This window comes from Coturnix japonica, chromosome 8 (genome assembly GCF_001577835.2).
Source record: "Coturnix japonica isolate 7356 chromosome 8, Coturnix japonica 2.1, whole genome shotgun sequence".
Lineage (NCBI taxonomy): Eukaryota > Metazoa > Chordata > Aves > Galliformes > Phasianidae > Coturnix > Coturnix japonica.
In genome coordinates this window covers 22,935,570-23,070,080 of record NC_029523.1, presented here as the reverse complement: position 1 = coordinate 23,070,080, position 134,511 = coordinate 22,935,570, and the positions used below count along the sequence as shown (strand labels likewise).

At 45.2% G+C, this 134,511-nt stretch overlaps 3 protein-coding genes and 3 long non-coding RNA genes across 11 annotated transcripts in view; 3 read left to right on the top strand and 3 right to left on the bottom strand.

Annotated features, from left to right (window-relative positions):
• FYB2 (FYN binding protein 2) overlaps window positions 1–9,095 on the top strand; it is a 17,175-nt gene extending 8,080 nt beyond the window's left edge. The window contains exons 7-20 of one of the 4 annotated variants that reach the window (XM_032446417.1): window positions 19–50; window positions 447–522; window positions 868–1,000; window positions 2,058–2,175; window positions 2,276–2,319; window positions 2,606–2,669; window positions 4,099–4,182; window positions 4,569–4,597; window positions 5,292–5,349; window positions 5,881–5,973; window positions 7,541–7,622; window positions 8,185–8,341; window positions 8,502–8,535; window positions 8,978–9,095. In XM_032446417.1, coding sequence (XP_032302308.1) covers window positions 19–50; window positions 447–522; window positions 868–1,000; window positions 2,058–2,175; window positions 2,276–2,319; window positions 2,606–2,669; window positions 4,099–4,182; window positions 4,569–4,597; window positions 5,292–5,349; window positions 5,881–5,973; window positions 7,541–7,622; window positions 8,185–8,341; window positions 8,502–8,535; window positions 8,978–8,987 — 1,014 coding nt within the window. In that variant the 3' untranslated portion in view covers window positions 8,988–9,095. Of the gene's footprint in view, window positions 1–18; window positions 51–446; window positions 523–867; window positions 1,001–2,057; window positions 2,176–2,275; window positions 2,320–2,605; window positions 2,670–4,098; window positions 4,183–4,568; window positions 4,598–5,288; window positions 5,350–5,880; window positions 5,974–7,540; window positions 7,623–8,184; window positions 8,342–8,501; window positions 8,536–8,977 lie in introns of all 4 variants that reach the window. The other 3 variants (XM_015870657.2, XM_015870658.2, XR_004308264.1) reach the window with 3 other exon arrangements.
• A 4,085-nt stretch (window positions 9,096–13,180) lies between these two features.
• On the bottom strand, window positions 13,181–32,544 carry PRKAA2 (protein kinase AMP-activated catalytic subunit alpha 2). Of its 2 annotated transcripts, XM_015870677.2 has the most exons (9): window positions 32,413–32,544; window positions 26,950–27,091; window positions 24,827–24,920; window positions 23,246–23,390; window positions 22,382–22,469; window positions 20,013–20,237; window positions 18,190–18,691; window positions 16,444–16,570; window positions 13,181–16,168 (listed from the first exon to the last, which is right to left on the bottom strand). In XM_015870677.2, exons 1-9 carry the CDS (start codon window positions 32,507–32,509, stop codon window positions 15,930–15,932), a joined length of 1,659 nt encoding a protein of 552 aa, XP_015726163.1. In that variant the 5' UTR covers window positions 32,510–32,544; the 3' UTR covers window positions 13,181–15,929. The 2 variants fall into 2 exon arrangements, with proteins under 2 accessions (XP_015726163.1, XP_032302309.1); XM_032446418.1 differs by lacking the exons at window positions 13,181–16,168; window positions 16,444–16,570; window positions 18,190–18,691; window positions 20,013–20,237 and adding an exon at window positions 20,254–20,849 and having other exon boundaries at window positions 32,413–32,527.
• LOC107317706 lies at window positions 31,497–49,189 on the top strand. Of its 2 annotated transcripts, none has more exons than XR_001556994.2 (6): window positions 31,497–32,239; window positions 34,240–34,318; window positions 34,540–34,652; window positions 35,189–35,327; window positions 47,400–47,523; window positions 48,700–49,189. It is a non-coding gene; the product is annotated as an uncharacterized LOC107317706 (long non-coding RNA). The 2 variants fall into 2 exon arrangements; XR_001556995.2 differs by lacking the exon at window positions 31,497–32,239 and adding an exon at window positions 32,440–32,552.
• Window positions 48,824–52,243, bottom strand: LOC116653799. The gene is made up of 2 exons (XR_004308265.1): window positions 51,788–52,243; window positions 48,824–49,537 (listed from the first exon to the last, which is right to left on the bottom strand). It is a non-coding gene; the product is annotated as an uncharacterized LOC116653799 (long non-coding RNA).
• Window positions 50,484–92,411, top strand: PLPP3 (phospholipid phosphatase 3). Its single transcript, XM_015870679.2, has 6 exons — window positions 50,484–51,527; window positions 73,808–73,965; window positions 79,096–79,379; window positions 80,141–80,198; window positions 86,494–86,670; window positions 90,611–92,411. Exons 1-6 carry the CDS (start codon window positions 51,389–51,391, stop codon window positions 90,734–90,736), a joined length of 942 nt encoding a protein of 313 aa, XP_015726165.1. The 5' UTR covers window positions 50,484–51,388; the 3' UTR covers window positions 90,737–92,411.
• Window positions 92,412–124,293: 31,882 nt separating this feature from the next.
• Window positions 124,294–134,511, bottom strand: part of LOC107317707 — a 300,658-nt gene continuing 290,440 nt past the window's right edge. Inside the window, exon 7 of the long non-coding RNA XR_001556997.2 lies at window positions 124,294–125,405. This is a non-coding gene — a long non-coding RNA (uncharacterized LOC107317707). The remainder of the gene's footprint in view (window positions 125,406–134,511) is intronic.

Sequence of the window (134,511 nt, the reverse complement as noted above, 5' to 3'; positions counted from 1 at the left end):
TCCTCTTCTTTATTCTAGAAACAGAAAACTTTTCTCTTTGGCGAATCCAGGTAATTTCCTTTCTCCTAAACTGCTTTTAAACCCACTGGTTGAAGCCTGTATTGCTGGTGGGACTTGAAGCATGGGATAAAAGGGGGTTTTCCCATTTCAGTGGGAAACATTATGATGCTGGGGGGAGAAAGATATCACGTTCTGCTTCTGTTAATATATCTTCCTAATCACAACATAGCATGGCAGGAAGCAAGTCATGTGAGCAAGGTAGCACTGCTGGCACATGGATCTAGCTTGTCCATTGGCACTATCAGAAAACAGCCACCCCAACTTGTCTCCACTGCAAGAGTGATTGCTATTACCCTCAGTAACCAAACTGATGGGCACCTACATTATTCAAAGGGAGATTGAGCTGCCTGTTGTTCTGAGGTCTCTCCCATTTCTGAAATTTGCAGTCCTGGAAGATCTATAATAGAGGATGAAAAAGAAGGAAGAAAAAATCTTGAAAGAGAGAAACTGGAAGTAAAGAAGGTATTCATGATAATGTACCCTTTTAGAACATCCTTCATGTCTTTGCATCTTCTCCTTTTATTCTCTTTGGTTGATAAAGCAATTGAAATATTTGATCCTTTAATTACTTGGGTTTTTTTAATATCTTTTCCTTTGCTTGCCCATTACTTGACCAGCACTGCCTAAAAGGCATGTAGTGCTGCCAGGAAGCGCGTATGTCTATTGGAAATCCCTGATGAAAATGGGTGTGAAACCCTTCTAAGTCCACAGAAGGATAACTTATTTGTTTATGTACGTGTTGTATTAACATGTATCAGAAAACTGTATCTAAAGACTGGATCAACTGAATCAGATATCTGATCTCAGCCAGGTGGAAATGAATACATCATTCTCAGAGGCCAAGGCAAGGAAGATGACAGAGGTGGGATGAAGGTGTCACGTATGAGTCAGGATGTGACCAGTACCCCCCAAAGGCTGGCAAAAGACAGAGCAGAACCCTGTGAGTATCTGGTTTGGCTGTCAAGTGTTTCCTCAATGTTCAGTCCCATCTGTTGCCCAAATGTCTCTTCCATATGGGAAAAGATGTTAAAATTGAACGCAACTCTTGAACCAATTTAGTTAAACCAGGGCAAAAGGTTGCATGTGCATTTGTGTTCTGTTCTGAATCATTTATTTTGGTTTTGCAAATAGCTTCCTAAGTTGGTTAACCATCTGCACAACTCAAATCGAGGTGTTTGTTTTCCTAACAGATTGCCCTTATCCAAGGGAGCTGAAATCCACCTCTTCTGCTTCTCATAATTTATTGAGTCTCAGAAGAGTGCTTGGCTGGGGTTTGTGGTGGAAGCACATGTGAGCGAGCAGGAGGAGAGCCTGGCATCCCTCCCTGTAGTATGGAGTATGGTTCCAGTGAGCTTTCTTTTACATTTATGGCGTCTGACCTCAGTTCTCCCCTGTCAAGATGGTCTAAGGTTGACACACATTACTAGCTCTAGATGCTGAGCTGCACAGTCCAACCCAGGTGTGACTGTAAATGCTGTTCTGTAGCTTCAGGTATAAGCACATGGGCTGTATTCTGCTAAGACTTGACTCTGCCCCTGCAAGGTGTTAGTGTGAAGGAAAGAAAAGTAACTGCTGGGCAATGTGGGCAGAGCAGAGGTGTGGATTGGCCCATTATCTGTCTCAGCATTGCTACCAACCATGATAAGCTCTCCAACAATCATTTCTGCAAACATCCATTAATTTTCTCCTGTGATATTTTTAGCTGAGGAGGAATCTTCTCAAAGCTGCCATAACTGAGAATACCTATTGATATTTTGTATTTCTTTAATGTACTGCAAAACTTTTATCTTCAAGTTTTAATATGTTATATTTTTCTGAAGTATTTTAAAGTTCTTCTGTAAGTCAAGAGTAGTGACTTTTCTGGGCTTCTAGAATGGGAAGTAGACCTGAAAGCTCTCATCTACTGTGGCATCAGCTGCCAGTCTGAGCAATTGCCCTTAACCTGAGAGAAGCTGCACAGAAAAGCTTTTAAAGCAGAGGTCCTTTCTCGTTTGCAGCATATTATGGTGCTCCCAAACCAACTGAAGACAGACCAACCTCGAGCCCAAACCATCATTCACTCCTGCTGACCCCAGAGGATGTGTATGATGATGTTGAGGGACTTCAAGACAGACTGTGAGTATGGAAGGAGTTCTTCACTAAGGCTGAAATGAAAAGTCTTTTATAAAGTGTGCTGCCATAAATACCCATGTAATACTTCTTTCTTGCCTTCAAGCAGCCGTGCATCAGATGCCTCAAGTCCATCTGCTTCAGACAGCAGTAAGTGCAGCACATGGGGCTGCTTTTAATTTGGATGGTGCCTGGGAGATGACGTGAATACCTCTGTCTGACTTTCAACATCCATGATGTCTCCTCCTGGCCTGATAGCTCTGAATTCCCATTTAAACCAGTGGGGAGCGATGTTTGTATCTAGTATGGAATTCATGTGAGCATCTTTGAAGTATGGGTAATGTGTAAAGGCCTGGATGCATTTTACCCAGCAAAAGCACCTCATTGCTACTGAGTGTGGTTTGTGATAATGGTGTGCCTTGGTTTTAAATTTCAGGAAGCAACTATGAAGAAACATATGAAGATGTTGAGACTGGGAGTGATAATCCAGCAAAAGAGGAGTAAGTTGCAGTTTACTAGCCTGAATTTCAAACTTGATCTTGCATGCCAGGTACTGGCTGGAAGCCTTACTTTCCTAATGCAACTGCAAAGAGTTGCTGTATGGGTGGATTTATTTCTCTTTTCTCCCTCTTTTCCCTTTGGCTGACATTTAGGAAGCAAAATAACACTTACCAGTCCCTAAGCAGTGAGGCCTTCCTACTGGAGCCTGCAACACTCTCCATCCAATGGAACGATTCCTCTTGTAGAGCCCTGCTTGCATGAAATACATAGGGCAGTCTGACCCTCCTCTTGCACAAAAAGGTTGTTCAGCTGTAGATGAAAAATGGCACCTCCTCACATGCCAAAATGCTCAAGGGACAAACAGAGGCACTGTCCTTGTAAAAAGGACAACAAATATTTTGGATCACAGACAATTGGAAAGCTGAAAGGAGCCCAGGCTGTGAGCAATGCCTGTTGCTGACATGCTCTGTATTACTTGCAACCTGCTCCTTTTTACAGGGCTTTTCATGATACTTGCTTCCAGAAGGTGTGTTATAAAAGCAATGAGTTTAGCAGCCTCAGGTTTATATGTTGCCTGGGTTTCCTTGGTGGATTAAGAGGTGAAACTTGAAGTTGGTTGTGTTTTTGCTTATTAGCTCTGTGAGGTTCTCTGCCTTTGCTGATTTCCTGCATCCCTTTGTACGAAATAGAGACAGCCTCTGGGAATGGCACATGGGCTGCGGATGCTGCACACAGTTACTGTGAGTGCATCTGGTGGCTGTGTTCTAAGGAGCAGCGTGGGAGGAATAATAAGGTGTTTCTGTACATCTGCTTTTCCCCTATGAATGTGGGACTCATACTGGTGTGCATCTGGATTTGAGTCTACTGTGTGCCAGAGAGGGGGGGAAAAACTATAGGAAACTTGAAACCCTGGAGGTGATGGGGCAGTTATTAGAAGGTGACTGCACCACTTCCCCACAGATGCTAATTCTTGGGGAAATGGAAGAGCAGTGCATCTGGCTGAAGCTTACAAAGGAATTTTGCAAGAGAGCTGGATGTCCATCTTAAATGTGGTTGGTCAGGAAGCTTTTTGTCCTTTTCATTGTGATTTCTTTGTTAACTCCAAATATGTCTGGGTCAGAGAAGGATAGGAAGGGACTTCACCTCTTCTGTATTTCAGCTCCAGTTAACATAGAAAAATTCAAAGCTAAACAAAAGATTTCAACTTGGACATTATAATTGATCACCTTTTCCTCCATCTTTACCCTTTACATTGAAGCCATTGTTCATCCTCATGATGCTGTTAGTCTTAAGGTGTATTGCTGGAGGAGGTCTGAGTTTTGCTGGCTCTCTTATCTGCTTCAGGTTCTCGAGGGATATGAGTGTTGCAGCTCACGTACTTCAGTGCCCAGTGTCTCTCTAATTAAAAACCTTTTCTATTTTGGATAGAGCAGAAAAACAGAAGAGATTCAGAAAGCTGTTTAAGATAGAAAAATTGAAACTGAAAAATACCAGGTTCAAGGAGAACTTAAGGTAAGCAGACTTTGCTTGCCCAGCACTTTCCCCCTCTAAATCTGAGCCATTGTATCTGTAATAATTTGAGAGCAGAAGGTAAGGAGCACAGCTTTACCTGGGAAATGGCTATGGCAGATGTGGCCAATGGTCCAGCTATACGGCTTCTTTAATATCAGAAACCTGCAGAAGCTGGTCTGACAGCAGCATCCACTGGCATAACTTAAGATCCTTACCTCTCTCTTTTGGCAAATGCTGTTGGTATCCAGGACCTCATGTACCCACAACTGCTCTGCATTGCTTCAGCAGTACAAGCATGGTGTGCTGCCAGCCTGTTGATGCTCATGGTTTTATGAGCAATGTTGAAGGGAAAGCTGGTTCCTAACAGTCTGTTCTTCTATCTTCAGGTTGTTTTCCATGTCGGTGCCAAATTTAGGTAAGCATCATACATGTCTGGCACTTGTGTGTGTGGGGAAATGGTGAGCTGCGCGGTGGAGAAGACTTTGTGTTGTGCCTCTCTGAAAATAATGTGTCAGTATTCATCTGAAGGTTTAATATGGGATTGCACTGCAATTAAGGGTGGTTTTTTTATTGTTTTCTGGGGTTTTTTTGTTTGTTTGTTTTTTTAATTATTATTATTTTGGGGAAGATGCTTCAGAAAAGGATGAGATCCTTCAGATTTTAATATGTTCTGTGAGGCAACACAGGAAGCAGCCTCTGCTGAACAACAGCAACTGCAGTCCAGCAGCTTTCTGTAAAGCTTTAGTGCTTCCCAGGCAGTAACTGCCCATTGGAGGGACTAAGTTATGCCTTCTGTAAATGGGGTGGACATACCAACTGGCTCATGCACACACCTGGGGATGGTGATGGTGTGAATGTCCCACATCCCCAGGGTAGGAACTCTGTCTGGGAGAGTGCAGCTGGGGCTTGGAAAACCCACACACCTTGCCTTGTGCTGGAGTCGTGGCTGGTCTTTGGAGCTGTAGGATCTTCCTTTTGCATTGCCTTTAGCCCCTTGAGTTGAGTGACTTGCAGCACCCTCCGTTCTCTTCTGCAATAAATAGCTTTGAGTGCTGGGCCCAGAATGACCTTTTCCAATAACATTATCTGCTTCCTTTGGGTGCTAGCAGGTATCTTCCAGGAGGACGTGGTGTATGACGACGCTGAGACAGAGCAAAAAGACTCCAGGTGAGAAGGGGTTCTACCAGCACTGGCAAAGGAGATAAGTCTACTGGGGACCCTACAGTGCCATGAGGGTCAGGAGCAGGTCAGGACCCCCTCCTCTGGAGGCAGTGCAGATGCACTCTGCTTGTGTGTTTAATTTGGCAAGAAACATCCCCCCAAAATGCTTCTTTGACATTACACAGTGCCAGAGATGTGTAAAGGACTGAGCTGCACGCTGCCGCAATGCAAAGTTGGGATCGTTTTCCTAAGGAAGGAAAATCCCAACTCCCAGTGCTGATAAACAGCGCGGTCCTGGCAAGCTCCTTGTCAGAAAAATTGCTGTTAATGGAAACAGCATGTCTCGTGCCTGGCTGCCAGATGATGGCGGCGGCAGCGTGTGCCTCTACAAAGCGAGTGCATGTTTGCGTCTGGGTGGGAGATGGGGGGAGGCAGGGAAAAATCATGGCTTTGTACAGCCTGGGTTTGGGGAGGGGATGGGATGCATCATGCTGCAAAACCTGAGTTAGTGCAGTGCTTTTCCCTCCCTCCTCTCAGAGAGAAGGAAGACAAGTACAAAACGTGGATGCCAAAATTCCTGATGGCCAAAGAAGCGAAGGACCGACGGAGGAGCAATGACAATGTGGAAAGGTCTTTATTGGTGATATACCTTTCTCCCATGTTTAATGCTGTATGGGGTGAATTGTGCTGCATTCCTCTGAAGCCATTTTCAAGAGCAGGATGTCTTTTCTTAAGCAATCAGTTAGTATTTGGCTACTGCTCCAAGGCCCTATTGAGAAACTTGATAAAGTATCCAGAATGCAGAATAAACTCTTGGATCTGAGCTGTATGCAATTGGGGATGCCTTGTGGGTGTTATCCTGGAGCTGTACCTGTTCTTCTCACTTAGCTGAGACAACAAGGTGTAATTGCTCTGCATTGGTCTGATTTCTGGTGTGCTCAGTTTCATTCCCCTTCCAGTTTTCCCTTGATCAAATATTCAATCTTCAATTATGAATCAACTGTTTCCATTTTGGCAAGACCCTTGGTTTTAGAAGACCCCCATACAATCTGCATGTCCCTTTGTCCTTAATTTAAATTATTGAAATCATTTTAATCCTATTTTTTCCATCCAGAATTACCACATTGCCTCTTGTTGTGCCATTTGTGCTTGAAAGCAAGCATATTCAAGACTTTTTGTTAGTGGTGCTGCAAAGACTCCTGTAGGAAGCAGGCGATTTCATTTCCCTTTTAGATCAGATAAACATGCACTGCAATGAGCTTTTTTTTTGTGACCCGGTCCCTGGGACTTCAAACACATAGAAATCAGTGATATATTTTCCGGGTTCTTACCGCAGAGTTCCTGTGTGGGGCTGCTGAAACACTGCTTGTTGTGTAGCACGGGGCCATGTGTATGATTGTACAGAGCACCAGGAAGCTGATGTGATTTCATCAGCTCCTTAGAGAGCGCAGGTCCTCCAGCCTGAGGCTGCCGATGGCAAATCTCTTAACAGCTTAGAAATCCTTGATTTCAACTGTTGTTTCCTCTTTAAATTTAGAGCATGAAAGTTAGCCTGTGACTTACTCAGTGCAAGTTGCTTTTTTCCCCCTCCAGTCTTAGTTTTAAAATGATTGCCAGAGCTGTAATCCTGTGTATAGACCAGTAAGAGTGTCCTCTCCATGGCCTTTGCTTCCCTTGTCCAAGCTGTAAGAGCTTGTTTTCATTTTATACTGCTATATAAAATTCTGCTTTGGTGATATCCTGCTCTGTGAGTTTAAAAAAAAAACAGCAAAAATAGGCAGGACTTTTGAACCCCCATAAACAGCTCTTGATGGAAGGTTACCTGGGGACCCTTTGTGTCCAAGTATAAATAAAAACAGAACAAAATGAATTGTTGGGGGCAAACTCAATTGTCTATGAAAACTCGACTAGTTTGAAATCCTTGATAAAGTGTTTATTTATTCTCATGCCATTTACAGGGGAAACGCTTGTTCCAAAAGGAGATACCAAATGGCTCAAGTTATGCTCACCAACACATTTGAGTAACTTACTCATCCCTTTATGAAAAACAGTGATATGAGTAGTGTGCTTTGCTTTTGTAAGGTTTCATTGCAGCCAAGCCTGGAGCAAGGCTCTGGGTTGCATTTCCTACTGTTTCCCAGTGCCAGGGATTATTTAAACAATGCTCAGGAATGTGTGTTTCTCTCTCTTGATGCAGAAGTATCTTTAAAATCAAGAAGAGCAATGCAGAAAAAAATAAGATGGAAAAAGAAGAGAAGATATTTAGAGAAATGTTTCTGGTACGTGTCCCTTTTAGAGCACATGCTGTGCTAGAGGAGGAAGGATGATCTGTGTCATGTTTAAGAGAAGCATTGTGAAAATTTGTTTTTATCTACACTGGCAGAGATATCCAACTAGCCTGCTGCATCATCTTCTCACCTAGGATTTCCATCAGGGATGTTGTGAGGCTTTTCATAGAACCACGGAATAGTTTGAGATGGAAGGGACCCTTAGAGGCCACCTAGTCCAACTGCCCTGCAATGAACAGGGGCACCCTCAGCTCCATCAGGTGCTCAGAACCCATCCAGCCTGACCTTGAGTGTCCTCAGTGATGGGGCAGCCACCACCTCTGCAGTGTGTTTCAGTGCATTGCTAACCTTATTGTTAAAAAGCTCTTCCTTATATCCAGCCTAAATCTTCCCTCTTTTAGCTTGAAGCCACTTTCCTGTTGTTCTATTGCAACAGACCCCTCTTTTGTCCTAAGCAAAGCCTCACAACCTAGTCCCTCCAGCCTTCCTCATTGCCCTTAGAGACATTGCATGTCATTGTGGAGTAACATCTGTCCTTGTTCTCTATCTACAGTATGACAAGGAAATCAGAGTCATCAACACAGCAACTGCTGCATGCTCCGTCCCCAGCAAGAGGAGAGCCGACCTCCCGCTCACAGCTGGAGAACAGCTGGATGTGATCGATGTCACCGAGGGCAGCGCATTGATATGCCGCAATTCGGAGGGCAGATGTAAGTCTGTGGAAACTCTCTGGCACAGGTGGTCAGCATTCAATCCGGTTTTAAGGAGCAAATTGACTTGGCAAATAATATCATGTGCTTTGTGCTGAGCCATTGCTGCTATACTTGCTCAGGAATTTACTGATTTGCTTTTTTCTCCTCCTTTTCTCAGATGGGTATGTCCTAGTGGAGCACTTGAACTTCAGGTAAACTTGGATTTTATTTATTGCCATGCCTTTTTTTAAGGGTTCTTCCAACCTAAGCCATCCTATGATTCTGATATTTTCTTCTTCTTCTATGTACGGATATTTGAGATATAGAGGAATGTGCTTTAAACTTCTGAAGCCAGGGGAGTGCTGATGTAGACAGCCAGTATTAAATGTTAAATAAGTATTTCTTGGTTTAGTCTGTTATTACAGTTACAAGGATTTGCAGTCGTGACCTATATAATTTAGAGATCTTTTGCAGCCTTCAGATATGCCATATTAATTCATATCTGCTGCAAATGCAATCCACTCTGTGTGGATTTCCTTGCCAAAACACACCCCTAAGCTCCCTGCTTCAACAGCATTTCTTTGCATGCCCATGGGTGATTACTACAAACAAACCTCTTATTGCCTGTTGCTATGAAACTTCCTTTTCTGACAGGCAGTACTGACCGCCCTGGAGCATCCCCAAAGTGCTGTTCTGAGTCTGGGAGAGCCTGTGTTTGTCAACATGGGGAGCTAATGCCTATGTAAATAAAGCTTTATTTTTTACACTTTCTCTGGTAAGCATGCAAGAGATGCTTTCTCTTTTTTTGGCCTTTTTTGAACGTCTTCACTGATATTTCTCAACATTAGTTACTTCCAGGGTTACTCTCTTTCTACCTCCCTGTTCACCTATGGAATGGCTGTGAAATTTGTGTGAGGAGTCTTATGCTGTTTAGTTGCTCCATATCCATCTCTTACTGTCCATTTTAAGTGCTGGAATTACATGGTTTCTAATGAAATAACATTGAGTTTCCTTTAGTCTTGAAAGTATTGAGACAACAGGTATTTATTACATTCTTGCTGGATGAAGTATATAAAATAGTGGAAAAGTTGGCTAGTTCCTTTCGAAAATAAAGAATAAAGAAAGTAAATAAAGCCTTCAGTAGAAACGTACTTTATTTTTGCAAGCTAACATAGGCATCCAGGCCGTGTGAAGGCTGCCTTCTGGCTTCCCCACTGCACAGCAGCAGGTATGCACCCAACAGTTGTCCCTGTGTTCGGAATGCTGAGTGCTTATTTTAAGAAAAAAATGCTCCTAAAAGTAGGAGGAGAAATAGAAACTGCCCAGGGCTTCTCCTTGGTGTATCCAGTGAATACCTTTACAAAAGAAGAAAGAAAGGTGAACTCTGAGTTTGTTTTCCAGTAAGGTTTTTACGTGGCTTTGGCAGAAAGGAATATGAACGTAGCTGTGCTATGCAACCCTTCCCCAGCCCCCTATTGGTGTGCTCATAAATAACCCTATAAATGTAGGTGGCTTAATTAGAAATTATTAAATGTTCCAGGCTTAAGAAAACACGGCGAAATAAAAACGCTGTTTGCCACATGGCCATTTCAAAGCTGGCATCGAAGGCATCAGAAAAAACAGAGCAAATATTTAACATCTACTTTCAAGTCTATACAGGCATTCTTATTTATTTTACCATGTGGTTACTATTAAGTGTGTTGGCCTCCATCCATCCTTGAGAGAGGGGGGGGAAAAAAAAAAGAAAGAAATAAAACAACCCCCTTCAAACATGCACAGCTTTGCACACTTGCCAGCCTAAATATTTAGATTTCTCCAGGGGAGATGGAGAGCTGGGGGGCTGAGGTGTGTGCTTGGCCACGGAGCTGCTGGGGATGTGTGTCCTTCTCCCCCGACCTCCCAGGGCCCTGTCCTGATGGCAACTGAGAAGATATCAGCTCACTGGGAGGCTCTTCTCTATGGCCATGTTTAGGGCTGATCCCTTTGGGAAAACACCTGATTGCATTTTTGCCCTCCTCCCTGTCCAATGCTACCTCTGTTAATGATACAGTGCATGCTGCAAGTCTCTTCCATCATGGTGAAACACTAACATTTGCAATGCTGTTGGCTTGATGCAAGAAAGCCTTGCAGTGCATTCATGCTGCAGTTTTCTTGGGTGGATTCCAGCACACGTACGGAGGGAAAGCAGTTGATATGGGTTGGCTTAAGACAATACAGAACTTTTTGCATTCAGCAATTTGGATTAGATTTCCTTGATTAAACCACAGATTGGATATACTTAGGTCAAGATGCTATTTAGGAAATTGAAGTCTTCCTTTTTTTCCCCCTCTTTTTTTTAAATAGCCTTGCTACTCTATATTGAACAAATCAAAACTTAAAGTAATTCGCATGTGCATCGTAAACCCTGTTCCTCCACATCTCTTCTCAAAATGAAAATCACTCTGCATTTCCAATGTGCTCAGTCCAAGGGAGAACTGGAATTTCATCAAGCCGGTTGTATCACAAGAATTGTGATTAGAGGAGAGTGCAGATAGGGTTGATGCTGGAGCACTCACTGCAGCTTTGGTCTTTAATGGGATTTGTATCACAGGCATATATAAACTAGCCCTAAATTATCCTCCAAGTTCTTTTTTTCTGCAATGAAGGATTGTTTTTGCAAATCATCTTTAAAATATTCTCTCAGTGCTATGTCAATCAGGTCCCTCAGCTCCATTGGATGCTTGCTAAAACTGATGGCTCAGGATGTGTATTCTGGCTCAGGGAAGCTGCTTTTGTTACGCTTGTATGTATTGTAACCCTCTTTCCTGTCCTTTTGTCAAGCTCCATTAGTTGAAAGAATCGAATACTTTTGTCTGTTTTTATCTCTGAGTTTATTAAAGTGCAAATGTCAACCACAGAGACAGCTATCGCATGCAGTGTAGTACACTGAGAACCACTTTCCACACCATCAACAGAAGGTAAAAGGCTTCTTCGTGATTATCTAATGCACATTTACTTGTACAAAGGACAAAACTGAACCCAGGCTCTGTGCCCTTCCACCACGGCTATAGATGGACATTAATGTCAATTTCAGTTACTTGGTCAACAACACTTTCCCTATCAGCTTAGAAAGGTGGAGGAGTCATAGACCTCAGTATTGTTCTGAGCTTTGTATCAGTGGTACATCTGAAGAGATGTTGCTTCTCAGAGCTTTTACAGTTCAGTACCTTAACAGAAGAAAAATCATCAATACTCTTTGCAGTACAACCAACCAAAACCTTACAATGGGCCATTCTGGCTCCTGTCCTGTGGAAGTGAGGATTATCTGCCCCTGGCTGCTGGGACGTGGTACTACAGTCATCCTGGGATTCAGTTTTGCTTTGAGCTTGAATAAAACAAACCACAAATGCATTGAGGTACAAAATGCATGAATATAACATGATACAAAATACATGAACATGCTTCCAGCAACGAGAATATATATTACCACGTCTACAGTGCCTACTTCACAGCTTAGTGAGATGAGGATAAATATGTCAAATTTAAAAACAAAAGTGTAGAGATGGGTCTTACAAATTAAGTTTGATTTTGTCTTTAAATTAAGGCAGCTTCAGCAGGAATTCCAAGGCTTTTTGTTGGAAAGAGACTGCTTTTGTGGCTTTATTTGTTTATTTGTGGAGGCGTTTAGGAAAATTCTAGATGTTGTACTAAGGGACGTGGTTTAGTGGGAATATTGGTATGATCTTCTTGTCTTGGTTGTGGTTGGACTCAATGATCTTTAAGGTCTTTTCCAACCTCGGTTATTCTATGAACTGCTAAACCCATGTCTGAGAGACGGACTGAAAATTCAGAATTGGGGAGGTTGTTTCCATTTTGTAAATAAAAGATAAATTCGTGCAAGAAGGGCTCAGAAAGCCAAAGGAGTGGAGAGCCCATGCCAAAGTAGGACCCAAAGAGATGTGACCGTAACAGCTACACAAAAAATGGATCCTAAAACATTCCAGTGAAAACAATACAGAAGCTGGAGCAGGGATTTGTATGGCTCATTGGAAGTGGGTTGATGGGAGATTCTTTTTCTCCCCTTCCCCTGAACCAATAACAGGGTGAAGCTAAAAACTGCACAGCAAATGGTACTTCAAGTATTTAGGCACACGGCCTGCAGGTCTCACCAGTATAACTCTGCGTGAGCTGTGGGGTTCGTGCACCATGGGAACCTGCAGCTTCCAGGAGCCCTAACATGTGGGGAAGGCACGAGTTCATATCCTGCGCTGGAGACTCTTCCTTCTACACGGATGCACAAAAGATGACTGATGATAAGGAGCAGTAAAATGAAAGGGAGTAGACGGAACAGTTATTTTGTTGGAACTTCATCTATTCTGCTATGAATTGGCATTATAATCACACACAAAAATGTACATACCACAGTTACAAACCAGTTGCTTCATTTTTTTGTACAACCCTGCCTGCATCCCTTTGCTTGGATGCACGATGAGGACACACATGCTGACTGTGCATTTCAGACCTATGAAAGAAGAAAACTCCCCCCTCCTCTGCCTGCACAGCTCCTGGAAGCCAAACGGCCCCACATTTGTAGTGCATAAATATGTTTGCCAACAGTACAGTACAAGCTGTTTCTGAATCAACCCATCCAGAAGCTGGAGGTTAATGCTGAACTCTGTCCTTTGCATTTTGTCACTCTCCTAGTTGGGCTGAAGCAATGTTGGGGTGAATCTGTGGCTTGCAAAGCACAGCTGTCAGTGGTTTGTGAGGAATTGCACTTGGAAGAATTCAAGTTTGTTTAGTTCCAATATATATCATACACCCTGCTTTTCCTGGCGGTTGTGCATGTACCAGTAACTCAAAAAACAGACCACAGTGTAACAGTGTACAAATGAAACTTTTACTCCAAAAAGTATAATTGGAGGTTGATAGCTTCGTAGCAGCTGGGAACCAGAAAACAGCCTATTCCAAGGTTAAAAAGAAAAAGAGTGAAACTTCTCCAAATGTCTTAAAAGTTGGAGTGGACATGGATAGGGCTGTTTAATGGACAGCTTAATCTGAGCTATTCACCAGGGAGGTCCTGGGCAGGAGAACATAGAGACCACCTGGCATGGCTTGACCCCTTGCTGCAGTGCCTCTGGTGGCATTTGTCTGGAATACTGAGGCACTCTTGTTGCCTTGGCAGGATGGGTTTTGCAAATCCATATATTAGTCAGTGTTTGTATGGGTCTGAGATGACCCATTTCTGGTGTTCAAGAAACATACAGACGTTGCACAGTAGGACTTGGTTTAGTGAGGAAATATAGGTGGTAAATAGATCATCGGACTAGATGATCTTGCAGGTCTTTTTCAACCTTGGTGATTCTATGATTCTAAATCTCAAAGGTCTCATCCCCCACACAGAAATCCCACCTGCCTCCAGGAAGCAAATATTCCTTCCTGGGAGATGTGCTGCTGTTGAACACCACTAGTCCTGCTGGGGAGGACAAGGGTAATTTTAAGGCAAGACATCCTTACATGCCCCACAAGCACATTATCAGCCAGGCCACGCTTGTTTCCAAGACAAGCACCTTGGCAAGATGCTAAAGTATGAGTGATGACTGAACAGCCTTTTATATTCAAACATGTTTTACAGCAGGGGTACTCCTAAATTTCTGACTGTTCTCCTGGCCACTCAGCCACCCTCTCCTGCTCCTTTCCAAAGGATCCCATGCTGCTTGCCTAGCTGGGCTGGCATCTCAGCGCTGATCTGAAAGCTGTTAAGGAGCTGGACACTGCTCAGATTTGATTGTAAGTGATTCTTTTGTATGCAAGAGTCTGGATTCTCCATTCTTGCTCCTACTGGAGCACAGGAGATGCACATTGCATGACGCCCACCAGGTACACTACCAAAGCTGTCCTCCACCCAATGGTATTTATCTCATAACAATAATATAATAAAAACCCGTTACAAAACCTAGGATTAATACAAAGATTTCCAGTGTTTCCTTTAAAAACAAGATTGTTCTGCCGTTTGTAATCCAAACACCGCTGTGTTGGATTCCACATACAAGAACTCAACAGCAAAACTGATGCTTTTTTGGCAGGTTTCTACTTTGTGCGGCTTCTGATAAAACTGGAGCTGGAAATACACACTAGTGAGAATTGAAATGTCATCTGTAACAAAAGTAAGGCAAGTTTGTGTTCTTAAAAAAAGGGGACTTCACACTGAAAAATGTCCACTTATCTGCCAGTAGATGGCAAAAATACCCCGTATTTGTCTTCAGTACCTAAAACAATTAGTACAAAAGGTTTGATGTGTCATTCTCCTCCTTGCTGCTTATAGAAACTTTCAGAAAGTATAAATTAAAGTGCAACTGTACAAAAAAACCCCACAATTCTTAGACAAAAAAAAATTCCTAGGGACATAAGAACTATCAAAATGATGGGTTTGGAGTTGTTTTTAAAGTTGAATAACTGCATACCTGGGACCAGCTGCATTGCTAATGTTCTCCTATCTTTTGTTTCTTAAAGCAAAACCAGAAAAGGAAGAAAACAACCCTCCCAGAACTTTTTGGCAAAGTTTTCATAAAGCATTTGTTCTTTGATCAGACTATTAAGTTCCTTTGCAATCAAGTAAATGGAACTAAATATCTTAGCAAAGCCAAGCAGATGCCAATGCTGTCCATTAGATCGAGCCTATGCAATGAGAAGTAATAATTCTTTTAAACAAAGAAACTGCCCCACATGCACTAGAGCTTACCCTCAAATAGCAAGAATTTCAACCTGAAAAATCCTCATAGTTTGTCTTGAAATATAAAACCCTATTCTTTGGACAGCCAGTAGCAAAGAAACAGTGACATGTTTGTGATATCCCTGCCTTCTCCATATTGCAGAGAGGTCCCAACCGGTTCTGCGTCAGGACAACAGAGCTCTTCATTCTCAGATCCTTGGCAGGTGAAGGCAGGCAGCTTTGGCAGAGATTTTGGGGTGGATATGGGAAAATCTTTCCCATAGGAAGATGAGAGGTAAGCGCTCCAAAGCCATGACGCAGAGAGCCAGATCTGGGGGACTCAGCAGCATCCTGCCCCATGTCTGCAATGGGAGCTTTTCACATGCCACCCCTCACCTTCTTTAGTAAGGGAAAAAGAACAGAGGGTGGGATGTTACATGCAGCAGCTGCTTGATTTAGGGTGAAAGCATTGCCAGAGGTTCAGCCCTTTCCTCCCCCTGCTTCGGGCTGTATGGGAGGTACAACCTGAACCAATTTGTGTTGTGAAAAGAAATGCTTGCCCATGGCTCTGTAAATTCAGGATCAACCAGGAGGGAGTTCTCTACCAAAAGTCAATGATGTGTTTGCTACTTTACAGCCCTGCCCACGTATCCCATTGGGTTCAGGATAAAAAAGCTCACATATATTTCACTCTGGTCTAACGAGTGAAACGAAGTAATTCCTGATTTCCTCAATGCCTTGTTTGAGGGGCTGTATCCTTTGAGTGCACTTGGGATCTTTCAGCAGAGGAACTGGTTCTGCGCTGCAGGCTGTGGAGTGGTGAGGAGAAGGAAGGAAGCAGAAGAACAACAGAACAGCCATGTTGGAGCTGGTCCTCACAGTGCAATGCCATGTGCTGGGAGTTCGGTGCCTGGCTCAGCGAGCCAGAGCCATGATCAGGCTGGCACACATCTCGAAGAAGTCCATGGTGTGGCTGCCCAGGCGTGGGGGGACTGAGGAGATGCTGCCCACGAAGGAGCCACTCAGGGACCCCATCAGTGACTGGCACTCAGTGGCTGCTGCAGCATCAATGCTCAGTCTTGGCCGGTGCAAGCCAGCAGCTGAGCACGAGCGCTGTGGGGTGGATGAGCCAGACCTCTGCTCCATCACCTCATCTTCAAGGCAATAGAAAAAGCAAGAAATAATTATAACAGCATTAGTTTGGTATCCCTTTACTAAGGAACTGCTAACAGTAGTGGAGACAAATGGATCAGAAGGGATTTAGGAGTCGGACTCAATGATCCATGTGGGTTCCTTCCAACTTGGGATATTCTATGATTACGAATCTAAGTGACTTGAAACAGCATCACATGCTACAAAAGCATTCAGGAACTGAAGAAATATTATTTTTCCTCAAAACTTCCAAGCTTGCTGTTTCATTACTGCTTACCATCAATGCTTTTGAAGTCCAGGAGGTAGCTGCGGTTGTCCACCTGGTACAGCTGCAGACTCATTTTCACATAGTTGCCTGTCACTGGGTTCTTCCGACGCACTCTGAGGTGGTAGGAGTTCACCACCTGCAATGGGCAACCAGCTTTAGGGAATACCATTCAAGGCAAGAAGAACAACATTGCTTTCCTTTTATTTTAAAGACTAGCAAGACACCTTTTGACAGAGAAAGAAAAAACACAGTTTTTAAAAAGAACAATTCTTTAAAAATTAAGCAAATGGCTTCCTCTCCTATTTCCTCTTACAGTTGTGTTTGGAGAACAATTCTTGGGGCTCTGATTCACCAGCCCTGCTGGCAGATGAAGCTGTTGCAGCCTCTCCTTCAGGCACCAAACCAACACTGTTGTTCCCTCAATGGCAGTAATGGCCAAAAGAGCCAGAAACGACTCCCAGGCCCATATAACAGGACCGTGCTTGGGAAAGCCAGGCAGGATGGATGGTGGGGAATCATAGCCTCTCCCATCAGCACAACTAAACAAAGTGTTCGTCAATCAGTCTTGAGCTGTGCTACACTTTTTCTCTCACCACTTCCCACCCCACAATCTGCTGCATCTCATTCGCAATGAGATCTTTTCTCTGTGCTATATTTATGAAACGGTGGCACTGATGCCAAAGCTAAGAGTCACGCCTGAAGTTATTCTTAGGATGTGAAAGATTGCTGTGAAACCTCCTCGTATAAAATAAGCTCCTACATAAAGGCACTTGGTTGAATCAGTCTGTGAAGTCATACCAGAAATACGTTAGGTTTGTTAGCTCTCTGTAAAACCATTCAGCCAACAAATGTCTGGCTCTTGTAGGCACGTGTATCTGGAGACAGTCCATCTCTTCGATGGTGCCATGAAATCAGGTTCTGGGTGCTACTTATCTTTAAATACATAACAAGGAGGACATACGAGGTTTCAAAGATGCACAGGCACAAAGTTTGGGCATTAACCAAGGGCTGAAGACATCCACACAGCAAAAACACTCTGGACGTGGAGTAAGGAGGATATTGACTCCAGTGATGAATATCTGAGCAGAAATTCTCCTTTTCTTGATCCTGATGCTTGCACAAGGCTGCTGTGAAAGGCCAGGAGAGCTCATACCTATGACTGCACTTAGTTTTAGAGAAGAGCTGAGACAGCTTTACCTGTGACAGTAATTGGTGAGTGATCTCCCTGTCCTTATCTCGGTCCATGAGGTTTTCTCATCGAATTTTCTCCCTAGTTCTTTTGATGATGGAGACTGAGAGAGCAGCAAGGTAGAGCTTAGCTGCCCACCGGTGTGAAGCCACCACATAAGTAGAAACAAGGAGACATGTATCGTGCCATTTCAGGACATGCAACTACTATGACCCAAGCAGAAATAAAGGGAGATGCTTTTCTTGGGAGCACTCGAGTTGACCTCGCAGGGAATTAGCCACTAAAATTAGAAATGTGACCAGCTCCTCTTATCCCTGCAGCTAAACAAGACAGAATTATCTTTCCAGACAGAGGCTTAGGGCATTCAGGGGAAAAAAAAAAAACAACAAAAAAACCACTCTTATTCATGCCACAAATAAATGGCACAAATACGGAACATCTTGTGGGCATTTGTTTGGAAACAGCTGAGGCTGCGACCATATATAGATTGACCTCGCCAATCAACTCAAGTTACAATAATAATAATAAAAAAAACATTTTAAACCTCCCCAAAGCACATTTCCTACCTTCCACTCAAAATCCAACTGCTTCATAGCTCTGTACACCTCGGCCATAATGTCATAGGGTTTGCTCTGGCTGCGGATCCCCAGGTGCCACTTGGCCTTTTTGACAGTCAGAGGTTTGGGCTTAGTGGTGTTGAGTGCATCCAAAGGGCAGCGTGCCTTGGGGCTGTCTGCTATCAAGGGTGGCATCCGCTCGGGGTGAGGCTTCACACCAGGAGGGATGTGCATGGAGTCATCCATAAAGGAGCCAGTTGGGGGACTGGAGGCCAGGTAGAATTCACTGGCTTGGTTCATGATCCTCCGGTTGTCGATGACAAGGTGGTAGGCAACCGCTAGTTGGTCCTGGGGGTCGCCGCTGTACAGACTGTTCATCACTTCTGACTCAGTGCACTCAAACTTCTCGCAGACCTCCCGAACTGCGTCATCATCAATGACAGTGGCATCGTAGGAAGGGTCCTCTGGGAAGAGGTAGCTGGGCAGCTCCTCCTTAAACCACTCGTGTTCCCTTGGGAAAGGCAGAGAGGGGCCAACATCAGCCACACCACTTCATAGAGGAATCATGGAATATCCTTTGTGGAGCTGTAGCCACCACAAGGCCTTCCCTCAGCCTTCTCTGCTCTGAGCTGAACAAACTACAGGGCCTCAGACACTCTGCATACACCTTTCCCCCCAGACCCTTCACCATCTTTGCAGCCTTCCTTTGGATGCTTTCTAATATCCCTATGTCCTTCTTATATTTCAAAGCTAGCCAGGCCCACTACTCCCACCAGTTCACAATGAAGTCAATGGTAATTAAGCAGGTAAATGCCAGTGCAAGCCTCAGCTATAGGTGCCACCTATCAATGGTAATCTTGGCATGCATGCTGTTGCTCTAACATACAATTAAATCTCCTACTCTTCAGGACTCGTGAAGTTTAAAAGGCATTTATAGTTCAGATCCTATTTGAATGGTTAAATTCAGGCCATCAATTGCAAAAGTATTAACAATCCATTATGTCCTGTAAGTACTTGTGATGTTTATGCATATGCTTAGCACACCAGCTACATGTAATCACAGAACCATAGAAGTTGGAAGGGAGCTCTGGAGATGATCCAGCCCAACCCTCTGCTAAAGCATGTTATAGTAATGGCTACTATAAATTCCACAAAATACATATGGGACTCCACTTTCACAAGATAAATATTTAAAAAATTACTCAGTTTGTGAAACATTCAAAGCCCTGTTGCCAGTTACAAACATGTCACGATATCTGAAGGCACAAATGCCTACTTAAGTGCCCAATTGTTCCCTTTCATGGGTAGTACAGCCATTGACTACAGAAGAAATGCCTCATTTAAGGACATTTGCTGACATTTTAAACTGTGACTAACATTTTAGCTAGTAATTCTTGTGTTCCACTTCCTTTTTTATCGAATAGACAGCAAGTGCAATGACAACACTTTTATTCTAAACAGCTACCAAAGAGAGATGTGCTTGAAATAAAGTACTGAAAAATAGCTGGCCAATATAGAGTTCTTAGGAATACTGTGTGAGAGCTGGTTATGTTAAGCACTACTAAGAGATTTTTGAGGCTATTTTATAATGTATGAAGATAGAATTATCTGTATATAAGTTGCAGGAAGCTACCTATTGCCTATTTTCACTTGAATTAGTGAAGCCACTGAGAAATGAAGTCGCCAATCCCACATTCATCATCACCCACCACCAGCTGGCAGCACTTGCCTCACCATTGGCACAGAAGAGTTCAGGCGGGCTCCTTAAATCCCTTAGGACCAAACTCAGCTGGATTAACTGGCAACTCCTACAAACCACGCTGTGGGCTGACCTGATGTCCTTGATGGTTGCACGCTTGAGAGGGTCAACCTGCAGCATGTGCATGAGCAGAGTGGCAACGGAGCGATTGAGGTACTCGGGGATGTAAAACACACCTCCCCGGATCTTCTTGAAGAGGGTGGGCACGTGCTCATCATCAAAGGGCAAAGTGCCACAGAGGAGGGCATAGAGGATGACACCGCAGCTCCAGATGTCCACCTCTGGGCCAGCATACAGCCTGTGTGAAGCAGAGGAGGAGAAATGGGTCACAACCCTTCCTCTATTCCTCTCTGCATCCTTGGGCTGCCTAAGCCAAAAACCTACTCGAGGGTGATGGGGAATGACGCAGAGCTGCTTTTAGTTGATCACGCTCCTTCGTGATGCATGAAACAGGAATATGAGCAACTCCACCAGACCCAACAAAAAGCCCAAATCTACATTTCCAGGAGCTCTGCCAGGCTGCTTGCTTCCTTGCCCCCGAGGCTGGGGGACTCAGCCAGCAGTTTCTATTCACTCAGAAGCAGATTAAACAGCAGCAGATACTATATCTCTTGAGTGTTTATTTTCAGTTGAAGTTTGTGTGCTGGTATGCAAGAGCTCCAGCTTCCGACAAGCTGTTAATGTGCTTCCTGGCATCACCAAGTCAGGATACCCCAAATATATGGGTTTTGCTGCTGCTGCTTGCCTGCTTGATTTGTTTGTTCATTGGTTTTTGCTGAAACTGCTGATTTCTCAGAGATTCTGGGAGTCAGTGACTACTCTTGGACTGTAAAATCCAATACAGAGGTCTGTTCATGAAACCTAATCGTCCTGCACTTGCTCCTCTTGAAAAGTTCTGCTGTAGACACACCTGGTATAAAAAAAAGAACCAGCCATGCACACTGTCATTCTATGAATGCTACCCAGGTAACAAAATACCATTTCTGAGCTCATGCTTGAGACTTCTCCCATGGAGAACAGTGACAGCAGCAAAGTCAGGGCATTCCGCTAATGCAATCGGCTCCAAGTCCCCACAGTCTATGTCTGATTCCAACAGACAGGATGTCTATTTTTTGGCTGATAGCCACATTGTTTGAACCGTGCTTGGACTTTTAAACCCAAATGAGGTTCACTTTCATGATGCTGAAACACAAGGTCTCACATAGTGCACCGTCTCTGGGAGGAGCTCAGCTATATCCACCTCCAGCAGCACATTCACCCCTGGTGGAAATGGCAGGTTGTTCCTCTCTGTCTCCTATATGAACTGAAAAAAATATATATGTGGTTTTGGCCTTTATTACAAAAAAAAATATGGGAATAATATTTTTTTGAATCACTGTCGAGTTTCTGGCTTTGTGCCCCTCTTGAAAATGAGGATTTACTTGCTTTCATATGTAGAACCATAGTCACAACAGGCTTTTTGGATGCTGGTCTAGTTCCTAGGATACTCTGCCAACACACGCGCCTGTGTAAACAGGCATAAAACAGTCATCATCACAACATTAAACAAAAGGTTGGGTTTGAAAGCTATAGGCAGAGACATACCAGATTATGAAAAGTAGCTCTCATGCAAAGGATGGTTCAAAAGGATGGAGTGGATGCTAAGGTTATGGGCAGTCCAAAGGAACACGCAGAGGACTGTAAATTCAAAGATCTGTATTTGTAAACTGCATTATGCTTTTACAGAGGAGAATTAGGGAATTCAACGTAATTCAGGTTCTCAACAGTAAAACATGGGAAGTGGCATGACCGTATCAATGGGGCAAGACTGAATTCAGCCCTAGAGCCTGTGTTCAGAATGCCCTGTTCCAAACAGCTGCTGCAGCCAGTCAGGACACAGCTGAGAGATGCCACTGCTCTGCAGTTCTGTCAGTTCAATTCATCAGTTCAAGACAAAGCTACCACCACTGAACCCGCTGGCATGAACATAAGCCTGAGAGTTAAGGGACCCAAAGACAAGGATTTTCAATACAAGGGTCTAGCAGTGTAGGGAAGTGATTAAGCAGAATATTGATTGCTCGCTTAATGAGTGGTTTTCTCATTAACACTGTGTTTTACATAGGTGGGCAGGAGAGAAAGGGGTGGCCTGGAAAAGCCTATCTTTCTGAAACCTCAGTGACTGCATCCAAAGAGTAATTTTCATTCCCTTTAATTAGCAATGTACACAGTAAACATCTGCTGTTAATAATTCCTCCAAAGTAAACATCTTTAGCAAAACATGTTTTGCTAGTACAGACATTGAGAAATACAACGAGCAAGAAGACCTTCAGATATTTCCAGCAGACTCACCCAGGCACAAAACACCGGCTGGAACCACTCAGCTGCTTTATTACAAGCTGGTTCCAATCCCAAGAGCAAATTTAAAGACCACATACTCACATGATTGGAAGTGGCATGTCCTACCTTCCAGAGATGACTTCAGGGGCTGCATAATTTGGGGAACCGCAGCTGGTGCGTAGAAATTCACCATCAGACATCATGTTGGACAATCCTAAAAACAAGGTGTTGGCTACGTATTGACATCCAGACAGGGAGAAGAGATACAGCAAGCAGAGGGGGAAATCTGATGTAATCTAAGTAGACACCTTTGAACCACTTTGCAATTACAGCTCTCATTTTCTTTCCAAACTAGTATTACTGACTCCGAGCTAACTTTGCTTCTCTGAGTTGCAAACCTCAGAACCTTTCTTCTCTACCATAGAAGAAAAGAGAGAGTTCTCTTCAGAGAACATAATGGCTGTGAAATGTGTAAATCTTCAAAAGAATTTATCACTGCTAGAAAGGACTGAACAGAACAGGGCTGGAAACTCAGCTTTTACGTTGGGTTTCAATCTGTAATGCCACTTCCAGACTCTTGTTACTGTTCATTTCTAAAACGAAGTGAGGCCAAAGGCACACAGCCATACTAAGGAGAACACACATGAAAATAAACACACGCAGCCAACTCACTGTGAAATTAACTGCGCCGAGACTGTCTTAAACATAAATTAGCTAAAGCCTTGTATTGGGTGATTATACTGAAACATAGTGAAGATTTGCAAATGACCTTGCTTCTCCATTATTAATGCAAGCACAGAAGCAGCCTACAATAAGTAATCCCTGCTTTTGCTAAGAGGCCAGTGTTTATAACTGTGGGCTTTTCAGGTAGAGAAACTGAGAGTGGTTATGAAAACAGACTCTGGGTTTTGTAAGGCGTGCTACGCAGACACGCTCCAGCAAGCGGCTTGGAGCTGGCTGCATTTCTGGAATGCTGTTGGGGTCACATACCAAAATCGGCTATCTTCGCATTCATGTGTGCGTCCAGCAGCACGTTCTCTGGTTTCAGGTCCCTGTGGACAACCATGTGTCGGTGACAATAATCCACTGCAGAGAGAATCTGCTGGAAAAGGCGTCGAGCCTCCGCCTCTTCAACCTACAGATGCAAGGGGAAACAGTTCTGAAGGCATGTGGGGCCAGACAGGGGAGGTTTGCCTTAGCAAGGAGCCAAAAGTGTTCCACGGTGTGGAGATAAAATTAGAGCATGCTTGAGACTGTGCTGGAACCAGGAGCAGCAAATAAAGTAGATTTCCCCCTGGTGAATAGATTTCCCCCTTGTGAGTGAGTGTTTTCAAATGATATAGCCCAGAGTTGACGGTAATGAGGTGAAATTAGAAAATAAATGTGGCTGAGCTGTCAAGGAGAGACTACTAGTGCCACCTATCAGGCACTGGCTTCCCAGTGGGACCATTTCTATTGCACAGCATATGCAGAATCACAGAATTATTATCGTTGGGAAAGACCTCAAAGATGATCTAGCCCAACCATCACCACCATGCCCATTAACCATGTCAAAACACCACAGAGGTTAGCATGGAGAACAGTTCTTCATGGACAAATGGCGAAGGTTGCTTTGGGGGGAAAAAACAAAAGCCAAAAGTGGAATATAGTGATGATACTACAGATAGAAAAACTACATATAAAATGATCAGGAAACTGATTGTTTGGTGGTTTTTTTTTGCCTGTGTGAAAACTAGTTTCTGAATATGGGAGTTCAGATGGAATGCATATTGGTCACTGAAAAGATCCAAAGTGAGCAAGATGAGCTGGAAATAAGAACTCTGTGTAGAAAAGTAAATGGAGTCAACTCCATCTACCAGTGCACTAATCCAAGACAACATATTGAGTTTTTGTAGTATAGAGAAGATACTGGGTTGATATAGAGAAGATCACACTGGGCTGATCCTTCACCTAAAGCATGGTTTTGGATGAACATTTTAGCCCCCTGATTGCTTTCTACCCACAAGAATGTTCTCCAGTCATTTTCTCTATAACCATAATATCATGTTTCATGCACTCAGCCTACTCCTCAGATGGTTTATACCCAGTAGGAACACTGGCATTTGAAAATGCTGCTCAGATAAGCCACATACTTTAAAAAGCCTTCAAAAAGCCTGATGAGGAGCCAAAGGGGAGTCTGGAGGAGGAGAATGACTGGGATGGAGACCACACTGAGTGCTCCCCCGCTCCAATGCCCTGCATGCACATAAATCTGCTGCTGAACCAGGGGGTTGGTTAGGCAACCTATAGCTAAAAACTATAGATATGGTGGTTTTCCAAATGTCTTCACTAAGCAAGACATTACCTTGGATATTTTAGTTTGCATATCGAAATACATCATGGAACACTGAAAAAAAATGGCACACATCTTATGTGCAAGGCAAGTATGAGACTCTCCAGATGGGATTGCTGTGAAGCAGCTTCTATTCTGGGCCTTAACCTTAGTTGTCTTCCCTTTAGCAGCCATTTTACTTCAGAACATAATCCTCTTCCCACACAGGAGTTTGGGGCTGACATGGTACTAGCACTTACACGTCCGTGCTTACAGATGTAATCAAATAATTCACCACCAGATACATATTCCATGACCATGAAGAAGTCCGTTGGTGTGCTGATGACCTGGTACCTTCAAAATCACAAAGAAAAAATATATTAATAAGAAAGGGAAAGGCTTTGAAACAGATTACTAGCTTCTAGTCAACCCTTAACATAAGCACATGGATCTTGTGTTTATAATCATTTTTCATTGCTGAAAAAGCCATCTCTTATTTCAAGGGGCACGTCAGGATAATCTTTCACTTGTCTATGAAAGGATCTCTTTCACAGATTGACCCTTTTGCTTCAATCTTTTAAATAATCCTCTGAAATCTCTGCCAGACAACCCTATTGCATTTAGGACTTTCCTGACATTCAAGTTTCCATTTTGGCTAAGATGCGCAACAACATCTTCAGAAGTCAAAACTTCATTAAAATGGGATTGGGAACTGAGTATGTTTGGTTTACTTCATACTGAAGATATAAAAAAGGAGATCTAGATACTACATGGAGCTACCCTTGGAAAGGCATAGAAACAAAGACAAGCACCCCAAAAGATTAACATCATTCTTCAAACATTAAGCTCCTCTATATTCTAGAATTATAAACGTAAAGGAAAGTAAAAGAGTTGCCTCCTTGATGTGCAGATTTACCCTCCACCTCTGTTAAATGATCCCTGAGTGCTACAAATGCACTTCAGTTTCCCATCCGGCGTAACCCGATGGCAATGATCTGAGGTCAAAGCAGCTGTAGCAATGCATAGCAGCACCAGCTGAGGCTCCCTGTGATTTATTTCAGACATACTGTTTGCTTTTGCTATTTTATTTGTTTATTTTTCACAGCTGATAAATAGGCTTCATTTTCAGAGGTGATCAAGTGAACAGGTGACAGTCCCAGTAAAGATCAATGGGATCAGCTTAACTTTTCTGAAGTGTTTTGCTCTTGGACATCTAAGTTAATAGCACTACCATTTCTTGTATATACACATAAAGTGACGAGACACCACAAGGGTTTAAACAAGAACCTCATGTGCCATAGACTCCCCTTCACCTCTTCATCAGTGTATTTCAGGGCTGCAGTATTTAGAGGAGACTGATCAACTGAATTTAATCTCCAGGCTTTCATGGTTTGTTTGATGAATGTGTGTGCAGACTGCAAGGATGCTGGATGAGCAGCCAGGACTTTTGCTGCCTTTTTTTTGTGAAATAATACCAATCTGTTCTCCAATAAATCCACGGAACTCTGAAGTTACTCTAAAGTCAACAGTTGCTGCATGGTTAGTTATTTAACTTAGGGAGAATTTGTTTTCCCTTTCCTCTAAGTCCCAGGTATTTGCTATATCTCATGCCAGTTTTAAGGCTGACCTAAATGTCAACTTATCCTTGCAGTTACCATTCAACAGCTTTCTTTTATAGAAATGCCAAAGATATTATCGAGTGCCTCATTAATGTGAACTGGCTACACAAACCAGGGATTGAGATGGAATCCCAGAGGCAGGAGTGCAGGTGCTGATTTACAACTTAAATTCAGATTCATCAGAGTAGCAATGTTGAAAACTTAAGTCTGAATAATAAATAAAAATATATATGTTCCTTTAAGCAATGGATAATCAGGCCATGAAAACGTAAATCCTATTGACTTCAGGCCAAGGCTTCACTCTAACAGCCTGCTCATGCTGTTATTCCTCAGGCACGATTCTCCATCACTTCAAGTCATGAGATACTGACCCAACAAAGGAGAATCATAGAGACTCCTCATAAAATCCCAACGCAGGAAAGCACAGATCCTGTCTATGCATCTTTATAATGACTTCTGAATGGAAAAGTGGAAGTTTGGGCAGGTTTAGCAGAGCAAACCTTGGTGAGGCTCATGGTTGGTATAATGGCCCAAACCCCTCAGTAGGAAAAACACCTTCCAGAGTTCCTCAATGTGTGGATTGTGCCCCCATGCAAGTTAACAGGAAGGCATTACAATAGCAGCATTTTGGCTTCAACATGCAAAAACCTGACCACACATCTACCACTCTGTACAACCATAAGACATCTCTTGAAAACAAGTCAACGTGTGAAGTCTCTGCAGATAGAGGAGTAAGCTGAACGCATGGCAGAACATCTACTTACAGCTTGATAATATGAGGGTGCCGGAAGAGTTTCAGGTTTTGAATTTCTCGTTTGATCTTCCCAACCACATCCAGGCTGCGTATTTTCTGTCTGTTCAGGATTTTTACTGCCACTTTGTGCCCTGTCAGCTGGTGTTCGCCAACTAATAGAAAGAGGGCATTGCAAAGTCATTACGCGGAGCAGTTAAGATTCATATTGGAGATTAAAGATACTGAGACAGAAGATTTATAAGCTAAAAAAGGCAATAAAGAGTAGAAATTGGGGTGTTTTAAGTATAGTCTGGATATCAGGACTTTATTTTCCTCACCTTTCCTACAGGTACTCTTTCTATATTTTGTGAGTCCTATTCTATGCAGTGAAAGTGGATTCAAACACCCAATAAGCAGCAGGTTTCCAGGAAGCAAAATGATGCACCATTTCATACAATGCCCCAACCAAAAGTGCAGGAATGAGCGCACAGTGTATAAATGACTTCAAAACTAGATTGGAGATGTCAATACAAGGGAAATCCCAATCCTCAATGTGGCAATTTGGGAAAAAGAATAATTAAATCATAGAATCATAGAACGGCTTGGGTTGGAAGGGACCTTTAAGATCATCCAGTTACAACACTTTGTTTCTCTTTGCTTTACTATTTTCCCATTGCAAAGTAGGAAAAAAAAAAGAAAAGAGGGGACTTATGGCCAAAAAAAAAATGCTTAAGTAGATATGACAGAGTGAGTAAGAGGAGGTGGCCATAACCAAAAGTAATTTGCAAGGATTTAAAGCACAAAAAGGTTATGTTGATCAGAGACAAATATATTTAAATGGTGGGGGAGAACCTCCACTGTAATGCACAGGTTGAGTGCATTAAACCCAATAAACCTTGCCTTAAAACGAGACCATCACACTTCTTTAAAAAAAAAAAAAAAGATATAGGGATTTTCCCTGCCCAGAATAGGACTGCGGGATTTGCATTACTAAAATGAATTTCTATTTATACTTTCTCAAGCATGCTTCTCATTTTGATGACAAGCTGCAGGAACACCACGCTGGAGTGTAACAGCCCCAGCAAATTCTGCTTTAAGAAAAGACACAAACCTCAATGTGTGTTTTTATGCCATGCACTTGGTGCGCTCAGGTGCTACAGGGACAAATGGTGACCACAAGCTAGGAGCAGCACCGCTGTCACTGGTGGAACTGCACTAGTTTAATGGTAGTGCAAAATAAATTCAGATTCTGATCCATTTGCTATCAACAGCCTAAATAAGAAAACTCTCTGTGCGTAGGAAGCAAAATTTATAGTAAAGTTAACAGCAGAAACTGCTGGTAAGCAGATAGTTTACATCTGAACAGGTGCTTGCATCTAAAAGGGTGCTCTGGCCACAAGCTGCCCAGTCTCAGGATCTCCAAATGGGATTTTAAAGAAGGTAACATAGGGATGGCTTCCTAAGACTGCGGAGAAAACCTGCTTGCAGTATTCATTTAGGATCTCTAATTATGAATGCTACCCCCTCACTAATAGCACAGAGCAGAAGCTGTTAACAATTATGAGCAAACTCTGTTATTAGATTATTAGACTCAGTAATTTCAGAGCCTCTAAGGAGCTGATCAGAAGCAATGCATGTAAAACAGGAGGCCGGGGAAGGCAGGAGGCAGCACCAGCACCGCTCAGGGCACGCGAGGTCACTATTATTAGCCGCGAGATAAGACCTGCCAGAGATTCTTTCCTCAGTAAGAGCATCCTAAAAATAAAACACTTTTTACTGCTCTTGAAAATAAAAGCACCACTTTGCATGCCCATTTCATCCCTTCGTAATACTCAAACTACCAGATGAAATGAGAATAAACTAAGCTGTGCCGTTCAGATGCAATTTAGGGATTAGCGGAGGGTTGAAGTAGGCAGATAATTCCTCCTGGGTGGTGGCAGGAGAGCACTGAAAATAGTCAGAGGAGGCATTTTCCCTGGTGATCCTTGGGGAGGGGAGAGAAGGGCAGTGTGGGGAGGCTGTGCTGGAGTAACAGCCTGTATAGCGGCATGGGTGCCAGGGGTGCAGCAACCTGCTCGAGTTTTATAAGGGTCCAAAGCATACAGCCATGCAAGGAATTCTCCCCATCTTGTTGTGCTTTGGCCATCAGCTGCCTTGCAAAGATCTCTCTTTGCTGAGGTGGTCATGGCTATGCAGAGCAGAGGCCAGCAAAGGTAGAACAGGGGGTGTTGGGCAACTTCAGCCATCGTCTCCTAGACTTTGGATTTGTCTGATCTCCCTGGCTGGGAGTGCAATAAGCTGCATTTTGCCAGCTGCCCACAATTCATTTGCTCATGTTCAAGAACTGAAACGCACTAGGGCAATGGGGAAACTGAGGAACAGCAAAGTGGCTTATGGCAGTACTAGGAAGAAGACCTTGATCCTTGCCATTCTTCATTCTGGTCAACTCTTCCTGTCCTTGCAACAGCATAAGCTCTGAAAAAATTGGTATTAAACTCTTAGAAGAAAAAAAAACAAAGGTCATTCCTGGAGTGAATAATTATTGTTTTTAATCCCACTGCCCAACAGTTCATCTTCTTTCCATCCATGACAAACAATGTGCAACTCCGTGAAGGCTTTTCTAGCTCAAGCACACCAATAATTAAAACCAAACAGACTATTTTGTAATCCATCTTTTGCTTACAGTAAGCATTAGATACGGAGATATTCTTGTTCTAGTCCCCAGTGGCTTGTTAAGCCTACTTGAGTGTCTTGAGAGGGGGATGAAAAGACAACATAATTTGCTATGTGGTGGGAGTCCTTTAAGCCCTTTGGGTCTTTGGGGACAACGTTTCCCTTTGCTCACAGTCTCCAACCCAGCACACATTGGTGGGACAAGAAGCACTGGGAGGTCCCATGGGCTTAGCCAGGGCAAACCCAACTTTGCCACATGGAACAGGGAAAGGATGCACATGCTCCTCTGTGCTAATGGCACTGTCCTGTGCTGGTACCCAGGCTGGGCAGTGATGATGTCAGGTGGAGATGAGAAATCCTGCTCCTTCCTTCCCACTCACTGCCTAGATTAAAGCCTGAGGGGAGGAGGGAGGGCTGAGTGGCAGTATTAGAAAAGGGATTTGAGCATGTGTCTTGTCTTCTAGTGACAAGTACTCCAGTCAGCTTCCCCGCAGCTTAGAATCAGCAAACTCAGCTCCATTGGGGCAGGCAGAGGGGATGGATTTGACAGTGACTTGAAAGCACTGAGCATTGAACAGAGCCTGTAAACTCCAAAAACTGGCACCAAAGCAGACGTGGTGTGAGCATCCTTAGCTGTGACTGCATCTGTTTATGCATGGGACTGCCTGCATTACTCCAGAACTGGAGGCTGCTGGAGAAAGAAGGGAAGAGATATAATAGGATGAGTTTCTAACAGGAGACCCTCCATGTTTTATTATTTTTATAAGAGAGGAGAAAAAAGATGAGAGATTTATCCTACAGTAAGCTGAGATAGCCATTGAAGTCCTCTGGCAGATGGCTCAAAACCAAGTATCAGCTCATCCCCACAATGCCTACTGACCATGTCCCTCAGTGTCACATCTACCCTGTGTGTTTGGTGCAGCTCAGGAAGCATGGGCAGCTCAGCTTTTCACAAATGCTTTGCAAGGATTAGAAGAAGTTTAGGAAAGGGAAAGCAAAATCCTTCCCTATCAGCTGTGCTGGTCCTTAGCTTAGCCTGAAGTTACAAATGAAATCAATCCAAAGCATATATTTAGCAATGACATATTTGTTCTGTCCCAGTGCCACTTGCTCAGATGCTGTATCACCTTTCCTTTCCTCTTTCTTTCATCTGTTCAGCCTCTTTCAGTTGATCATCCCTCAGTGCAATGTTTGTCTTTCAGCAACAAATGTATAATGGGAATTGACCCCTACTTGAGGCTGAGTAATGGAGATAAACATAACCCAAGAACTGCTCATGGTGCAATGGCCGTGACTGGGATAGAGCTCTTTGTGGGGTGGGATATGCCTGGTGCACTCACAGCACTGATGTGTCCCACTTGCTCCTTCCCACTTCCAGAGGGAGAGATAACATCCTTTCCCTCATTGTTTCATAGAATCATAGAATGGCTTAGATTGGAAGGGACCTTAAAGATTATCTACTTCTACCTCCCTCTGCCATAGGCTGGTTGCCATCTATTAGATCAGTCTGCCCAGGGCCCCCATCCAACTTGGCCTTGGCCACCTCCAGGGATGGGGCATCTGCAATAAGAAACATGCTGCTGATGGCACCACCAAAACTATCATATACAACAAACACACAGCGTGAAGCAATCAGGAAGAGAAGTCTCCTCTCCCATGTTTCCTGCCAAACATGATGAGCACACCTGAAAGCTCATTAGGTTAAAACAGTGCTATTCTGCATTGCTCCAGTCAAACTCTAACTGGAGTTAAAGGGGGAAAATATACACGTAGAAAAGCTGCTAAGCCACAATGGATGGAGTTTGGAAATCTTTTTATGTTATTTTATATGTCCTTTGGAAGTCTGTTCTTAACCAATTGGGTGATATATGGTGTTGGGGGGGAAGGGGGGGAGATATTCACGCTACTCCTGAAGGGTCCTTAAGGAAATCAGGTTGTTGTTAGCAGGCTTCATTTGGTCTGCAAGAAAAAAGAAATCACCTTTGGGGCACTTTTTGAGGTCTGTTGGTACACAGGAGCGATTTGAATGGTCCTTTCTTTTAGAAGTGTTTATCCTGATAATTCTTTGGTTGGTAAATTCGTGGTTTGGGATTAAACATAGCAATATATTTTTAGGGGGCTGATTAATGGCCACAGGTGGATTTAGCTGCAGTGGTTAAGGTGTTTTCTCTGCCCTGCTGTCAATCTGGGGTTATTTAGATACGTGGGCAGGGGACAGCTGAGCAGGATGGGGTTCCACTCTGCCCCCAGCACCCAGACCTGCTGTCTGCTGGGAATCACAGCTCCTCACTCTGCTTGTATCACACGTTTGTGTAGAGGTGTTTTGTTCTTTTGTTTTTGTGGGGCTTGTTAATATCATGACTCGGGGGGAAAACGTGCACATAACGGTAGAACTGAAAGGAATAGAAATCTTTGCATCGGGAAAAGCAAAGCCAGTGCCTGGCTTGAGTGCGAGAACCATCAACCAGAGACATCCATCCCCGCGTGGCTCCATCGCTGACACCCCCACCCCAAAATGGGTGGGGGCAGCAGCGGAACCTCCTCACCCCCCACCTCCCAGGACCGAAGCGTTCTTCAAACAGCAGCGGAAAGTCACCGGCACCCGCCCCCCCGCATCACCTTCCTGCCGCCGAGGGAGGAAAGTTTCGGTGGGTGCTGCCCTGGGGATCATCCTCAAGAGCTGCCCAGGACGCCCTCACCCCCTCGCCCTGGGAAGGGGTCACATCCTCCCTCCCCACCGCCGCGCCCCGCGGATGATGCTCGGCACGGAACGGGTTCCCCCCGCCCTCCTCTCCCCTCCCCTCAGCCCTCGGTACTCAACCCTTGACTTTGCCGAAGGTGCCGACCCCCAACGTATCCCCCAGCACGTAGTGGCCGATCTTCACCCTCCCGTCGTGCTTCTGCTGCTTCTCGGCCATCTTCGCCCCCCGGCGGAGGACCACAATGCGCAGGGCCGGCACGGTATAGCACGACACAGCTCGGGTCGGCACGGCTCGGATCGGATCGGGCGTGCGCAGCGGGGAGCGGCGGGCCGGGCCGTGTAGGGTGCACGGGGGCGGGGATGGGGGCAGCTAATGGGGATAGGGATGGGGATGGGGGCACCTCCCCGGGAAGCACCCGCTGTAGGGTGACGGTGGCCCCAGTGTTTGGCACCTGCTTGGGAGTGACACTGAGCGCTTTTGGGGTGGAGCCTCCGAGGAGGGACGCTGCCCCTAGGGTGTACCCTGCATTGGGGTGAGGACGTTGCCCTTGGGGTGCCCCCGCCTTCTGGGGTGTGGGGTCTGTATGGGGGTGGAGAAGGTGGCAGCCTCCTGGGGGTGCTATCTGGTCATAGGGTGCACCCCCTGATGATGCCCCAAGATTGGGGTGTACCTGTTCAGAGGATGTCAAACCTGCCTGGGAGTGCACTCATTTGGGGATGCCACACATACCCGGGGATGTCCTCCTGTTGGCACACCTTCCATGGGCTGATCCTCCCTCATGGCGTAGCTTGGGGTTATACACAGCTTATGGCGACACTTTGCATGGGATGACCCCTGGGAGGGCAATTGCATCCAGTTCATAAGATACAGGGATGCTGCTTGGGCTGGGAGATGGGCAGGTGGAAGGGAGGTGGCAATGTGGGTGCCTCCTTGCTGCCCTTAGCCCTGAACTGCAGGCGGGGAGAGATGGAGACGCTGTGCATGTGGGTAAGCAGATGTGTGTGGTTGTTTTGGGGTGATGGTGGTGCCCACTGTTTGCAGCTGTAGGGATGTGGTGGTGGCTGAATGTTTGCACTTGGCAAAGCGGCAACAGGAGCCCCACGGGTCTGTAGCTGTGGTAGTACAAGGGAACAAAACAGATTCACAGGGAAGAAAACATGAACACATCAGTAGTGCAGCCAGCTGAAACCATCTCCACACCCTGGCAGTGCTGTCAGCTGCTGCTTCTCATGGGCTAACAGCTCATCCTAATGATGGAATTATCCATTCCTTTGCATTCCAGCCACGGGACAGCCCACAGTCTGTTGCTGTAATGTTGTAAATTAGATAATAACACGGCTTTGTTAAGTGGGCTGATTCTTCTTGCTGTAGTTTCTGTCTCATTAGAAATGAAAAAAAAAAAAAGAAAAGCAAACCTGTCCTGAAGGAAACACCCATTCAGCAGCCCCAGCTCTCTCCTGTAATGAATATTTCCCATTTTACTTGTTAAGACAGCTGTAACCCCAAAAGAAAGGCAATCCACACTCTAAAATAATAGGGCTGTTTGAGAAACCGGAATGGGAATATGTGTTTAAACAATAGCTGTGTGATAAAATAATGACCAGCCTGTGCAACTGTACTGCCATAAATAATAAAAAAGACAATTTAATTCAACAAATCCATTAATATAAATAAAATAGCGATCTCGGGGTAGAAACAAGAAAGTTGCTGTGATATAAAACCACGCGTAGTGCAATGAAACAGTATCAGCTCCATCAGAGCAAGAGATGTGCATCAAGGCATAAGAGGAGTTACAAATAACAATATGACTGCCTTATCTAAAGTGCACTATCTCCTGGAAAGCTAATGAAAACCCGGCAGGGTCTGTGGGCAGCTATGGGCATGTCCATCCATGCAAACTTCTACTGAGCAAAATCTCAGCAGCTCTCTTTGCTTTTTGCACACAGGAGCTTGTGGGGTTTGTTTGATCTCTGCTTCCAGTCTTGGCAAGTCCTGACTGCCTGAACGAGGCACCGCAACTAATAGGTGAGAGCATGGATGGTGTTGTTGTGGTGGTTGAGCACTCATGTTGAATGGGAGCTGCTGGATGATGTTGAGCTGCTTTGCCTTCTTGTTTGTTTCCTAAATGTTGGTGACTAAATCTTGGAGCAGACTGATGATGCACTGTGAGCATTTAGCCTGTTGGACACATTGACACTGGTAAATAGAAATATTGAGTTAATACTAATAAAGCTTGTGCTCTACAGGATATGCTTCCTGGACTTAACATTTCCAGGATCCCATTGCTCAGTGCAGACATGGCACCAGGAGGGTGAGCCAAGAGCCCAGCATACAGCAGGAACGGAGCCCTATGCCACAGGTGGGGGCATCTCCTTCATTTTCCTCTGATGTTAAATGTATTTTTGTGAGCACATGTGTTTTGTGCACATATATCTGTGCTCCTACCCATCTCATCCAGGCACCTGGAGCTGTGCTGGGGAGGGGCAATGTTGCTAGGAGATGGAGGCTCCGGTGCCTGATGAAATGCTATCTTTATTTTTGGTGTCGATCACATGAAATAGCATTTGGCTGTGGAGCAGGACAAGAATCTCTTCCCGATGCAGAAAAGAAATGTGGACTGGGCAGCTCAGCTGGGAATGGGTCAGGATGCTGCCCTTTCTGGTTCAGGATGCATTTTCCAGCTCAACATGACCAAAAGAAGACAAGGAACACCATGCGTCTATTTATACAGGAGCTCAGGTTTGGGGCCATGCCATCTAACCCATGTAAATGCCCTAAATCTGTGGATTTTCAGCAGGATTTGATTTTCTGGGCTGTTTGGAGGAGATAGTTAATGAGATAATGCAGCAGTGGGTGAACTGTGACACGCGAAATGCTTTATTTTGAATGTTTCAGGAACGACGTGCATCAGAGGCTTTAGATTTGTAACCAAGCAATTTCCATTTGTGTTATGTAACTGACGTTATTTATCGAGCCCCGTGCCCTGGCCAAGAGCAGATGTTGGACTGCAGCATTGGAAATGAACTTTCTGGAGGTTAGTTACTCAAAAACAATCCTGTGATTGGTTTGTTGTGATGTAAGCGTGTTCCAAAAATGTAGTGCACGTGGGCCCAAAGTCTGTGATGGCCTTTTCTTTTTTGGTATTAAGAGAAATCTGGATGGTATGGCGATATATGATGCTCTATTGGGGATGCATGATGTAAACCCACTCTGAGTCAGGGTGCAATGAGTTTGGTATTTCTGTCATTCCCAACAAAGCACTTCCGTAGAATGGCTTGGGTTGGAAGGGACCTCAAGGATCATGAAGCTCTAACTCTCATGCTGCAGGGCCACCAACCTCCGCATTTAATACCAGACCAGGCTGCCCAGGGCCCCATCCAACCTGGCCTTGAACACCTCTGGAGAGAGAGCATCCACAGCCACTCTGGCCAGCTGTTCCAACACCTCACAACTCTCATAGTGAAGAACTTTCCCCTGACATCTGACTGAAATCTTCCCTCCTTCAACTTAAAACCATTTCCCCTTGTCCTGCTATTATCTACCCTTTCAAAGAGTTGACTCCCCTCCTGTTTATAGATTCCCTTTAGCTAGTTAACTCTTTTAGAGAGGAAACTGCTGAAAAGAGGCTGCTTGTGCCCTTCAAAGTCTAACTTAAGGGTGAAATGAGTGATGAGATACCAGATCCCACTAGAAGTCAGCAGCAATCTGTTGCTGTTATTATTTTGTATGTGCTGTGATGGCCTATTTGGGTGTTTGGGATCATTTTTAAGGCAGATCTATGCACGAGTCCTTCTCCTGAAGTCATGGAGTTGAGCTTTTAGGCTGCATCTACAACTGCTAAACACAGTATAGATTTGGGTTGGCCTTTACCGAGCGGAAATCACAGTCTCTCTCTCCCTTCCTTTACAAGTAGAAGGCAGAACTGTTCCAAATCCTGGAAGCATAGAGGGAAAGCAATGACTGTGTGAGCTGCTCATAGCATTTCTCAGCTCCTTGCCAACTATGTCTTCTTTTAGGGCATAATCTGCAAGAGCTGGCAGACCTTCTCTTGGCTTTCCCTAATTAAATCAGCTGGGAAAGGGCGTGCTGGTGAGGAGGAGCTCTCAGTGTGTTCTCACCATTACTTTGCACCCTTCAGTTTGCACTGATGAGGATATTCTCCCTGGACTGATTCAGGAAGATCTCGGGATTTGGCTACATGGTTGATTTACCCTTTTTTGACCCCACTATAAAATGCTGTCGTGGGTCCATTCCAACTTGGGATGTTCTATGGTTCTATGATTCACAGCCTCACAGAATCAGTCTGCTATCTCCTTGCCTTTTTGTATTATTGCTCTGTATCAGTCAGGGTGGAACAGTATGTTCCCCACGTCCACAATGGCCGGGACAAGAATAGGGCTAAAATTAAACCATACACAGATGGTATTAAGTGAAGAAATGCTTGAAACGAGGCTTGGTGAAGCATCAGAATCTGTTATTTGGATGGGGCTGTGGAGTGCAGATGTTCCTGCCTGGGGCAGAGGGATGCTTTGAGGTCATCGAGCGGCTGCTTCACATCCCAACCAGGGCCAGATTTGGGCTCAGCCCCTGTGGGATGCTGGGCAAGCTGTTAAGGGCAATGTGCAATCACAGGCAGAGATGGAGGTGAGCTGAAAAAACCCTGATTCAAGATTCTCACTCAGCTGCTGCCAAGTCCTAATGCTTAGGTGGCTTTTGCTTTATTTTTGTTACTTTTAAGCTCCTCAGCTGGGAATCTGTCAGAAGTCAGAACTTTGGGTTTTAACCCAAACAGCTCCAATTTTACCAGCCCTGACTTGTGGGATGACACAACCCAGAGCAGCTCAAGCTTTAGGGACATGGTTTTATGGGCAATTTTGGTGATAGATGGATGACTGAACTGGATGTTTTTGGTGGTCTTTTCCAACCTTAATGGTTCTAAGTGTGGGTCATTGTATGGGAAATCACAGCTTGAACCTCTGATTAATCAGCTGAGGCAAGTGTTGGGTCAGCTGCGGGAGCACAGGTGAGAGTAATCTAGCTGTGTTCCCAGAAGGGGTGGAGCTCGACTCTACCTCTTCTAAGACCTCATTTAAGGGCTGACCACCACTGAGGCAGCATCTCTTGGAGATTGATCCCCAGTGGAGACTGCCTCAGCTTTCTGGTCAAGGCATTGACATTGGTGAGTTTTCCTTTGCTAATAACCTTTGACTATCTACCATCATCTTTGTTAACATCTTTATATTAGCCACCCTTACAATCATCCCCTGTGCCTCAGTGCTGGCAACATCTTTGGCATGTCCTGGTACCTGCAGCTGGGGACGGAACTTTGTTGGGGGAATTGAGTTCTGATTCCCTTTTATTTCCAGTCATGGACAGGCATCCTCTTCAATTTTAAAATAAATCTAGATCATTTCTTTTTTGATGGAGCCATAGATCTTCACACTTCAGTTCCCCATCCTCATAGTTCCTTCCTCCTACCAGCCAATGTCTGTGTGGGTATTTCAGCCTGGAAACTCTTCAACCTGCTCTGAAACATAGGTATTTCTTGAAGGCCATGGCACACAGTGGCAGGCTGCTGGCATGGTGGGTTGGCTGTGGGTTGGAGACGTTTGTCCCCACAGTTGTCTGCTCACAGCAGCACATAGCACTGTTTGTGTGTGTGTTTAATGCAAGTGTTGTTTCCCATAAATGCCCCTTTCTGGGCCCAGAGAATTGCTCTCACCCTCTCTCACCTCAGTGGCCAACTGAGAAAGGTCTCCTTCACTCAGCTGGGGGAGAGGGGGAGGATTTATGAATTGGAGAGACGCATTCCTGATGTGAAATGGGCACATTCTGCCTTCCTAAACCTCCCTCCCCTGCTCGGTAAAAGCACCATTTGTGTGGCAAAGAGCCAAGGGTTTTATGAATGTGGCTCTTGCTTTCTCCAGCTGCTAGAAACCTTTCTTGAATATGAATTAAAATAAAAGCCTCGCTAGACACTTTTAGCACTCATAATTCTGCTATTTCTGGTCTGTGGCGTGGAGTTCTTGCATCAGAAGTCATGGTTGGAGAGGCTTGAGTGGCTTCTTTCAAATATTATTAAAGGGAAGAAAACCCAAAAGATGGATGAGTTCAATCTACAAGGACCTGGATGCGATTGTGTACCCAGATTTGACATTTCCCTAGTTATTATGGCACTGAAATCTCATCTCTGCAATCTTTATATAGACTTACCCTTCAGGTACCATTGGGGGTGTGTTCTTGAGGAATTGGTCCGCCCCAGATTTGGTGCTCTAATAAATCAACTAGCAGGGAGAAGACAAGATCAGGACCGCAATCCATGCATGGGAATATCTTAAGAGGTTTTAGGGAAGCATTTTTCATTGCATCGCAGGAGTAAGAGAAAGAGGAAACCATGGTAACGGCCGTGGGCTGGTGGAGCTGGGAGTTTGCAGTTTGCAGAGGGGAGAGGGATGCTTGGTGGCAATTTGTCACCAGGCAAGCATGGGACAGGAGGATGCTCCTGGTGGGTGTGCTCACAGCACTGTGGAAGAAAGCAGTGTTTCTTTTGGGGGGGGAAGGATTTGGACTGCTTGTAGTTGGTGATTCTGTGCAAGGATCTGCCCTGTGTGCAGGGATTTTGGGTACTTTCCTGCTGAGCAGATTTTTGCCTCGCAGGCAGCCAGTGGTGAGAGGAAGAAATCTGGGGAAATGCAGAATCTCACCCACTGGGACTGTGAAGGTAAATCATGAAAATGGGGGTAGGAATGTAGTTATATGTAGGTTGTGGGGTCATTAAGGCAGAGTTGATGCACGTTTCAATTTCTCATATCTTCCTAGACTTCTGCACAACAAGGACAGGTGAAACAGCAACTCTGCCTTGTACATGTGTATGATGTGGCAACAGGATGGCTCGATTACTTTGCAGAAGCAGTAGAGATTATTCTGAATCCCAACCAGATCAGAAATAAATAACATCACCACCCAGAGACCGCAAAGTATCTGAAGGGCATTTGACACCTTTGCATGCCAACCATGCTTTCCTGGTGGGGTCATCTTCTGAGATGAAAAGCTCAGTGTCTGCAGTGGTTGTGCTGAGGCTCCCTCAGACGGATACTCAGAGGTAATTACGTGGCACTCAGGAACCTTTTTTGTCTGTGAGATGGAGGCATGTTGGAGGCTTGGGCAGCATTGTTCATGTAGGTCACCAAGCTTAACAAGGCAGCAATGAACTGCTGCACTCATTTGGGGAAAGGATGTAATTATCTAGAGGTTTTGATGGGAAATAATTGCTAAAGGCTTTGGTACATGAACAAGCTGCCATTGTGAAAGAAGTTCTCAGCTATCGACTGCTCCCCAGGAGCTCTGAGAGCCCAGGTTTACTCCGGAGCAGATGGACAGTGAGCTCCCGTGGGTTATCTTGCTTTCAAGTCTTTTTACAGGGGCAGTAACTGTAGATCTGCCAAAGTGGGGTAATGTTTTACAGTGCAGCAACACAACTGTGTGCCAAAGCCCTACAAGCAGGTTGAGGGCATATAAGTTCTCCAAATGGCAGCACCCATAAGTCTTACTCCTCTTCAACCTGCATGTCTTGCTGCTGTGTATAAAGTCTTAATGAATGTAGAGCCTCACCAAAGGGGCATTACTCATATTTTACTGATCAGAAGATAAACCCCAAATTACACATAATAAAGGTGTTTTCCCTGATTCCCAGGCTTCTGAGCTAAACTCCAGCCAATGCTTTCTTTAATAACTCAGCAGCATATTGGGAAAATAAACCTGAATCTGGCCATCCATGTTAAAAACAAACAAACCCAAAACCTCTTTCATGAGAAATAACAACCTTTTGGCTATATTTTGTGTGTCTAAGTAACCACCACCTCATAACACACTAATGATCTCTAGGCATAAGCAGCAACATTACTGTATAGCAAAGATATTACTGTATTGCTTAGGGTATATTGCATGTTAGTGCATCAATATAATTGTACAGTCTGCTTGGCAAGACTGCTTTTATAAGCAGGAATATAATTTTACTAATGTCTTATTGCAAGTGCGTGAATTAGTGTCGTTTTCCAGCTTGTTCCAATGCATACTGAAAGCAGTAGGTTCTTTTTTTTTTAACATGAATTTCAATGTATGCTGCATCAAGAACTTATGGATCAGCTTGAGAAAGGGGTATTAGAATGATCCTGAAAATATTTTCTGACCAACTCAGATGACATAAGAGGTGATGGAGTGGCAGTGGATCGACAGTTAGACTGGATGATCTTAGTTGGCTTTCCAGCCTTTATGTAGCATTTTTGGCCCATTCTGGTGCACTGTCTAATGAACATCACCTTCACAGCTGGCCTCCCCTTCATGTTTTCTCTCTGGTGCTTAGAGATTAGAACTCCTAATCTGTTTTTGTCATTTCTGAGGATCATCTACACTGTTTCAACCCCCTGTGCTCCATTGGGAAACACTTCCAGTCTGAGTTTGCCCTCCCAAATGTGAGTCTTGGGGCTGGATGGCCACAGGAGTCATACTTGCATCCTTCCAGAAATATTTGCAGACCTGTTCCAAGATGATAACATCAGTTTTTCATGAGCAACTTGTGTAGAAATCAAAACATCTTGACTAAGTTTGCTGGGCCAAGAGGCAAAATCTGGCATATGCAGATGGAAGTGGAATCTCATGAATTTCCCAGTTACACCACCATGTATCACTGCGACCCAGTGACTATGGCAAAGCTACACCAGCAACAAAATGGAGTCTCGTTATGACTCTGATGGTCATAGCTGTTCTGGGATGCAGCATCTGAGAAGTGGGAAACAGCAGCTGAGTTTGACTCTTGTTATTCGGCACATGGAAGCAGAGCCCCACTACATTGTGAGACCATCTGAGCCACACATGTTCAGCGAAGGCACTTCCATTTGGCTGCTATCTCGGAATGGGGGAAATGTGGAAGATAAATCTGAAGGTTTTTCCAGACAAAGGGAACTTATCGAGTAATATTGAAACAGTCGGCTCGGAGCCAAGCTAGGATTTGGCCCTTATTTTGAGCTGAGTAGATAGAAACTGTGGCCAAGGATCAGCTGGAAAACCACTTAACCTTTTCTTGAGATTGAACAGCAGCTTTTGCTGAGAAAGTCTGGTTTGAAATACAAGCATGAGAGAAATGGAGAGCAGTGATTTGTACGATGATGGACAGCACATCGTGTAGGACAACCTACAAACACACCTCCTGGAGGTTGTGCCATGTACAAGCATGTACTCTGATGAGGTACGGCTAGAAAATAAAAGAGGTTATAGAGGGAAAAATGCAGTTTCTGATCTTTTTCACCTCTTTTACTGTACTTTTCCTTTACCGTGCATGGCTCAGATCCTGCTTTAGGCCCAAGGTTTGCTAGGGATGGTGAAGGCAGAAGGATTATATTAATAGAATTCATGCATCCTAATACGAAGGTCTTTTATTTATTGAGTTATTTAGCACCAAACAGCCATGACTTGGGATCCCTTAGCACTGCACACAGCAGTTGGTTAATAAGGGCGCAAACATTGTTTCTGACATGTAATGCTACTATTACTTCAAATATTTTGCTAATATTCTTTAATCTCTCCTTGTGATCGTCTCCTGCGTTTTCAATTATCAGCATTTCTAAATGAAGGAATGTTGGAGTATAGAAGATTAGATAAGGAAACATTCAACATCAAGAAGCTCTTTGCTCAGGGGGAGGGCTTTGAGCGGGACTGTTGTATTGATTTGTTACACCAGAGCCTGTGTTTTATCAGCAACACATAAATCAAACGGTGCTGTGCACAACAATGTACATACAGTTTCTAATAGAGAAAGGGAGCCCGTTTTCTGAAGTGCTTCTGCTAGCTGGTTGACATGAGAGAATGAAGAGTGAGTCTTTTTTTTTGTTGCTGTTGTTGTTTTGTAAATGGAGAATGATGGAGTAGGTCTATGAGAAAAAAAGACTGAGCTCATTTCAAATCCAAGGGAAGCTGCTCTGCTCCTGTCTCCCAGTGATTCATGAGCTGTCATGCATTACAGATGGATCCAGCCCGCTCTGACAAAACCCGTGACCTGAGCACTTCTAAAAACCATGGCACCCTGGGCAGGGTCGTGCATGCAGGACCAGGAGAGAAAGCAGGAATGCGGCTCCTGCAAGGGATAGCCCATTAAGCTGCTGTGTTGCAGTGGCAGCAAAGTGCCTCAGAAGGAAACAAAAGGACTATGAGCTGCAATGCTCCTTCCTGTTTGAGATTTCATTTCATTCTAAAACAACACCTCATCAATTTAAGCCAAGCTTTACTATGACAGTTCAAAGCCAACATAAAATCATAGTGCCTTTTTGTATAGGTTTACCTTATGTTAAACTCTGTCAGTTGCCCCAGGTGAAGGATGCCCAGTTGCTTGTGTGCTGGATGACACTGAGCAATGTCTGCCAGCATCTCCAGCTGTGCAGAAGTTCTGTTTTCCCCCCACCTTATATCCAGACACGCATTTTGGGCCCCCCATATTTCTTCTCTCTCCTTCAGGACAGTGCTGTTGAAGCAGAGAAGGCAAGGGTGTAAATGGGACTACTCATAGTGTATAATAAGCCAAGCAGAGTGTAAATGAGATACGTATTGAAGCTTCAAGCTTGGCATTGCTAAGAGAGCCCAACACAAACCTTCCTCCTCCATGGGGAGGATGTGCAGCCTCCTGCCCTGCATTCTGATGGCTTGGTTTGCCCTCCAGCCCCTCCTCCAACCTCCAGTCTGGGGTCATTGCAGTTATTTCACAAGCAACACCATCCAGCGGGGCTTAAATACACAGCAAGGATGAACTTGGCCTGCTAAGATAATCTATTTCCTCATTAAAGTAAATTAAATTGGGATGGGTAGGAAGGAGAGCAAAATTTAGCCTAGTTTGTCTTTTCTGTGAAAAAGTTAATATGGCACAGTGCCCAGGCAAATTCAGCTTGCTCAATGCTGTAATGCTGTTCTGCAGCTACCAAACCAGACCTGACTTGCACCCTGCCTGAGCCAGGTGAGCAGACATGCCCTAAGGATACGTCTATGCTGTAGGACAGAGTTGAGACCTGGACTTGGTGAAGCAAACCTGAGCTCTTGGCCATCAGGGGTGTGATGTGGGGTGGGTGTCTTTGGCTCTGGGATGGAGTGAAGAGGAGGAACAGAGAGGTGTCCAACCTCAGAAAGTCCTGTGATATATTTGAGGACTGAGGCTGGATGGTGAAAGGGCATTATGGATTGGCACATGCTGTGCTCACTGATGGGATGCTCGTCCCATGGAGATCATGCAGGAAGTCATGGCCAGGTTTCTTTGTGTGAGGGCATGTAACTAGAAAACTATAAAAATAGTAGGAACAGGTAGAACTTGCTTCTAGTGAGAAGAACAACAGAAACTGCAGGTGATGGCTGGACATGATGATCTGGATGGTCTTTTCCAACCTAAATGATCCCCTGATTTCCACCTACAGAGGTTTTTTTCTCTGAGCTGAGCAGTGGACCACGAGGCAGGGAATGATGGCAAGGAGATGGAGAGTGAAGGAAGGCACTGTGGCCAAGTCCAGGTGTGAGGAAGCACCAGTGTTTGCTCACAGCCTGTTTTTCCACTGAATGCTGCCAGCCTCCAGGCTGCTTGAACACCACATGCTGTTTGCATTGCTGTCTATTCATCTGCCCCCCCTCGGTGTCCCCTGGGCTGTGCAGGCTGGGGATAGCTGCAGGTAACTGGAAATGCTGCTGGAAAACAACCCCTCTTGAGGGAATTAACTCTTGCTGCTATTTATTTTCCTGGTATGAATACAGCTCTGAGGATGCAGGAGAGCTTTGCTGATGTTTCCTTCAGAGTTTGAAATCATTTTCTGCCCTAAAGGTTTGTACCTAGAAGAAATAGCTGCTCCCAAGCACCAGGTAACACTGAATTACTACAGACTGCTGTCTGTGTGCCTGTGCCTTTTACATACAATTATGGTGAAACTGCCATCGTGTAAGCAGCGGGCTGTATGAATAACTTCATTATTTATTATTGTTAGACCTAGATGTGTGTTTTCTTTAGATCGTATCAACGCAAGAAGGCACAGTAATAATAGTCTTTTGGCTGCCGGAGAACTAGCCAGGTTTAATTTCTAAAGACCACGAAGCTTCTGAAGCACGGTGCTGTTTATTGCTTTCTTTGTCCAATCAGTCACGGTGGAGAGGGCTCTGCCTTTTCCAGCTGAGTTCTTGTACGGGTGTCCAGTCGAGTTGTGTTTGCGCTCCCTGGCTGGCATCAGCAAAAAGGTCTCTTGTTACAACCCAGTGCCAGGCTATTTTAAGGAGCAGGATTCCCCTTTTATGGAATTATTTTACATGTGAGTTTAACTCCGGTGCTCATCGGCAACTCTTTTCTGTTTCCTTTGCATGGGACATGAAAGCCAGTTTGGGATAGCCATATGAAAGCTGTCTGAGTGTTGGAAACATGAGCAGAAATAGATCAAGAAGGAGAAAGCGATCATGCCTTCTTTCCAAGGCCCTCTATTAGGAGCTGAGCGGATCAGCTGCTTTCAATGCTGGATCTCAGTATTTCGAAACAATCCCAGGGTTTTGAAAGAGAAGGGTTTTGACATTTACTGTTTGGTGTTGGCAGGGCTGGATAAAGGAGATAAAGTGGCCTGTGACAGAGCACACAAGATATCTGTGATCTGTTGTGCAACGAGAGCCAGCGAATCTGCGTCTTTGTGTGTTTAAAGTGTATTTCCTGACATTTACTAGCAATTTTAAAGGGATTTACTCTTTGCTGTTTCATAATCTCTGGTTCAGAGTAAATTTGCAGATTTCGAAGATCAGAAGAGACCATTAATGCCATAGTCTGGGTTTCTGGATAGCTCATCCACCTCACTTCATCCCCTTCTGTCCTGAGCCCAATGCTTTGTGTTTAGCTATCATTCAGAAAGGCATTCAAGGCATGATATGAAAGCAGGAAGATCAACCACTAACCCAACAGTTTGATCCAACATGCGATCATTATCACTATTTAAAATAAAATGGGTAATTTACTCCTCATTTTACTTTGTGTGCCTTTGGCTAGGAGACTTACGCCCAAACATATGAAAGCAAATATTTCCTTAGCTCTTCCAAAATAAAATGAAAGATAGGGTAGATATATATTGCAGTGAATCTGCATGGTTTCCCAGAGAAAACAGCAGCATCCTTTAGTGGTTTGATGCTGTGGTCTGCAGGCAGCCTGAATGCCTTTGTACGGTCATTTGGGCTGCATGAAAGTCCATATCGTACCTTGAACATCATTTCTTCCAGAGCTGTTTCTTCTTTGTATGCATTTCCTCTTAACAGGCTGCCCAAGGGAGGTGGTGGATTCACCATTCCTGGAGGTGTCCAAGATCTGTGGGGACGTGACACTGAGTTACATGGTCAGTGGGCATAGAGGGTGAGCTGGGCTTGGGGATCTCAGATCTCTTCCAGCCTGAATGGTTCTATAATTCTGTGATTCAGCCTTCTGAAATCCAGTGTCCCAAGTAAAATTAAAGCCGCACAGGAAAGTGAAACGAGGGGGAAGGATTGTGCACTTAGGGGGGAAAAAAAGGGTGTTTAACCATGTTCATGGAGATGTGTGGAAAGTGGGAGCAAGCCTGGCTTGACCATTGGCTGCTTAGTGGCTATATTGCAGGTTAATCTGGGAAAATGAACTGAATGGTTCACCTTGAATGAGGAATGTGAGTGCCGTCATTTTGTAATGTGATGCAAACCCAAAGTGCAGATGCCACCACTCCCAGTTTTTGGGCCGAGCTCTTATCGTAGTATCAAACAGCCTCAGTGAAAGTATGCAGAAATCAAACAGGAGAGAAAATCCTTTTCAGAGGTATAAAACAATCTTCTATTGTGAGGAGCTTGATGGTTACTGGTGAGGCTTTCAAAGAAAACAGCACTGAGATCCTCTTGATGAATAGGAACATTAATATATTAGGTATGTATTATGTAAATCCATACTTTAGTGGAGTGTTAGATAAGATAAATGGGAGCAAAGAGCAGGCTTTGAAGGTTGCTTATGCATTGTATCCAAATATCTGGCCTGGCCCTTGCAAGTCATGTGGGGCAGCAATGAGAAGGACTGCAGTAGAAGCTCTGCCCAACACATCTCCATCTTCACACAGCTCTACAATATAGGACTGCTGTGGGAACTGATGAACACCACCATTGCTCTGTGCAAGCATTCTGCTTCAGATGGGTGGGAGCTCAACAGTTCAGGCTGCCCATGTAGACTTACCTGTTTACATCATAAACCACAAACGCATTCACATCCTGCAACAAACAGCTGGGCAGCATCCAGAGGAGACATTCCCAACGTGTTAACTACTGCCAGGTAACTCGTAGACAGTTTGGGCTGCAATCTGGAGTGGAGACCTTTCCTCTGAGACTGCTGCTTATAACGGGGCTTTCATTGAGATCCTGACCCCGAAGCGTCATTAAAACATGGCACATTCTTGACTTTCAAACAAACTGCTGGGAGGTGGCCAGCATGGAGCACAGAGCCGGGTTTTAGAGGGGCTGGAGCTGCGCAGCGATGTGCCACCCCTTTCATTAGCTGCTGCTGACTGTGAAAATGCCTTCCCGGATAGGAACTGCACATAAAGGTGAATTATACAGGCAGCTCTTGAAGGCTCTGCTAATAAACACATGAAAGGATTGGAGGGAAATATGTGAAAACGCTGTTACACTGAACTCGCTTTTAATGCCACCAGCTGGGGGGAGTTAGTATTATTCAGGACTGGGTTCTTCTCGTAATTAACTCGTGTATTCAGTAATTAAGCGCTGCTTTGATTTCACAGGATGGCTCGGGTTGGTCTCCTGAACACGGCGGTGCCATGGGATGGCGGTGCTGCTGTCTATAGGGCAGATGCCGGCGGAGGGCAGTAGATGGTGCTGTTCGTCTCCTTTTAGAGGACAAGGAACCCGCAGCCTCTGAGAGATGCTGGTCTAGGGGATCTGTATCCCAAACTGGGTTTCTATGGTCTTTGCCACACCTTCGAGTGAAATGATGCGGCGTCCTTTCCTCCACTCTGTGCATTTTGGATGAGTTTTTGAGGCTTCCCCCCCCCCGCCTCTTCTAATCATGTCTATTTCTTTCTTTGAACAGTGTTGGAATCCTGTAACCACAGCACATCAAGATGATGAGAACTCAATTAAATTAAGGAGAAACACCAAGATTGTGAAACTTGGCAGTAGGGCAAGAGCTGGTTGCAACACAGGCCGGACTTTAGGTTTGTTGGCAAATTGAACACTGGTGATTGGGATGCCAGGAACAGTTCCCTGACTGCTGATCTACCCTGTGGGTCAATGGGGCACGTTCTTGAGGGCTGACCCTCCTGGCCTGCACAAATCTGCACATCCAGTTTCCCGAATGGCAGAAAATTCTACATTAAGATGACATTTGTCAGCTAATTCTTTCTAAGAAATTAACTGGGCATTCATGAGGCTTAGACTTACAGTATTATAGAATCATTAAGTTTGGAAAAGAGCACCAGGACCAGCGAGTCCAACTGTCAACACATCCCCACTGAGCTCACCAACTACATCCCTCTGTGCCACCCCTCAGTGGCACCAGGGAGGGAAGAATTAGGCTCCTTCTGGATCCCACTTGTATCTACCTCCCTCACTGTAGGGACAGACACAAGCCCAAACTTGGCAAACATTTCCTACCAGGGCAGCCACCACTGTGCATGTTGGATGATGAGGCACCAGTGGGTGCAAGAAAACCCTAAAACCCACAGGGGCCAGGCTGGCAATGCCCCACATCCCTCCGTGCTTCTCAGCCCTTCTGCTGATGTTCTGCAGAAGAGCAGCAGCTGATGGTGCTAAAAATACCCTTGTGCAGGGTAGCAGTGGTTCAGCTCTGGGCTTCCCAGAAGAGTGTTGATATTTCAACCTTGTGACTCCAGCTCAGGCCACCTGATGAGCAGCATGCAACTTTGCTCTGATTTCCCCATTTGGTAGGGAACAATCTCAGTAACGGACGGATAAGTCAGCAAACAGCATAGTTTGCTTTCTTATTTTAGGTCTTCCATAGACATAGACATGAATGACTTTGAAATACAGGCAACACCTGGTCCTTCCCTGCTGTCACATTGTCCCCTTGACAGAAAAGCAAAGGAGATTCCTATATAAAACCCCTCTGTAGGTCAGAGGAGGCAGCAGTAAATGTATGCCAAGCATCCAACCACTGCAACTTCACTTTGCCCATTGCACCTGGGGCAAAATGAGAGGGAGTCCCCCAATCTGTAAAGCTAACCCCACAAAATACCCCAGGCACCAGCTGAGAGCACTAAATGTCACTGGAGTGCTCTGTTCCCAAAGCAAACCCTACTGGCACATCCCTCTGACACGTTCTAGAGAAGAAAAAGTAAAACCAGGAACTCTTTGACTTCTTTTTTTTGCAGAACTCTGACCTTTTGACCTGAATCACGACGAGTGGTTATGAGGAAGGGCTGCTCTCACTACTATAGCCATGCAATGAACAGATTTCCACAGGGTGGCTGAAGTTGTGTCCTGAGATATGAGGGATGCAAGCATCCTAACCCTGCTCTATTTTGTACTACAAGACTGGTCTTAGAGGAGAGGAAAAGCTGAGCCCTAAAAGGGAGGCCGGTGCGTGGTGTATCCAATAATTGCATTTATGAATAAACAAGTATTACCAATGAATCTCTTGCATTTTATTGACCCAGGCACAGAGGCTGCTTTTTGGCACTGATGACTTGCTCAGTTCACGCTTGACAATGGGGAATTGTAGTGGCTGTTCCCTTAAGAAATCATCCAAGATTGGGATTTATTTGTGCACCATTGCTTGCATCAATTAACAGCACAATCTTTTTGTTATGAAAACGCAAACATTAGTAGCCTAAGGAGCCCTGTAAATGCAAATATAAAACTTTAATTTCAGTAACCCCCACTTTCCCTTCAAGTACAATAAAGGCTCTTTTTTTTTTTTTCTCTTCATTTATTATTGTAATTATTATTATTATTCCTCTTTCTCTTCACTTTAAAATTGAGTTTAACCCAGGGGACTTCAACAGGGATTGTTTTCCATCTGCAGATATGGGGTGGCTGCAGCCAGTGCTGGGATCTGCGGGTTCCTTGGGGCAGGTCAGTGCCAAGCATGGGGAGGGGAGCAGGGCCAGGCATTGGGGCCAGCCCTGGGCAGGGCATCATTCCCATGTGATGATTCTTTCCACTCGCTCCAGGCAGCTGGAGAGCCTAAATTTGGCATCCATGTTTCTGCTGCAGGAATGAGGAGAGAGAGAGAGACCTTGAGAAGTGCCCTTGGCCATGGCCCCGCTTGGGTGACCATCGCTGCAGGGAATGATCTGGGGTCAAAACTGATGGTTTTACTATGAGGTGGTATGAAAGATAGAGCTGCCTTCTCAAAAGCGAGGTGGGAGATGGCACCTGAGTCCACGATGAAAGAACTGGACAAAAATCCAAGGTCTGCTTTCCACTTTCTTTTTGACAACACACATAACAGCCGCTTTGTTTTTCCTCCCATGTTGGCCCAAATGTGCCCAGGAATGTGTCTAAACAGACTCCTGGGAAACCTGCCCTCAGCAAGGTGCTGTCTGCAGCTCCTCAGGTTCCCCAGCATGCAGAGGGGAGCTAAGTGGAAAAGAAGAGGTCAGATGCTGACCTGAACGCATCCTTGGGCACCCATATGCTCTACCCACTGTCCCTACCTCCCTGCTTAGAGCAAGCAGAATAGCCATCCCACCTCCAGCTGAGGTTCATGGGAAACACATTGTTAGCATCCTTAGCAATTTCTAATTAGACTAAAGGGGTAATTAGACAAGGTACCATCCCTCCCCTGTTATCCCCCATTATCATTACCCTCATTTTACAAAGGTGGTGGTGCTGCTGCAGTGGGACAAGGCTGCTATGACTCAGTGGTGGTACTCAGCCTTCACCAAACCATCCACTGACTGTTGCATTAGGCATCATTAGATGCCTTTTTCCAGCCTTAATGATTCCACAATCCTTCAGCCCCATGTACCTCAAGATGGCTGTTGGGGTCCCTGCCTACCCCATGTGCTGCATCCCCTGCTAAAGGATCTCAGCGCATGGAGCAGAGCTGAAGGGGGGTGGGGGGAAGAAAGAAAAGAAAGGGTAAAAAAAAGGTATTTGCCACCACTTTGCGTCATAATCACCTTTTGGAATCCTCCCTTGTAGTGCTGGTCGTTTCTCCTTCCCCCTCTCCCTCCTATTGCGCTTTTCCACCTTATGAACGCTAGAGGCTCCCTCCTTCCTTCTGCTCGGCGAACAAACTTTTAGTTCCTGACTCTCTCTCCCCCTCTTTTATTTTTTTTAAAACTTCCCTCAGGAAAAAAATGTGGCCTTAATTATGTATGTAAAATGTCAGAAGTAGGGAAGCAGGAAAGGGGCCGTGCTTACTTGGATGTCCCATCCGAAGCGCAGTGACTGCCCTTTTGGTGGGTTGGGTAGTTTTTTTTTTCTTTGCTTTCCCATTTTTTTTTTCTCCCCCCTCTTTTCTTTTTTTTTTAACGAAGGGGTGGAAAGGATTTCGCGAAATAAAAGTGCAGCACTAAAGCCGGTGGTTCCCAGAGCGGCCGGGGCGGGCGCGTCGGGAGCCCCCAACGCAGCGCAGCGCGGAACCCACCTGCCCCCAACAACAGCGCGCAGCGCTCCGCACCTTTTTCCCCCTCCGCGTAACCCACCCGCGCTCCTCTCTATTTTTATCCCTCGACTTTACCTCCAGGACATTTTTTCACCGCCTTGGGACACCCGCAAACTCTCCCCCTTCCCTCCCGCTCCTGGTTGTTGTTGTTTTGTTATTATTATTATTATTTTTTGGTGGTTTCTGGTGTTTTTTTCATATTAATTTTTTGGTGTTTTTCTACTCATTTTCACTTTGTTTTGCTGTATTTTTTTTTTTCCCAAGCTTTTTTTTTTTTTTTTTTCTCGCGGTGGTGGTTTTTGGGAAGACCCCGCCCGCGTTTCTCCCTCCCGTGCCCCAGCGGAGAGGCCGGGAGAGCGGGCAGCACCTCCCCGGCTCACCGCGTGCGGGCTCGGCTCGGCGCGGCCCGGCACAGCACGGCACGGCTCGGGCGTTCGCCCCCGATAATGCAGAGCTACAAGTACGACAAGGCGATCGCGCCGGAGAGCAAGAATGGGGGCAGCCCGGCGCTGAACAACAACCCGGCCAAGGGCAGCAGCAAGAAAGTCCTGCTCATCTGCCTCGACTTCCTCTGCCTCGTCATGGGTGAGCTGCCGCGGAGCTGCTCCGTGCCCCATCTCCTTTCTTTCCTCTCCTCTCTCCGGGTTTCTCGCTCCGGGTCCCGCTGGGTTAGAGCCGGACCGCGAACAAAAGGGGCACGGAGAGGAGCCGGGGAGCCCTCCCCCTCTGGAAGCAGCCCCCATCCTCACTGCCTAACACAAACAACCCACCGCACAACGCTACATTTCCCCTCCTCTTTGTGTTTTTTTCCCTCCTGTTTCTCTTTGTATCGTTCTTTTAGTTACTTTTAGTTACTTATCTCCTCGCTTCCCCCCGCCGGTGCCGCGTTCTCCCCTCGCAGGGCAAAGTAAAGGACGGCTTTGTGGGGGGTGGGAGGCACAACCGGACGGGTTGGGGGTGCCCCAGGAGTGGATCCGCGCTGCAGCTCCAGGTGGAGGCAGTGCGCTCCGCATCGGCCGAAGAGGGGAACTTTTCCCCTCTCAGCTCTTTCTTGCTGCTCGGTTATAACAGCGGGTCCGGCTTTCCTCGAGCGGCGTCGGTTTAAAGGCTGCTTTGAAACGCTCGCGAGCATCCCTTGGTCACACCGGTGGAGCTTGGCTTTTAGAAGTGGCACGGCGTGCACAGGCCGCCTCCAAGAGGTTTTTCACTCCAAAACATCCACCGTTGGACTCTGGTTGCGATGCTGAATGTTTAATTGACAGATGCAGGCAGGGGAAATCAACCGGCTTCCAACAAAGAGATTAATAGCACGGCAGCACGTGAGTTTAATGCTCCAGACGCCACAGTCTTTAAAACAATTGTTTCTGCTTAGAGGCCGTTTTTTAAGGACTCTCAGTTTGATTTAATCTTTATGGAGTTTATTGATCATCTGGTGTGTATTACGAGGCACTAATATATGAAGAAGAGAGGCATGGTTTTCTCTTTGTATTCCCACAAGGATAGAGGCCAGAGCAGTAAAGCTTCATCACTGTGTAGCTGGAAGAAATGAAAATATCTGATATCCTGCATATTTTTAGGGGGAAGTTTTTCACTCATAGGGTGGTGATGCACTGGAACAGGTTGCCCCAAGGAGGCTGTGGATGCCCCATCCCTGCAGGCATTCAAGGCCAGGCTGGATGTGGCTCTGGGCAGCCTGGTTGGTGACCCTGCACAGAGCAGGGGGTTGAAACTCAATGATCATTGTGGTCCTTTTCAACCCAGGCCATTCTATGACTCTATAATATACACATGAACCTACTATAAGGAGAACCATGAGCTTGACTTACCTCACTTATTGAAACAGAAGGCCGCGTTCCTAGTAAAACAACTGCTAGGAGTCAGAACTTTAAAACTTTTATTTACCCAAGTTTTTTTTTGACTTTAGGCATTCCTGGCACACATAAATGCTATTTAAATGGGTAAAGGTGTTTTTTTTATGTTGTTTTTTTCCTTCTCCAGACTGAGAGCCTGAAATGAAAAAGTAATTAATTGCCATGTGTTATTCTACTTGGGATAGTTTTGGTAAACAGAACTTATCAAGCATTACTGGAAGGTATTGTTAGCGAGTAATGTGATACAGCAGAAGCTGTGATTGTTGCTTTGTTCCACATTACTGCAGGTGGAAATGAGAGAGTAAACACAAGGGTTGTGTTTTGGGGTGAGGAGCATTTGAAAGTAAGAGCAGGAATTCAACAGCTGAAGCCAAGAATTCAAATCTGGCTAATGACACACAGGTGAGGAGCCCTGGTGGGCTGTGCTAAGGGTGGTGGTTGTGTGATGGAGGGCCTATGGTGTGTGTTTGTGGATGGGCTGTTGAAATATACCTGCTGCAGCAGACTTGTCAGTGGGTGTCACTGCATGGGTTGCTGTGACATCCAGCTGCCCTGCTGGCTTGCTCTTTGCTCTGCATTTCCCTCAGGAAAATGAAGAGTTTGCAGTTTTCCAAGTGCTTGGTTTCCACTTTTCTTCCTTCCTGAGCTTGTCACAAAGAAAACATATTGGAGGTGAGGGCAGAAAGATAAGCGCTCCAGCTGAAGCCTGTAAGAGAAAGGTGGAAGGATACCAGTTGGTGGGTATTTACATCCTCAGTAAAGAAATGGAGTTCTAGGTGAGGCGATGAGAAGCAGAATTGGGTGAAATGACCTTTAAGAGGGTGGTTGTACTTGGCAGAGGTCTTTTGCTGGTGTGTGTAGTCATGGCCAATGGCCTCCTGTGCAGTTGAGTTATACTCTTGAGTGGCTGCCCAAAGACATTCAGAATAACAGGGAAACAGAAGGCTTTTCTCGCTTGAGGGCCACTCTAGGAAATATTAAAACCAGTCATTTAATTTGCAGAGGGCTGTGACGCTGCATTGACTTCTGCTGTAGTTATACTGCTCTAATTCTGCCCCCAGATCGCTGTTGTGTAGGGGAAAATGAGAAGAATAAGCCATGGTTGAGATGCCTTTGAGAGATGACACAGGGTTTTTTGTGAGGCAGTAGATGCTGCAAACTCTTCTTTGTTTACATACAAATTTAAACAAATTAGCCAGGAGACAATTATCATAGACATCTAAGAAAGTCAGAATAAGTAAAGCAGTGCTATCAGGAGTTTCCTTCAGCTGTAATTTTGTGAGAGTGTTAGAAAGATCCACTTTGTCTCTGCTCGTTAACTACAGTGGTTATCTTGATAGCAAATTCATGAGGGGAAGATCTGTATCTTTGTTCCTTGGGGATCGCTGGAGCAGCTATGGAGCCATGGGCTTGTTGCTTTGGTAGCTGACAGTGGAGTGGGTTGGCTGAAGATCCTGCTGATGGAGACCCCGCATTTCCCCTTCATTTCCAGCTCGGGTTGGGCTGGCAGAGAGTTAAGTGTTTCCAAATGCCCCTCTTCTATCGAGTTCACTTAGCATGCAAATGTGCCAAGCATCCATATTGGCAAATCTCTGCTTCCTTGTGTCATGAACCAGAGATTTCATCACAGATCCGGTGAACCTCCATGAAAATTTGTGTCAGAGTTCACCTGGGCAAAAGAGGCATAAAAGAACTGAGTGTGCAGGGAGGGGAAAATAACTTTCTCCATCTGCTTCCTCCTCTTGGGAGGGCTCTGTTTAGAGAATTAGAGGATGCTTCCTGAGATTGTTAGGGCTGCAGTAGGGTCTGGTTGCATGGAAGAGTCATCTTGTCCTGTCTGTGGCTTGCTGCTCACTTCAGCACATCTGAAAATGGGGCCAAACCAGCCCTCTGTGAGCCTAAGGAGCAATGGGAGAGTTCTGAAGTATGAGTTGTGAAGGGAAGCCTTCACTCCAACTTCAGTTGCTCATTCTCTGTATGGAGAGGTCAACCAGCTATAACCTTTCTGCACAGGACAAAGGCCAGGTAAGGATATATATCCTCCTCCTCCCCTGACCCTTTAGGTGTGGGATGTTTGGAGGCTGTTCCCACGGAAGTTGCATTTGGGGTTAAATGTGCTCCTCTTGGACCTGCTGTTTTTGCAGGAGGCCAGCAGTGAGCAGCCACCTGTGCTCTGCTGGTGGCCTGCAAGCGAAGGGTTTCATCCCAGCAGAGGGGAGGGCTGCGTTAGCGAGGCCATAGGGCACACCGGGGTCTCCAGTAGCTCGTGTTTTTGCAGCTTGCACAGGTATGACAACTCCCAAAACGACTTGCTTGTGCAATAAAATAGTGGGATTTCATCTGGTATGCCCCTTTCCTGTGGAAATCAGGATTATGAGAGCATGTGTCTAAGGCTGCAGAGATGTAAACTGCAGGTAACTTACTGTGCGTCTCATTTTCAGTCCATAATCGAGTTTTCTCTTAGCTGTCAACCCCAGTTACTCTGTGCAACAAAAGTTGTGCTGCCTTCAGGAGGCTTAGAAGCAGCATATTGATGGGCCTCTTCACCCTCAGTATCTCTTCAGCGTTCACACTCATTTGGCATCTCTTCTGTAGTGAGCTTAATGCTACAATGAACTTTGCATGTAAATATTTATGCTAGTGGGACCTTGAAATGTTTATGTAAGTGGGGATATAATCTTGTAATTTGGGATAACAGTTTAGGCTACCCTTAACTCTCCTCTCCTGTGTAGAAAATTGTGTTGTCCAGCTTGCAGGAGCAAGAAAAATAGAAAGGATTGGAGCTCCACCTGAGCCCCTGCTATGCCATCACAAAAATCAGTGCAAACAGGCCTGGCTTTGTCATTTAATTGTAAGGAGTGGGAGGAATTAAAGATGAGGGATGAGGTTAGAGTTATTTGGGTGCTGTAAAGCTGAATTTGATGAGCTAAGCAACTTTCCCTTGTTTGGGTTGCTTTTTGTTGTTTTGTTGTTAAGACTACCCTGCCGTGCAGGGCTTACTGATGTGTAGGTAACATCTCTGTAGACATGCCTGAAGAAACTGCTGAAGCAGCAGTTTCTTATTTTCAGCCAGGGCCATGAAGCTCTGAGAGCACTAAACCAGCCAGGCAGTCCCAACGCCTCGGTGTTGCCTTCCATGGGCTGGGGAAGACTGGCCCCATACCGCACGCAAGGAGCTGTGTGGGTGGAGAGCCCATCGTTGTGCTTGGAGCATCCCTAGATCAGGTTTGGCTGTTCATGTTTACGTATCACTTATGTTAATCCTGCTAGGATCTCTTTGTGGCGGCGTGCTCCCTGTGAAGCAGCAAGGTTGGCAGCTGCTCTGGAAGTGCTCTGGCAAAGGAAGGTTTGCAGAGATGGCATCCCACTGTGCTTTGGTTGAGATGTTCTTCTGAGCATTTGAAAAGATCTTATTTGACCAGCAATCAATATGGAAGCATGATGCCAAACATCAGTTTCTTGGCCCGTTCTTGAGAAACCAAACTAAAAGCCTATGATAGCTGGAAGGAAAGATGAGAGAAACATTTCAAACATCTCCAAAACACATTGTGTAGGCTTTATAAAACCTGGAGGAAAAAAAGAGACAACAAAACACAACTATCAAGAGGAGGTTATTAGTGACAATTATAGCTGAGGTGTTAATTGCAGAACAAGGAAGTGCTATACCTATGGCAGACTGAGTCCTCGGGGGTATAAATCTACTTACTTTTCTGAGTTGGTGGAATTTGGCCAGGCTGAAGACGTGTCTCCAGGAAAGCAGTATTATGTGCAAGTGCTTCATGGCCAGGAGTGCTTTGGATCTTGTGTACTTGCTTCTGAGACAGGAGGAGATGGGATCACGATTACAGTAGATGACATTTTTAATCATATCTGTTTGTAGTGAGCACAGAAAATAATATAAACATCGCTCCCAGATCAAACAGATTATTTTTATACCCTTTAAATCTCGATTTAATATGCATGCCTTTCTGAGGCTGTTCTGGTCTGACTTTGTTTGTCTAGATACAGGTTGATGGTGCATCCTCCAGTTGTGTGTGCCTCCATGTGCAGCCCAGAGATGGTTTGCATACCACAGCTGGGGAACCTGTGCTGCATGGGCACTGTCTTGCAAACCAAGGCTGCTCTTCAGTGTGCTCATCTGAGATGAGAGAGCTGTTTGCATGCCTGAAATGAGTTAAAAGAGAGGGGAGGGGGGGAGAAAAAAAGCCTAGCCCTGCTCTGTAGCTTGCTGTGAGGGAACAGACCCCATCCTCTCTATTTCATTCATACAATGCTCCCGCTTCATCCATGGCAATCCAGGAGGGACCGTTGTGGTCGCCTGGTCTGCCTCTACCACGAACAAGGCCATGTCTGTTGTAGGCAGCGTGGGGAGAGGCAGCAGCAGCCTCTGAGTCCTCCCACCCAGCCTCAACACAGCCAGCACTGAGAGCTGCAGCTTCCCCAGCCCCACGCATCCCTGGGGGCCGTGTCCTGAGGGGGTTCATTGCATCCCCTCCCCGTGTGCTTTCCCTCTGGATGCCCATTAGGCTTTGAGGGCCAGCACTGTTTGTTTTGTTCAGATTTCTTCTTTTATTTTGTCCTGTCTCTGGGCTCTGACTGCTTCAGTGGCATTGGTTTTTCAGTAGCTCATGTTACGCCTCTCAAAAAAGGTGAGTGTGACTCAAGCGGACAATAATGCCTCAAGAAAGCAGTAAATAAACTAATCTAGGGTTTATGCTGTAATAGGGTCTGAAGTCAGGTTTTCTGAATCCATTGCTATATTTTCTGGATGGCAGAACTGTGAGATCCCTCGTGCAGCAGAACCAACAGCCCTCAGCTTTGCTCTCTTGTGATACTTGCTTTGCAGAAGTTCCATCTCCACAATTTTAGCAGGTGGAAAGCTGTGCTGACCATAGGCAGGGCTACTGGAGCAGCTGATGGGAGGCTGTGCTCACAAATCCCTTCTTACTTTGCAGCTGTGGTGTTGTGACCAGCAGGAGCTGCTTCTCAAGTTAGACCTGAGTGTAAAGAAATGCTGCCAAATAGGAGGAATACCAAGTGTCTCCGTGGTGCTTGATGACACAAACCACTGGAGAACTTGTCTTAAGCATAAGTTTGCTGCCAAGGCGATGCATGAAAAGGTTTGAAGATTAGATAGGCCTGGTGGCTCTCTAGTTGTCAAAAATCATATAAGCATAGAATTGCCTGGGTTAGAAAGGACCATAATTATCATGCTAGTTCACTCCAAACCCCCCCCCCCCCAGAAATACCTTTAAACCCTGTACTTTCTAGTTGGTCACGTAAGTGGGCTTGTTTTTCACATGCGCTGAATGTTTTGAAGACAGAAGGTTGAAAACTGACTCTCTGCATTGAGTAACTTAACTCCAAGGCTTCTGATGTTCTGGAAATGCCCATACTCTTTGTGCCATGTGTTCTCGTACCAGCATTGCCTATAGCTTATGCCTATATTTGAGGTTGACTTGTCAGAGCATATGGTGTCCTCAGTCAGGAGCTGCTGGGCTGCCAGCCAGAGCCCAAAGGAAGGTGCAGTTGGTCTGACAGTGTTGATGACACTACATCAGTGGAGAGTATGCTTAATCCTATAGTACTACTTTCCCATTGCTCTTAATCCCTTGCCCAAAAAAGTCCTGAAAGCTGTACTGACTGCATCATAGAGTAGCTTTGGAGATGCCTCTGGTCTTCCTGCTAACGCACACAGGTAGGTTTAGCCTGTAGACCCTGAGAGGTTGGGATAACACTGCTGTAGCTCAGGTAAAGCTGAGCAAACTTAGCCCTTGCCCTAAACACTGCAGGTAGCAGTGGCATGGAGGATCCCTTTGGGAGCATTTGTGGGGCAGGCTGCTCTTCCAGGGACTGCTTCAGCTTTGCTGGCTGGAGGAGCTGAGCACACACGGTGCTTCCTTCCACGAGGTTAAACAGAAAGAGTAAAAGTCCCTGGTTTGTGGTTTTGGGCAGATGTCCCTCTTGACACAAATGATGATCCCTCTGAGGGCTCGCTTCTCCCCGCAGTGACAGGGTTGTAGCTGGCTGCCGTGCAGAGGAAGCAACAAGCTGCACTCCCTGTAATTAGCTTTCAACTGGTTTTACTGTAAATTAGTCAGAACGACAGTCATTTCTGAAAGCTTTCACAGCAGTGCCTTCATATGATGGTGCATATGTTGGAGACAGGCACTGCGAGCAGGCATTAATTCTACTGCCATTCATTCAGCGTGTGCTTATTTCAAGCTGAGACATCTTTGCATGCCTCAAAATTGAACCACTGAATTTGAAAGCTGCTGGTGACAAATGGGGTCTGAGCTTCCTATCTTCCTGACAGTTATTTACCACCTCTGTGTTCTGGCCTGGTTTGATGCTGTGCTCTATGGTCCCAGTCCTGCTCCCCTTTCCCACCAGCACTGACTCCCAGGTCTTTGCTGCAGCCCCTGCAGTGGCCGTGGCAACCAATCCTGCACCCCAAGCATTTTGGCACAAAGGATTCTTTAGGGTTTCTGAGGCTTTTTGTTGAGCCCACCACTCTTTCAAGTGATGGTTTCCAAAGGGTTAGCCAAAAATCTCTCTAGTTTGCAGGTCTGTTTAGTGAACACCGGATGAGTTTATTTTCTGAGTGGTATTCCTGGGCTATTTTGGATGCTGGTAAGCTGTTGGCAGGCAGTATAGCTCTGAAGTTGATAGCTGTGAATCAGTACACCACTATCAGGTTTCTTAAGCAGCTCTTTGATCACTGATAGGATGGCCCTGGGTTTTAGCAGAACTTTCTGCTCCTGTCCTTCTCTGGGTTTCTCCATGGGGCTTCAAAAGCCCAAAGGGATCATCCTGTGCAGAGATGGGAACCTGCTGTCATGGCTGGGGAGGTGCGTGCCTCCTGTGCATGGAGGAATGAGTGAGGAGATGGCCACAGTGAGGGCACCCCCAGCTGCCCATGGGGTTTACTGAGCTACCAGCCTACATCTCAATGATTTCAGGCATTTCCTGATAATTTCAGCTTCAGGGTCTCGGTACTGAAGCTTTGACCCTCAGTGATGCACTGCTGGGGGCGAAGGCTGTGAGCCACAAGGCTGTACCAAACCCTGGCCTTAGTACAGGTGTGTGCACCCATCCCCAAAACTTCCACATCCTTTCCTGTGGGAGCATAGCTTGGGTGGCCCCATTGCATGCTTCCCCCCCCCTCCTACAGAAAGGGAAATGGCCTTGGAGGGTTGCTGCAGCCCTTCCCGAAACCAAAGCTTTCTATGTTAGAGCTGCCTTTTATGTATTTTTTTTTCCTTTTTCCCTCGGAAAATTTGCAGCGTCGATGGCAACCTCTTAAAATAATTCTCCCCAACCCCCTCATAACCAAGAATGGGTATTTTTCTGCCTTACACTCCCCGTTTCTTGGCCCTCCCTGAAGCTTTAGCATGCAGCAGTCATTCCGCTGCAGTTCCCACAAAGCAGTAGAAAACCAAGGTAACAGCAACATTCTGAGCGAAGGGGATGAAATGTGGAATAGGTTCAGCGTATTTCTTTGTCATTGTTGGAGTCCTATTCAGTCTGGAGCTGAATGGGAGGCTGATTAGCATGTGGAAGCATTTCTAAAGCACTGGTCTGGGAGGCTTGCTGTATTTTGTTGCTTTTTTTTTTTTCTCCTTAAAGGAGAAGTTTTGCAGCGCTTGTTTTTCTTACTGAGCTGGCAGTGGATCTTGGTGACATGCAAAACCACTGAAATAGCATTTTAGAGAGGGCCTGTTTTGATAAATCGCTGCATGCACATGGGTACAAAACAAGTTTTCCAGTGCCTAAAGCTGCTGCAGGGTGCCAAAGTGGTTGGACAGAGTGGGGTAGAATTTGTCCATGGGACGCATCTGGATTGTGGATATAACATAAAGAGACTTTGCTTTTGCTCTCACTGAAGTCATCTGCAAAACTGGACTGGCTTTATGAATGCAGGAATGGGTCTGCAGCCTGAAAATCCACCTGCTTGAATGCTCAGCGTTTTGCTTTCATGGGGAAAGATATAATGCTGAGATGGATATATCTTTTTTTTTTAAAAGCTTGCTGTGAGAAACAACTTTTTCCCAGCGTTATCGCTCTGGGCTGAGCATGTGAGGTTTCAGAGAGAAAGGTTTGTTTTCCTTTTGGTGTTGGTGGAGTTTCTTGCATGGAGGGGAATTCTGCTGCACCATGCCTTGCTTTTTGGCTGGCATAGTCACCATAACAAGGTGCTGGCACACTGGGTGAGTTCTTGGCTGAGTGACTGGCCTCTTGCCGCAAGGCCTGGTATGCTTGGCTCCAAGTAACTGGAATTATTGCCTCATTACTATTCATGCTGCAGGGCCTCAGCTCTCAACAGGGGTCCTGTGGGTGCATAGTGTCCCTTCATCCTTAGGGCATTTCAGGATGTTTCAGGTGCTTGCAAACCTCGAGGGGGATGAGACTGAGGTGCACGCTGGGCATGTATGAGTTCAACATGGTTCTCCCCCAAAGCTTGCAGGCAGAGTGGGCTTAATGAAGGAAAATGCTATTAGCTTCCCATTGAGAATCTGCTGCAGCTCGCTGCTGTGTCTTAACGTAGCCTAATGAAGGCAGATTAAAGGTGTTGTTTAATTAAGGAGAACTTAGCTCCTCTGGTCACAATTCACGATTAAAGGACCTTTTGAAGTAATTCTGCAAAATATAATATATATATATCTCCTCCTCTCTCCTGTAACATGAAGGATGTTTCTACTGCTATACATGCCCCAGCGCTGAGGTTTTGAATGCTATTACAGGGCCGCAAACCTGCTGGCGAATCTGGCTGCTGCCAAGGCATCTGAACATTAAAAAGCCCTGCAGAGGGGTGGGAGGGAGTTCAATCTCAGGATATGCTGATTTGGAAAGGGAATCCAAACAAAGAGGCTTTTCAGCAGAGGCTGAGGCTTGGCTTCTCTCAAGGGCAGTTTGAGCTTGGGGAAGCATCCGGGAGGCAGTGAGCAGTGTGGGGAGTGCATGAGCTGGATGCAGCATGGTGTAAGGTTTCCCAGCACAGCACAGTTTTGTGTTACAGGCTGGGGAGCTGCCTGTAAGTGCTCCTCTCCCCCCCCCCCACACCCCCTTTTATTTCTGTTGGAAACAAAGGGGAGATTTAGAAATTTTGATTTAAAAAAATAATAATAATAAAGGTTCATTGTCCTTGCCGTACCTCCCCTGCAGGTTTGGTGATGCCTCTTGCTGGAGAGGGACCCATTGACCTATTGGTGTTTCAGACCTGGAGAAACCATTTGCGGGGGCCAGGCTCCTCGTTAGGAACCATCTAGCTCAGATAAGGAGAAATGAAGTGAGATGGGTGCCAAAGTGGGGTTTGCATCCACTGGGCTGCCCGCTGCCACTGTGCTGAGAGCAGGGTAGACTGTGGCCTGTGGAATCCTTGTCCCACACGATGGCATATCCAAGTGCCACCATGCTCTCGAGAAATGGGAGGAAAAAACAGAGTGAGGAGGAGGTGCTGCCAACCATCTCAACCAACCCAGTTGGGTGTTGTGTTTTGTTTTTTTTATAGGAACCAGATGGTTTTAGTAGAGGAGAGCTGAACTTCTTATGACCCTTCCCCACAGACGCTGATTGTTGTTTTGGAACTGTGGCCAGGGTAAAACCATGTCCTAGAACCTGCAGTGAGGGTGAGAGCTTGGTGCTGCCTTCTCCCACCCCATTGTACATCCCCCCTGTTGTCCATTGCTTCCCTGCATCAAGATTATCCAGGGGAAGCTGTTGGCCATGAAAGACTCAAGGCTTTCCACTGATGCCCTGCTTAAAGAAGTTAGCAAGAATGCAAACTGGAGAAAACCAAAGCATCTAAAAGCAGTGTGTAAGGAAGCAATAAAATGTCAGGTCATGCTTTCCCTTCTAGTTGATTAAAAATTCTCCTGATAAGGAAGAAAGCTTTCATGGCAGGGTGAGAGCTGTATCATGTCAAATGCAGTGAGAGCTCTATTAGGAGGATAAAGGAGTGCAAGCATAGGGTTATAAGTGCTGGCAGCTCATCCTGCCCTGAGTTATCCTGCGGGACTGGAGGCACTTTGCAGTGATACGGTGGAAGAAGTGTGGTGGGGGAAATGGCTTATCCAATGAAAAGAGGGAAATGTAAGAGGAATATGGCAGTAGGGGTGACTGGAGGGGTGGTGGCAGACATGAGTATCTGTGTACTTGAAAACTGTGAGGAAAAATTGGTATAGAAGCTGTCTGTTAGGTAAATGTTGAAGAGCAAGGTTTATCAAATTGATGCTAATGAGGGTCTCTGGGTGTTATATGTATATCTATAATGCATCCAAACCAGGATTTCTGAGTGCATAGTTGTCCTGTGGCTGGTTTAACATTGCTCCCAGGGGTATCAGGGCTGACCAGTTCTGCAAGTGCTCTCTCAATATGACCAGCTTCATTTTTGGTCAGCAGCATCAAACCTCCAATAACCTAAAGATCCACAGGACTCCTGGGCAGTGAGGCAGCTCAGGAACAAGCCAGTATCCTTGTTCTCTTTCCTTTCCTCCCTTTCTTGGGAAGCAAATTGCAAAAGGTGACTTCAGATATACATGTTAAAGAAGTCCTGTGTGGCTTTTGCAAAGTGAAACATCAAACAGGAAAAGGAAATGAGGGCTAGATTGTTTTTGCTCTCCACTGGGAAAACCAGTGGTGGTGGTGGCAAATTGGCATGTGTGGGGATACACTCTCTGAAGTGAAGGGTTCTGCTGGCAGGGACTGGCTCTAGCTCAGTGCTGAGATGCTCTATTGGCCCCATGGCTGCCTCTTTGCTTGAGAGTTTGGTGCCCACAGTTGGTGCTTGGAGATTAAATACAGGACAAGAATTAAAAAACAGGAAAATAAAAGGTTAGCTTCCGTGCTGTTGTGTTTGACTTCCCAGGGTTTTAATTGCCAAGAGCTGCTCCGGGAGCCAGCTGGCTGCAAAGTGATGCAGATCTCAAGTAAGAGAAGGGCTTTTTTTTGGTCCCACAATCCTCTAACTGCTCTGTTTTCCTCTATAGGAGGAATGTATGTTGCATGTATTTTTCCTCAAAGTGAATAGTCATCTTTCAGGTACCTGATTCCTCAGCTTCTCTGGTTGCTGTTGAAATCCCCACTGTCACTAATCCACTACCTACAGTAGGAGAATGAAGGCAAGTACAGAGAGCAATGTGCACTTTTGTTTTCTACAAAGGCAAACTATGATTGGGGGCTCAGCTTGCAAACCCTTGGGGGTGTCAGCAGAAGCAGAAGGGCCATAATGAGCAATTAATCCACCCAAACCATCTTATTTTTAAGAAAGATGACCTTGGTGAACTTACAGTGAGTTCTTATGGCTTGCAGTGTGGGAGCAAAACCCCAGTGATTTCTGTCTAGCCCATGCACCAAGGGGATGTGTGCCCATCCCCACAATGACAACAGGATCAGGCCCACTGCTGTGTGGCCTCTGACTGAGGTGGACCATCCCAGCTTTGCTGCCAGAACTTCATTTGTAGGCTGATCCAAAATAAGGGGGGGGGGAGAAAAAAGAGCAGCTTAAAGAAAAACTAAAGAAATGCATGCATTATCTGTCCTGCCAGTTGTATAAATCTCGACATCAGCTACCTGTGAACCATCCAGCAGCACATTAATGGGTACCCCTCAGTAGCTTAGGATTTGGCATCAGGTCTGCATGTAATTACAAGCCACACACAGAAGGACACAGGCAGCTAATGAACTCCTGCCAAACTCCAGCTCCGCTTCTGTGGCTTTTGAAGTTCCATGGTCTTTCAGCGTTTTGTATAGCAAGCACTGAAAGGCATCAAATCACTCCTTTGACAGCGCTTAGAAAGGGCTGGTTTGTTGAATAAGCGAGTCCCTCCAAACGCTGATCTGAGAACTGGAGCGTCTATAGGCGCTGTTCTCACCAGAGCAGTAAATAGGCTGGAGATTGAGGACACCCCCTACAAGCTGCTGAGCTCCAGCCTCAGTGGACAGAGCCAGCAGGCTCTGGTTGCCATGATGGGCTACAAGAAAAGAAACTATTTCCATTTAAAAACCTCCTTCAAAATAAGCCTGCCAGTGGTATGGGGAGAAATAGGCTTTTTCCCAAGCATCAAAGTGCTTAGAAAAGAAGCTGTGCAAAGGGGGTTGTGGCATTTTTGCATGGATCTGAGGTTGTGTTGGAGGTGGGAAAAGGGATTTTGGAGGGTGTCTGCGGGTTTTTGTGATGCTGGGCAGTGGGTGCCTGGTTTGGGTGATTGTGGGTACATTTCCATGGTGTTTTGTGGTCAGACCTGTGCCCTCCTGCTCCTCTTTTTATCACGCCTGATGTGACAAGGGGAGTTGTTGCTGAAGGAAAAAACAATTTCCATGAAAACCTGTGATTTTCAGGCATACATACCAGGCAGCTTTCATGGCAGTACCATGGTGAAGAGGAATAATGCAGCTTGGCACAAAGCTCTTCAAGGAGGGGGAAGAAAAAAGAAGATAGGGAAACAGTGGAGTCTTTGTCAAAATTAACTGCAATAAGGAAAAAGGGGCTGCTGTTCCCTTGGGCTCCTTTAACCTTTTTTCCCCCAATTTATTCACACGTTCATTGACAGTGGGGCTGGGCATTGTTATGAGGGGGGTGGAAAGCAAAATGGGGAGTTCTCCATTTTGGGGTTTTAAAGAACACTGTATGCATTGTGTCCTCAGAATCCACGTCAATAGCAGCTTGGTTGTAGCCCACACCATTCGGATCCAACCCGTTTTGTGCTGTAAGGGAACAGGTCTGCGTGGTGTCATTTGGCCACAAAGCAGCTGTCACAGGGAGGTAATTGATCCTACCATTGCTGGCAGCACGGTGTGGGCATCTCTGCTGCAGGTGAAAGTATCCCATTTCCAGCTGGTTTTCACTGAAATTATTCAACCCATGCAACTTCTGCAGCCTACAAGGTCTGTCCTCCTGATAACATGGAAGTACAAGAGAGAGAGAAAACTGATGTGCAAGAACAGCCTTATGGGGATCTGCTATAGGGACCACCAGTGTCAAACCCATATTGCCTGAAGGGCCTTTGAACCATTTCCAGCTGCACTTGTGCTTTTTTTTTTTTACTTTCTTTCATCACTGTATACTGTACATTATATTCTGGAAACTGTACCAGCTGGATCATGACTACCGAGGGGGAAGAGTTTCATTTCCAGTTAATCAAGGGAGTTGTGTAATACCATTTTCTCCTGGGGAACTCTGAGAAAAAAAGGAGAAAGGGGGAAGAAAAGAAGAAAAAAAAAAAAAGAGGGAGTAATATATAAAGCAAGTATATTAAGAGGAAATAAATTATGAATTAAAAGTGATTAGTGAACTTTTAAGGAAGAGGTCAGAAGTGTGTTTCGGACTACAAACTTCTTAAGCTTTCAGTGCTTGTCTTTGGTTACAGAGTTATAACCCTGAGTTATTTGTGCAGGTGGCTGCCGCTGCAAATCCAAAGCAGGATTTTGCATTTACAATAGGTACATTGACAGAACGGGGTCACGAAGCTACTTGAGGCCTCCTCGGGCAAAGAAGTTGCTCCCGAAAACGTGCTCAATTATGGCTGCAGTGCTTGGTCGGGATGCTCCAGGCAAGCAGGGAGGAAGCTCAGGAAGTTTAGCAGATGAGATTTGGTTCCTTTTCTCTTTAAGGGGCCTTCATGTTGATCAGGTGGGCTGGCTTAATTTCAGCATTTTCTCCTTTTATTGTTGTTTAAATAACAAGATAAATAGGGTTCAGTCAACAGCATTGCTTTGGCTGCTTCCTTTTAGACCTGCTGGATTATCATGGTTGTGCAAGGAAGAGTGCCTTATACCTGGTAGTGTCTGGTAGCATTAAGCTGATGTATGGAGTCTGTACTCAGTATTTTATACATTAATTCAAGATGTGCAGCCCGTAGAATTTCCCTTATGAGTAGGAATTGATTAGGAATGCTATAAGGGAAAAACTGAGGGGCTCCTGTGGGCACAGCACATGAGCTGAGCAAGCGTGAGCCCTTCCTTGAAGGGAGAACCAGGGAAGCCATGATGAGACAGAGCTCCTTCCAAACCCCACTGACCAGCAAAGGAAGCAAGGCTTGCTTCATTTGTAATTGAAAACTTAGTAGTCACCACAGTGTGTTTTTCACGTGGTCCGTTTGCCCTGAGTGTTGTAGAGTTTGTGGATGTGTTTTTAATTTTTCCCGTCTCAAGTTGGGTCATCCTGGGTCAGGCTTGTATCTGCCAGACCTTCCGCAGCACTTGGATGTACTGAGGTGCCTCAGACGATCCCGATGCCTTGGGGTTGTTGTGGCGTTTTATTCCTTGTTCTATTCAATGTGATGGTGGCTTTGTTTCCATCACGTTTGATTGGCCTGGGTTCCTGTTTGTAATTTCTTTTATATTCACCTCTCCAACTTCTGCTGGTCGACCAGTTTGACTTAGGTGTGTTTTACCCCACAGATGCAGAATTTTATATGTATCTAGATATCGTGGCTTGGATAAACCGTTTTGTTCTTATTAATGCATTTTTTTTAGGTATTAAAAATATATGAACATTTAAATTAAAGCTCTTTTAATACATCAGCTCATGCCAGACTGCCAGGAGGAACAGTTTAACAGACTTCTTAGAATTCCCTTCTCTACTGTTCTCCTTTGTATGTGTTGTTTACTTCTGGAAATGGCGGCAGGTACTATCTAAAAGAGTAATATTCCTCCCAGCAAAAGCAATGGCAGTGCTCCCAGTCATCAGGAGCCTCTGGAGGGTGAGCACGCAGGTTTGGCACAGTGAGCTCCGGCCGTGCAAGGAAGCATTTCCTGCAGAGGTTTAGAATCCAAAGGAATTTGTGGTGCGTGAGAATAACTTGACATTTGGTTTAAAGTTTCTGTGACCAAAAGAACTTTCCTCTTAATGTTCTCCAGAGTGGTTGGGTCAATGAGTGAGCTCCATGTTGTTCTTACTGCAAAAGATGGGATGGGTTATGCTGCTAATTGATGGCTTTGATCTCAAGATAGAGATACCTGTAAGATATTCCTTCCGACTCTGATGCTTCCTTTTAGAGGCATTTTTCAAATACCCCATGCCACCATTGGGGTCATAAATATTATAGGGTTATCTGTACCAGAGGTGAATATTCTGTGTTCTTCACTTGCCATTGCTCTTATGGGTTTAAGGATGCATTGCCCCAACATTCCCAAAGAACCAATTCTTACTAAAGAGCTGTTGAGGTGAGGGCAACAAAAAGTCTAGGAGATATCATCATCTAAATGGAAATGGACAGTAAACCTGAGTAGCAGCCAGTAAACCTAAAAATGGTTTCCTTTAAGGTCCCAGTGAATTGGCTGAAATATAAATAATAATAAAGAAGTGGGATAATGTTAACTTTTTAATAGTCAGGACGGGCACCGTGCCGGGTGACACAGGTAACATCGAAAGTTGATATGAGAAAACTAGAATCCTGATTCTGGAGGAAGTCAACCCCTTGTGTCCTGGGACCTTCCCAAACAGGTCAAATCAGTGAAATGCTATATATGCTGATCCTTGTTTATAGACATTGTTTTTTAAGCAGGTACCTGCTCTATGGTAAAGTCTAGGGTTTGTTTGTGTGTTTAGAGAATCTTCTATCCTTGTGTGTTTCTGTGGAGCTGTAATAGAGTTGAATGGGAATCTATTTTGAAAACAAAGACATTAGCTATGTTTCCAAAACACGGGCAGATGCCCAGAGCAGTCTTCTGGACTGCTGGAACCAAGGCGTGATCAACAAGACTGAGAAGATAATGAAGTATGAAGCAAAAGATGCTCCATATACTGGCTTCCAGGGGATGTATGAACATCAAGTATCCAGGTTTAGTCAAAAAAAACATTGTGAAGGAGGCACTTAACTGATACTGTTCAAGACTGTAGGGAATCACAGTGTAATGCATTGGGATTCTTCTAGCTGTTGTAGGACCATGCATTGGGTCCCTTGAGATTCAGCTTTTGTTGACCAAACTCCTACCCTTCCTTCCCCCACTCCTTCTGTTGGTGCTGGTGCACTCAGGCCATGTGGTGATTGTCAGGATGTGCCTCAAATGATAGAAATGTGGAAATATTCCTATTCTTTGTGTTATCAAATGTTATCAGTGTGTACATGTCAACTGGCTTTCAAGAGTTGTTTACTCTTGCAGCATCTGCCAAAGCCGAGATGCATTTTCTTTTTGTTTCTGATCTGCAGTGATGCAATTCACCTCTAAAAGCTGGGGAAGCCAACTTTAAAACACCAACAAAAGCTCACTGCAGCCTAATCTAGGTTTTTTTATGCATTATGAAATGTGTACAGATAAAGGCAACCAAGTAAGGTTTATATGTACCCAAGATCAGCCACTACTTCAGAAGGAAAGCTCATTGCTTGCTGGTACACAAATATTTATATGGTATATCTTGAATGAGGAATTAGATGCCCAACTCAGCCCTGCCGAATTCTTTAATGATCTTTTTAACTCATTAAGCTAGACCTTTAATCTCCTAAAACCTTAAAAACATACCCAGGGCCTGGACACTGGCAGCCAAACCCATCACAGTGGGCTTGTTAGAAATTACGTTGCTTTGTTGAGATTGCCAGCAACATTCTGCTGACCTGCCGTGTTTAAAGAATGAAGATACTTATTTTCTGGGGGGGGGGGGAAACCACGGGTCTTCATCAAAATGGACTGAGAGGGTGTTTAATGTAGTGCAAAGGTAAAGCTTGGGCTGGGAAGATGAGAGCTGCATGGGTGGGTCGCTGTAGAAACAGCACTTCCCTTCCTGCTCCCCCTATGAGTTTTTCAAATGGGTGGCCAAGGAAAGCTTATCCCTTTATTTTCCCCCTGTTAAATCTGCACTAGTGTTAACTTTTCAAAGGCTCTAAGATTTAAAGTGCTGTACCCAACACTGAGCCCTTTCTTCTGCCTTTGATTTTTCTGCACTTTTCAAGCTGGTCAGAAAGTACTTTGGGGTTTTGCAAGGCATTTTGTTTGGGGTTGGTGGTGAGATTTTAGCTTTCTGCCAGCCTTCCTAGGATTATTGCCTATTAACTGCCTGTTGATAAAGGTGCTGATCAAGGAAAGGAACATTTTCCCCTTGGTGCTAGGTTTTCCAAACTCAATTGCCTTTATTAAATAGGAAGATAAATAAATTTAAACCCTCCAATATTAGTGTAGGACACCAGCGGTTCGAGGTCACAAAGTCACTTGGACTTCCTCCCAACAAAAGCAACATCATTTTTCAATGTCCAGCCCTACGGTGTCCTGTGGTGCCTTGCACAATTCCTTACTGTCCACACCTGCTCTGGGCTGCCCTCCATGCAGACCTATGGCAAAACTCCTGTGGGTTTGGATGGGGCAGGAGCAGCCCCTGAGAGATTTCTGTTATGCTCATGGTTTGGAGTCTTGTTTGATCTCCTGCAGTGTAGTTAGATAAAAGCATGTAGCTGGGATTTCCTTGTTCTGTTATTAAAGCAGAAATTCCCCTTTATTTAAAGGAATTAAAAAAACCTTCCTTTACTTTGTTGAAGGATGTTATAATTCAGAAAGGTGAACCAGGCTCCATGTGCCTTTTTTGCATTGAAATAAGCAAATCCCTTTGTTATTCTATGCTTTGGTTTCCTTTGTGTTTAAAATGGGGATAATAGTGTACCTCTGGTTACCGGATTCAGTATGAATATGCCAGTGCCCTCAATGAATTAGGGAACGGTCCAATGGCTGCTGTGTAATAGCATGGTGATACCAGTACTAAGGAGGGTTTGAAGCCTTTCTGCAGTATTAGTAAAGGTTTTGCAGTAGATCTGAGAACGCTGTTGCCTTGTAGCCTCAGAGTGGCCAAATAGGACCATTTCATGGGGGGAAAGTGGACCATACAAAAATGAGTGTTGGCACCTTTTCCTGCATTGTAGGACTGAGTGTTGGTCTGTTCAGTGCAAATCTATGTTCATTGCCATCTTGTGAGACGTGCCTTGTTTATTCTCAGGAGTTCTGTTCTGTGACTGGGAGTGGAAAACGGTAGAGGTTGTGAAACCAGTACCATTACAGGCAGTGCAGATGCTGAACTGTAGATGCAGGTCACCACAGCCAGGGATGCGTAACCTCTGTTTCCGTATTAAAACATTAAACTGGATTATACTGAGGCACCAGAAGTCATGAGGACAAACCTAATCTCCATGGTATAACCCCACATCACTTCTCCTTGCTTTTCTAAGGGTGTGTGGGCCATACCCCACTTCCAGCTACCTTTGTCTCCCAGTGTGAATAACATCTCTGTGGTGTTTTGCTGAGGGATCTTGAAGATATCTTGCTCCACAGTTATTTTGGTGTTCTTCCAGACTTCACTCCCCTCATATGTCTCTCATTCTCTCCTTGCCTTTTGGCACTCCTTCGGTCTTCTCTGTGCTGGAAGTCCATTGCCAGAGGAAAAAAGTATGTGGATGGTGACCTAGTCCAGTAGGCAAACCATGCTCCAACTGTAATCTCTTGGAAGAAGAAGAACATTTAGTGTAATTTGTTGTCTAGCATGGGCTGGGGTCTTCAGTTTTGGGGTAATTACTGCTGCAAAAACAGCCTCTCACCCCGCCCTCAAAATCAAGGGCACGTTGAGTCTAAGTAATATCCATTCGGCTCCGGAGTGTGTTTATGTTTCTCATGTTGAAAAAGGGGAGGGGAAAAGGTTGGAAAAAAAAGGGGGAATCTGAGGTTACCGTTTTGCTGGAAAAATGTCAAGACTCGATTGGCAATATCCCACTAAACCACAAGTTTGTAGGAGAGAAAACAAAACCATTGGATTTTCTAAACGATGCCTATGTGCACTTAAAGAAAATGTATACCATATAGGTCAGTTATACTCTTATTATAGCTGTGGCAAGCCTACATATAATTGAAATGCGGAAATACTACCCCATGCTGTTCAATGAATGAAGGGAAAACAAATCTTTATTATTCCTGGGTTCACATAATGTATAGAAACACTATTGTCTTTTTTTTTTAAATTTTTTTTTATTTTATTTTGAGCCAGTTTTAGCTTTCAGATGTATTTTATTGTCTGTGGGAACATGTGTTTTACAGACCTGTCATGTGAAAGCTATTAACAAGAGGAACTGGAGAAATAACAATAAGCCACGTAACCGTGGCACGTCTACTCCTTGAGTTCAACTGTTAGGCTGCTGCTTCAAGTGCATGTGAAATTGGATCGCACCGAGTGCTGTTAGTTCTTCTGCTGCAATTTTTCACTGGGAAAATAAGGATTCTTTAAGTGGCCTATTAATATTGTATTGCTGGCATCAGAGGAGCATTTCGGGGCCAAGCTGGCTGTGCCTCAGAACAGTTAAATAGTGGAATGAAGATCAACTGGATTCACGTGAGGTGTCCAATTTTATTTACCGAATCTGAGCTGGACAGGCAGGTCTGACACCTTTATTTGCTGCTTCACATCTGTTGGAAACTGCTGCCCTGCTTATGATTAACCCATTAAAAGAGGTTTTGGAGATGGTCAGAAGAGAGGCCTGAGCTGTGGCCCCGGCTGCTTCTGAAGGCCTTTGTGTCCCATGTGTGTTGGTCCCCTCTCACTCAGACTGGGAAAATAGGTGATCAGGGCTGTCCTTTGTTTTTAAAGACTAACAAAAGCCCCTTGTAATTCTAGATGAGGTAAATCTTTGAATGTGCAGCAACGGGAGCCAAAACGAATTGCAGAGATGAAAACTTGCTCCCATTGATACGGGGAATGTTATTTTGATGACATGCTAACTCCTCATGCAGTCCTTTTGCAAATCACATTGGGCAGACAAGATCACTGAACATGTACCATAGGCAAATATTGATTGGAACCAACCACTGCTTCATTTTTTTCCTTGTATTTTTAATAAGGAAAGCCCCTCTGATCTCTCAGACTTAGGACTGTGTGCACAAACCTGGGGGAAGTTAAACAAGTTGCTGGTCCATAAATACACCTATGTGCTTTTAGCAGGATGTGGGCATGAGTTCTGCTCTTCTGGCTGGAAGTTTGAACCACTGTGCATCGTCACCTAAGTGACATCCTCTGCTTTCCTTCAGCAGTGCCTCATTGTTTTTTTGCTTTGCCTTGGCCCAATCCTTGACATAGTTGTGCTGTGATGTGTTAGGTGCTTTGCCCGGGTTTCAGTCTGTGAGTGGGAGGGGGATTGTATTTTGTGATTTATTCTGAGCAAGACTTGGGAATTTGGGGCTTGTTTGGATGGGGATATATCACTTCTATTGGTGATGGGCTGAACAGCAAAGATAGGGAAGCTCAGACATGAGGGATGAATGTGTGTGCCCTGCACAAGTAACTGGGAAATACCCCAGTGCTGTCTTTTGATTGCTTGAGGCAAAGCTGTGTTCCTCCGAAATAATAAGAATATGGAGTTTCACTCACACAGCAATCTTGGGGTCTCTCTTTATGTATCTTAATCACTGGCTGTGGGTTTTTAAGTCCATCTGCTTTGTGCCTGCTGCAGAGCTCGGGTTGAGCTGACCAGTTGCAGGTACATATATACCCTGTAAATGGAGAGGAAGGAGCAGAGGGGGGCTTTGGGAGACCTACAAGTAATATGGATTGAGTTTAGTGGGGCTGGTCAGGTAGAAAGCACAGTGCTGCTACCCGATCCTTTAGTGTTTGTTTGCACAGCTCGTCCTGCCCGGGGGCAGCAAGCATCAGCCCTCCGCAGAGAAAAGTGCCAGGTTTGTTTTCACGGCTTTATGCAGAGGGATTGCTTGTTGGGGTCCATTCCTGTAAGTTAATATTTGCAGTGCATGAGGTTTAACTGAAACCAGGCAGTGCAGACATCTGATAACCATAACAGGGGAGATGCTTTTTCCCTACAAGATTGACTCAAAAAAAAACCAACCAACAAAACCCAGTTTCTCTTTGGAAAGATAGCAATAGGAAAAAGAAAAACATCAGGAACAGCACCAGCTCATTTGCAAGCAATTTTCTACTTTTGGTTTCATTTTATTTTACTTTTTTTTTACTGCAGAGTTGCTCCTATTTGCCTTGTATCACTGATGGTTTTGTTTTCTGTCTCCCTTTCTTTCTAGCTGGGCTGCCCTTCCTCATCATTGAAACAAGCACAATCCAGCCCTACCAGCGGGGCTTCTACTGCGACGATGACAGCATCAGGTACCCACTGAAGTCAATGGAGACAATCAACGACGCGGTGCTGTGTGCTGCAGGCATCCTCATTGCCATCCTTGCCGTAAGTACCATCTCTAAAGTCTCTTCTTCTGCCCTTTGGGCATCTCCAACACCTTTTTGTTTCCTCCTTAGCTGATGGCATGAGTGCGGGTTTGCCTGGAGTGCCAAAACACTCTCAAGTTGGGGTGGTTATAAGAGCTTTCCGAGCTCAGAAACTCCGTAGAGCTGTGAGCTTGTTAAAGGAAAGATGCTATAAAGCCTGTATGTTGTGGAGATCTTCTTAAAAGTCAGAGATTCTGAATTTCATGGAAAGCAGAGCAAAGCAATGCAGTCTGTTCCCCCACCAACATGACTGGGGTTACACGTGGTCTTGCAGATGTGTCCGTGCTCTGTACTGTGGCGTGAATCTCCATGGTGATTATCTGACTTCCATGTAAGCAGTAAACATTTGCAAATGAAAGCTTGTATTGAGAGGAATGAGATTACTCTTGAAACTGGTAAACAGGCTCAAAGCTGTTTGGGCAAGTCGGGGAGCTCTGCAAGAGCTTTTTCACCCTGCGGTAGAGTTTGGAGTAGATGCAAAAAGAATCAGTGAGGACTTGGCATGGTTTGTTCCTATTCAAATAACTCTTAGTATTTGCCTATTTTATAAGGGTAGAAAAATAATAATAGAGAGATGTGTCTTTTCAGCTAACTGGTACCTGGAAAAGTTTCACAGGTTGGTGTTAGGTTTAAAGAGATTGTATAATACTGGCATATTAAAAAGACAATTAAAACCTAGTACTGGCAGCATATTCCCAGAGCCCTCACTGTAAAAAGTAGTGAATATGCCACCTTCCCAATGTCTTCTCCTTTCTTTTTGTCTTGCCAGCTTTCCTAGAGCCGTGCTAGGAGCTGATTGCCCAGTGAGAGCTTTATTATTTCAGCCAAAAAACTGAATTCAGCCTATGGAGCTGAGCCTCCTTCCACCACATGTCTCATTGCTCAGGCAGGAGCTGTCTCCTGGCTTGCAGTCAAACACTTCCATCTGCAGATGAAATTCCCCAGTGTTGCTTCATGAAAAGTACCTACACTTTCCTTCCTTGCCAGCACAGCTCAGGTGCTTTCCCCAGCGATGCTGCCTTCTTCTCACTCCTTCATCTGGGAGTGCTGGAGAGGGAGAAGTCAGATCATCCTTTCTTGCAGGAGAAATGTCGTGACTTGCAGATGTTTGAGCATGGTGTGGCACCTGCTTTGGTAATAACCCATCACTGCTTTGCATGGTGAATAGGATAGAACAGAATAGAGAAGGGATCATCCAAAATAATCAAGTCCCATGAATGTTTCCCAGAGTAGCCTGACTGTGTTGTCCTTGGATTCTCATTGAGCACTGATGTTCCTTCCCATGGTGGCCAGCAGAAGAGACAGCCGTCCCATTCCTCTTGTTTTGATATCAGTGGGCCGTAGGTTTGCTTGCAGGCAGTGGAGGGATGTTGCACATCTGCCACCTCTCCATCATTTTCTGACCAAATAGATTCACTTAGCAACACAGGTCCCCAAAACTACCTCTTTCTCATCCCCTCCTCCTCAAAACAACCCCCAAAAGGTGACAACTCCCTGATTCCATAAATACAGCAGAGTTTTACCCTGCAGGTGAATTACCCCCAAGTGTGGAAAAGCCATAAAAATGAAATGAGAAAGCCTTTCATTTTCGCATTACTGCCCGAGCTATCGTCATGCTGGCTGCATGCAGAGTGTGCTTCAGATCAGTAATAAGGCAGTGGCAAATACAGGAGTTGGAACAGAAACTGGAAACATAATCAGCCTCCTATGTGATCCATCAGCTTTCTGCTACGAAATAGCAGGTCAATTAAAAGAAAAAGAAAATCCCCGAAGAATTAGATGTTTCTGCACTGGTTTCGCTGTGCCCACAACAAATGTAACATAATAAGGTAAATTTAAAAGCTCCGTTATTTGCTGGAGAGTGAAACAAAAGCCTAACGAGGAATCGAAGAAACAGACTGCAGTGCTATGGCAGCACGCATGGAAAATTCAAGTCAGTCTGACCTCTTTTTCAGATGTAACCCAGATACCAGAATTATTGTAGCATAATAGGAATTCCTTCCAAATCCACAAAGCACTGACTCTGCTCCTTTTTTTTTTGTTGTTCCTCTTCTTTTCCTCAAAGCTTTTGCCTTGAAAAGTCAGCACAGTGGTTGGAAGGATGGCATTTTGGGTGGCAAAGCCAGAACTTCACATCATTTCTTTTATGTGGTGTGATGGATGGCCTAACCATAAGTAAGGTCCAGGTCATGTTTTAAATGGCTTGAGGGCACTTGGGCAACCCATGAAGTAAATGCAGAGGTGAAGACCTTTGCTGCCATCAGGGCATGAGAGGATGTGGATCTAGTTTTAATACCTATATGTATACTGATTTAAGGCTGGTTCCCTGGATATTGGATATAACCAACCTGGAGATGTTGGCTGTGTGCTCCTGTCTCCTACTCTTCCTGCTGGAAAATGGTCATCTTGGGTGAAAAAATACCATTTTCCTCAATGCTGCTGATAGCCCCACACCTGGCAGGCTGTGAGTGCCTATGGGAAAACACCAAAGAAAATGTGTAACTCAGATATCCCTGAAAATTCAGCCAGATCAGCTGTTTGTTTCACAGTTGAAGGCTTCGATGCGATTAAGACACAGAGAACGATACCGCAAAGATCTAAGGGATTAGAAAGGCTCTATAAGTAATCACAGGCTAATTGGGCTGCTGCTGATAAATTATGATAATGGTAAAACGGACAGGAGAACTTAAGATGTAGAAAAGGCCACACAATTTACAGTCTGCTACGTGTATGCAATTACCAAGACCACCAAGGGTGAGTGAGAAATATTAATCCCCAGACTTTTGTTGGCCCCTACTTTAAAATGGTCACATGCCTTTCCGAGGCCAGGAGCCCAGGCTTTATGTGGATCTGTTTTGTAAGCTGGGAGCAATGGCACATCCGCCAGGATCAGATGTCACCCTTCAGTCAGCTTGTCTCCCCCTCTGCAAAATCTGGGAGTTTTAAGCCCTTGTCGTTCTCTTCTTTGCAGATTTAGGCTTTTGGGAGGCTGTGGGTGGTGGATGTGCCCTTGTGTGGTGCAGTAGAGGCAGAGACCATGTGCCCATGAGGTTTTGGCACTAGCATGGGAGTGAACCCAGGGAGTGAGGCACTAGAACCATAGTCTCCATATGGCTTTGGGTCCAACTGTATCGATGATGTTCATCCATCTGGGATGCCCCAGTGTTGCCTCCTGGAAGAGAAGCAGACATTCCAACATTCTGTGCTTCTCATGCACGGAGATTTCCTGGCTCCCAGCTTGGACTTGAAGGTAGAATGAAGATGAAGACTGTGAAAATGATGGTGTGGGGTCCTTGAGGATTAAAATGACAACATAGCTGGTTAGCTGCAGTTCTCCAGGCAACACTTGGTTATGACCAGGCTTCTAAGAGTAGATGCTGGCTTCTACATATAAGCCCAGGATGATGGCACAGCTGTGTGATGTATTTCTGCTCCTGGCTGCTGAAAGCTCTGGCTTGGTCTTTATTTTTTATTATTATCCTTGTATCTCTTCTTGATAAAGCCTGCTTAGCTGTGATTTCAGATGCCTTAGGTCAACCTTTGTTTTTTCAAGCCACGGTTTGGGTGACTTTAAACAATGATACAGCTTCATCTCCTCTCGGTCTAATTGCCATACTTTTCCAGTTTATTAGTTTCCAAACATTGTGCCAAGCTTTTTAAAAGGTAAGCAGGGGAGCCTTGTCTCCTGCACACTGCTGGCAGGCTGCCACGCCAGCAGGAATATTGCAGCCTGCTCCAGAAAGGGATTAACATGAAGGCATTTTTCCTGATGGTAGGATCTACGTATCACAGTCCTTGTGACTGGAGCAGAGAAGGGCAGAGATGAGGGGGTAGCCAACAAAATAAAAACACAAGAAACCAGCAACCCCAAACCCTGCCTTTGCTTTATTGGTCAGATATAAAAACATTTAAAGTAATGAATGAAATCCTAAAGCTGTAAATCTGGAGCTCAAAAGCTAGATGTGTAACGTGGCGGAGAACAATTTAAGCCTCTTTGGGAGAGGTAAGAAGTTTTGGACTTGGTTTCAGCACCTGGTTTTCATTAAGCTGTCTTTAAGTGTTTGGGTTTGTGAGATGCTGACCCTCTGCTCCATGACAGTGATTTATGGCCGTGTTGTCAAAGTCTTTGGTGGTACCACAAGTGCATCATTTGCTGCCATGCAACTGCAGAACCCCTCGAAATCCCCAGCTGTACCTGGTGTTTATGAAGGCTCTGCGTCGTTGGAATGGAGTCTGGTGGCAGCAAATCTGGGTCCAGAGTCTAAAAGCGCAATGTTTTCTGAGTCTTACCCTATTATACTCATGGATTTCAGAAAGACAGGTTTGGAAGTTGTTGCCCACCTCACTATCACTTTGATAAAGGAGCAGTGAATGTGGCTTCTCCCTCACAGGTGATCACTGATTATGTCTCTGTTTTATTTTAACAGAGTAGTGGAAATAAAATGTATAGATCTGGGGTACTGTTTCACTTACGTGAAGGTACAGCTAAGCCTAAATCTGTTTTGTTTTTTTTCCTCTTGGAATTTTTTCATAAACAAAATCTTGTGGAGTGTAATTTGCAATCTTTTCCTTGGAGACAGTAAAAAAGGGGGAAAATGAGGAGCACCAGGAGGGGCTCTGCACAATGCTTTGCACTCTGTAGAAATAATTTATCATTGGAGATGCTTGGAGGTGTCTGTAGTGGGCTGGGTGAGGTGTGAGCTTGAGGAAGAGCAGGCACAGATCTATATGGGAGCATTGCATAGCCAAAGTATTCTCTAGGTTGCCTGAGCTGCACTTCATCTTGTGTAAGCAGCAAGGATGTAGATGGGATTTGCGTGGACAGTGCAGTCCCACCAGCCAAGACCATCACTGGCTTTCAAGAAGGGATTTACAGATAAATATGCACTGTTTAGATTTGCTGCCTTTGTGAGATGCAGCTCTGGCTTTAAGCTGACAAATCATTCACCAGCGTGTTGTAAGAATTAAATTGTCTTTCCTGGTTTGGTTTGTAATGTGGCATGTCTTCATCTTGCTGGCTCAGCCAGTTTTGGAAGGCATCTCTCCTGCTGTCTAACCACAGCCTCTCTCTGTTTCTTGTCCCCTACAGATTATCACAGGAGAGCTCTACCGCATCCACTACCTAAAGGAGAAGTCACACTCATTTATCCAGAACCCTTATGTGGCAGCTCTCTACAAGCAAGTGGGCTGCTTTGTTTTTGGCTGTGCCATCAGCCAATCCTTCACAGACATTGCCAAAGTGTCCGTCGGACGCTTGCGGCCACATTTCCTTGAGGTTTGTGACCTGGATTTCTCCACCATCAACTGCTCGAAGGGGGTTTACATCCAGAACTACACCTGCAGGGGAAGTGACAGCAAGGTCCAGGAAGCCAGGTGAGAGCACTTCTCTTGCTGCTGATGCCAATATTATGCCTTACGCTAAGTAAGGCATACTAAAGAATACTTATTCTTTGGGGTTTTTCTGCTAGCAATAGGTAGCTTTGCTGGTGCTGTCTCTGGGAAGGCTGTAATTCCTTTAGCCAGTGACAGGCAGTTTCCCTTGAGAGCCACAGGGTTCAGCTGAATAATATTCCTTTTCCCTTCTCTTTACTCCTACGCCATTGTTTCATGAGAGGTTACTCAATGTGGGAATTCATCATCAGAGCTGAATGGATGTAATCAGTCCAGCCCATGGTGCAGCAGGGACAGCTTTTCTTCCCAGCAGGAGAGGCCACCAGCACCTTCCTTTCACACTCTCCATCAAACCCATCACATGCCCAAGTCTGGCATCTTTTAGGAGAGTGCTGTAATCAAGCAACGGGGGAAGTGCTTGCTTTCCATTTATTTACAGTTTCCTGGCTATTTGAGGCGAGACGATGAGTTATCGTGCTGTCCTGGAAATAACTGTGCTGTCCCATGAATAGACCAGGAAGGGACAAACAATGCACGCATCCTGTCCCTCCATTCATTTTCAGCCTGAGGAGTGAGTGGGGCGGATAACAGGGTTTTCATAGCTCAAAAAATGGGGGTTTTGATTCCCTCTGCTTTGGCACCCTGGTGGTAGCTGTGGGCAGGTTATCATATCATACGTAATGTTACAGTTTCATATAAGAATGCTGTGGTGACTGGTTCTTAACACCTGCTTTGTTTTGCAGGAAATCCTTTTTCTCTGGACATGCATCCTTCTCCCTCTACACCATGCTGTATTTGGTGGTAAGTGACCTCAGTTGATTCAACCCCAGTTCCCCACTCAAGGTGTTCACCCACATTCAGTAGCAGTAGTGACATGATGAGGACTGGAGGATAAAACAAGAGTCTAAATATACCAGTGGTGGAAAAATCCCACTCTTGGACCCTGTGGTGTTATTTGGGATAGAGACTCCCAGTTTATAGTTGGGTTGTACACCTTCTGAATGCAGCCAAGTCTGCAGTTAAATCTGAGTTCTATAAACCCTGAGGATGACTTGAGCTATTTTGCTCACCTCAAACTGTGATTTCCATTGGGGACCATTTGGAGGGTACCGAAATATTGCATTGGTCTTGGGGGTGGATGCACGATCACAACTCTGTTAGGCATGAAGGCTGATTTTAGGGGTGGCAGAGCAGGTGAAGCAGCTTGCCTGGCCGGATCCAGAACAGAGGGCTGGGCTGTATTTCCCTTTGTCGGTGACAAATGGCTCTGCCCTTCCTGTGTGGGGCTGGGGCTGCTGCTGCTGCGTGCCAAGGTGCTTCCTGGCAGGGCTGCTCTCTGTACCACCCCCCAGTCCCCACCAAAGACCCCGCATGAAGGTTTTGGGGCTGGGGAGGGGATGATTTGGATAGTGATTTGTGCATAAAAATAATAGTGAGTAGAAAGTCTTTAGATTCCATTCAAGGTCTGTGCCCTCCATCTCCCATAAGCTCAGATTGGCAAGTAAAGAAACAGCGCTGTACTTGTAAAAACATTAACCATGAACTCTTATTTATCTCTGAGCAGTGCTTCCCCCCCATCTCTTTACTTTCCCTTCTGAAAAGATAAATTACCATTGCTCCCTCTTGGCTTTTAATCCCTGGATTTGCCCTCCCTGGGCTGGGAGCTGTTTCTTTAATTTAATTACTAAGCTTTCCAGGCAGTGTAAGGGGAGGGGGAAGGGTATTAAATTCTTCCTTTGTTCCCCCTACATTTTTTCCCCAACTCTTGAAACTCTTTGGATTTTTTGGGGAAACAATTCGTCCTTTTCCTCCTCCCAGCTGACTTACAATAATGAGGTTGAAGCACAGCCAGGTGATGGGCTGTGGGAGAAGCTGGCTGCTCCCACTGCATTCCCCTTACCAGAAGCCAGCGTGGGGAGGACGGGGCAGAAAATAAAACAGAAACCAGCTCCATGCCACAGCTTTTTTTTTCCCCTCCGCTGACAAAAATCACTGCTTGCACTAAAATAGCTCTTCCTTCTGCACTGAGCACCCCTCCAAAGGCTCCAGCTCCACTTGCAAGCCCCGAAGCACAGTGGGTGGCAGTGTGGGTGAGCATCCCCCAGTGCTGGAGCTGACGTGGTGATGCTTTGCAGGAGGCTCAGCCCTCCTGTCCTGCCTCTGCAAAACTTTCCGAGCTGAGTTTGGAAATCATCACTTGCACTACTTCAGGAGGGGCAATTATTTATTTAGTGTGTTCTGCAAGCAGGCAGATAAGTCGGCTTTCAAGCCTGACATCTGGAAACAGCAAGTACTGCCAGTCCACATTAAGTTGGTGGCATTTATTTCCCCAAATACATAGCAATTTCATATTAAGTTTTAAGATTTAGGCCTTCTTGGAAGCCCAGCCTGATCCCTCACCTGTTGCTCAGCATTGTGTCCTGCAGCATCTTTCAGAGTAGGGGACAAACATGGGCTTCCCCAGCAGCACTCAGCCCCATCCCATCATCTTACCTGTTTGCTTTGGCCAAAGCTGCTGGAGCTTGACCTGTTTACTGAAGGGCACTGTGCAGGCTGCTCTGCTTTACCAGTTTAGTTTTTTGGCCTGTGTGGTTTTTTTTCTTTCTGGAAAGCCAGCTTTTGGTTCTAGTAAAAGAAGTTACATCAGGGGGATGGCCAATTCCTAGCAGTGTTCTGCAGGACTCTGTTTTAGTCTCTGCTCTGTTTTAATGCTTTCCTAAATGCCTTGGATGTAGGGCTAGAAGGTCTGCTGATGATCCTCAATTGAGAGGGTTTTTGTTGGCTCTGTCAAGTGTAGTGAGGCTTCTGGATGCATCTGGATGATGTACTCAGACATAGGGTTTGATTTTTAGGGGGGTCCTGTGTGGAGCCATGAGTTGGATTTGATGATCCTTAGGGGTTCCCTTCTAACTTGGAATTTCTAAGGTTTGGAAAAAGCAATATCTAAAATGGGAATGCAGGTGCCTGGAGGGCATTGGTGGTATTGGGCATGTTGGAGACCCCAGAACTGCAGCATGTATGCAACACATGGAAAAAACCCTGGTTCATTTTCTAATGCAGCTTTGCACCAGTGCCTGCTGCCTGATCTACTTTCAACTATGCAACAGGCTTAGAAAGTGCCCCTGTGTAACTCTGGGGGCTGTGCCTTGGAGCAAAAAGCCATCTCTGATCTCCTTTGCCTGTCCTCATGTGGGAGCACTGGAGTTGTCGGCAACCAGCAGCCGCTGCTCTTCTCCCCATCTGCTGCATTTATCCATCTCCATGGAGGGATTTTGTTCCCCCAAGACTGATTTTATTTTACTGGTTTAAGTCTGGTTATATTGGCCCAAGGGGGTTTTTCTTTAGTGCAAATTAAACCCTGCTGTCTTGCCCAGTTCAGTGAATTTTTGGCTGTTACAGATGGCAGAGCTTCGTTGTGGCAGTAGGTTGGTGGTGGTGCTATGGGAACTGGCTGGGAGCTTTGGGGCACTGGTGGTGGCAAAGGTATTTTGAGGGCATTTGTGGGGCTGAGTGCATGCTGCGGAGGTTCAGCTGTGTCCTAAGTGCAACACACAAGCTCTGTATTAAACAATACTTCATTTTTTAAGGGATAAGTCACTTCCTGGCATTGCCCTTGCAGCTCATTCTGCGTGATGATGTTTTTAAGTCCTTCATCCCGCCTAATGGACTTTGTGGGTTCAGAAAGCTTTAGTTGGTCTATTAAAAGATACTACATCACTCCACACTTGAAATCGAGCTGCGTTCAAAATGTGCTGTATGTGTTCATCAGTGATGTGTGGATGTGCTCCAAAACAGGTTTATGGTGGATAGTGTGTTGGATGCCCTGGTGGGATACAGGGATGATACAAGTAGAATCTAACAGGAGACCTCAAGAATGCTAAGAAATGCTGTTGTGGGGAGAAATAACCCCAGAAATGTGGGGAGAAATGCCGAGTCTATCATTGCTGGAGTGTATTAGGTCTGCAAAGGATGCTCATGGTTGGGCAGGAGCAGTGGGGCAGTGGATGACCATGGTGTTCCCATTGCCTGGCATAGTGGCAAGTGCCCTGTTTTACCATCAAGCTCTGTGGCCAGCCTACACAGTTGGTTTGTTCATGAGTTCCTAATAGGGAAATATGTATCCATACCAACTCCTGGAAGGTTTTTGGGGAAGAAAACCCATGGAAAGGCACTTGCTGCATAGCCAAAGCTCTCGATTGTTGGTTATAAACACTGAGAATCCAGGGCTGTTTCTTGCAGCCTCCCTGTCACCAAGAATACGAAATTAGCATCAGGCCTTTGTATGAAAACTTAGAAGGGGAAATTCTGCTTGGGTAATCCTCTTTGTCTTAATTTTCCTTGCTTTGTTGCTCCTTGGCTGAGTGAGCCCATAATTCACATTTATAGCAGGCTGAGGAAGGAGGTCTGTAATAGCTCACTACGTGCACAACTCCAAACCTGACACACACCTTGGTGTTGCTGATTTTTTGTCTGCACAACCATGACTTTGCTGAGGGACAGAGAAGGCCCCAGTGTCTTTGTGCTGCTGAGCGATGATGTGAACGTGTGAAGGGAACTCCATGGTGGTTGTGGACTTGGACTCAAGCTTAGTAATAACCTAAGTAAGGGAGTAAGGTGGTTTTATGTCAGAGACCAGGGCTGAGGTGTGACTTGCATTGCTGGACTGAAGGTGATTCTCAATAGGGTGGGAGAGGCAACCAGCTCTTCCATTTGGTGCTAAGAGGTTTTGGTCCTCCTGTCCTTGTAGCTGGTGCTAAAAGCTGGATTCTGCAGTGTTTCCTGCTGGCTTTGCCCAGACAGGGCTGGGTGTTACACAGGGGTAAGTTTAGGTTTTGAGGGCTTTTACCCCATATTGCTCTTGGAAAAGGTAGGGCTGGAGAAGGAGGTAACTGTAGGACAGGAACAAGCCCAGCTGCTTCCCAGAAGGAAGCCTTAGAGTGACTACGGGACATGGTTGATGGAATTCAGACTTGTGGTGGGGAGAGTGTGAACAGGATGGGATGTCTGGGTGGCAGAAAGTCCCACGAGGCTGGAGGTGATGTTCTCAGCCTATGTCCCATGCCAACTCCTCCCCCAGTGGGCTGTGTGTGGCTGTGGGTTGACTCTGACGAGACTTGGAAGTTCCCTGGCAGGAGAAGAGTAAAGTGATGTCCTTTAAGCCATCTGCTCTGTGGTAACTCAGCCCCTGCCAGAAGCCAGGCAGAGGATGGGAGCTCCAAATAACTCGGGTTCTACATGACCTCACTTCACTTCATCCACCCCTTCTCTAGGCTGCTCCAGTGGCTTCTGTTCCTCCCTCCTGCTGCCTTGTAATGAGCTGTGGAGGAGATGAGCCAGTCTGTGGTCTTGCTTCTGTATCCCCTGCTAGGAAGGGTTCCATCCAGCCCCATTCCCACCCAAATCTAGAAGACTTTAGCTTTCAGATAGTCAAAAAAGCAGATTTTAAAAGAAAAGTGAGTGTCAATTAGCACTGGGTGCTTTGATGTCTCCCAGCACTTGCACTACAGTGCTGCTCTGCCTTCATAAATGCTAATAGAATATGCACAAGCTGCACAACCCAGGGCTGTGTTGTGGAAGGAGTGAATCAGTGCACAAACAAACCCTTGTACCATTTTAGTGCAATTTCCTATGCAAACAGGACTGTGGTGACCCCACCATCTGCATCAGTCTGTCTGCCTGGCAGCCTGCAGATCCTGATAACTTTTGAACTCCTGGGCTGGTTTCAATGAGGCTCAGTGGGGATGGTGTGCAAGTGGCATGCAAGGGAGGGAATGGACATTGCAGTGTAAATGTGTTTCGCTTCAGTGGTTTCTGACCTCTTTGGCCAGTGCCTGGAGCAGGAGGTAACAGAGCCAGAGGATTCTAGGGCAGAGGCTGGGCAGTTCTGAGATTGTTTCTAAAGAAAATGTGAGATCTCAATATAATCTAGTTGATGCCAGTTTATTCAAAGCACAGATCTCACTCAGGTTTGGTGTTTTCCCTTAATTTAGAGAATTATTTAACTACTTCACCCTTTAAAAACTGCCTACTTTGTGGGTTCAAATTCAGTGCTTTTCATTGCTAATTTTTAATTGATACTTTGATTTGTCAGCTATGACTTACCTGCTTAGTCCAAGCTTGAGCTGTGCAAAAGGATGAATGTCTGATCCAGCAGCAAATCCCTTTCTTAAAGGGCTTGGTGGGACAAAGCCTTAAGTAAGATCATAGAATCATATGATGGTATTGGAAGATATTAGGTTTCAAACCTCCCTGATATAACTAAGAGTAACAGTTGATAAGATAAAATACTCAGACCTATTTTTGCTCTGCAACAGCATATTGGAAACTTGAGTTTTGCATTGCACCCTGGACCAGAATTATTCTTGAGCCTAACCCATGGCAATATTATTTATCATTAGAAACAATACTCAACAAATGCTGTTTGTTTTTTGGGGGGGCTTTTAAAGAGATTGAAGACTCATCTTTGACCCAAGCACAGAAATCACTTTCAAAGAGCAGGCAAGCAGGCCAGTGCAGGGGTACTCAGCCCAGGAGGTTGCAGATATATGGGGTGCTGTGGGAACCCAAGAGCTACAGCTCATCCCACTGCATTGCATGGACCGGTTTATATAACGTAGGAAGTGTGCTATAGGGATGTGGCCCTGTTCCCAGGCTCTGACTGGTTTGCAGAATTATCCCCCAGAATTATAATGCCTGTTAGCCAGCACCAAGCTGTTTTGGTACTGCTCTCTTCCATGCTAATTTGCTAACAACAGTTTGGGTAATTTGGAGCACCTGCTCCGTTCCAAGGACATGATGTTTCATTTCCCCTGAAGAGCCTGTTGCTTATTCTTTCCAAACAAGGGGTAAATATAATGTTTATGCAACAGCCAAACATGCTAAATCCACTAATGCAGTGCTTCCCCTGTATCATCTTTCCATTAATTCTGCTTCAGTACGTAAATGGTGGTGTTAAGTTATTTGTGGTTTCAGGGAACCCAGCAAAAGCATCGCTCCCTTTTGTATTAAAGCAATGCAAGCTGCCCCACCTCCTCCCTGCTGCAGGTGAAGCCTCAAATTAACAACCACCTTTTTGTTTCTCCTCTCTTCCCCACAGTTCTATCTGCAGGCCAGGTTCACGTGGAAGGGCGCCCGCCTGCTCCGTCCCCTGCTGCAATTCACACTCATCATGATGGCGTTTTACACCGGCCTGTCCCGTGTGTCAGACCACAAGCATCACCCCACTGACGTGCTGGCAGGCTTTGCACAGGGAGCCCTGGTGGCTTATTGCGTGGTAAGTCCTGCTCCAGAGGAGGCAATTGTTTGGGGGGGCACACACAGCTAGGGGTCACCAGCGCTGCTGCATCTACCCCCCTGTCAAAGCAACTCCCTTCTCTTGTGTTAGGGTGTTTGTTTTTCTTGTTGTGGCAGTAAGGCTCTTGAGAAGACTGTTAACAAAAGCTGCTCCTGCTTGTCCATGGCAGCCAGGGCTGTTCTCATGCAGTTTACTTTCAGAGCAGTGCCCTGATTGCAAGCCCCATAACTGGAAGTGACAGATGGGAATGCTTGGGGCCGGGGGGGGGGGCAGCTGCTTTCAGGGCTGCTGTTTTGGGCAGAAACAAAGGGGATGGGGTCATTCACATCTCTGTACCAACTCCCCAAACCAAAGTTTTAACAGCTTACTGCTTTCTGGTTTTTGTTATTATTTGAACTGGTGTAAAAGTAAAGCAAACCTGGAGGCAAGTATTGCTAAAGTTTTATTTTGCGAGGAGAAAAACAAGATTACTTATGTCCTTTACACTCAACTGGTGACAAGCCAAAGCCAAGTCAAAAAATGGCATTGCTAGAAAGTTGATTTTGAAGCGTTATTAACCTGCTGAGCAGTGGTTGTTGGGTTTGGCTATTGCCTAGTGCCAGTGTCTCATTCAGGAAGCCAGCAGAGTGATGTGCTGCTGCTTACTGCCTGCTAGAAGCAGCATTACAGTTCCTTTATCTTTCATAGAAATATTACCACCCTGGGAGTCTTTACCTCTCCAGGACATGCAGTAGGTGCAGACATCAAGTGCACATCACTGGTTCTTGTTACTGGGGGTGGTCACCCCTCCATGTGTCTCTGTTGGGAAGTGGGATAATGGCCAGATCACGGTGTCAGGAAGGCAGCAGCTCTCCGGATGCTAAGTGCAGACATCCTTGTGCTTCCTGGCTGGGACAAGCAGCAGATCTGGCCTTTTCCCCCAACAGATGGAGGCTATGCTGGGAAGGGGAGGCCACAGCGGGCTGGGCTGGTTTTCCTGTGCCGAGGCATCGGAAGCAGCTGCCTGGGAGCTTCATGGATGGACACGGATCTGCTGGCACTGCCCTTCCCAGCTTGCTTGTTTCCATGCTTTTTGGAGACAGCATTTGGGAAAGCCTCGCTGCAGGCTCCCTGGGTGGATGGAGGTCACAGCAGTGCCCTGGCAGTGCTTTCCCAGCTCTGGGTTTGTGTGATTGTGTGGAGGATGCTCTGAAGTGGAGGCAGGGACCTGCTGCTCTTTCTATTCCCACAGCAAAGCCTTCAGGAGCACGTCTGATGATGGCTGTTAAAACACCATAGTTATCAGGCTATAATTTCTGCTAGAAACCAATTGTGGGTTTCACCTCCGAGGTCTGCCAGAACTTAAATCCAGGTTGTGCTGCTGCAGACGCGTTGGTCCTCCAGTGCCTGAAATAACAAGCAGAAGACATTAGTGTCAAGCACTTCCAGCTGATGAAACATTCAGACTCAGTTCCAGGGTGAAATATGATGAGGACTGCTTAAATGGAAATAGTTTTTATGCTTGCATTGTAGGCAGCCTGTTATGTGCTGCATAGTTCATCTCTTCTGATGGAGAGAGAAAAGGGCAGGCATTGGAAGGATGTGCTCCTGATATCGCTCTGGTTTGCTCGGATGGTTGTTTTAACCCCTCTGTCTGTGATTACGGATTTCTTCAGTATACCAAAAAGGAATATGAACTATTAAGTGGCAACATAACATCTTAAATTGCTTGGTATAACAGACGCTTGGTCTTCTGCTGTCAAGTTTTCTTTATGGGTGGAGAGCACCTTCTACAGGAAATGGAACTAATCCAAGTGAAAAACTTTGCACGTTTATTAGCCCTTTTCTTGGTGTAAATCATTTCAGACATTAGGAGGGTTTAACACTGCTTCAACCCCAAAAGATCATGTTTCATAATTCCTATAAGTATTTGTATAACCTCCAGCCACGTTGAAGTGAAATGCAGTTTAAGAAGAAATGAAAACTCTTACCCAGTCTCTGAATTACACCCTGAAAAGCAGCGAGCAGCACAGTGAAAGCTGAAATATGCAGGACAGCACTCTCCCATATCTCATTCCTGTCTAAAACAAGGACCAGACTCAGCGTCATCCCCATGTGCTTCTTGCACAGAGCCATCTCCTCCCGTAAATCAATTTGTCATGGCCATGTCGGTGCAGAAATTGGACATCATTTTGATTGAATCCAGCTCTCTGAGGTGGGCACGCAAACCAACTGGCACCAGAAACACAGCAAGCCAGCCGAGCTGGGGTTTTACGCTTATTAACAGCTGAGCAGATAACCATTGCCAGAGCAATTCAAGATGCCTTTACACTGAGATGCTGCAGCAGGAGGCCAGATCCAGGCTTGTGATCTGGTGTAGGTCCCGCTGGATTCTGCAGTGAAGCTGGAGGTACAGTCACTCTTGCTTGGATGCCCCTTAAGCGACTCTGTCAGCTCTGTTTTGTGGCCAGATACCAACAAGTCCCTGAGAAAAGAGCTGTTTTGCCTGTCAGCTCCTTCCGTGCATTTCCATGAAGCAATAAAAACTGAACAACAACCGTTGAGCTTCCTGACCCCGCAGCTACGGCTGTAGGAGTGAATTGCCATTTATAGCAGGTTTGGTGTCTATTCAGCTCAGTTCCTTATCTGCCTGTGCTGATACAGACTTGCAGAAGCTGTTTCCAAGGACAACTGGATTTGCTGTGGGTAGCAAGAAAATGTGGAGAAGCAGAGGAACATCTTAGTTTCTTCCCTGTATTACCAACCTCAAGGCATCGATCTGATATCGTTCATGTTTTTTTTTCCCCCCTGATTTATCTTGTTTCGAAGTTGCATGTGAGTTCTGTGGGAGAAAAGTCAGATATGCTGTTAATTCCTACAGCTTCCCAGCAAAACGTGCTGCTCTTCCCGGGGCTTAGGCTTCACTTGTTCACACTTTGCTCTGAAATGCTGGTGCTTTGACATCGCCTGAGGGATGGAGCCAGCAAATTCAATTGGCAGAAGCATGACCTAAGTTTGGAGAGTTGGTACCAGCTAACAAAAAGAAAAGCCCTCGTTGCCTTTCATCACCTCTGGAGCATCTGCAGTGTTTGAGTCCTTTTCCTCCCGGCCTGGGGCTGGGGTTTGGCACAGAAGAAGGTGCCCTGGTGCGACGGTGCTGATAAGCTCTGTGCAGCGCCTGCCAAAGGAGGATGTGGAAGTTTCCTCCCAGCGCTTTGTTTCTTATTGTGTTGCTGCCTCCCAAAATTGCCAAGTGCTGCTTTTTCACATCCGGGAGAAGGCTGACATCACGGGATATTTAGGAAACACTTGTTGGGAACGGCTCCTCCTCTTCTCTCTTCCCTGTGGGGTGGGGAAAGGGACAAGAGGAGAGCATTGCTTGCTGTGGGTTTGTTGCATGTAGTTTTTAGCCCAGCTTGGATCTGAAGGCTTTTCAGGCCTACCTGATCTCTGCCTGAATGTGTTGTTTCACACCGATCCCAACACTAAAACAGCAGCATGAGTCAGGCTGGCCTGCTGTGGAGGCCTTTGTTTTTCGTGAGTGTGAGCTATGTATCTGTTTCCTGGCTTTTCACCCCATTCACAGAGGTTGGGGGTACCACTCTCACTGATGACAAAGTGATAAATAAAATGGATCCATCATCCATTTGAACCATCCATTTCTGGAGGTTGGTGGCCCTGTCTGTGGCAGGGGGGTTGGACTTTGATCCTTAGGTTCCCTTTGAACCTGAGCCATTCTATGGTTTGTGTTTTTACTGTGTTCTGTGCTGCCTGAACCTTTTTCCATCTTGTAAGGAAGGGTGGTAGCAGGCACTTGAGCTCAAAGGGCTATCTATAGGAATTCAATAGCACAGCAGGTGTTTGAACCTAAATAACTGTGTTCTGTTGAATGAAGCATCACCCAGTATGGCCAACCTTACCTTCTCTCTTGTTTCCACAGGTGTTTTATGTCTCTGACCTCTTCAAACCCAAGCCCAAGACCTGCCTGCCACCACCCCCCATCCGGAAGGAGATCCTCTCACCTGTGGACATCATCGAACGCAATAACCATCACAACATGGTGTAGACCTTTGAGCAATCGGATTGGTGTTGTATTTTATTCTTTATTTTTTATTTTTGCAAAAACAAAAAAAAAAAAAAGACTGCTGACAGCAACTACCTGCTGCTCTCAAATCTCATCAGACAGTAGAATGTAGGGAGAGACTTTCTTGCCCGACCGGTAAAGTCTTACTCTGTGGTCTTTATCAACTCGCGACATTGGGAGGAAAGGAGTGGTGGTGATCAACAGAAAAGCAACAGTGAGAAACAAACACCCAGCAAAAAAGCCGAGCAAGCAATGAGGTGCCGGAGTTCTGGATGTGCAATTGGTTTGAGTGTTCATGTTGTAGTGAACGCCAAATTGTTCATAGCGTAAAGAACACTAAGGGATTTTGGAAAGCTGGCCATCTTAGGGTTGTTTTTATTATTTTTGATGATGAAGATTTCTAATGCAGGCAAGGAAAAAAACAAAACAACCAAACAACTTGCAAATTATATAGCACTACATATGAGAAACAGCACTGAGTCAAGATCCAGGATTGGTTTGTAAGAGTTGCTATTTTTTTATTTCGGATGCTAGTTTGTTTCTGCCTCCTCTTTTCTATACTGTGACTTAGCATAGAAGGAGCTTGCCCAGCCAAGGATCTCCGGAGGGTCTCTGTTCACACCACGCACCTTTCACAAGCAGTCCTGAGATGCGCGGCGAGGCTGAACAAATGTACCCTTGGAGCACAAACCCACATTTCTTCCTTCCCGTTCGCTTCCTAGCGAGGCTTCATCCTGAGCCACCAGGCGTGCGCAGCAGCTGCAAATGGCCCTAAAATGGAAAATACCATCCTCTGCTTCCCGGCCCTTCTCTCTCTCTCTGAATGACAGCAGGAGTTCTGCGTGCTCATGGTTTGCGTGATGGTGGCTTGGCTGGAGACCTGTTCGCACTATGACCTCAGGGCTGAGTCCTGGGGAACCTTGAATTCTGCCCTTTTGGGATGGGCTGCTGGGCAGCTCATCCCAGCCTGGGTGTCGGTCCATTTGTACATCCCCCATTTCTCCCATTGGCATCCTGGTGCTCTGCTTGGTGACACCAGTGGGAAGCCAGCCGTGCCTCTTATCCATTGTGATTTGTAGGAGTTTTTTTGTTTTTTTGGGTTTTTTTTTGCCCAGAAACCACAAGTTTTTGGCTTGCAGACCTTTCACAGAGCGCGTTTGCAAAGGGATCACACAAACCATGCAGAATGGCCATTTGCACATCCTTCGTACAGAATCCGTCCTATCATTTCAACTATAGCAAGCTATGATTTTTTTTTATATATAAATATTATATAAATAATGTATAAAACCTTAAAAATTAACTATGTAAAATATTATTTCTGAAACAATTTTAGATATATCCACTATGACTATAAACTGTGTCCTGACCTGTGTTATTTACATTTTGCTGCTTAAAGAAGCATTGAATTAATTTTTTTTATAGTCGACTAAAATATTGTAGTTCTGTGGTAGTAATATTTTAATGAAAATAACTACAATTAGAGACGTTTGTATAAAAAAATCATATTAAATTGTCTGTATTTTTGTAATGTTCCATTTTTGTAAAGAGAAGAATATTCAAAGACTTTTGTAGAATACAAAATGAAAAGTTTGTATCTGCGAAATTATTGCTGTATAAATGTGCTTTTTAAATAAAAGCTCATAACACAACTAAACAGCCCAGCATGCCTTGTGTCCTGCTTTTGGATTTGAGCCTCCAGGGAAATGGGGTCAGCCATTTAGACTTGATAAATGGGGGCAGTTGGATGCAAGGGACCCAATGCCACTGTAGATGGACGTGAGAAGGGCTCACCAGCTCCTGTCTGGGGAGGATGTGATGGATACAATTGTTGGCTTGCATTGAGCTGCTTGTGATGCCCAGGCTTTGAGTATATCTCTTTTTATTGATTGCATCTATTTACCAATATTCCAAGCTTTAGAGGAAATATTACCTAAGAACAATAAGCCTGAAGCCCCTTAACCTGATCTGGGCATCCCTGTAGGGCTTACAGCTGTGCCAACACCCCTCCATGACCATAAAGAACAGATGCTTTGTAGCTGGCCAAAAATCCTTGCAGCTCAATGGGTTGCAAAGATGTAGGCAGAAGGGGAAAGGAGAAATTTCACTTTTCTCCCTTCTTACAGGAGCTGAGAAGAACAGGAACTTCTCCTTGGTGACACCCTTGGTCAGAGCCACGTTTCGGCCACTCCTTGGGTGAACCACATAGGCAAGATAAGGCGGCGCTGAAATGATTTGCAAGAATGCATGACAGGAAGCAAATACCACATCAAACTGAAAATAAATAGCAGGTGGAAATTAAGCAGGCAGAGCACAGCTAGCACTTGCTGTTATTATCGTAATTAGCAGTACTGTTTTATTACACGTGGAAAAAGACTCCACCTGTCCTAAATGTAAAAGCCTTGGTGGTGATGGGTGTATGTAAATGGGTGTACAGGTGGATGGGGGACAGGAGGGCTGATGGGAGCATTGGGCAACTCAGGAGGTGATCAGATGCTGGGGCTTTACCCATTGTTTCCCCCTGTTCCATCCACCTCAGCTCTTTCCTCTCCATGGACTGTGCAGGGTTTGTCCCAAGGCTCTGGGAGCTGCCACCTCTGATCAGGAGAAGCAGGTGATGGGGCATATTTATTGTCATCTCTTCTTGATGGGCAGGAAGGAAGTAAAAGAGAAATGAGTGAAATGGAAAACAAAACCAAATCATATCAGCACTAGGATCTGAAAGCAGCCACTTCTACAGGCGAGCCCTGAGAATCTGTGCATGCACCTTGCAGGGTTAGATCTTTAACATGGGCAGTGAGCAGCCACAGGGCTGCAGCTGGCTGGCACGGGCAGCACTGGGGTTTTGGTGCTGCAGCTCTCCTGTGGAGTTGGATGGATGGAAAGACTCAGACACGTTTATGCAAACCAGGTGCGTTGCTGGAGCCTGAGGCTGGCTGCCAGTTGTGGCCTTCAGTGCTGTAAAACTGGGATCTGCTCCGCCAGATGCTAATCGTGCCGTGCAGCACCCAGCACATCTGCCTTTGATGCTGGCAGGCCCTTTCTGCACAAGCAGCCCTTCCAGTCAAACCTGTCTTTTTTTGCACAGGGACCGGTTGGGCATGTTTTCGCCCCATTCATGCGTGCACCTGACTGCCATGGAAGCAGATCTTTTGTTCCAGGTAAGAAAGGTTTACGCAAGCCCCAGGTTTAGCCTTCTTTTGGTGTGCCCAAACAGCCTCACTCAGCAAGAATGCTTGGCAGCCTGCAGCTGCTGAAGCTGTTGAACTTCTGCTCGATGATTTTTGGTTATGAGGTTTTTCAGTAAGGAGGGGGAGGGACTAGATCCATCCTGCAAGCAGAGACCTGCAGCTCTGCTCCAAGCCTGCCTTGGTCTGGGTGTCTGAAGGCTTCATCCAGCTGTTTGCAACTGGAAAACAACCAGGGCCGAGCTCCTGCAGCCTCCCTGGGGTTCAGCCTCACCTCTAGAGCATAGATCAAGCTTTAGGTAAGGTGAACCACTCCTATAAACAGGAGTTGGGCACCTTCTCAGGGACCTGGACACCTCCACATGAACCTGGTCACCTCTTCATGGATCTGGGCACCTTCTCATGCACCCAAGCTTCTGCTTGGCTCCTCCAAGCCTCCATGTGCTCATTCCCAGGCTGCCAGGTGATGCTCCAGGCACAGCCCTATGCCCAACCTTTTTTTTCTCATCAAGCCTGAAGACAAGCTGACACCTTCACTGAAGGAAGCAGAAGGTCGAAAACAACTCCCCATTGATTCAGCAAGGGTAAAAAAAACACACACACACACAAACCAACCACAAAACCAAACGACTTTCAACTATCACCTTCACGCCACCCCCACTGGCACCAGCCGGCGTGGGAGTGCCTGCATGAGCTTGTCTGAAGTTCTGATTTCCTCGGGGCACAGACTACACCTATGCTGTGTTTGGGTAGCACTGATCAGACTGGTTGTGACAGAGACCTGCCCAGTCCTATCTGTAGCTAGAAGGGAGTGAAGTCACGAGGAAAATCTCCCGGAGTCCTTTGGGTTCCTTCGAAAGTCCCGTTCTGCCGGTTCCAGCCCTACTCAAGAGTTGCCGACTGTGACCACGGCAGTAGCTCACAGGCAGCACTGCTTTTAATATATAGTGGTGGGGCCACTCTGAACCTTTCATTTTTGTGCTTTCCCCAGAATAGAACCAACTCGTGTTGATGTTTTGTTTTTCCATTGCTCACCAAGTGACTCTCAGCGCTGTTTTAGTGCACGTGAAGTGGGAGGTTGCCAGGTGGTAGTAAAGGCATGAACTCTGCAAGGTGTGATCTCGTTGTATGCTGAGGGTTCGCAGCCAGTAGGAACAATGGGTTATTATGGCAGAAAAACACCTTTTGGTGTTCCCATGTGTCAGCAGAAATTTGAGGATAAGCACGAAAATACCAACATAAAGAGTTACAGAACGATTAAGGTTGGAAAAGACCTCTATGATCATCCAGTCCAACCATCAACCCATCGCCACCATGCCTGCTAACCATGTCCTGAAATGCACATACACACACAGATGGATGGAACAAATAGTAATTGATGGGAATTCAGATGCTCTTGTACCCTTTAAAGCAATTAAAGCCACAGTAAACCCTGAAACAATGTGACTTCCCTTACAAAGACATTGCTTTGTGCAGGAACCAGTGTGACAATCTTGGCTCTCCACCCAAAGTTTGACATCTCCATCTCCAGGTGTGTGGCATGAGCACGTGCCAGCTGAGGCCATTCAGAGATATATTAAATGAAGGAGCGTTTAATTTGTGCTAGGCTGAGCTGCTCCCTAAAGAAACCTCACAAATGGAACAGGAAGAACTTTGCTGTTTTAATAAGGCACTCAGAAATAAAATAAAATCTAAGAAAAGAAACTCTTTTCATCCGACAGAGGAAGGGAGCCAGATCTCTTGTGAGCACACCATTATATCAAAGGGCCCTGCCCACTACACAAGTGCCTAATTTGCTTCTTTTCAAGGAAATTTCAATGAAGGCAAATGAATTATGTTGCTCCAGCCTCCCAGGGCTTGTCCGAACAAAACAGATTATTCATGTTTAATATGAGGTAAACTTTAATCCATTTCATTAAACTGTGTAGATATTCTTAGTTCGGTTTTAAGCAGGATTAGTCCTGTCTACCTCAAGTCAAGTAAACACAAGTATAACTTCAACTGCTATAGGCCTTGGCCAAATTAAAGCAAGAATGGCTACCAAGGCTTAGGGGGAAAAAAAAAACCTATTGAAGCTTTTCCTTAAAGCAAAAAATGGGCACTGCTTTGATTTTTTTTTTCTTTTCAAAGTATTTCTTGCCATGGGAAAATAATATGAACTAGAAAGTCTATGGAAGCTCTCCTCATAAATGAGGAGACAATAGCAGCTGGAACAGCACTGCTTAATTGAAGAGAGGCAGATGCTTTCAGCAAAGCCAGACAGGGGTCCTTCAAATTAATGCAGAGTGAGCCTGGGCTGGTTGGGCACAGCACTTCCATGGCACATCCAGCTCATTGCTTCCTGAGGTTGTCAGCACCAATGGGACACCATTCAACCAGTGCTCAGGCCATTGGGACATCGATGCTCTATCCCACATCTCTGGTGTTTGGCCTTACAACCCTTGGCTAAGGTACCGCATGGCCTTTAGGAAGACAATTGCATAGACTTACTAACATCCCTTGACCAGTCGTCCCACTGGCTCCTTGGCCAGGGATTTGCTCACAAATAGTGCTTTCTAAGTTTAAAGCTTGCTTAATTTTTGCTCAGGCTTTTCCTCACTTCTCCAATATGTCAGAAAGGTTGCAAATTAACACAAAATTGGTAGGGAAGTGAATAGCTGAGGACCAATTTCTTTTGCTATTTTTAGAAGCAATTAGACAGGAGCACCTTCTGCCTGTAGGTCAGATTTAATCTGATGCTCTCAAAGAGGAGAGATCCCTTATCAGGTTCTGACCCCTTGGAGGCCCTGGGAGAATCACATCTTGATAGCGTTCACCCTGCTCATGCCTTCTTATGTCAGAGAGCTGATCTGCTTGCACTCAGAAGGAAGGATAACCATCTCTCACAGGGTTGACCATAGCTGCAGAAGAGGTCTCTTTTCAAGATGAGTATTAGCAATATAAGATTAGATGTAAGGTTATATTGCCCCAGGGGAGGTTCAGGTTGGATATTAGGAAAATAAATTATTCTCAAAAGAGTGGTAATGCATTAGCACAGCTGCCCAGGGAGATGGTGGAGTCACCATCCCTGGAAGTGTTCCAGAAGCATGGGGATGTGGCACTGAGGAACATGGTCAGTGGGCATGGTGGGGTGGGCTGGGGTTGGATTTGGGGAACGGAGTGGCCTTCTCCAACTTTAATGATTCTGTGATTCCATGATTTCCATGGCAATGCATAAGATGCATTTCTTGAAGCGATGTAGGTGAGTTGATGGCACTTCCAAGCATGGAGTTTTGGGGCTAAATCACTTCTTACTCACTTTATATTCAGCAAAAGTCAGATGTGATGCTGTTAGTTGCATGAATTATGCCACCATGAGCTAAGATACGTGTGGTGAAAGACTTGTAGAGGTTTGGAGATGGCTCCTTGGTGCAGTCTGAAACTGTTGTGTTAGGACGTCTTGGAAAGATGGTTTTGTCATTGACCAACGTGTACCTTAAAACTCACAGCAGAAACACTGGTAATCATTTCCAAAGGAAATCCAAATCCAAAGGAATCTCACAGGAAGCAAAAATTACCTCTACGCCATGTTCTCCCAGCGCAGCTGACTTATGCAGATGTGACCTTGCTGAAAGCAAAGAGCAGCACACGAGGCTGATAACGGGTATCTGCACAGACACCGACGAACGTGAGCTGAACAAAGGGCTGCATAACTCTTTCCACCCACTGCGTGCTAAACAGGCCAGCAGGGCAAGGCAAGGGATGCTGGGTGGAGGGTTACACTTTCAGCCTTGTTTATGAAGGACAAAACATTCAAATGACTGTGTGCCTCCTCCTTGTCTGAGCTGGCACTGACAACAGGAAGGCAATTGTATGTCTAAGATTTGAATAAGGCAGGCACGCTCACTGGAAGCATTAAACCATGCATGTCTTATCCTGCAAAGAGAGCAGCTCCCCGCAGAAGTGGGCCAGGCGAGGAACCAGCAGGTGGATTAAACTGTTCAGGAAAGAGCATGGAAAGCAGCTTTCTTGCAGAGCAGGTCTCCATACAAATACAATCAATGTGGATTAGTGCTTAAGCTAACAAAGCAGGGCTGTCCAGGAGAAGATATTAGCACGTAGCAGCAGTGTGGCCATCAATGAGATGACACCTCTGCAATCAGCCAGAGGGTTTGGTGGGGATGGGCTGCTTGGAGCCAATCTGCCCAAATACCTGTTGTGCTTTATTGGAAATGTGAGATAATCCTTTCCAGCACAAGGCCTGTAATGAGCTTCCAGTTTGCCTCAAGATGTTTTCTCCCAGTTTTGTTATCTTTATGAGCAGCTATTTAAGTAGAAGTACAGAAGGTGAAAAATGGCATGAACCTGGCTCTGCTTATCCCTGCACACAGTTCTGCAAGGCTTGCAGAATGGGCAAGGGGAGACCCTTTGGGTGGATCATGTCCATCCACTGGCTAATAATATCCACATCTTTAAGAAGTGTTTTTCTTTTCTTTAGTACCTAAAGACAAGTAGCAAAAACTGGGAATTCCTAATTTTTATCTAAACAAAGCAGCAAGGCTTGCTCTTGGACAGGAGCAGCAGGATGAGCTCCATTTTGTTGATGAGGGGATGGCCAAGCAAGCACTTAACTTAGGAGCTGCTGCCTGGAGCTCAGGATAATGAAGTGCTCCTAGCATAGCTGTCAGGCTCAGCAGCAGAGCATGCCTCTCTCCTTCCCCTGGGCACATTTCTCCCCAGTTCTTAGCAGATGCTAGAAATGATGCGGCCATCCCTGTGCCTAACCCTGTAGGGCAAGGGATACTTTCTGTAATGAGCCATTTTCTCTCCCTAGAGCAACGCAGGGAGGTGAAGTGGGAATTGACAAGCCCATGATAGTGAAGTGACCCTTGGAGCAGTTTGCTGTGCAAGCATTTGCCAAGCGACTGAAGGTCCCTGTGAACCTCAGTGAGATCATTTCGGTGCAGGTATTAACAGGAGGGGTCTAAAAACCCTTTAGGTGAGTGTCCCAAGCTCATTTTGTAGCAGTAAGATTTCCAGGAATACTGTTTTCCTTACCCCAAAACCACTGCTGTCTGACAGTGTTCAACGTTAGAACAAACACAGGCTAAGCTGAAGTGAGAATGGATGGCCAGGGCTCAGCAGCCACATGGTTCACATTAACGAGCTGACTGAGGAGCCTATGTGGCTTAGTGCAGAAATCATCAGGTTTGTCTCTTTGCAGCTCACGGGTCCAGAAGAGTCTATGGCCTTAACAGAGGAAATTAGCCCAAGCTCAGCTCTCCCAGTTGTTCCCATCCCAGAGTCTGTGATGAGAAATGGGTGCTGCGTGGGTTGCACTGAAACAGATTGCCCATATGAGTCATGGGTCCCCTTTCCCTGAAGGTTTTCAAAGCCAGGTTGGATGGGGCCCTGGGCAGCCTGATCTGGTGGAATGCAACCAGCTCATGGCAGGGGTCTGAACTGGATGGGATTTGAGGTCACTTCCAACCCAAGCCATCCTATGACTCTATTATCCTGTGATTCTATGACTCTATGAAAATCCCTTGGGAACAGCTCACAGGGTGCAACCATCCCAGCCCTGCTCTCAGCCTGTCTGTGGATCTCCCCCTCCACCCATGACCTCCAGAGTAAGCACTGCCTCTTCCTGAAGCAGGGGAAAAGTGATGGAAATAGCAATGAACTGTGAGCCTGAGGATCTAGCACACAAATAGCGAAGGAAAGAGAGATAAATACTGCAACAGTCTTTAAATATCCAAGGAGGAAACCAGCCAGGAGCCAGTTTGGCTACGGGGAGATGAGCTGGAAGCTAATGACAGATGATCCTGATATTCCCAAGAGCTTTACTGACCATCGTTTCTGCAAAAGATGCTGAATGGGACATCCTAGAGATTTTCTTGAGTACTGTTGAAAGCCTTTAGTAGCGCCTATTCGGGTAATCATGATTACAAGGGGGCTGGGGAGGAAGCCAGGCCTGATGTATGACATGCCAAAGCCTTTGAGAGCAGTAAACAAGGGTAGGGGAATGGTTGTTTTGCCAGCACACAGCACACTCAGTACACAGGAAACACCAAACACTATGAGGACGACTCCACACAGGAGTTCCCAGTCCTATATTTAAGAGCAAATAAAATGATGGGAGGACCCCACAAATTACAGACAGCTCCAAATAACCACGGAGCTCTTGTCTCAGCTGTGGGAAGACGCCGAGGATGCTGATAGCAGAGCTGCGTTGCACAAGGGCTGGGTGCTGTGTCCCCTGTGCTGAGCATCCCTGCCCCAGGCTGCAGGGGAAGGTGGAGGATAATTATGGAATAACCTGTCGATGGAGGAAGTGGCTTCCCAGCCTCTCTCAATTCAGGGCTTGAGTTATGCTCAAAAGCAGGCAGATTTATAGCCCTCCCATGGTTGTGTTGTTTCCTCCTTCTGCCCAGATTAATTTAATAAATGAGAGGTAGGAAAAGAGGTTGAAAAACAAAGGCCCTGCAGTGATGTTGTGTCACATCATTAAATAAGGGGGCTTTTTGCTTAAGAGGAGTTGCCTGACCCATAATTACAGCTAAACTCCCCTTTGGAAAATGGCTTTCAGCCTATTGAGACTTCTGTAATTTTAACAGGATGCAGCACTCAAATCCTCACCCTCTGTTTCGGAGGGCAGCATAAAATGATTATAATACACCAAATAGCAGCTGCTTTTCAGGCTGGAAGGGGCCTTTCATTGCTGTGTTATTCTGCTCTACACAAAGGCTCTTTCTGAAATTAAATACTCACTGTAAATGTCAAGCAGTATTGGGTTCTCGTTCCTGAGGTCTGCACATAATTTGTTGTAGCAAAACATGGGCTGAAAACTAACCTGGCTTGTATGGCAGAGTATCGACTGCAGATTTCCAAACCCCAACACTGGCGGAGCTCAGAAGATTATCAAAGGCAATGGTATTGCGGTGTTCTGAAACACAGGTTAACCAAGCTTGCAATATTTACAGTTCACCAAGACACCGAGACACAGTTGGGTGTACAGAGAATGTGACTGCATGTTTAAACACATTGACTCATCGCCCTTTCAATCTTAACCAATCGTGAATCTATACCCCAGTGGTGAGGTCATCAGGCAGCTTCTTTAGTGATAATAATAATTACGCTTCTTGCATTTACCCCCATGTTTTTCATTCGTAGATCACAGGATGCTTCATCAAAGCAGGCTGCAATCATCACTGCCCGTCATTACCAGCAGACAAAATGAAATGCAGGGGAAGTAAACACCTTGTCACAGAGTCAGCATCAGGGGAGGGGATGGTGGGAACCAGAAACCCCATGGTCCCTATTGGGAGGACTATAGCCATAGTTAGGGATCACAGGTGAGCAGGAGATTGGTCAAAACCTGATGGCAAGGAGATGGCTGGGAAGTTTTGGTTGTAAACTTTTGCTTTGATCTTTCTTTTCGTATAGAATTGTTTGAGTTGGAAGGGATCCTTAAAGGCCATCTGGTCCCACTCCCTGCAACGAACAGGGACACCCCCAGCTCCAGCAGTGCTCAGAGTCCCATCCAGCCTGAACTTGGTTATCTGCAGAAATGGGGCACCACCACCTCTCTGGGCAGCCTGTGCCAGCACCCCACTGCCTTTATTGTAAAAAACTTCTTCCTTATATCCAGCTTAAAGCTCCCTTCTTTCAGTTTGAAACCATTTCCCTTCGTCCTGTCACAACAAATCCTGCTGAAGAGCCTGTCCCCTTCCTTCTTATAGCCAACCCCCATAGACACTGAAAGGCTGCGTTCTGTTCATCCAAACAGAATGAAGAGCAGTTGCCACCTCCCACACCATCACACTTTAACCATTTCTCCAATGAGTATTTCAATTGCTCACAACCCCTCACACCTGGACTGTGAACAGTTATGGGGAAAGACAGCTCCCTTCCTATCTACCAGCTTTAGAAGGCGTTGTTGGCCTCACATCCAGGCAATCAGGGCTAGCTACATTTTGACATCTCAGCAAATATTTCTGCCTGTCCTCACATGGGAACTTTCCATCTGCCCATATTTAAGCCTTGAGTGGCCCCTCTCTGTTGTTCCCTCTAACACGAGGGTTGCAAAGGAAAGAGAGTGAACACAAAAAGGCAAGCTTGCAAAACCATCCTCCTCTGTGTCCTCTGAAGAAAGACATGAACGCTGCATTACCCAATTTTCTTTTCACATCACTTCTAATCAGACTCCAGTTTCATTCCAAAATTTAGCTGTGGGAAAAAAATAGCATGGTTTCTATTTATTTTTTTCTTTTTATTAAGAAATATTGTCTTCTTGAATACAAAAAAAAAACCCAAAAAACCTCAAAATAAGAAAAATTAGTTCTACTAATACTTAATCTGGGGTGGCTTACAATGCACAAAGTCCTTTGTGCTTTGCATTTTGCAATGCTCTGGGCTTCTGCCTGTAGTTGTACAGAGTTTCTGCAAAAATAACCCAGCAAGGATTATTTCAGTTTCTTGATTCACTGTTTGGTGTCAGAAAGGATTGAATCTCAAAGATAGATGGAAAGAAGTTATTTCTCATCATTTTTTCAAGTCCGCATTTGGATTTAATACTTGTCTGAATCAACTCCATGAAAGCTTTTATTGCTGTTATTGTCCTGGCTTATATACTAAGTATACATATACAAGTGAGTAGTTTTCAATTAAGGCATTTGACAACTTAACTTTTTTAGGCTGGCCTCTATTCATTCAATTCTGTTCTTGAGGAGAGGAAGGAGAGCCATGTGCTGATATTTGCTGCCCAAAATTCCCAAGGATGGAAAGAGAAATTCAACCATGGTGCACGGTGCATTAGAAGCCATGGTTTCTAATGGGACCCATCAGAATACCGGTCTACAGAGGGGACAGGATGCCCAAAGAGGTTGTGGATGCCCCATCCCTGGAGGTGCCCAAGATCAGGTTGGGTTCTGGGCAGCCTGCTCTGGTGGGAGACAACCAGCCCAAGGCTGGGAGTCAATACTGGATGGCCTTTGAGGTCCCTTCCAACTCAACCATTCTATGATGAGTCTATGATTCTATCACAGTCATGCAAAGCAACCACAAGGTTTTAGGATCAGATATGGAGGCAAGACATGACATTGGAAACAGATTTGCTTGGGCAGCAGAGGGGCTGAGGGCACTGTGGCTGGCTGCACTCGAGAAAACCTTCCTTCCACTTCCAAGCAGATAAACCCGTCTGCACACATCGTACATAGCAGCTGATTCAGGCACAGCTGGTGTGCTGGGAGCTGAAGGGAATTTATTTCTCTTGGCTGATGACCCTCTCTCTTCAAGAGCTGCGTTTTCCAAGCACTCCCTGCCTGGCTGCAACATTTGTAGCACTGACAATTATTATTATTTTATTATTAGGCTAAGAGCTAATGTATGGGGCTAATATACAGCCAGTAGCCTGTAGACTCTTTAGCAAGTCTGTTTTGGTGACACTTGAAGGAGACTTTATAGATGGGCTGCTCCAACCCAGCTCAACCCTAATTTGGCATTTAGCTGCGGCTTGCAGAATATAATGGCTGAATGCATTTAGCCCATGCCCACAATAACTCTCTTTGACTGCAAAAGAAGTTCCAATAAACATGTCGTTCGGATGCGAATGCATTCCAGTAAAAATCACTGAGCTGATGCTATGAATAACCTGCAGAGCTATCGCGCATTTCCAATCGCCCTCCCATAAGACGGTACCGAGATGATTAACACCAGATCGGCCATGATATTTATATTGCTCAGATCATGGGGTGTCATAAGCAAAGGCAAAATTGCATACTGCATTGTAACAGCAGGGATGGGAAGAGCCACGTAATGAGCTGGGTTTATAGGGAAAAACAAATGGGATTGTAACACAATCCTGGAAACAAGGGAGTGCTTCCAGCCGGGGTGAGGAGCGGGACAGCAGAGCTTGAGAGCGGTGCTGGGAGTGACTTTAGTGAAATGAAGTGATTTATAAAAACAGAGGGCGGCTTGGTGTACTGTATTTTTCTTGCAGCAGTTTCAAGTGATACAGCGTGGATTTGGACAGCACATCCCCAGACCTGGCCAGTCTGCTTTATTAAAATGAATTCTTTTTGTTTGCTTGCTCAGGCTAAAGAGACCCATTGCAAATCTGAGTTTGTTTGCAGCTCTCACCTTCTCCACTATTCTATTAATGACGAGGCCCCTGCAACTCTCCCCCTGCAACAGGAGAGCCCTCCCCCACCTGCGGCCCCTCTCTTCTGTCAGATCTCTTGTCACTACGGCTCTGCACACTAATGGGAAACATGTGTCCTTCCCCAGCACTCACAGCCTCACCCCGAGGAGCCCTGCAATGAAGAAAGCACTGGACCAGGAGCAGCAATTGGGTATTTCTGTAGATGCCAGGGCTCTTGCGTGGAGGGGACACATGGGCAACAGTGCTTGGTTCTCTTGGGGAGAAGCCAAGGGTCATGCTGGGTGCAAAGAGGGTGGTGGGAATGGAGCAGCTCCCCGGGGGCAGTGGGCATGGCCCTAAACTGTCAGAGCTCAAGACAATGCTAAAACCCAAAGGGTTTGGGTGTTGGGTGGTCTTGTGCGGAGCCAGGAATTGGACTCGATGGTCATTACAGGTCCCTTCCAATGCAGGATGTTCTGTGATTCTATGATCAACTTAAAAATAAAAAGCAGGCATCTTAATGCTGTATGCATAGTACATAATGCACATCTTAAATGGTATATTGCACATCTTATATATATATATATATATATCACACATCTTGTGTAATACCAATGGGCCACATTCCTCAGTGTTTTTCTTTCTGGATGTTCTGATCTGTACAAATAAGTTCCTACGTAGAAATCAGCACAGTTCCTCAGGGTCCCAGGCGCAGTGCATGATTAATACCAACCCCAGCCTTATAACCTGTTCAATACCTCACTTCTGTCACTTTCCTGGGGGTGGGTGATGCCTGGAATCTTAAAGGTAGGAAAAGACTTCTGAGATCCCCAAGCCCAACCCCAGCCCACACCATGCTCACTGACCATGTCCCTCAGTGCCACATCCCCATGGCTCTGGAGTAGGTCCAGGGACAGTGACTCCACCATCTCCCTGAGCTGATGGCCAGCTTTGTTTCAAGAAGAAAATCAGGACTGGGCTGGGGTGTATCATTTCCCTGTGAGTTCAATTGCAAAGGTCACTGCTCCTCTTTCCCACTTTGGGGTCTCCATCTCTGCAGCCTTGTTGTTTGTTCAAGACTTCAGGAATTAAAATCTCATTTCAAGGGTTATGAGCAGACCACAGCAGTGATGCATTGCAGTGGATCAGCAGCAGCAGGAGAGCTTTTTCCTGTCAGTTCTTCAGCTGCAGTGATGCACAAACTCTATATGCCTTGCACTGAATTTTCTTGCCTATAAAGGATTTGGTTCTTTTCCCCCTAGTAATTAGGGTCTCCACTGTGCTTGTGGAACAGATTTATCACAATAAGTTGCTCGGGATTATATTGTTACAGGGAATTGCCACCACCTCAGCAGCAATATAAAGAAAAGGAAAACAGAAAGTTGAAAAATACAAAAACAACAAGACAGCTTGGAGTACAGTGAGAGGAAAAATGGCCCTGGCAGGGAAACAGGGAGATGTTCTCCTCAGGTGTAAAAATTCACTTACAGAGAAAGCAATGCAGGAAATCACCATATGAAAGAGTCAAGCTGTAGGAAAGCCATTGCCATTATGGCAAAGGCAGAGGCTGATGGCTGCCAAGGGGTTTAAGGTTTCTAGATTTAGAGTTCACTTGAAAGGAACATCAGTTTTAGAAATGAACATCAAGTTTCAGTCCTAATTTTTGCAAAGATAATCAGAGAAACCTTGGCAGATGCTGCACTTCCCAGAATTACCTTCTGGCAGCAGGACCCCAGAACTAAGAGAGCCCCACACCACTCGGTGCTTTGCAAACAGGAACATCATTGATTAAAAGCAGGGCAGGAATGTTATCTTTCCTTGGCCTCTTGCATAACAGAAGCGAGATAATTAAATTTTATAATCTTTGCATCAAGCCTGTAATTCCCTGATTGCATTAGAGTACGACTTTGAGAAAAAGCCTCGACCTGATGGCCCCAAGAAGGCTCACCTCCTTGACAATAGCTGCAGTCTCCCATTAAGAGTCACAAATGGAACAGGTTTAACATTTCCATCTCCCATTCAGCCTGATCTTATCTGGGCTGAGCTTTCAGCCATAGCATTGCTTCTGCTGTCTCTGCATAGACAAATTTACCACACTTTCCCTGCTATGAGCCCGGCTGCTAGTGATGAAGCCTCCTCACTCCCTCATCCTTGGGGTGCTCAGTGGATGAAGCTACTGAGATGCTCACCCCACAACAAGGTGTGCCAACCTTCATCAGCTTTCAGGAGAGTTTTCCTCAACTCCCAATAATTCACTGGTCCCAAAGCTCAGCCTCCACACCAGGCCCCAGCCAGACATGTTCCCAGCAGTGCTATATACGGTAGCAGCCACTCTTGCTCGCTCATAACGCCAGCCTCTGCCTCTCTTCTATTATTCTATATCATTATGTCGATGTAATAAATGTGCAGAGGAGCTCCAGGCATCGGCTGTCTCCTTTGTTTAAAACACTCTACCACGTTCTCCCAACTGGATATTACCATATGATTATATAGATGCCAGAGAAATAACTCCCGATGTCAGTGCTGCTTTTATACTGCAGCTCTGCCCTCCTGTCCTCCTGTTTGCATTTCCCATCCCACATTCACACGCTCCCATTACATGGCTAGCCTATATTTTACTCCCTCTGTTCTTGTTGCAGCTCCTCTTGGTAAGGGAAGTCTTGATTATATGTTATGGCCAAATAGCTTAAAGCAAAGACACATACACACACAAAAAAAAACCAGAATGTGGAAGAATCAAATGAGGTCTGAATGAAGTCAGAGCACACTGGTCAGGAGGGAGGTCCCTGTGGCACCTCCCTTTGCTCTGCTCTGGCTCTGTGTGCCCATAAGGACTCAGCAGATGCTTAACCTCTAGGGGGAAGCCCGAGCCCTCCAAGCCAACCCAAAATGCTGGTGTGGGCCAGAATGTTATAAACAGGCTGCAGACATGGGGCTCTGGGAAGGTTCCTGCCTATTTCCAGCTCTGGCAAAATTCACAAGCAGGGAAGTCGTAGATACATAAGTCAAGGAAAACACTGTTTCCTTCTTCGGCAGGAAACAGAAGTTATTCTCAGAACTTCAGCAATAGAACAAGGAATTAAATAAAGCGCTGGCAGCCTAAACTTGCTTTATTCCTGTGGTTTTATAATCTCCAAGTCAAAATAAACACAGTTTCAATCTTGGGAGAATTATTAGGGTAATAATGGGGAATAGTTATTTACAGGCTCCAGTGGAACTGTTCAACGAATCACGTGAAGAGAAACAGTGGATTCAGGGCAAGAAAATTCACATTTATACAACAGTCTGGTTAGATTCTTTTGTTAGTGGGCACCCAGATGCCACAATACAAGATTGGTCAAATCTTTGGGTGCTCCCAGCTGGAGTTTTCATGAGAGAAGAGCAATGACCAATATTGCAACACCTGATTTCTTTCAGTTAAGGGTTTTAATGAATTTTAAAGGTGTTTTCCCTTCTTAAGTATAGGGTGGGCTCTCATGAATGGTGATGGCTCACGGCTGAAGGCTCATGTCCTGGACACAGTAGGGTGTTAATTTACATTGCCCTGTGATATCCAATGAGGCTGATTAAATGCAAATGAGAATTTTGCGACTTCATACTTTGAAGTGTTTACCATCTCACCTATTAAGAAAGAACTCAATTTAGGGTTTAACAAGGAATGTTTTCCTAAAGGAAAACAGGAAAGCAGAGCACAAGGTAAGATGAGTGGCTGGACTGGAGTGGTATCACTGTCACAACTAGCCCTCTACAGCCCTCCTTGCTTGGGCTGTTGTCCATACAAAATCTTGCAACAGCTCTAATAAACCACCCTTTGAATGAAATTTTCACTTCTCAGCTCAAGGTTCAGGCAGAACTACTCCATTGCTTCCCTCCAAGATGGCAAAGGAGGCTGAAAGCATCATGGGGCCAACAGTTGGCACCTAATTGTGCTTCTTCATCTTCTCATTTGGCCAGAGCAGTTGTGTTAGACCACAGCAGTGTCCTCTAGGCTGCATGTTAACTCCCTGCTTGCTTCTTCCAGCTTACACCTTTCCTGTGAAATTCAACGCTATTGCAAAGTCAGCTCTTCTCCAGCTGAATTCCTGCCTATCGCTTTGTTCACCTACATGCCTAAAACATGAGGTAGTTTAGGCATGTAGACATACATATGTTTATCAGAGGTACCACATTGTTCTTAGGGTTATGTCTACGAGAGTAAGAGCTGCAGTTACAAGAAGTAACTACAAGAAGAATTTCTATGGGAATATACAAGAGGCAGTTACAAGAAATAGCAACTACAGCTAGTCACAAGGGAAACTACAAGAGATAGTTACAAGGGTATGTACTGAAGGTAGCTACAGGGCTCTTGGCACTTCATGTGTGAAGAGCCCAGGAAAAGGAGCTGATACGTGGGTGCCAAGATGGGAATGATGCAATAACTGCAAGTCCCAAAGCTTTTTGCAAAGCTCCTACCTTTCACTAAAGCAGAGACAAAGGCAGACAGGAGAAGGGTGAGAAAATCTGTAATTGCTTATTCCCTTCAAAAGCAACGTGGGCCAGAGGAACATTTCACCCTGCATGAAGCAATTCCTTAGGCTGCTGCTTAAAGGGTAGAGGTTAAACTCTGAAGAAAGCCCATAGTTTTTATAAGCAAGGCTCACATTTCCCTTCTGGAAATATATATGGGAACCAACTCAGGCATGAAGTTTAAGACATGCAAGAGAAGACCATTGAAGCCTTGTTATCTTTGCTTTTGTTCTGCTTTCCTGGTGCTTTTTTAATCCCCTTACCGGCATGGCCTTGGAACACACTCCCTTTTCCAGGCCAGTGTTTCACAGGACCACAGGGCTCTTTGTTCTCACCCCTCACCCTGTTTGTTGTGCTGTCCCTGGGGTGTGCTTCTGCTCTTCGAGGGGGAAAGGAAGAGGCAGAGGATGTGAACTCCCATGTTTGAGCACAAAGAGAGAGGGGGACCCATTCATTTCTATCCTCAGCATTCCTCAGCAGGCAGAGAGAGCACCTTGAGTTAAAGAGGGAAATATTCACGAAGGGGTAAGGCAGGGTGGGTGTAAGTTGGGTTTCTCCCCACTGAACCCCACAGTAAGAGTGTTTGCAGACTCTGCTCTTGTTTCCTTCTCGGCACATAGGTGCGTTCTTCAGCTCTGCGTGGGAGTTGCATATGTGACTTCCAGGTATACAAGCTTTGGCTCCAGAGAAGTTGTTTCACATACAAGGAACACAACTACTTCAGTGGCAATGGCACGTGAGAGAGAGCCACAACCATCACCAGGCACGTAGGACTGGAAGGGACCACCTACGTCATGGGGCTCAGTCACATACTCCTCACAAACACTTTCCCCAGGCTGGTCAGGCACAGCTACTTGGTTTCTTGCTTGTTATTCTCACAGCTGTCCCCCTTGCTACCCCTTGGGAGCCAATTCTTAGAGATGATCTGTACTATAAACTCTAGTGTTAGGGAAAGAAAGAGAGAATTACTTTCAGTGTTGATAGTTTCTTCACAGCCACATGTAGCTGTGGAGAGCAGACAAGCTGTAGGTATTAGGAACAAGCAGAAAAGAGTTTCTTTGGTGTTTTATTTGTCAGCAGACCCATCATATGAACCTCTTCTTAGTGATGGCTTGAAAAGAGGTATTTCAGAGGCATGGCTAGTGGCTAACATGGTATAGGGTTGCATGAGGCAGCATGGCAGCCTTGTCTCAGTGATGGACTTGGGGTAACAGTGTTGGGATCTCAGGGTCTTTAAAACCCAGTTTGAGTTTATTGCAGGTCAACATGAGCACATAGACAATTACTGCAGAGCAGCCACCATACAAACAGTGAGCACAGCAACTGCCTGGTGGGAACATGCCTGAGATGCTGTACCCACAGCCAGGGTGAATGGTGGTTATCTCCAGGTCACGCGTTCAGGAAGCCACAAGGACGCCACAAATATTGTGTGAGTGGGAGCTGCTGGTGGGGCTATCAGAGCTTCTCAGGTCAGCAGGACATTCAGAGAGTCACTGGCACCAGGACAAAGCAGGAAGAAATGAAGATAGAGCCAAAAATCCTGGTGAGAAGGTTCAAAGTCTGGCCAGCGCCATCAGCCCTTGTCAGCAAGGGGAGACCTTAGTTGAAGATAGATGCCTGTCCCAAGCTTGCCCTTAAATCTTAAATCCTCACTGCTTCCTCTTGTCAGTACACACAGGCTAGCCCCATGTCCCCCAGCACCTCTTCTATACCTTTGGCTACTAAGGTTAGAATTACATCTGCAGTGCTTTGTTTATGTGTAAAAGAGTCTATGGATGGTATATGGAAACTGTTGAGTCATAGCCTGAACCACTGACTGAGCACCTGGGGAAAGAACCCAGTCAGCCCTGAGAGCACAGGTGAAGGCAGTTCAGTTGTGTGACTGGAAAGTGTGGAGCCTGGCTGCACCTCTCTTAGACCCCATTTAAGGGCTGACCACCACAGGGGAAGGATCTCCATCTGGAGAGCCCTCCTTTGTGAAGCATTCCCCTGTGAACCTAGAATCTTCAATGACAGGTGAGCAATCTTCTTCCATTCCTTTATAGCACCTTTCTATTGTGTTGGTCCTTCTGTCATCACACCTTTGTTGTAATGCCTTTCCCATTGTACTGATCTGTCCAGTTGCTACAGATGAGCTTGTAATGGTCTACAGATGCCTTTTTGCCAGCTTCTTTGCACAGGCATTTCTGCCCTGTGGAACATGCCCCACTGAGGCTGAACTTATCCCTAACCAGCCTTTGGGGATATTAACTTTGTGTTTAAGTATTACTTCATCTAAGAACATATCTCCATCCATGGAGAAGCTCAGCAGCAAATAACAACAGCAACAGTAATAAAATCACCGCCCACATCTGGATTGTCTTCAGGGTGAAAACTAACGATGATGTGGCTGCACAACCATAAAATCAACGGCAGCCTTCTGAAGAAAAAAAACCAGAAGGCGATGACTTTGCTGGAGCACCAATTATCTTCAAGGGTTAAAGCAGTGAGCTGACAAAAGCTTTAATGTTTTTACAGCACACAGACATCTAACATACAATACAGGACACTTTGTTCTATTGATGTCTAAGAAAGCTTAATGGAGAAACAGGCTGTTAAAATACAGGATACTTTATTGGTTAGCTCTTCTCCATACTTCATCATCTGGCACTTGCCAAGTTAGCAGAGCATCAGACTTCAAGTCACATTTATGCTTCTTTTAGAGCAGTTTTTTTCCACTAAAAGCTCAGCGAGGAGACACACATATTAATGAAAAGGAGTCATTCATTCTTGTCACACAATTTGTCCTCAGAACAGTTGCAAATCCCGCATATCATTTTTTTTATATAATCGAGGGGAAATAGAACAGCTTTTATGCCGTTAGACAATTGCCCACAGTCTATCCCAAGAAAGAAAAAATGCCCTAAAAATGGAAAGCAGGTGGGATTTCTTTGTATCGAGCTGCTTCTTCTGCACAAGAACAAGTAGGCCACATCTTTGATTTCTGTTTAAAAAACTAAATAGATGCATAATTGGTACATCTAAAATTGTGCAGTGAGCTGGATGTACACTGGAAGTGGGTTTGGTGTCCATATTGGCTGTGTGTGTCTTCTAAGTGGACTGATAAAACTTTCATACACTCCTTCCCTACCACAGTAGCCTTGGCATCCCACCTTTCCTTCCCATAGCTGCTAACATGGGAAGCTATAGAGACTGCTTTGGTGTTGCTGTTGGCTTGAGATCTCCAAAGCTAAAGAACACAAAGAGGGCATCTTCAGAGCTGTTCATGGGGAAAGGTGGACAAAAGAGAGGATTGTCCTTGGCTAAAAAGAGATGCCTGAGGATATAAGGGGTCTTTAACAACCCAGAAGCCTCCTTGGTGGGAGTATAGTTGGCAAAGATGAACAACTCTGGCACGTCTTTTTTATAGGCAGGTGGATCCCAGCCAAGCCCACAGTCTCACCATTATTTTAGACATTGGTTATCAGCAGGGCACACAATAAAACTGGGTTAGGAGTGCAACTTTCAGAAGAAACACTATTGATAAACCTGGAAATACCCTCAGATCTCCTGTGATACAATAACAGTGAGCAACTTACTCTGCCAGCCAATGGAGGAATAAAAGCAGACAGAATCGTTCCATTTTGCTATTTTCCCTCCCGCCTTTGTTCTTTACAGACTGTCACTGATTCCCTTTTCTCCTTCTCTCTTCTCCCCTATTAAAACAAAACATCTGCTGCTGTTTTAAGACATGACTGGCTTTTGCAGGCTGTTATGGACAAAGATAGCACTTGGCAGAGAGGGGAGCTGAATGAGAGCCATAGCAGGTGAAGGATTTTAATTCCCCTATTACTGTAATCAGCTGCCATGGCCACAGGAGGCAGTGGTAATGATTTCCAAACCCTAAAGCCTGGCTAAAGACAAGTGTTCACATGGTCAGGGAGTATTGAAGGGCTGGACGTGGGCTTGGCCCCATCTATCAGGTCTCTGCAGAGCTCAGCTGGTGACTAGTCGCTGCATCACTCTTTTCTGATTAAATTCCCATTAAGTTTGAAATAATAATACATCCTTAGTGGAATAAGAAACTCTGGAAGAAGAAGAAAAAACGTTAGCGGGGCTTTTTTTGGGCCAGTGGTGAACTAAGGGCCAGCCCTGAGGAAGCACGTGAGAATGGCTCTGTGATTATGCTTTTCTCCTGGTACAGTGTGGGACTAATTTTTGCATTTGCTCTGACCACAAAATTCCAATTCAGTGGCAAACCAAGACCCTTAATATGATTAAGACAACTAAAAGAATTCTGGATAATGTATACTAATTATTACGTGCAGACTAGAAGGTACAGAAGCACCCAAATCTTTCAGCAGACTGTTTCTCAAATAAGGTTGTATGGTAACTGTTGAGTCACAGCCTGAACTGGGGGCTTGGTCAGCTCTGGGAGCACAGGAGAAGGCTGCTCACCTGTGTGATAGCAAAAGGTGGAGCCTGGCTCCATGTCTCTTAGACCTCATTTAAGGGCTGACTGGCACTGGGGAAGGATGTTTGGTTGGAGATTCCTCCCATGGGGAGTTTCCCTTGCAAGCCTGGATCTTCAGGGACAGGTGAGCACTTCCCCTCTTCCTTTGTAACACCTTTATATTGCACTGGTTCCCTTGTCATTATGTTTCCTGTAACGCCATTCCAGTACATTTATCTTACTGGTTGTTACAGGGGTTGATCAAAACAACTTGTCCAGGATCTTTCCTCTAATGTCTTTTTCTTCCTGCTATCTCTTCTATTTTTTTTTCCGTTTACTCACCACCCTGTGCAAGAGCTGAGCAGGGAGTATTTTGGCATCCCCAGCCAAACCAGACTTGAAGGAGCAGACAGAGATAAGTCCATGCCACTGAATGCTGAATCAAGGAGCATCCCACCCATCTTTATTACCACCAGTATCAGCCTGCACATTCAAAGACCAGTAATTATCAAACTAGCAGTATTAATTCTTGCCTTTTGCTTCTTCTTTAAATCATGCAGCCCACTGATCACTGGGGAGGGAATATCAGTTTGTGTTCTGCTCAGGAATCATAGCTATCTGCTCTGAAATAGAAAATCCTAGAGAACTTGTTGGTGTTTGATGCTACTGATATTTCTTGCTAAATGTGAGATATGTAGGCGTTCAAAGCCGGGTTGGATGGTGGGCTTGGGCAACCTGATCTGGTGCTTGATTTAATGGCTGGCAACGATGCTCACAGCTGTAGAGTTGGATGTGGATGATCTTTAGGGTCCCTTTCAAACCAAGCATTCTATGATTCTACTTGGTGAGCTGCCATTTGAAGTGCATTACGGGCCTGCAGGAAAATGGAGGAACCACTGATATTGTTTGCATAATAACAGCAGGCTACCTGATGATTGCATCCTATGTGAATAGGCAGTAGAAGTGTGAAAGATATGGGGAAATGCCCACTTCTGCTTGTAGTTGCTCAGGATCAATATATGGCTTTCCTACTTAAAGCTAATTCACTTCAAAGTCAGGTTACCTGGGAAAAGATCAGGAGAAAAGAAAAAGAGGAGGCCATAAATCATCTTAAGGCTTGAGGGATCAGATTGAATTCCTCAGGACCATGAGTTTGGGGCCAAACGCTGGAATGCAGCATGTAATGAACTTGCTTATCACCCTGGTGCCGTATCCAAGAGTTATTAATGGGCTATGCAGTGCCGTGACAGTAACATGAGCTTGAGGAGCAGCCTAATAAAAAAGAGGCTCCCTGCTCCAGGCAGCACAGCCAGGTCACTTTGCAGGCATTGCAGCCTCAGCCCTGCCTCCCAAAGAGACAATGTTGTATGTATGTCTGCAGTTCCCAGTGTGTTTCTTCCATCTCTGTGCCTGGAAGGATGTTAACAGCTCCCATGATAATTGGGGCTCAGATTATCAAGGCATTAGAGAGCAAAAGAAAGCTTCCTGAAATCCTGCAAAACTCCTGGCACACACTGAGGGGCTGGTAACATCACCCTCTGCTACATGCAGGTAGGGGATAGGAGGAGCCAAACTACTAATCTAGTTGGAATTAAGTGACAGTGATGTAGTGCTTTGTAATGGACTTCCTGAATCCTCATACAAATGGAGGAAGTGTCCACCCTTGATCAGATTTCGGTTCATTTTGACCACTTCCCTGTGTGCATTATGTGTTTTTCCCTTTTGCTACTGTCTCCAACCATGGTTTAGCAGGACTAAGGAACAAATATTCTACCAGAATATGACTGTAGTTGTTTGGAGGGGATGGGAGTTCCTTAGGGGACCCTATAGAATGGCTTGGAAGGGACCTCAAAGATCATCCAGTTCCAATCCCCCTGCCGCAGAACAGAGTATCATTCATGACAAACTGTCAGTGCAGAAGGGCTTCTAATGCCCTAAGAAGGCAGTTCTAGGGTGGCTGGTCCCTGGTCCCCACTGTCCAGTGTAATCTGACTGGGATCTCCTAGAAACAGCAAAAAATGTTGGGCTTTCCCCTATGGAATAGCCCTCCTCAGTAGCAGCAATGTGGTGTTCAACAGTGCTGGACAAATTGGAGTCTTTTGAGTCCTGCATCCTTCAGGCTATGGCTGGTAAGGATATGGCTTTATTTTTGGAAGGAATCAGTGGAGTTCTATTGCCTCAGAATAATCATTTTACAAAACCATGCTGGGGATCCATCCCTGCTTCATGACAGGCTTTCAAAACCCTCCAGTAGCATCTGCATTGAAAAGGGTCTGGGGCCTTCCCTTTGTGGAGCAGAATTGCTTTGCAGACAAACCCTAGCAAGCTTATGAACTCCCTGTTTCCCACCCAGTAAGTCAGCCGTGAGCATCCCCTGAAGTCCCATGTTGTAGAGTCAGTGTAAAACAAAAAAGAGACCACAGATTACAGCCCATGGGAGCTTCAAACCACGCCAAAGACAAGAGCTGACAGATCTTATAGCCATAGAAGGGCACACTGAGAGTTGGTTACCAGCATCCTAGCCTTGGTTTCAAGTGTTGGCTTTGGAACTACTGTCTGGCAATGTGTTTGGGCCCTGCCTCTGGCATGAGGGGAAGGAATGCTCAGAGATCTCACAAAGCTCCCTTAGGAGTTTTTAAAAGTGTGGGGATGAGATCTTCTGCCCCAGCTCCTGTGTCCTGGAGCCTGCCAGCCCACAAAGAGCCACTACTGCTCTTCGCTAATGTGGGTTCACCCATGGCCAGGGGCTCAATTCTGTGTCACTCATCATCCTTTAATAACTTTAACTGTTTCATCTTCATTTGGTCTTCCCTCAGAGCTTAAGCCCTTTCTTTCTCTCTGCCTGAACCAGGAAGACCTAAAGATTTAGCAAAGCATTCAGGCTACAATCCACTGTGCTTTTTTTTTTTTTTTTTGTCACTTACTTGTCTAAATAACACATAAAGGCTCCCACACTTCAAGCCAGGCTCTCCATGAAACGTGTAGAACAGGAGAGGTGTGAATGGAAACCTTGGTGGCATTAGGTGCTGTTTTTCCAAACATTCTCCATCAGTAAGCAGGCAGCCTCTCAGCACAGCACAGTCCCACTGAGCTCTTTAAGTTGTATTTCTAGGATTTCTCTATATCAGGGGCCTCAAGCTTTTAAACACAAAGGGAGCTGGGGAACGGTTTCCTTAGCAAGAGATTTGAGCAAATCGGTGCTTTTTGTCTCACTTCTTCCCCCCTCACCCCACCCTCCTGCTATGGACATCTGCTGGAGTTTGTATTTTTTAAGTCATGGGGGTGAAGGGGGCTAAGGGGGATGGAGAGGTCTGCAGACAAGGCAAGCACAACTTATTCTGGAAAGATTCCCGGATGCTATAAATGGGAGCCCCCTCACAGTGCAGCTCATCTGAAGCAAAATGAAAATATCAGGCATCCAAGAAACATATGTGCAGATGGCTTAGAGCCCAGCCTCCTTACTAGGGCTCTGCATTAAATAAAATGCACCAGGTCATGTTGCTACAGATATAAGAGATTACTAGGTGCAATGTGCACTTCTCTGTGAAACTGCAGGTTTTCAAACAATTGGAAATACAGACCTTGTTTATGGATCAAGCAAGTGGCTTCAGTCAAGTAAAACAGCCCCCCTTTATTTTTTGGCTGGGGTCAGGAGGCTCATACTCTGCAAGACTTCACTGCAGACACAGCTCAGAAGGAGAGCAGTCTCAACACTGGTGTGAGAAGCGGCTATTGACTACGACCTGTATTTTTGAAGGATGATATGAATCAATCCAGAGCCTTGGCAAGACCCCTCAGTTGGGGCTTGCGCTTTCAGCCAATGTCAATTATGTCATTACTGAGCCTGCAGAAGCTATTACTAATGTTACTTTTACAGTTCACTGCCGACCAGAGAAAAGAGTTTTTCACACTGTTGTCGTTTTGTTGGAGCAAGACTATACGAATCACAGATGGCTTCCCTTGCCAGATGTAGCCTCGCAGGACAGCAATTTGGGGTTTACAAGAGGTTTAATGAAAACCTGGCATTTTCCCAACTTTTGAGGAATACTCTTGGGCTGTCATCTCACACAAGCAAATTGAGATCCTAAAAAAGGGTTGGGGGGGGAGTAGAAAAATAAGTCCAATGACTTGTTCTCACCAAACAGGGAGGGGAAAAGTTTTACCTGAGAAATAAAAACCAAGTGAGCAAACCAATACTCTATCACACTGGGCCTGAGCTCATGATCACTGCAGTTGTTGAAGGGCTCATATGAGCCCTGGATCTGTTCCCACTTCTTTGCTGTCGCTTTGGAGGGGTCCAATGTATTTCAGCTGACACACTATATTAAACACAGAAGGGGGAGGAGTGACATTCAGGTATATCAAAAAACCACATCATCCTTTCTTTGATGTCTACTGCTCATATTTCAGTGCTGGTTTTGCTGCTTTGTCCTGAAAAGAGATTTTGCTTCATAGCTTTTGTTTGGTTTCTTCCCTTGACAGTATGAGCAGCTCATTTACATTGCTCTGAAATAAATTCTCAGCTGTGTGCTGTCAGATGGATGACATCACCTGTACTCAACAACATACCCAAACAGTGCAGATCTAACCAACACCTTCAGCACCAAACTGGAAACTCTTCACATTGTTTCATTTTTCAAGACGAAGATCCCCTTTTTCCTGCTTGTGGATATTTATATACAGCAAAACTCAGCATAGCACAATGCCATTTTAAGCTTAACTCTGCTTACACCACCACTCTTGATTCCCATCACCCCAGACTGACATTCATCCTCATGCAAACTGCCAAATGGAGTCAGCTGCAGTGATCTGGCTGTGAAGTTTCTTAAGCTATGGTTTTGGATGAGAAATGACTTCCTAGGTCCCAGTAGTCTCAAAATGCTGTCTTGAGTGCAATGCATGGGAAGAAAAATGCCAGGAGCTGCCTCAGTGAGGTAGAGCACCATTGACAAGAGAACGCATTAGGGCCATTCAAAATATCAGTGCCAACAAACAAAACCCAACAAGTCACACTTAGTCTCAAGGTAATGAGACACTCTATATGGGCCCTTACCAGTCTCCCATAACCAACTACCTCAGCCTTAGCCAGCCTGCTGATCTTAAAACGCTTTCAACCTCAGCAATCCTTTTTTTTTTTAGCACTTCACATCCATGTGGCAAAGGGATTAAGAAACCAGCTGGAGAAATACAATCATGGAGATTGTCATCCTTTTTCTACTGGCTGAGGTTTGGATGTAAAGCTGACACCCAACCCTCCTTAGCGCTCCTGTGGATCCAGCCTTCTTCAGAATCACTCTTCAACAGTTTTTCTCCTTACTTCTGCCTGTGTGAGGTGTTCAGGGACTTAAAAGAAATGAAAATGCATCCCAAGATGTAGATTGAATCAACATCCCTAAGACAAAGCAAAACCTTGGATTTCCCTCTTTTTGCATTGGTGGCTGTGAGTTGTAATTTCCTTAAGGGAAGCATAAAAGACCATAAGCCTCCCTTCCCCTTCCTCTCAAAGAAAGTAAAAATGAAGTGTTCATCTTTCTCAAGCAAGGTTTCTAAGTCTCCCATTTTCTAGATTAACTTCCTATAGGATCAGAGGAAATCAACTGGCTTTTGATTACTGGTCTTCAAGAACTGCCCCTTATCTTTCCATAATGCACTTATCTGAGAGGGTGATTGCTAATTGATATCTCAGCCACATAAATATGCCCAGCAGAAGACACATCCTAGTACACTAGTAATCCTAATAGTAGCCATCTCTGAAATATATTTAACTTAAAGGTATCCTTTCCTGCACAGATAGGGCCTTTTTTTTTCCCCACTCCAGCAATGAACACAGCTCCACCTGAAAAATCTGCTGTAAGGACCCAGACATTGAAGAGAGGAAAGTGGTTAAATGAGCCAGCAAGGCGGTCATGGCAAATACCTACATTCAAGTGTTCATGGTTGGTAACATATAACATTCCCTAGTAAAATCACAGCGTTATTAATTTCTCTGGCTTCTATGCCTCTGGAATGGTAAAAGCAAGAGGAGAAATCTGGCCCAATGATCCATCATCTCAGGCTTTGAAATAGAGCCAACCTTGGTGAAATTTGAGTGAGAAACACAAGGAGAGCTAAAGCAGCAAGTGCATTTCACTGAGTTATGACATCATCCTGTATTCATTTCTAGGGGAGAAGCTGTTTATCGGATGCGTAGGAAAGAAAAAAGCCCCCAGAAAAGCACACACGTTTCAATATTCAAAGCTGCCCCAGGAAAGAACTTAAAATATGAAGTCATTTCCTTGATGAGCTTCAAACATTATTTGTCATCCACACTGAACCAGGAGAAAAAGAGGAATAAAAGGAAAGGAAAAGTCTGTTGCAACCTAACCATGAGCGGCTGAACAGGAAGGTGCAGAGCTGTGATGGGTGGCAGTGAGCTGGAAACAGCCAAGCCAGCCAGCAAGGATGAATTGATCTTCTCCAATCTGTCTCTGAGCACCCAGAGGGACAAAAATCATTGCAGGGAGCCAGGAAGGTTTGGCAAAGCCATGGTACAGCCTGGGAGCAACTCATGTTACCTTGCTATCAGAGTCCTGAGATATTTGTTAGAGCCTGTAACTAAGTCCCAAATCCCTTTATAGCTGATGGGATGAGGATGGAGTTGGCAGTTTTCACTGTCCTAGTCAAGAGCATCTAGGGCACCCATGCACATGTAAGAAGATACAAAAGGAGACCAGCACGTGCATCTCTCTTGCCTCCAAAGAAGAACAGTTCATCTAGGAAGTCATACAAGGTATAAGAGCACCCACAGGGTTGGCAAAAGCATATAGCATAGAATCATAGAGGCTGAAAAAAGACCACTAAGATCATACTCCATGCAGGAAAGAACTCAAACCCCTCCAGAGCTTCCAGAAGCATTCTGCACCAAACAGCCTACAGACACCAACATGAAACAATAGATGCCACCAGACAGTGATGTGAAGCGGCCACACAAAGCTGCAGAGGTGTGAAAACACGCCAGGTGTTCCTCAGGCTTAGGTCAGCTGATGGCAGCTTTCTGTAGCCTGCATAATAAAGGGAAACTTTCATTTTTAAAGGACTATTAATCTGTTAGGGTCAGAAGTAGCCGGCATGACCCTGCAGCACAGTCACCTTCCTCACACTGACCATCCTGTGATGTTCAGTGGAACAGCATCTCATTTTCACCAAGGGTGGCAAAGACTGGCTTCTTCCCCACTAGAAAATGTCTTTTTTTGTACTGTAATTTTAAAATAACAAAGTGGAATTTCTCAGCAGGGTGAGCTTCGGCACTAACTTCAAGCATAGGGCTGGCTGGAGGAAGCAGCAAGCTGGGAGGCATTGCCAGGTTGTTAGTGCTAAAAGCAAAGAATTGCAAGGAAAATACTTTTCCTTCTGCCTCCCTGTGTGCCAACCTCTGGATAGCCTCCCCAGGCCCATTTTCCAGCAGCAGCATGAAATCAGCAAGGCCCATCCAGCCATTTATGTGTAAAGGGGAGGATTTTCCACAAGTCATCACGAGCCTTAATCACATTGCCATAATGAAAACCTGCTGAGCTATCTATCGCTGTTCTGAGCCAAATGAAGACAGATTGAGGCAGATGTGGCGGGGTCATGAAGTAGACTTGCTGTGACAGAGGAGCATGGGGGAAGCTGCATCTTTGTCTTCTCCCATTCTGCTTTCACCACCATCTCCCTTTCTCACCACATATTGTGCCTTAACCCCACATAGACACTTTCCTGCCTTGACCTCAGAAGAGCAACGCTTTTTGCTGGATGGCCATTCCCCTCCGCCCTCTATTTATTCCTTATGAATTTAGCTTCAATTTTTGAAGTTTATTTTCACTTTTTCTCCTCTTATTTCTTCAGTGAAGAGGACAGGTTCCCTGTTCATCCTCTATTAGTCATCCTTCAGACTACAGCCAGCCCACAGATACTGAAGCCCTCCAGGCACCCCAAGGCCATGCCTCTCCTCCTCCCACTGAGCCCCATGGTGTCTTCCCCACAGATGAGAACTCCCTTGACTTTTCTTTCAATAACCTTTCCTGACTGGCTCTGGGATTCATCAGGACAAGGATGTTTTCTTCATACACAGCCTAATACCCTGCTTTTACCATTAGCAATTCATCTCACTCTGACATCTGATGAACTTCCAGAGACCTTCATGGCCCAGAGGGGAATTAAGTGGCCGTTTAATGGCTGGATGGGCAGAAACAGAGTGGCATCAGGGTGAGAGATGTCAAAAGTCAACTACAGCAACAAAAACAACTACTTTGAACCCAAACAGAACTTGTCCATATCATAACACAACATTCATTCAAGTGAGGTGTGTGAAGGACCAAGCACCACAATTTTCCTCAGCTTACCAACAAGGAAGATTTCAGACAACCTTCACAGCTGTAGACAAAGCTTGGACTCATTTGTTGCTCCCAACAAAACAGAGATTCAAGATTACACCAGATTGCCAGAAAACACAACTACAAAGACCACGCTTCCCAGACACTGACATTTCAGAAAGGACAGTGGTTTTTTTCCAAGGCAGATGGCAGTAGCCTGGAGTTCAGTTACATGGTACAAATGATTAACGAGTTGTTTAGGAGCAGAAAGAAACAAGTAGCCTGAGAAAGGTCTCCTCTCCATAGCTGCCTCCTAACACTAAAAAAGGCCAATTCAGTAAACACAGACACTGTATTTTCTGAGTATCTAAAATGCATTTAAGGTATACTGCACATGCAATGGAACGACCCAAAGACTAGCAAATGTTGAGGGCTAGCACAGGTGCTTGACTGCTTCCTGGACACAGCTCATCATCCAGCAGTATAACAACAAGTACATCAACAGTGCTAACAAAAAACCCCAAAGAAGCCAAACACAATGAGACGCATTTCTCATTTAACATATGTAAGCAGCAGCAGATACAGTTGCTTTAAACCCAAGAAAGCAGCAGTCATCATCCAGTAATAAAAAAAGAAAGAAGCACTTACCCCTTCCCAAGGATCAAGGCTCACCAAACACTCCAAAAGAAGCAACATTCAAGCAGAAACCTTTCTCTTACAGCTGCCAGCCCTTAAATGTGGTTAGGGAGGGGGTGGACCCTTCTGGTTGCACAGGTGAATTGTTTCCACCTGTGCTCCCAGGGCTGGCCACTCCCCTTCACCAGGTGCTCAATCACTGGTTCAGGCCATGACCTAATAGTACCCATACAATATTATTTGTATGTAAAAAGCAGAATTCAGAATTGTGCAGGTTTCATGCCATAGGCACCAAGGCTCCTTCCCTGTCTTGCAGTTGTACTACAGAGGTGAGTAAAGGAAGGGGGTAATTGGTCCCAAGTAGGGTAGAGCTTCTCAGTTTGGAGGGTCACAGCACCAGGGATGGGAAGGCCATCCAAAAGCCCGGCTCTCTTTTGGAAAGCAGATATAACGAATAACACACGTGCCCAGTACCATGAGCCTCTGATTGCTAAGTGGGAGGCAGGAACCTCTGGTGAACCTGTTCCTTTCTTTCTATGAGCTCCCATGGGATGTTTTCTCTCTGGAAATTGGTGCACAGATCTCAAACACACAACTCTACGGTCCGTTTTTTGCTGAGTGTGTTTTTCATCACACTGCTCTCCTTCCACTCAGTGTACACATTCAGCACATGCTGAAATGTATAAATAAACCAGCGTTTTGCTGGGTCAGCCCTCTGCTGGTAACCTCCTTGCACTTTGTCACTGGAGGCCACAACTCTGCTCAAAGGGACCATTTGGTCTTGGCAGAACTCAGTCACTTACTCAATCGCTCCTTAGTGCCAAAGCACCACAAGAGCAGCTCCTCAATTGCTCTTGGCTTCCCATCTGAACGAGTGCTGAGCTGTGGGGACAGCTCACACCACAGAAAATGAAAAGGGAAAAATGAAAAAACCTGCTTGCCAGCACCCAGGAAAAGAGAAGAGATACACACATTGTCAGGTCCCAGTGGACCATGGGCCATAGAAAGAAATGCAGGGGCTGTTTCATAGTATCATAGCATCATTAAGGCTGGAAAGGGCCTAAGATCATCTATTCCAACCATCAACCCATGTCTGTGACTGCTCTAAACCATGTCACACAGTGCAGCATCTCCCACCACTGGCTTCCACATGGGCTTTATGATTCGCTTGCACGAGAGTGCAGATTAATACAGTTTGCTTGCCATGACAGAGTAAGGCACTTTATGTAAGCTGTGTCTCACAGCATTTCCCCTAAAAATGAGGCCTCTGCATTTAAAGATGGAGGTTAAAATCTGGGAAACGGATGGGTGGTTTCAGATGCACGGCCTCAGCAATGGTTTTTATTCTGAGGACGGCACTCCCCGGAGAATCATTCAAATCCCAAAGCCGGACACTGCTCTGGAAAGCATCACAAGTCTTGCGTGGCATTTCAGAGGCAAGTCCAAAACATTTCTGTTTTGTAAACAGGAAGTCGCATTGTCTGGAGAGGATATTTTCCCCCCTTCAATAGCTGCATGCAGCCTTTTTACATAACCCCTTTTTACAGCATTTCAAGACCGAAAAGTTCATTTCCCTCTCATAAGCACATAGGAGAATGCAGCTGCCACCCAGACATCCTCTAAATGGGACCACATGTAAGCCACTTAGTCTCCAAAAATGAAAGGAAAACACAGTGCTGTCATCACTGCACGGCACCGTCAATCAGAGCTGTTCATAATGCACTGTGCCATGTACGTCCCATACCACGCTCATTATAAGCTTAGGCTAATGCACGATATTAAAGCAGAATATTACAAATGTTAGGGACTCCAGATGAGCAAATGAGGATAAGTAGAAACAAAAAAGTTCAGAGCCAGCCTCTTTCCTGGCCGTGAGGGTTGGTGAGGACAAATTCCTCTACTGCTCAATGGAAGTATTCTTTGCAGCTACACCCTCGCCATGTTGGTTATGTTGTATGGTCTGGGAAGATCCCAATTGGATGGGCTGCAAGGGCAGACCATCCATGGACACGGATTCTACCTAGATCTATTTGAAGCATCATTAACAACAACAACAACAAAAACCCAACACATAAAATCAAAGAATTTTTGCAAACATATCTGTCCCTTTGTTTGGAACACTTTCTTTGCTACAACATCTCAAAGAGGAAGAAGGCTCATTAAAAAGTCACCTCCATACCTTCTAGCATGCCCCGGCTGGAAAAGCAGTTGGGATCTTATACAAAGCAGCTGTCACGTGCTAAATTATTTGTTGTGTTTCATATGCATCCAAATATAAAACAAGGGCTGCAGGGACTGAGTAAATAAACAGACTTGCTAATCTCTGGTGACGAGATCTGTGTCGTTTTATTCACACTTTTTACCATATACTCCAGGGTCATTTGCCAGACTGGGAAAAATATGGCATCTGTTTCTGTAATCCAGGCTTGATTTCCTCCTTTTTACCAACATGTTTCACTCCTGGCTTCTGGGGTGAAAAAAAAAAAACCAGCAAAAAACCAAAAACAAAAAGGCCCAACAAACAGAACAAAGCATGATGGAAGTTTAGCCACAAAATGTCCTAAATGGACCTGAAAAAGCTGGGCCTGGTTCTGACTTTTATTCCATTTTCCTGCCATCATGACAAGGCCTGACAAGTTTTACTCCCTGGATCCTATTTATGTTCAGCTAGAAAGATATTTGTCACAAAATTGCTAAATCTCAGCAGAGCTAATTTAAGTAAATCAACCGCTTTAAACATGCAATCCATCTATTATTAAACACTGAGCACGTTTCAGTGGGAGGATTTAATGAGAAGTGATTTTTGGAGAAGGCAAAATGCCATTTGTGGGAAGAGGAAAACCACCCAATTCAGAAGTCAATTTGTTCACCAGTCACATGGAATTTACACCAATCTACACAACTTGACGTTGCTCAAGTTCCTGTGTCAGTGCTGCTACAACTGGAGCCTAAAGAGCTGCCTTCGTAGAGATGTTGGGCTCTATCCTTTCAACAAACACACTTTGTCATTTCTTGATGCCCTTCCAAACCAAAGAGCTACGAGACCTCCCCATTGCTTCCAGTGGAAGATCAGAATTGAGAAATGGTTTTGTTTGTTAAACTCAGCCCTGCAAATACTTAAAAAAACATATAAATAACATATAAGAAAACAAATAAACATATATTCAAACAAACAAACAAATCCCCTTGAAAACAGCTAGAAGAATGCTAAAGTTAATATACCAGGGCATCTACTCTCCACAGGAATGCCTACTGCTACGTGAAGTCAGCTGGACTCTCCAAAATACATCATAAGGAAAAGCAAAGGGGAGATGGATGAGTGCTGGATTCGATGGTAAATGCACAGCAGTGCTCAGGCAGGAGGCAGGAGCTATGGGCACAGCAATCACTCACAGCAAAGCAGGCTTAGGTTGGATTTCCATAGTGGATGGAGGCACATCTGTGGAAAATGCAAAATCCTTCCTTGTTATTAATTTTGTAAACCCTTTATTATACTTTCATTAAATGATACCCCTCTTAAATTGCCCTTTCATGCTGAAGGCTATGTGTGGTGTCCACAGCTCTCAGTGCCACTTCAGGTACAAATTTTAGGTCCTCCTACAACTTCTGGCAGGGAAAAGAGAAGAGCAAACCCATTGACAGAGAAGCTGTGACTCGCCTACATGCTGAAGGTCAGGTGAAATTGGATATTTGTGGTTCAGTCCTGCTGTTATTGAAGTAAATGGCAGGTTTGCCACTGATGTCTGTGGGTCTGATGCAGGGATGGTATTAGAGCCGTATCTACCAGCATTAATTAGGGGTGGTTGGCAGAGAAGTGAATCCCCAATGGTAGGATTATTTAGTGGTGGAGCAATGTGGGATCATGCCCTCTGTTCCTGGACTGCTCTTATGCAGCGTTCAGTTCTGGGTCATGGCCTCCCCAAAATGCTGTTCTCCTGCATAATAAGACCTAAGGGATGCATGTGGCTGGCTTCCTGCAGCAGTGTAAAAGGGGATTTTTTCATGTATGGAGACAGAAAAAAAAGCCTTGTGTATTTTGCAGATAGATCTTTAAAGATAGGTCATGTCTAGGAATTTATTGGGCTTTTAGGGTTCTTTTGCAATGGTGTTTCATAGCAAGATAGAGCCTCATCTGCTCCCAATCACACATAACTAATTGCACAGTGATATACCACAGGAGGTAGGTTTCTACTTGCTGTTGGCTCCCTGCCTTGTATTTTTCTCTTACCTGATATAATTTCAGATATGATCCCAACTATTATGTAAACTTCCGTGCATAGATTGGGTTTTTGACATTAGACTAAAAGCATCTCACCTTGGTGAATCCCCAGAGCTTAACTCTTAGCACTTGTACCTACTTTGGATGCTTTGCCAGGCAGAAGAACCTATGCAGGGCAGGCCAGGAGCTGGACTCAAGGGTCCAAGTGGGTCCCTACCAACTCTGAATATTCCTTGATTCTATGACCCACATCTCCAGTGGCTCAGCAGCAATTTCCTTCCCATGAATGGCAAACCAGGTTCCAACTGGAAATCAAGGCCATGGCGTGGGCTCATTAAGCCTTGGCCATTTCTCATACCCAGCCAGGAACACAGGGCAGCGTGGCTGGAATCTGCTTCAGTTTTGGTTAATAACTCACTGACAGATGCTGAAACTCAACGCTATGGAAACAAAAGACAAAGATCCATGAAGCTCATCTGTAACTCAACAGCTCCTATGACAAACTTTGGTTTTGAAGGGTTTTATTTATTTTGAATGCAGTATTGCATAATATGCGTATTTACCCTTGGGTATTTATCCCTACAACATAGCAGTCATTTGCAAATGTAGTATTATAGCATTTTTTTCCTTCTCTTTTCAGTGGTTTGACTTATTTAACAGACACTTAAATATTCTCTAATGGAGATGCAGATCCCCTTGCAATACATCTAAACTGGATTTCCTTCGCTACATTTCACAGACCTCTTGGATATAATCCATGGACACCCATGGGTCTGCAGTGCACAGGTCAAAACGCACTGATTTATTTATTTGTGAACCATCACACAGTACTGCGTGCATTGCTCTCCATGTTGCTTGTGCCTGGTACATGGATCACAAGGCTGTCACATGCTAAGGCTTCGTGTAAATGTTCCATGAACAGACCCAGCTTTATTTCGAAAGCAAGTCCATAATTTGTTGCCCTCTGCAAGGCTTTTCTTGACCTTAGTGCCCTCATGCAGGGAAATAAATAAAACAGTTCCAGAAACCCAGGTGGTTTTATATTTTCCTAGTATTGCACATGAGGGTTTTCATCAGGATTTGGAAACTCTCAGAGTTTGGGCTGGTTTTTGTTGCATTAGCCAAGGCCTATTGTCTTTGTGCACACGTGGGGCCCGTTTCTCCCAGTGCTGGAGAAGCCCTCCTTCATCCTAATGTTTGCCAAGGGAGATTGGGACCTGTTGCAACAGCCCCAGATGCTCAGAGTCAGTTTAGCCCTGAAACAAGACACACTCTCCTATCTTCAGGACTAATCATTCAGAGAGCAATTATGTTAAAGACCTCATTCTACAAACACTTACTCCCTCGTTGTATTTCTAATGTCATACTTGGCTTCATTTTCTTTCACTTGCGAAATCTCCTGCTCCTGCTCACTCTCTATGCTCCAATTCATTACAACCCTGCAAGGACAGGGCTGTGTGTAGGTACCCATGCTGTGATGTTTGGCAATTGCCTAGATCACGATGTTTGGCAATTCATCTGAGCTAGAATATCCTGTCTATCATACCTAAGTGGTACTGTAAGTGGGATAGCTGTGAAGGCAACAGAGAAATACTTCCAGGTCTGATCAGCCCCATGTGAGGGACATAGTGAGCATGGTGCAGGAGGGTTGATGGTTGGATGGTTAGATGACATCAGTGAGCTTTTCCAACCTTAATGATTCTATGATTCCATTGACTTGCTTGTGTTAGAACTAAAAATGACCATGCAGGCATTGTAATTCCTTTTCAGACTTATCCTGGTTTTACACTACACCCATATCAAGCTTAGCTCAGTACAGCAAACAAACAGGTTTTAATCAAATAAAAGCTAAGCTGGAGTTCTCTCCCAAATGACGCGTCCAATTCTTTTCAAAGATGTGCAAATGTTGGGAAAGAAAGTGGAAATAATGAGCTACTATAAATAACACCAGCTCTTCCAATAGTTCCATCACAGTCAGCCAAAGCCTGGAGGTGCAGGATAGGTCTTGAGAAAATCTACCCTGGTCACAGGCACGTTAAGAATCAGCTCTTCATTTGATTGGAAAAGCCATAGAGTGTTTTCTTCGGGTTTCTTCTTGTTAGTTTGTTTAAGAAAAGAACTACAACCAAACAGAAAAATATATATTTTTTGGTCCTGGAGTATTTTCAAACAACAGTATTAAGGTGAGAATGAGACAAGAGGTGTTGTAAGCCCTTGCATGGCCAAGATAAGATCCCAAAAGTCTCCATCTAAAATAAAGAGGATGCTATGAAATGCAGGAAAAAAAGCCAGTGCTGGCACATCATTAGGACAGGTGCAGAGAATAAGGAAGGAACTGGGAGCTGAGAAGGTCTGCAGGTTGGGATAACCATCCCAGAATTGGTCCAAAGACAGTTTGATGTGCCAAACGGCATCTATAAAAAGCAGACACCACTCTGGGTCACACAGAGCAGAGCGTCATTTGTCACAGATGTAACTATCTGTCACACTGCTGCATGCATCATTTCTGCTGTTCCAGGGGTTGGCAAACCTCAGCCACAGTGAATGGTCCAACTTTGTAATCTGGACCTCAGGGAAGATCTGGAGAGAGTTCAGCAGGGAATGAGGAGAGCTCTAGAAAACGTGATTTCTGCAGCAAACCAGCCAGCACCAAGCTCATGTCGTTCTGAGCAGAGAGGGCTAAGCGGGAAGACATGATATTATAACTCAAATATTTAAACAGAGAGGAAAGGAATAAACTGGTTCTGAGTCCACTGGGGAATGAGGCAAGAAATCACAGCTTCACCCGCAGAGAAAGAGATTTAGGGTAAAGGTAGGGATGCTGTGTGTGGATTTTCAGGGATTTGCCACTGCTGCTTGGTGTGAATGCAGCTGCTTGGAGCATCTCAGCCCCACTGGAATGGACCAGAGAGCTTGGCACCACCATACAGCACGACCTGGCAAGCTCCCTTCCAGCCCTATTTTCAGTGATCTTGTAATAACACCAAAATTACACACTGACAGCGTAAGAGCTGGGATTATTTGCTTTAGGATTAATATAATTAGGCTAAGTATGAATCAGATGGTTTAGCTATTTACAGTCAGAACACACAGGACAGATGCAATGGCCTCACTCTATCAGTGATGTTTGTGCAGACACTGACAGGCGCTTCTTTTCCCCCATATCAGACAGGGCAGGTGAGTCTATGCCACTCTTAAGCCCACTGCATAGTGCCAAGCTGAGTTTTGCTTATATAACCACAGCAGTTCTGCTGTCATACATTCACCATCTTAATTAGCATCAATAAATGCTGACAATTGCTGGATTTACTAGGAAGTGCCAACTTAATGTAATGCTGACATTTCAACATATGAATTCGGAGATGTGATCTCTCGTAGAGCTCTCTGTTTCAATATCAAACAAGATAGCAAAGCTCTTAGAATCACAGAGTCACAGAGACCTTAAAGATCATACAGTTCCAATCCCTGTCATGGACACCTTCACTGCTCACATCTCCTGTTTCACACAGGAGACCTTTAATATCAAGCCCACATGCAGGCACACAGCAGCGCCACAGAACCCAGTGTTGGATGGAAACCTTCAAGAGATGAAGAATCAGCCACATTGCTTGGGAGAGTCCTGATGAGTAGCTACACCTACAGCTCAAACATACCAAGCTTCTGGCTGGAAGTATTGCTGCTCCAGCTGCTGTTTATACCTGGGTTTCCCTTTACCTGATAGATTAAAAAGCTGTTTACTTCACAGGGTGCACACAGCAAGCAGCTTGCAAGGCAGGATATCTCAGGTGGGAAGACAAAGAGGAGGACACACATGCATTCCTCTTTCTTCAAAGAGGAAAAACCCCATAGAAATGTTCAAATCAGGCAAGATTCTGAAATACACAAAAATGAGAGAGAGAGAAAAAAAAGAAGAAATAAAAGCAAGACTCTGGGCAGGCTTTGCTCCTGACTTCAAACCCTTCTGAAACTGCAGCTGGAGATGAGACCATATGATCCCAGAGCCCATGGAGCAATTTAACAGAACGCCTGTGTGACCCCTGGCTGCAGCGGTGCCATCTGTGGCCTATTACTGGGGATTTCATACCAGCTGGGCAGCAGGAGCTCATCTGAAATCCACCCCAGCTCAGGAGATGATGAGCTATATAGCTACTGCTTGTATTTGTCTTATAAAAGTAATAATGCTGTGTTCTGTTGCCATTAAGGTCTGATATTAAAGACGTTAATTTCCCAACAGATCCAAAGCAAGAGGTAGGAAGGCCTTTTATTTTTAATGAACTGAAAACTGTTGTGATCTCATTCATCCACCCATGAAATCCATTGACTGACAAGGTCCCATTTCTGGGCAGCAGGGTTAAACGTGCTTCAGACAAAAGCCAGATTTTCCTTTCCTCTGCATGCCATGGGCAGGATCAAAGGAGCAGGGAAATGGACATTAAAGCCCTTGTAATCAGGGACACAGACTCCAACCCAGCATGGGCCAGCCCCCTTGCAGGCTCATGGAAATGCCACTGTGCATTTTTGCATGGGAAGACTGGGAGCTCTGGGGGAGCAAACTGGGCAAGTAAATAAGGCTGGAGAGAAAGTGCTGCACAACTTGGGCTCATCTGTCATCACCTGGAGCTTCTCCTTGTAAGCAACCTGGAGGCACACATCCCTCACACCTCTGATGCTCCCTCGGTTTCAAAAGAAGTGGCTTTCTTAATAAGCCTGTAATATCTCCTGGATGCAGCAGATGGTGCTAGCATAGATAACCCTAAAAACAGAATGACGAGCAAACAGATCTTGGGGGGGAGGGAGGGGGGAAAAGGGAAAGCAAGATTTACAATTTGATTACAGTTCTTTTTAGAAACGTTCAGAACATGCCAGAAATAAAGAAGTTTTCTCATTAATCACATTTATTCTCAACTAGGAGAATGCTGCAGTGATAGCAGCACAGCCAGCAATACATGCCATTTTGGCAACAGGCCATTGGATGGGCGGCAAGGCCATTCCCCTTGGCTTGCTATGTGAACTCCAGGATCTGGCTTGGAGGTGAGGATGAAGGTGACCTTTAGAGAAGCTGGACAGTCATTCTCCTCTTGCACTGTCCTTTGCTCTTGTGTTTCAGAATACCTTTCCCATGTCACCCCCTCAAGCAGCCTTGAAAGGATGGGGAATAAAGACGGCTGATGCCTCCCAAAAGCCAGCAAAGTGGGAATAGCTTGTTTTCCAAGTACATACGAGTTCATTTGCATTTATTTTTAGCTGGATTAACATCCAGCTAATATGGATGTCAACTAATTGGAATGCAATTTTGGGAATTAAGGAGGAATTCAGCACCGCTGATATAAACCAAATGTGATGGTGTTGGAAAGCATATGAAATTTATCTACACGGTCTTGGTGTCATCAGCATGCTCTGCCTTGTGCCTAGGTTAACTCTTAGGCAATCTGAGTGGAAAGAAATACTTCCATGATTCCCATATGACTAATAAGATACAATGCATTAGCTGGCTTGGGGTTTAAAAAAATAAATAATAGGGAGTTTATTACTCAGATGTTCCTTCTTCTAATAGAAATGATCAGTGACATATATATGTAAAGCATTCTTCTACTTGGAATGATAGTTTGTTTCACTTGTCGCTGTTTCAATTACAAAGGTTATTGTAGTGCATAATGTTTTGTGAAAGCATAACCACAAGCATAGGGATGCTGTTTGTTAATTCTGCATCTACACCAAGCATTTTTGATGTAATCAAAGAAGATGATTAGTCAGAAAAGGACTTAAACATCCTTAAGAGTGTACCAAGAAAGGAAAGCGATTAAGTACCTGCTTCACGCTCTGCTTCCAGGGTGTTTTCTTTATCAAATGCCACAAAGAAAAAGCATTGCCCCTTTAAATGGCTGAGATCCAATGTCCTGCTCAGTGTTGAAATTCTGCCTCCAGGAAACACAGACAGGGAAGCATCAAAGCAGAGAGGACGAGTTGTTCTTTAATCAAAATATTGTGAAACTGTGGTTCTGTCAATGGTTTGCTGTTCGGATTTTGTAGATACGTAGGATGATTGGGAAGCTTCAAAGAAAGATGTCAACCAAATGTTTCTCTCAGAATCACATGCAATGCAGAAGGAAATGTGCTTCCTAAAGGTCACACTGGCAGATGAACTTTCTGCAATCATTAAAGTTGTAAAGTCCCCCCTCCCTGCACACACATGAAAGATGATAGGATCAGCATGCCAGCCAGAACCAGATTTGGGAATCAGACATTTCCCTTCGAAGCAGCAGCGTGCCGATCTTGCTGGGGGGAAAGCATAGCATGGGCGAAAATTCACTTAGGAATGGTGAGGCTGCCAGAGGATTTCACATCTGTTTCCCACAGAGATGTATTCACTTGACTGCATTTTGCCATGCGCAAAACTGTCCAACTCTGAACATGGGGAGTCCTTTACACCAGATGAAGGTGACTTGAGTGATGAGTTTTGGGCAACTGATAAGCTAGAGGAATGATAAAATAATAATAACAGAATCATAGAATCATTAAAGTTGGAAAAGACCACTAAGATCACCTAGTCCAACCATCAACCCATCATCGCCATGTGCATTAAACCACACCACTAAAATAATGTAGGGTTCCTACAAGCTGTGCTGTAATTGTAGCAGGTTGCTACTCAGAGAAAGAATAAGGATTTGACTATAACTTCTGGTTTCTCAGTTCAGACCAACCTTAAGTTCTATTTCATGGCCTTCAGAAAGGGAGAAAGATGATCTTCAGATGGTGGCATGGGGAAAACGTCTTAGGTTCATCCCCCTCTATCTGATAACTCTTTCCCTCCTTGAATTCTTAGAAAGCTTGACCTACTCTGGTATTGCAATAAATATAGCATGAGCTTAAATTCAAAGTTACTATTTTTGGTAATTTATGTTTAACAGCCTCCTTGGAATTGCAGATCCTTGGAGAGGTATTTCAGCATTGCAGATCTGTTGAGCTGTAGCTCTCCATACATGAGCTCTGACATGGGATGTTTGCTCTTGTCTTGAGATTAGCAACCGAGCCGCTCCCTATTAAATCCCATGAATGACTACCGGGCATTAAAAAGTCTTTTATCACTGCTTAATTCCATAATTTTTGGAAACAGAAACCCCACGTGTTTTTTCAATAAGCACTTCTCCTCCTGACAGCGCTACATCTTTCACAAACACAGCGAGAATAACCTCTGGACTTCGCCTGCAGCAGTGAAGTATGAAATTTTGAATTCCATGGGTCACTGTTTTTGCTGCAGCCANATGTGGATAAAAGGCAAAGGGTGGTTTATTGTTGTTTTTTCAAGAAACAGAGAAAGGTTTGTACTAAGGTACACCCTCTGTCCTAAAAACAAGTGGCTAACATGTGGCTTGAATATTGCCAATTGCCATTTCAAAAGACGAAACTTAAAAAACAAAATATTTTGACTTTAAATATTCTGTCTTCAGCTAATAAAGTACATTATGAGCTTAAATTGGATTTGGGGAAACACACAGGAGAGCTGCAAACTTGATGCTGAGCTGTGAGTTAGTGACACGACTATTGGTGCCATTGGTCCCGTCCTGGTGATTTTATTGGCATCGACAAGTTATGGTGAATATGAAAGGAAAATACAAAATGGCTGAGAAAAGTAATTTTTGTTCTGAATCGATTGGGTTATGAATTGGAAATAAATTAATAGATAAATTCAATCCCCACGTGCACTGATGGATTAGTTCATAAAAGCATTTTATGCAAACTCTTTTGGGGATGGAAGCATGTTTAAAAAATAGCTAAGCTTAATTGCTCTGCTTTACTTACTGCCACCCAGTTTTCCATCAAGCTACAGCACGGATCTCTATACTAAAATGTTGATGGATTTTAATTGTCGGTAGCTGTGGCTACATACTCAGTTTTTTTCCCCATAAATAGGGAAAATTCTGGAAAAGCTTTGATTATTCCTTGTTTTCTTATTGCTGCCAAACTTGTTGTGATCAATAAGACCACCAGCACTGTGGAAACATACATCAGGAAAACTCAAGCTGGTTTTCAAAGGCTAACAACCAGATTTTGAACCCACAGATTTAGCAGGAAACTGTCTGGCTGGGCTAGGATGGGTCATTTTTTTGCCTCTACTGTGCTGAATGTAAGGTCAGATAAGTGTTAAAGCAGAGTACAGCCAACCATGGGCTGGGATCACCTCTTTGGACTCAGCACTATGTGCTGCACAGGCTGGTTCTGCTTCAAATAAAGCCTTTGGAGCAGATCAAGAGGGATCATGGAAACTCAGCCCCAACCCTGGTAGTTTGATGATCTCAATCACCGAAACGCTTTGAGGGGCAGATAT

What these genes read in the sequence shown, in the direction of transcription:
- PRKAA2 (XM_015870677.2), bottom strand. Translation starts at nt 32,509, where the DNA reads ATGGCCGAGAAGCAGCAGAAGCACGACGGGAGGGTGAAGATCGGCCAC. An exon ending in ACATCTGTAAGCACGGACGT is followed by an intron (nt 23,391 to 24,826) that starts GTAAGTGCTAGT and finishes TTGCATCTGTAG; the next exon opens with GTTGAAGAGGCGGAGGCTCG. An exon ending in TGCGAAGATAGCCGATTTTG is followed by an intron (nt 22,470 to 23,245) that starts GTATGTGACCCC and finishes CCTTGTTTTTAG; the next exon opens with GATTGTCCAACATGATGTCT.
- PLPP3 (XM_015870679.2), top strand. Translation starts at nt 51,389, where the DNA reads ATGCAGAGCTACAAGTACGACAAGGCGATCGCGCCGGAGAGCAAGAAT. An exon ending in TCCTCATTGCCATCCTTGCC is followed by an intron (nt 73,966 to 79,095) that starts GTAAGTACCATC and finishes TGTCCCCTACAG; the next exon opens with ATTATCACAGGAGAGCTCTA. An exon ending in ACACCATGCTGTATTTGGTG is followed by an intron (nt 80,199 to 86,493) that starts GTAAGTGACCTC and finishes TCTTCCCCACAG; the next exon opens with TTCTATCTGCAGGCCAGGTT.